At 35.9% G+C, this 141,534-nt stretch overlaps 13 protein-coding genes and 1 long non-coding RNA gene across 19 annotated transcripts; 6 read left to right on the top strand and 8 right to left on the bottom strand.

Annotated features, from left to right (window-relative positions):
- Window positions 1-25,681: 25,681 nt before the first annotated feature.
- Window positions 25,682-29,451, bottom strand: LOC132055257 (tyrosine-sulfated glycopeptide receptor 1). Its single transcript, XM_059446980.1, has one exon. The coding sequence runs from the start codon at window positions 29,097-29,099 to the stop codon at window positions 25,833-25,835; it is 3,267 nt and encodes a 1,088-aa protein (XP_059302963.1). The 5' UTR covers window positions 29,100-29,451; the 3' UTR covers window positions 25,682-25,832.
- A 2,108-nt stretch (window positions 29,452-31,559) lies between these two features.
- Window positions 31,560-38,963, bottom strand: LOC132055258 (vacuolar cation/proton exchanger 2-like). 4 transcript variants are annotated; one of them, XM_059446984.1, is made up of 13 exons: window positions 38,497-38,963; window positions 38,229-38,319; window positions 37,824-38,115; window positions 37,459-37,526; window positions 37,341-37,369; window positions 34,627-34,823; window positions 34,325-34,537; window positions 33,984-34,112; window positions 33,313-33,429; window positions 33,189-33,242; window positions 32,836-32,952; window positions 32,551-32,644; window positions 31,560-32,054 (listed from the first exon to the last, which is right to left on the bottom strand). In XM_059446984.1, exons 3-13 carry the CDS (start codon window positions 38,091-38,093, stop codon window positions 32,044-32,046), a joined length of 1,299 nt encoding a protein of 432 aa, XP_059302967.1. In that variant the 5' UTR covers window positions 38,094-38,115; window positions 38,229-38,319; window positions 38,497-38,963; the 3' UTR covers window positions 31,560-32,043. The 4 variants fall into 4 exon arrangements, with proteins under 4 accessions (XP_059302967.1, XP_059302965.1, XP_059302966.1 ...); XM_059446982.1 differs by having other exon boundaries at window positions 38,503-38,963; XM_059446983.1 differs by lacking the exon at window positions 38,229-38,319.
- A 10,931-nt stretch (window positions 38,964-49,894) lies between these two features.
- LOC132055256 (mitogen-activated protein kinase kinase 5) lies at window positions 49,895-51,581 on the bottom strand. Its single transcript, XM_059446979.1, has one exon. The coding sequence runs from the start codon at window positions 51,381-51,383 to the stop codon at window positions 50,322-50,324; it is 1,062 nt and encodes a 353-aa protein (XP_059302962.1). The 5' UTR covers window positions 51,384-51,581; the 3' UTR covers window positions 49,895-50,321.
- Window positions 51,582-57,775: 6,194 nt separating this feature from the next.
- Window positions 57,776-63,582, bottom strand: LOC132055255 (DNA-dependent metalloprotease WSS1-like). Of its 2 annotated transcripts, none has more exons than XM_059446977.1 (5): window positions 63,430-63,582; window positions 59,458-59,656; window positions 59,137-59,332; window positions 58,453-58,863; window positions 57,776-58,168 (listed from the first exon to the last, which is right to left on the bottom strand). In XM_059446977.1, exons 2-5 carry the CDS (start codon window positions 59,610-59,612, stop codon window positions 57,974-57,976), a joined length of 957 nt encoding a protein of 318 aa, XP_059302960.1. In that variant the 5' UTR covers window positions 59,613-59,656; window positions 63,430-63,582; the 3' UTR covers window positions 57,776-57,973. The 2 variants fall into 2 exon arrangements, with proteins under 2 accessions (XP_059302960.1, XP_059302961.1); XM_059446978.1 differs by lacking the exon at window positions 63,430-63,582 and adding an exon at window positions 62,066-62,114.
- A 1,710-nt stretch (window positions 63,583-65,292) lies between these two features.
- LOC132058598 ((R)-mandelonitrile lyase-like) lies at window positions 65,293-67,246 on the top strand (the record flags this gene model as incomplete). Its single annotated transcript, XM_059451055.1, has 2 exons — window positions 65,293-66,812; window positions 66,898-67,246. Coding segments are annotated over 2 exons (1,560 nt in total), but the record flags the coding sequence as incomplete, so codon positions are not given.
- Window positions 67,247-76,943: 9,697 nt separating this feature from the next.
- Window positions 76,944-80,533, top strand: LOC132055254 (D-3-phosphoglycerate dehydrogenase 2, chloroplastic-like). The gene is made up of 5 exons (XM_059446976.1): window positions 76,944-77,652; window positions 78,778-79,154; window positions 79,237-79,347; window positions 79,437-79,532; window positions 79,618-80,533. Exons 1-5 carry the CDS (start codon window positions 77,016-77,018, stop codon window positions 80,287-80,289), a joined length of 1,893 nt encoding a protein of 630 aa, XP_059302959.1. The 5' UTR covers window positions 76,944-77,015; the 3' UTR covers window positions 80,290-80,533.
- A 1,730-nt stretch (window positions 80,534-82,263) lies between these two features.
- Window positions 82,264-87,260, top strand: LOC132055253 (uncharacterized). Its single transcript, XM_059446975.1, has 9 exons — window positions 82,264-82,421; window positions 83,048-83,227; window positions 83,314-83,389; window positions 84,613-84,742; window positions 84,989-85,103; window positions 85,516-85,607; window positions 85,783-85,852; window positions 85,959-86,045; window positions 86,762-87,260. Exons 1-9 carry the CDS (start codon window positions 82,305-82,307, stop codon window positions 86,852-86,854), a joined length of 960 nt encoding a protein of 319 aa, XP_059302958.1. The 5' UTR covers window positions 82,264-82,304; the 3' UTR covers window positions 86,855-87,260.
- Window positions 87,261-89,956: 2,696 nt separating this feature from the next.
- Window positions 89,957-93,930, top strand: LOC132055250 (receptor-like protein kinase). Its single transcript, XM_059446972.1, has 2 exons — window positions 89,957-93,367; window positions 93,468-93,930. The coding sequence occupies exons 1-2, from the start codon at window positions 90,388-90,390 to the stop codon at window positions 93,812-93,814; spliced, it is 3,327 nt and encodes a 1,108-aa protein (XP_059302955.1). The 5' UTR covers window positions 89,957-90,387; the 3' UTR covers window positions 93,815-93,930.
- A 526-nt stretch (window positions 93,931-94,456) lies between these two features.
- On the bottom strand, window positions 94,457-99,391 carry LOC132055251 (glutamate receptor 2.8-like). Its single transcript, XM_059446973.1, has 5 exons — window positions 98,835-99,391; window positions 96,782-98,100; window positions 96,374-96,686; window positions 95,879-96,285; window positions 94,457-95,496 (listed from the first exon to the last, which is right to left on the bottom strand). Exons 1-5 carry the CDS (start codon window positions 99,103-99,105, stop codon window positions 94,873-94,875), a joined length of 2,934 nt encoding a protein of 977 aa, XP_059302956.1. The 5' UTR covers window positions 99,106-99,391; the 3' UTR covers window positions 94,457-94,872.
- On the top strand, window positions 98,031-99,393 carry LOC132055252 (uncharacterized). Its single transcript, XR_009414549.1, has 3 exons — window positions 98,031-98,374; window positions 98,457-98,717; window positions 98,793-99,393. It is a non-coding gene; the product is annotated as an uncharacterized LOC132055252 (long non-coding RNA).
- A 1,262-nt stretch (window positions 99,394-100,655) lies between these two features.
- On the bottom strand, window positions 100,656-106,181 carry LOC132055249 (glutamate receptor 2.8-like). Of its 2 annotated transcripts, none has more exons than XM_059446971.1 (6): window positions 105,933-106,181; window positions 104,892-105,174; window positions 103,022-104,361; window positions 102,256-102,568; window positions 101,760-102,166; window positions 100,656-101,348 (listed from the first exon to the last, which is right to left on the bottom strand). In XM_059446971.1, the coding sequence occupies exons 2-6, from the start codon at window positions 105,151-105,153 to the stop codon at window positions 100,785-100,787; spliced, it is 2,886 nt and encodes a 961-aa protein (XP_059302954.1). In that variant the 5' UTR covers window positions 105,154-105,174; window positions 105,933-106,181; the 3' UTR covers window positions 100,656-100,784. The 2 variants fall into 2 exon arrangements, with proteins under 2 accessions (XP_059302954.1, XP_059302953.1); XM_059446970.1 differs by having other exon boundaries at window positions 105,941-106,181.
- An 877-nt stretch (window positions 106,182-107,058) lies between these two features.
- LOC132055246 (exocyst complex component EXO84B-like) lies at window positions 107,059-114,407 on the bottom strand. Its single transcript, XM_059446968.1, has 7 exons — window positions 114,067-114,407; window positions 111,435-111,532; window positions 110,191-111,244; window positions 108,630-109,139; window positions 107,969-108,157; window positions 107,740-107,876; window positions 107,059-107,479 (listed from the first exon to the last, which is right to left on the bottom strand). The coding sequence occupies exons 1-7, from the start codon at window positions 114,235-114,237 to the stop codon at window positions 107,317-107,319; spliced, it is 2,322 nt and encodes a 773-aa protein (XP_059302951.1). The 5' UTR covers window positions 114,238-114,407; the 3' UTR covers window positions 107,059-107,316.
- A 1,115-nt stretch (window positions 114,408-115,522) lies between these two features.
- LOC132055247 (ATP synthase subunit epsilon, mitochondrial) lies at window positions 115,523-117,949 on the bottom strand. Its single transcript, XM_059446969.1, has 2 exons — window positions 117,715-117,949; window positions 115,523-115,774 (listed from the first exon to the last, which is right to left on the bottom strand). Exons 1-2 carry the CDS (start codon window positions 117,896-117,898, stop codon window positions 115,746-115,748), a joined length of 213 nt encoding a protein of 70 aa, XP_059302952.1. The 5' UTR covers window positions 117,899-117,949; the 3' UTR covers window positions 115,523-115,745.
- Window positions 117,950-126,589: 8,640 nt separating this feature from the next.
- On the top strand, window positions 126,590-138,145 carry LOC132058597 (uncharacterized). The gene is made up of 4 exons (XM_059451054.1): window positions 126,590-126,804; window positions 129,996-130,083; window positions 130,167-130,277; window positions 137,542-138,145. Exons 1-4 carry the CDS (start codon window positions 126,590-126,592, stop codon window positions 137,941-137,943), a joined length of 816 nt encoding a protein of 271 aa, XP_059307037.1. The 3' UTR covers window positions 137,944-138,145.
- Window positions 138,146-141,534: the final 3,389 nt, after the last annotated feature.

The raw sequence follows: 141,534 nt of genomic DNA, 5'->3' as shown, positions 1-141,534 counted from the left end.
TGCTTCACACGCTAAGAAAGTAATAATATGAAGTATTTTAATCGTATAATGGTCGTTTGTTAAGTTTGAAAGTCAAACGAGTTGTAATACGAAAGTCGACAAAGGGTGTCGCAAGTTAAGTTCGTAAATTTCATTGAAATTTGGGTCAGATGTCGAGGAGCTTTTCTCTCAATCTACTTGTAGTTACAGGGTGATCCACCTATCAAAGAGAAGGTCTACGAGTCTAATTTTCAGCACATTTTACTGTTCATCGATACGACATTGGAGTAGAGAGAAATTCGCATTTCTGTCTAGGGACGTAAACTGCCGCAGACAAAAAGCCCCAAAGTCGGTGGACAATGTTCCAACTTATATAAAAACATCCCAAACATTTGGCAACTCCATTTTCTCTCAAATAAAAACCCTAAGACACTCCCCAAGCTCTTCCAAACCATTCTTCATCAATCATGGATGAATCCAAGATCTAAACAAGCTAATTCAACGTGACAAAGATCATAGTGATCACAAGACCTTCATTCCTCCATCAATTCGCGTCTCGGAAGAATTCTTCGACTTGAAGTAATCTTTGTTTTGGAGTGTTCTTCATCCATTAAGGTATATTTTACTCTTATTATGGTCTCCTTATGATTCTCCAAATGTTTAGACTAGAAATTTTGGAAGAATTCCCATGAATACCAATTCTATGAACTCATATGAATTATTATGGATGAACTTGATTGGTTGAGATGATTTATGTGGTTTAAATGTATTTTTTTGGGGTTATGAAGTTATGAATGGACTGATAATGAAGAATAGGAGTAAAGGAGAAGAAAAATGGTAGTCTTGAATGAAGAAATCAAACTACAAATGACCCTACGAACTTACGCTCGCAAGTTATTCGATCAAATGCCTCAATGAGTATTTCCATAAGCTATAAACTTGGAATTGATCCCAAATTGGTCGTATGACGTAGGTGATCATTCATAAGGCATTCAAGGACTCGGGAAACCTATATAACTCCAAGACTGAGGTATGTAGGGCTTTCTATTCTTTGTGGCATGACTAGAATTCAAATGATCTTTCATTGAAAAGTTGTTCTGTTAACTTGGATCGATCGCGTTCCATGATAATTGAGCTAACACATACTTCATCTATGACTTGTACCAAATTATGTTTCGCATCTCCTTTTGGCTATTGATTAAAAGACTTTCCGTTCAACTTGTGTCGATTGTGTTCCAAAATGGCTAAGCTTACCCTTTTCTCATGAATAGCTTGTATTGAAGTACCTTTCACATTTCTATCCCTCTTGTTTATCGAATGAAGAATGATATTCGTTATAGTACTCTTCACATCAAAGTTGAGTTGGTTGTACTTCCTTTAATTGAGTTAATCCTTATTTTCTTGTCTATTGCTCCAAGGTGACCAACCTCTTATTGGCACGCTCGCTCCGATAAAAGTTGTCTCGATCATATTTCATAAGAGTTTGGCTAACTTTGGCTTTGTGAATAATTCATAACAAGATGTTTCCTTGTACTTTTACTTCTTTGGCCTAATGATTGAAGAATGATAAACGTAGCGACAATAATGATAGTCGGAGGATAACGACGATAGGTCATTCCAACTCTTTCCATGATATTTCTTCTGAGGTCAGTCTTGGATTGCACTTATATATATATATATATATATATATATATATATATTTATTTTCATTACCGCGCCGCGCTATAGTCGGCCGGGCAGGCACGTAGATGTGCACCTAGATGGATTTCTTTTACTACCGCGTGTCATAGGCAATAGGAAGCGAGCACGTAATGCAGCATACCAGCAACGATCGATTGGGCAAAGATGATGATATGATGATGAGCTCACCCCATAGAGGGATATATATTATTATATGATATGATATGTTATGAGCCTCCACCGTGAAGAATGATTTTACGAGCATGCATTTACATTTATGTCATGGTTATGGTCGCCCTCAGTGGCCTAGTTCAGATATTCAGGTTGCCCCTATATCTCCACTCTTGTTATTTATATCTCTTATGCTTATGTTATGTTTATGCTTACCGCCTTACATACTCGGTGCATCTTTCGTACTGATGCATTTTGTGCGCTGTGATCATGCCCACAGGTACGGTAGACGGATTGGTGTGCCTTTCTCAATAGGATACCAGAGTTCAACAGGGATATTTGCACTTTATTCTCCGGAGTTGCTGTTCAGAGTCATTAAATAGGATGCATGCATGTGTGTATATATATATATACACACACACACACACTAACATGCATCAACTGATCGGGACAGTGGCCCCAACCAGTTGATGGCTATGGGTATGTCGGGGCCACTGTCCCGACCAGTTGATGCATGTTAGCGCTCTTAGAGACTTACAGACTATCAGTCAGTGTACAGGTATTGTGTTTGGCCTTGCCGGCCTTCTGACTAGTTGTCTTTCTTGGTTGTGGCCTTGTCGGCCCTAGTTATGCATATGTGTATTGTTGGGCCTTTTTTGTTTGCAGGTTATCGTGATATACTTCTTACAATTGTTATTCAGCGGCCTTGTCGGCCTATGATTCATGTTACAGAGCTCAAATATCACAGTTGGTTCGCTCGGCCCTTTGGGTGCCGGCCACACCCCCAAGGTTGGGGTGTGACATGAGCGATCTAATTTCTAATAGATAATAAACTCTCCTCCTTTTTCCGGACTTGGGACCGGCTGTGTTAAAGTATAATTCTAACATAGGTGGAGTTAAAAAGTGATTTTTTTCTTGTAGCTATAAGCATAACTTGTCATCACATTGTGATCATAGATAAATTGCGCTATCACAAGCAGGTTCGCCTGATAGAGTTGAACATAGACAATAGGTACAAAGTTATAGAAGGACTTTTTGAATGATTTCATCATACACTATATTGTATGTAGACTGGTCATCATCGCCACCTGCGGTAGGTCTGCAATTTGAGCCAGATACATATGTTATTCCAATTAACCAAAATAAAAAATAGGGAAAAGGGTCAAAAATACCCCTCTACTTTGGAAAAATGACTAAAAATATTCTCCGAACTTATTTTGGGTCAAAAATACCCTTCTCATCCTTAAAGTTTTCAAATATACCCCTGTCTTGACGGAAATTATCCCCCAAAATAATCCGAAATCATTATTTAAACCCGTTCCATCATTTAAACCCGACTCAACTAAATAATAACCCATAAGCTTCCTTTATTCCCCCAATTCCCTCAAACTTCAAACCTACATATTGGGGGAATAAGGGGATTTTATGGGTTATTATTTAGTTGAATCGGATTTAAATGATGGAACAGGTTTAAATAATGATTTCGGATTATTTTGGGGGATAATTCCACAAGACAGTGTATATTTGAAAACTTTAAGGATGAGAGGGGTATTTTTGACCCAAAATAAGTTCGGAGGATATTTTTAGCCGTTTTTCCAAAGTAGAGGGGTATTTTTGACCCTTTTCCCTAAAAAATAATAATTGTGCATGCGCATATATAATAGAAGCTATAAATTAATTCATGTGCAGTATCGACCAAACACTATTTTATATCAATGGCAAACTAAAAGAAAGCTGTAACAACAGAGCTGATAACTACCTTGCATCTCGAAGTTGGTACTTAATGTACTTTTGAATACCTGGAAGTTAAAGAGCAAAACACTTCATTTCAATATAAGGAATTGCATAAATCAACCGAAATCTTAATCTAGTGAGAGCACTTTCTTTCGATGTAAAGTTATAATTGTAATTCTCATAGACTTGTTGGTTTAAGCATATACTAAATAATAGTAAATAACAACAGATTGATTCTATACAACATCGATTGTAAATGGATCGTCCTGCAACTATATGTATCTAAATATGTCTTTTTTTAATTTTTTTTTACCCCTCCCCCCAAGAGCTCCTTCCTTTGCTCTCTTGGTGACTCGAACTCACAACCTTCGGGTTGAAAGTGGAGGGCGCTTACCATCTGAGCAACCCCTTCTTGTCTATGCATCTACTATGTCATTTATTCAACTTAAGCAAAAACAACCAAGACAACTTAAATTTTCCCTTTTTTATGTGACTACCCCATATTCCCCGATTGCCCCTTGCCCTTCCCACATCGGCTCCGGAACCAAAATGACTCAAAAAAAAACATTTTGAACCAAAATACCCCAACAAAAAAAAAAGTTACCAAACTACCTTTAGCGCAATAATTTACTGCGCTAAAGCAGTTAAGGGGGACGACTCCGTTAACTATGTATAGCACAGTAATTTACTGCGCTATAGTGTCCGTCTTTTTTTTTTTTTTTCTTTTTTTCGGCCCTTTTGATTAACCCTTCTTCCATTACGCTTTTTAACGTACTTTGACCATAGATTAATCATGCTTCGGGACCCCGAAACTTTAATATTTTACATAGAACCCTACTTATTTTTGTGCGATTAATAAGGTAGGATCAATACATCAAGGATACACAAAAGTTCGGATGGCCGTTTTAGTGGTTGAAAAGTGCTCGAACACCATTTTCGTTTGAAGGCTCGATGTCGTTAGCTTGAAGTTCTTTACGAATACTTAAACTTGTTCATTAATAATTAATCAAAAGTTAGTCAAAATGGCAGCATTTATACAAAACAAAACAAAAACAAAAACAAAAAAAAAACTTAATTAAATTGCATCATTCATAATCCTGAGTAGATGAATGATAATTACATTAATGGGATGAATGATAGTTTTCTTAGTACTGTATAATTCGGTGATTGTCCATATATTAATTACATTAATGGGAGAGTGGGTTACTTCTCTAAATAATCACTCTTAACTTTCATACGTCGGAATATTTAATTATCATTTAGCATACTTTTTAACTTGAATAAATTACTCAACCAAACTGTTTTTTTTTAGAGAAATAAGAAATCAATCTAAGTTGATAGATTTAGGACGCAGAATTACTACTCCTTACACAAAATAGATTGAAGGTAAAAGCACTCATACTGTAATTATAAACATTAAGTTGACTGTTTATTTCGTTTTATCATTTTTACTTTATTTTATTACTTATTTTGGTGCTTAGTTTAAATAGGAAAATGCAGACTTTTAAGTTGACTTTTTATGTTTTATGTCTTAAAGTAAGCAAGAGGTGACCATAAGTCCACTTGTCAAGTAATATGGAGCCTCATATAAGTAGTATTGGTTACGTGACTCGTAAAATGTCTCTATTCCAATTTAATATGCCTCAAAGAATACGTATCCCCACGTTCACTCCTCTTCGAGATTCAAAATTACTGCTTCCTTCCATGCAAATCCTCCTGTTTTCGAAGTGACCATGTTCATTGCTCCTCCCCCCCACCCACCCACACCCAACCCCTGTATGATTTCTTGGTATAACTACTTGTTTCCTTCAACATTTTTTCATCAGGGTCCAGCTCCAAAGTTGAGCTTTTTTCCCCTTTACTCTTTTCTCAATCTTTCATTCTTCTTTGTCACTAAAACCAAAGTTGTCATTTTTATAGTATCAATAATTAATCATGGCTGATCAACAAGTAAAGCAAGTGTCATACTCATCAAAAGAGAAGAACAACATTTCAAGAAAGTGTGTTTCCTTGAATAAAGAACAACGAGCCCGGATTTATATTCTCCGTCGATGTGCCACCATGCTTCTCTGTTGGTATATTCAAGGGGATGATTAATTTCATCCATCGTCAATCTATATCAACTTCACAACTACTACTACTAGCCCACTTCTCCATTTCTACTTCAATTAAACATAACACCAAAATGATCATAATCTACTACGCCTATAGCTAGCCTACACTACCTTTGATCTTTCTACTTGTATACATATGTTTGCCGTGTGCTTTCCCCCTTCTGGATCGATCCATCAAACCATCATTTTCATGTGCTTGGTCCACAAAAAAGAATCAGGCTCGCACGTGAGGAGTATGTTGAAGATATAGTGAAGTGTGCTTTCTCTAACAACTTAGTTGTTAGATGAGATGATAACATATTTCAACTCATATATGGCCACTCGACAATTGGTCTTATGAGGCCAGACTGGCTGGTCCTGATTGTCTTCTATAGTTTCTTAGCGGTCTGCCCAGTTTTACTGTATTTTTTATCGTGTGCCACTTTTCACTTTTTTTATCCAATGGGTGCAAAACTCCATTGGTTTTTTTGGCACATGAAAAAGTTACAGGAGACTTGTGGATGGCCACTTTGAAACAGAGGTTTTTGGATAAACAGGGTTATAAACAGGGAAACAAACAGAGGGCACTTCCAAGCATATGGTGTACAGTGGACACGAAGTTTAAACTGGCCCCACTGAATAACAAGAACTATTTCTATCTATCTGAAAAGTTGTCTTTATGTTACTATGTAACAAGTGTATATGTAATGGTAGTGCAATCCACAATGTTTTTACCTGACTTTCCTAGTATCTCTAGATCAAATATAAAAGTTCGATAACAATGGACGCGATGAAGTCCATAATAGGATGATATGTTTACTGGTAATTCAATTAGTGTGATACATCCATGGTGATATGCTAGTAACTTTACTACTATTATGAATGTATAAGTAAGAAGGGCCGCGATGGCACTTGGCAGCCCCTATAGAGTGGAATAAAAGAACGGATTCTATGTTTAAGTGACTTCTCTCTGATGGAATTAATTTGAAGTGAAAAAAATTCCCTTTTCGTTATCTTTTTTTTTTTTTTTTTGGTTTTTTAAGTCAATTTTTCTTAAAAGTTTGTTAGCGACGTTTCTTTGACATGCACGCACGCACAGTCCGGATGAAATGATCCCGATATGTTGGTCAGAATTTCCGAAGGTTAATTTTTATTTTGGGGATATTAATCGAAGATCGATGGAACTTTAAATAAAGGAGACAGAGAGAAATGACAAAAAAATGTTAAAGATTAATATTCATCCAAAGAGATAATACACTAATGAAAGAATAAGTATTTGAAGCCTGGAAGGAATTATAAGAAATGGATTAGATCCATAAAGAATGTCGTTGGATTTGGCAACCAGCTTCATCATCAACGTGGGCCTTTGCTGCGCTATTGGTGTTGTCTTATTCGCACAAATGACCGTTAAGCCAACCTGGTTCTGCTTCTTATGAAAATAATTCTATGAGGGGCCTCGACCAATTCCCCATATGGCTGCCCGCCTGCCCGTCTTTCAGGGTTATAATAACTCGTCTCTTCCATTGGTTGGTTCAATGTCGCGAGATATTTGCCAGGCCAATCAGGAAATATCCATTTAAAAGAGTATTTTACAATTCTACTAAATTATTTGCAACTCAAGAGCTGATGCTCTTACTATAGCACTAATAAAAGCAGATTCTCGACATTTCAATTGAGAACTAAATTCGTTTAAAAATTGAGGCCATTTTCCTTATAGCTACGTAACTAAGAGAAGCTAGTCAACGGAGCAGGATGAGATCCTATCTCAGATTTGCTCTTGAGGAATCACAAAACCCTTTTTTGAGGAACTAAGCAATAAATGTAGCCATGAGAATTACTTTTTCCATCTCATATTACTTGTTCATTTTTCTCTTTACACGTTCTTTAAAAAAATTTATATATATATATACTTGGTAATCTACTCGCGCTTCGCGTAGTCCTGAATAACCTTGTTGGATGACTTCTGAATGATCTTTTGGTAATATCTGATTAAATAATAAAAATAATTTAAAATTCATTTCTTGTAAAAAGTAAAGATATGTTTAACAATATCTTTGAACATAAATTAGAAAATTTGACATTGTCACTTATCTCAGAATCCAAAACTTTTTAACTTAAAACATAAATAAGATTATCATCTAATAGCTCACAATTATTTGTCGCAAAAAATTGAAGATATGTCGACGAAGATCGAACATGATGAAGATTAACCTCCAATGGTTAGACAAGAAAATTTTCATTCTCCAATTGCTTTCAAAATTCACGTGCCTCCGTTTTCACAAGAATATAATTGTATTGATTTTCTGTAATTGATTGTCACTTTTTACCATGAATTAATTTTTAGATGAATTAGAACTATTTAATTCAATTGATAATAAAAAGCATGTCAGTAAACAATTTGCAAAAATGCACATTTCTCAATGAAATAAATTTCTATTTTTGAAGAATGACGATATATATACTTATACAGAGAAAAAGATATACGAAAATACAATATTGTTGACATTCAAAATGAAGGATTTTTTCACGTTCTTATAAGCCAGTTATAAGTGAACTTATATATGATGAATGATTAAAGAAGAAGAAAGATTAATATATATGTTGAATGATTAAAGAATAAATAAGGTTATAATAGTCAAAATGTCCTTTTTGTTAGTAATAGTTTCCTAAGGAACGTATAAAAGAAATATACGACAACTAAAATGGATCGAAGGGAGTACATCAGGTTAAGAAAATCTCTAAAAACTAAGAACTATATAGAAAACAGTAAAATATAAGAATAGTAGTAATTATTTATTAATCCATTCAAATTAAATTAATTACTTCTCATTCTACCGCCGAAATCTTCTACCCTATCTTTATTTGACTTATGACATGCATAAATTATTGATAGTTGAATGATTCAACAATTACTTCATCTTCTGCTTTTAGTTACAAAAAAATAGAGTTTGATTAGTAGAGATACAAAAAGAAAAAAGGAAATACTTTCAATCCACTGATTATCCAAAATAGAAATTGTCACCATTTACAGGTGAATACATAAACCAATGCTTAAGAGTGTAGCGCCAAGCCCTAATGTTGTTGCGAAGGGGAATATTTGACTTAATTACTTGAGTTGTTACATGAAAATATTCTTCACAAATTTTGAACCAAAAATATAGTAGAATATTCAATCACCAGTTACCAAATATTACAATATACTATGTTATTCTTACGTAACACATAGGGACTAAGACAACAATGTATTAAAAGGTAAAAAGATTGTACCTCATTTCCTATCACTCTTCTCGATCCATATCACATATTTGATATACGCCATTGTGTGTTCTCTAATATGTTTGATTATACCTCTTTGTATACCTGATCACTTCTGATGCAAATTTTCACTTCCAACCTTTTCTTATAAGATGCAAACAATGATAGAGGCTTGTGGGTTCTCAAATAGGAGTTATCAGAGAAAACGGTTTTGTCTTCAAGCATATTAATGATAAGTGAATGGTTGTGACGTTATAAATGAGTACAGGAAACGGTTCATTCTTTAATTGATTGTCTTTTGGCTTCTTCTTTTTTTCTTTTTCTTTTAAACTATGCATGAAGTAAAGAATGAGTGGGCAAAAAAAAAAAAATCAAAAAATTGAGAAAAAAGATAAATCCAAATTCTGGCTTAGGAGAGTGCCATGTCAGCAGGCCTTTGGCCTGCTTTTATAAGATATAAGATTTTTTTTGAAGAAGGGGACAACAGTGGAACTTGAGCATTAAAGAAAAAATTCACTGTTTCACCATGACGAAAAGTTTGAAATATAAGTGGCAAAAGACATAAATTGACCCTTAAACTTGTCTCCAAAAGTCATTTTCACACTTAAACTATACAGGCGACCAATTACACACTTGAACAATGAAAATTTGAATTTAATACCACCCTGATGCACACATAACCAGTTGCACAAGGGGAGGTGTAATACACTCGCCCGCCACGTCAGCACCACGTCAGCGCCACATCAGATTTCTTTTAAATTTTAAATTCTTTTTCTTTTCTTTTAGTTAAAATTTTATTTATTTTTTTCTTTTTCTTTATTGTAAAATATAAATTTTATAACCCCTCACCCTCACCCCCCCCCCCGGCCTTTCTTCTTCATCTTCTCTATCCACCATCGAACCCCCACCGTAACACCACCACCATCACTCCTCTAATAATTATATCTTCTTCATCACAAAATAACCCCACCCACCCCATCTCTCCGGAAACATCATATCCTTCCCCACACACTAGTCCATTTGAAGGGCAATTCATGTAATTTCTTCATTATCGAGCAATTTCTAAGTGTCACTTATCCAATCCATTTGAAGGGTAGTTCGTGCAATTTCTTCATTGTTTAACAACAATGAAGAAAATTTGATTTATCTATTCCATTTGAAGGGCAGTTCATGCAATTTCTTCATTGTTTAATAACAACAATGAAGAAAATTTGATTTATCCAGTCCATTTGAAGGGCAGTTCATGCAATTTCTTCATTGTTTAACAACAATGAAGAAAATTGTATTTATCCAGTCCATTTGAAGGGCAATTTTTGCAATTTCTTCATTATTGTTAAAAGTCCATTTGAAGGGCAATTCATGCAATTTCTTCATTGTAGTTACATATTGTTTCTTAAATTTGGACGAATTTGAGTGTAAGTGGGACGAATTAGAGAAGGAATTGGATGATTTTTTCATCAATTCAGTTTTTCCGGTGGGGTGCTGGTGGGTGTGGGGATTTTTCTGGTAGGGTGTTGGTAGGGTTGGGGATGAAGAAGCAGAGGGTGGGGTGGGGTGGGGTGGGAATTAGTTTTTTATTGTAATTAAAAGGCAGTTAAAATTTATTTTTGCTTTAATTTTATTCTCACTCCCCTATTATTTAATTATAATTTTTTTGTGCCACATCAGCTTAGAAGATGATATTAAATTCACTTTTAAGATGTTCAGGTGTGTAATAGATCGTCTTAATATCATCTTCTAAGATGTTCAGGTGTGTAATAGATCGTCTGTATGGTTTAAGTGTGATATCGATATTTGGAATATAGTTTAAGGGTGATTTTATGTCTTTTGCCTATAATGTATTTTTATTTCCTCTAGCCATGTCTCAATATTATCATCCGACTTACACTTCTAATTTGTAGTGGGTCCAACAGCGAAGGCTTCCCTCTACTACCAACCTTTTCCTTTATTTGTGATGTAACTAATGCTAATGGATTAATACATATGGAAGGGACACGCCGCCGTAAGGCGTAATTGCAATTAAAAAATAAAATACTAATGATTTTTTCCTTTACTTTATTTTTACATGTAAATTATTATTATTATTATCATTATGTGCTTTCCTTATGAGAAGTGCTTACGCAAATTATATATATATATATATTATTATTATCATTATCATTATGTGCTTTCCTTATGAGAAGTGCTTACGCAAATTTTATATATATATATATTGTTTTAAGCGTTTTCATTTAATAAAGAAAGAGAGTACAATAAATAAAATTTTATATGAATGAACAAAGCGCGGGTAAATTAACTAGTTATAAATAAAAGTGTACTTTTACTACCTTACCCTTATCTCTCTCCAATAAATTGCGCTATAATTAATATTGTTTACTTTGAAAAATAATTAATGTTAAGGTCAAAATGGAAAAAAATTAATTAATTCTATCTTTGATTTGGTAAATGGATAAGTATTTTGAGACGGATATTTTTAGTAATGTGGACAACTAATATAGGACGGAGGGAATATATTTTGGTCTGATACCAAAATCATTTTCATCATTACTAGTATAACCAAACTTGAAGCTATAGTAATCGGTTAACTCGACTACTGCAGTAGTTTATGTAGGAATTAATTAAAACAGCGACAACAACAAAAAAGAGCTTTTGCAGCATTTGAACTCCAAACAAATAGGCGAATGGTTGCTGATATCTTGTTTTATCTCATTACTATTAATTATTAAGAGGTAGCTAACCAAAAACCAGCCCTTTTTTTTTATTTTTTTTTAAGGAAATTGGCCTAAAGTTGAGATTTAACGGCTAATATATATGTCTCAATCACAAGGTAAGTATAGTTAGCATATAAAACTGACCGTTCATTTCACTCTATTTGAACCGCTTCCCAATATTAAAAAATCGGAAAAGGGTCAAGTATACCCCTGTACTATCAGAAAAGGGTTAAATATACCCTTCGTTATACTTTGGGTCCAAATATACCCTTTCCGTTATACTTTGGGTTCAAATATACCCTTCAATTATATTTTGGTCCAAATATACCCCTCCTCCGTTAAAATTGTCCAAGGTGGACATTAAATGTGACGTGGCACTGACAACTCAGTGAGGTGGACACTACATGTCATGCCACCTCACCACCCCAACCCATTTCCACGGTATCGAAATCCTGAAATGAAATTCACCGGTTCCATTACAAAAATTTTAGATCCTTTTTATGAACTATTTTGTCAACAATCACAGTTTAACATCGTTTTTTTAATACACACCCATATGTGTTTGTATCTATCTGTGTACACACACGGGGTACGTAATTTCACACATTAGATTCAGTGTAGAAAGTGCTTCTGTAGCCTCAATTAGTTTGATCTCTTCTTCAATACGCTTTTCCCCTATTTTGTTATCATCTCCGTTCAACTTCACTGCAACAAAGTCAGCTACCCAAATCACTAATTTGAAATGGTAAAGCATTTCTGTATACTCTAAACCCTAGCTTATATCAATTTGCATACATCGATCTATGTTTCATGCGAATCCAATTTTCACAGTATTGAAATCCTGAATCAAATTTACCGGTTCCAGTACAGATATTCAGATCTTTTACAGTTTTTTCAACCACAAAAGGAAACAAAAACTGAAAGAAGTAAACGAATAAATCTTTTGCGTCACTTTCCAACGCGAGTAGGAGTACTGTATATTACGACCCCGTTGGAGTATAATTTTTAAGAAATAATTTCGAATATGGACAATTTAAAAATTGTGCATTTGATTTGCACGGTCTCTTTCGAGTGGTGAGGTGGCATGCCATGTGGTGTCCACCTCACCAAGTTGTCAGTGCCACGTCACATTTCATGTCCACTTTGGACAATTTTAACGGAGGAGGGGTATATTTGGACCAAAATATAATAGAAGGGTATATTTGAACCCAAAGTATAACGGAAAGGGTATATTTGGACCCAAAATATAACGAAGGGTATATTTAACCCTTTTCTGATAGTATAGGGGTATATTTGACCCTTTTCCGTTAAAAAATTTGGAGTTTGGACAGATTTTTTACATGCGCGGATACTTACAGGTAAACGTGTAGGGTTTGCTATTATGTGTAATTAGATACTGCAAGATCTCATAGGTTGTTTACTATAACTGATCCGTTTTTGTTATTCAATCATCTGGAAATCAACTTTGAGAATTTTTAGAAAAAAATACTCCACAAGCTAATTTGAGGAATTATTTAGCTGCAGTTACCAGATCGACTGGTCCTCAATGTGTTACCACTTGAACATGTAAAAGGAATCTTCACTTTCTCTATTCTCTCACTTCCAAATAATAAAAATTAATTTAGACCCGTTATATGCCATTTGTCATAGACCACTAATAGTATGAGATAAGTAAAACTGATCCAAAATAAACTGAATTTTAAGGGGTTGCATTTAAGTTTTGGGGTAGTTAATTAAAACAATCCACTTTTTCTGTACATTAAAGATTATTTCTGTTAAGCCACTGTACATTACCCCTATTTTTCTATTCTACTATAATAGAAATGTGAGTCAAGAATTAAGACATTGGGATTGACATGTTAGCTTAACACCAATAAAATATAACGTAATGTGAACACATGTGTCTTCTGATCAAACTTCACGGTCAATCGACCGCCGTTCACTTCTTGGAGTTGTATAGCCAATGTCTTCTCAGCTGTCTCTTTTCTCCTCTCATTAGATCCAGGCTTATAGATTCTTGACTCACATCTGTTAGTAAGCTCGATTTTGCTGGGGGAAGTACTTCTCATATGTTGAAGCTTCAATTTTGGGCAAGGTACATCTCATATTTTCTTCCCTTAATCTTTTGTTAGTTTGGGTTTTCTGGATTTTTGTAGTGCTGTTTAATTCTTTGAATTTCAATTGCAGTTTGACTGATAGTATTGGTGGTTATATTCTTCCAGTTATCTACTTCTGGCACTTCGTCTTCTCGACTGTCCAAGCCAAACTAACCCCATGTGTCCAGGATATAAGCAGTCATGGAGTTGCAAGACCACTAACCGAAAAGTTTGAGGTACACTCCTTTTAATTGCGTTAATGGGTGGAAGTTTCCATGTGCTATGTGGTTTGGAGTTACATTTGTAGTCTTAAATTTAATTAAATAATGGGTGGGGAAGAAGCATATGAGTATCTTAACGCCACCATTGCTGTTCAAGAATCTTTTTGTTTTCCTTTTTTAGTGCATGATGCATCTGACTTGGTAGAGTTGAACGAAACTAATAACGTAGCGTATGTATTTCATCATACACTTGATTTGGTGCATAATATTCTATGAATAATGCATCTTTCTGGATACTCCGGAAAACAAATATATGTGTTTGTTGCTCTTTCAAGGTTGAATCTCTGGGGATAGTCATAGATAATATGGTACTTTTCTCCAAAAGAACTTTGAAATTTTGTTCAGTCACAGTTCATGTAATAAGTTTTTTTCTTGAGTGCCTTGCTTAGGTTGATTAGGTCACCTGGGACTTTAAGCGCAAAGCGCAAATAAAGCGTGGGCTTTAATGAAAAAAGGTGCAATGGTGCGAACATTGTTTAGACCAAGACTAATAACAATAAGCATGAATAACAAATATATGGACAAAGAAATTGTAAAAACATTACGATAAAGTGAAATATCAATTATCTAGTGTCACCTCATCAAGAGAGGCTCATTGGCAAGGAAAAGTATGTCTTAGAGCCTTGATGATGACACTGAAGCGCGCATAAAGCGAGGCGAAGCGCTCAACATGTTTTGAGCCTCGCTTCAGGGCTTAAGCGCGCCTTTGACTACACTGGATTAGGGGTGAGTATTCTTGATATAAAATGTTGTTATTTGAACCTTGTGGTCTTAGTTAGACTTCATTTCTTGCTTTTCTATATCATCAAGTGGTTGCTCCAAAGACCCAATTTAGAATGGTTTATCCTGAATACTTTAGGTTTCTAACAATTAGCCTATAGTTCTACAAGACTCCATGCCCTTCAGTAATCAACATCACCTTTGTTTTTGACATGAAATTTATACGGTACATCTTCAATGTTATATTCCTTATTAAAAACAAGCTTAGATAATCCATGCATTGATTCCTATCTTTCCTTACATGGTTGCAGTAGTCCCAAAAAAGAAGAAAAGACCAATATTGGATAGGGTACTGCAAAGAGAAGCTTCAGTCACTTACCATTTATAGACAGTTGATAAATGAAAATAGAGAAACTTTTGTAAGGAGATGATGTTCATCTAACTGCAGAGTTAGATTTCACCGGTACGATGAAGAATTCACTGTGAGCTCGCATTAGTACCAGGTGTTGTATAGAGAGCTTATAGATATATTATAATTCAATTAATCAACCGGGTGCTTAATTTGGTAAATTCTGTTTAGATCTTTTTCATGTCTTTTTGTATTATAACATCTTTGTGCCGTTGGATTGAGCAACAAAACTCCTATCCAGTGACATGTGGGTGAATAACCAAATAGCTACCTTTGTGTTTTTGGTTCACTGGCTCTGCATGTTTCTGTAATGACATGAAATTTACAGCATGATGTTTACTCAAGTAACATAATGTAAGGTAGTTCTTCAATATTGCTAATCAACAAAACTCATACTACTATTTTATAGTTGTATCTTGTAAGGGTGTGGTTTGCTAAAAAGTTTATATATGTGAAGTCAATGTGTATGACTTTTGCTTAAGCCTGGTCTATAAGGAAATATACATACAGCAGCACATTCAATGTTATTGTATTATAATGTAGCTAATGAATTTTTTAAGAAATATAATAGATAGAATTACTTATAGCAATCAATCAGGTCTGCCTGGGATTCTGTTGCCATTTGAGGCCATTTATACATATTTTCCTGAGCATCTTTCTTCTTTTACAGTGTCAAGCTGGAGTAGAGATATCAACACGGACAGATAATAAGGCTAGCAACAAATACCATAGCAACGAATACCAACTATCTGGAGCTTGTTTTAAGTGCTGGATTGGAGATTGATGCATTTAGAGGGTGTTTGGATTGACTTATTTTAAGTGCTTATTGACTTTTAAGCTCTTTTTTAAATTTTGTGGTGTTTAGCAAAGATAAAAAGTGCTTAAAAGCACTTTGCTTTTAGGCAATAAAAGTACAAAAATAAGCCAAAAGTTGGGTATTACCTACTTATGACTTTTATGAGTTACTTTTAAAAAGCCAATCCAAACACCCTCTTAGTATTTGTATTGTGCTGGTTAAAGTGGGCATACCATAATGTAAGGCTTTGGGGGCTTTGTTTCTGTTATTAGTATATGTTTCCTTAGAAGGAAATTTCCACTTAGTTAAAGCTGATTATATTGCTCATTCATCTTTGAAGACCAACTACTTGGGACAATTCAATCACTTGGTTGTTCACTTTAATATTTTACACGATGGAGGGGTGTATATATACAAAGCTATAAAAGAATGGAGGCAAAATATGTGTAATCTACCTCTAGATAGGTAGAAAAGAAGCCACACTTCTGCCTTGATTTAAGTTCATGTAAATTTTGGATTGCTCCCTGGACGTGGTTGTATTACTCTATCGTATCTGAATTTATATCCTTTCGTAATAACGTAGAGTCAATATAAATAATGAATCACTGTGTTAGGCCCGTGCGCAGCACAGCAACAGCAATCTATTAGAGGATTGGCCTTTATTTTGTACTGTACTAAAAATTGGGTAAAGTTTGTTTTTTCAAAATTACAAGACAGGAGCAAGTATACTTTTTGAAATCTAGTAGGTAATCAAAAAGCTAGTAAAGGAGTATGAATCATACTGTATGATAAGCACTTTTGCTAAATATTTATCCTCACCCCGTGTTTAACCCAGACCATATAAGTTTGCTATATGGATTGACTTGGTGTAAAACATTGGTACCCCGTGTTTGACCCCGACCACATAAGTTTACTATATGGATTGACTTGGCGTAAAACATCGGGTGTAAATAAATATCTACCAACCCGTTGATCGTTTGATTAATTGCTACCAAAGTATTTCATGTCTTTCTTTGAAACATGAATTACCTCGTGTTGTCCTTTAACTCATTGTAGACAAGCAAAGAGAAATTTCACTCAAACTTTGCTGTCCAGCACCTCTTCTTGAAAATCGTAAAAAGAAATTCATTAGTCTAGCACCTCTTTTATGGTGCCAAAATAAATCTTTTATTGCCTTATCCTTGAGTACTAGTGCGTTACAAATACAAATACATGATATGTCCACAAATAATTTTTAATTACTTAATCACGTGCTTAATTAATAAATATTCTAATCTCATAAAATCATTTAATCATGATAAGTTAGATATGATTTGGTGAGTATTTAGAGAATTTGCTCCCAAAATAAAAATGTGAGGGTAAAGCGAAAAGGTTAAGTTGAATAACTACAACGTGATCTATAAATTGCGTTAGCGAAAGCTACATGTACTTTTTTTCTCTTAAAATTTTCTATCCAAACGCAATGTAATTTTTATAAGAAATAAATAAATAATTCTATTGAAGTGTGCTTCTTTAACTTGCAAAAATATTTTTTTTTGCGCGGATTTCCCTTCATTTGGGGTGGTCTTTAATTTTTACCTTCAAATTGATGGTCTTTAAGTTTTGCCCTTCGCCTAATACCCCGAGGTTGTGGATTAGAATCCCAGCTCAGTAAAAAAAAAAAAAAAAAAAAAATCGCAAGGCAGAATTTGAGGCTTAAGGGCAAAAGTTAAATATCACTAATTTGAGGGATAAAAATTAAAGACCACCCCCTAGCAAAGGCCAATCATACAGATTACCTAAAAAATATGGTTATTTTACTATAATACAGTGAATTCCCAGAATTGCCCTTCTTTTGGGGTGGTCTTTAAATTTTGCCCCTCATATTTTAAATCTTTAAATTTTGCCCTTCAGCTAAACCCCATGGGTTCCATGTTTGAACCCCCACACAATCAAAATTTTAAAAAAAAATCGCAAGGCCGAGTTTAAATTTCGCTATGCCCCCACCGGCATACACTTGTGAAGGAATTACTAAAGTTATGCAGGACTCGGCATACTTATGCCTTATGGGCAGACTTGGCATAAGTATGCCTGGTCCGACATAACTTTGGTAATTCCTTCACAAGTTTATGCCGGGTCCAGCATAAAAGTTTGCCCATTAAAAGTATGCCCCCCACCCAAGATAAACTTGTTAAGGAATTACCAAACTTATGCGACCGCATACTTATGCCTATGCGTACTTGGCATAAGTAAGCCGCGTCCGGCATAACTTTGGTAATTCCTTCACAAGCACAAGGTTAGGCCGGGTCCGGCATAAAAGTTTGCCCATTAAAAGTATGCTCCCACCGGCATAAACTTGTTAAGAAATTACCAAAGTTATGCGATCCGCATACTTATGCCAAGTACGCCCATAAGGTACGAGTATGCGGTCCGGCATAAATTTGGTAATTCATAACAAGTATATGCCGGCTTAAGATACACGCGACCCAAACCTTGCCTTGTAATTTTTTTTTTTTTAATTTATGCTTGAGCGGGGGTTCGAACTCAGAACCTCATGATTTCTGCGTGAACGCTCAGAGTTGCAATGCGAAGGGCAAAAATTAAAGACCCGGCAATATGAGGGGCGCAATTTAAAGGCACAAATATGAAAAAGAAATTTAAAACAATCGCGCAAAAAAATGAATTGTTTCAAGTTTGGGCCCCATCGGTTTTTGGAAATGGCCAAACCAATTAGTTTGTATTTGCCAGAGCTTTTTGTCTCTCTGCTGCAATGAACGAACTGATTGCAAAACAAGATAGTGAGATTAGAGCATAGCGGATAAATGGTTAAGGTAATTTGTACTAACATCATTCGTAGCCAATTCAAAGAGAAATTATTCGGTTTTATTCTCAGCATTTTCTCCCTACTTTCAGACCTAAGGTCATTAAGTGCGTTTGTTTACATTAAGATCTAAGCACTTATTGGCTCTGAATAAGTCTTAATCATTAAGATCTTGAACAGAGTCTTAATATCATTAAGAGATATTTTATATGAATAACTTTTATCACCGGCTCCACCCAACCAACCCTCCACTACCCCACTCATATACCAAACCCCCCAACCCCCCCCCCCCCACCTTCCCACTGTCACCGGCTAACCCCCAACCACACCTCTTACCACCACCCAACCCCCCCACCCATCAACCACCAACCTCATGATGTGTCGTAAAATTATAGCACATCTAATGCTTTTTAACTTTAAGTTTTACTTGTTTTCGAGTAAGTTTATGTTATTTGATGTGTTTTGTGTATTGTGCAGATATTTTTAAGTTAGAATGCAAGACAAGTGAAAATGAGGGATGTTTCATATTCAGTACTGGTTTTGCACAAAGTACGGATTGTCTTTATGTCGACGGTCCGTCTTCTTGGTCGTCGATATGCAAGGAAAGTCCTGCAGCTCAGGAAGGTTGACGATATGCAGTGCTTGCAGATTGATGGATTGTCAACATGTTCGACGGTCCATCGATTCGCACCGTCGATATGCATTCTGCAGAAAAGAGAGAAGTGTGAGACCGTCAACATGATCAACGGTCCGTCGATGTACATTGATGATTGAAGTTCTGCAGCTTGATTTGTGTCATCAGATCGTTACTATGCACCATCAACATGTCGCGGTACCGTCAAAGTGCAAAGGCGGTCCGTCGACTTGCAGGCCGACCTAGAACTGGATTTGGAATAATTATTCTGAGTTTGACTTGTATAAATACCTGATGGGGTTTTATTTTTCAGACAAGTTTGTTATTGTTGAGACTTGTGTTGTGACAATATTGTTCTTAGTATTTTTCAAGGTTTTCCAAACAATCACATTTGTTTAATTTTCAGTTCTATTCGTAAGTTTCAATAACAAGTTCAATTATGCAATCTTCAATCTTTTAGTATTATTTATTGTTGCCATGAGTAGCTAAACACCTTTACTGAGGTTGTGAACCCAAGGATAAGTGTTTTGTGATTGGGGATTATGATTGATATACGCATAATGGATTGTTAGGGTTTATTTGTTCTTCGGTTTAATCATATAGTTAGTGGTTGCAAACATTAGTTAACGCCATAAACTTTGGTTTACTTGGGAAAATAACTAGGGTTTGGTGAGAACAAATAACAAGAACTCAAAGCTTTAAACTTTGTTTAATAAATTCACTTAGGAATAAGACGAATTTACTTGACATAATTAACGGTTCTTCATGCATACTTTCTTTTCTTTGGGAAAAGCATAGAAAGACATAATCTTTTCTTATTGGGAAATAGTCTAGATTCACATAGAGGTTGAGTGCATTTATACAACGATCCATTACAAGTATATCAAGATCAGGACTCATGATCATACACTTTATCTGACGGGAACACAATCTTGGTTGTTTTTACCCATTTATTTACAACTCAATTACTAGTCACTCTAAATTAGTCCACAAACCAAAACTCTTATAAAACCTTTTTTTTGGAATACACCAGGACCGCAAGATTCGTATAATACTCGTTTAGTAAACTTTTCACACCATATTCCCTGTGGGATTCGACCCCAACCTAGTTGGATTACTATATTTGACAGTGTCTGCTTTATGCTATTAACTAGTGTAATTTGCGCGTATCACCCCCCAACCCTCCCACCACTACCCACCCCCAAAACCCCACGTACCGCCATGCACATACCCTACCCACCACCACTACAAAAGCATCTCAACCATTACTATCAAATATAAAGAATAATATTTTTATTTTACTAAATTTGTATTTATTTCTAATATTTAGTTACTTTTCTATTTGAATTGTATATTTATTATGTTTAAATAAATACATTATGCACATTCAGATGTTGAAAACAAACAGTCTTAATCATTGAGTGTTCAGATCTATAGACAACATCTTAGTCATTCAGATGTGCATTCAGATTCAGACGTATTAATCTTAATGAAAACAAATGAGGCCTAAAATAACCATAAGCCTTTTAAGTTTCCCTTTCCTTTTAATTTTTTTCTTTCTTCTTTATTTTAGTGTTCTTCACTTGTTGTAATCTTGCAGCTCCAGTTTGCCACTGATTGATTCATTCCGGATGCATTTGCATAGTGTTAATTAGGTGAAAGAGAGCTTTAAGTCTTCTTATCTTCATTCCCAGAAATCTTCATTTATCTTATTTGAAAAAGAGCCCAGAAAATCTTCATTTATCTTGTTTGAAAAAAAGTCCAGAAAATCTTCATTTATCTTTTTTGAAAAAAAGCCCAGAAAATCTCATTGTCGTGTTTATTTATTTTTAGGTTGTGCTTGCAATTTGAGGAAGCATACAGATAGCAACAACTACTTTTAGTGTATTTTATCAATAAACATGAATAATAAAAGCAGTTCTCAAGGTGGTTTCAAACGATCAGACATTCAAAGATAAGGTTAATTTTTTCTTAATTTGTTAAGTGAACACTTTTTTTGAATCGGAGGGAGTATTATTTATATGAGTAAGGGTTAACTCAAGTTAGTAAGATGTTAGCCATGTGGTTTTAATACATTACCTTGGATGTTGTTGTAAAAGCTTTATTTATCAAAATGAAGATTTGAGTAGTTTAATTTAAAGTTCCAAAATATTTTTGTTAGAAAGTATGTAGTTTTTATTTATTTCTTTTTGACGTAGATAAATTTTGTACTTTTATTTTACAATCTTTAATATTGTCTATATATGTATGTTTATTACAGATTTGTTTTTTCTAAAATCTTTAGATTGGATGTTAGAAAAATCACAACAAAATAGTAGAATTGTGAAAAGTTTGTTCATTTAGTATAAGATTGATTTTTTCTATAGTATTAATAACATTAATATCCAAACATATTTTTATTTTTTTCGGGTTAATACACTAGTATATATTCAAAACATTCGCCAAGTACTTAAGTCGAAACTTAAGATAACAAAAGTATAAATCACATTAGAAAAGAACCAGAAGCACAAACCTTTCCACAAAAATCACGTAGTTGCTGCTATCTGTCGAGCGAAGGTAGCTAAGTAGGGTTGACGTGGTTCATTTGAACCTCCTTCGGCAAAAAATTACATTATATATACAAGATTAAAATTATTTTTTATGTATATATTGTAGATGTTGAACCCCTTGGCTTCTTCGTGTATTTACTGCTTCATATTGTCTCATATTTCTGAACCCCTTAAATGAAAATCTTGTTGGTCAAAAGTGTAAGCAATCTTACCATATGCCATTTCTTGGGCGAGCGAGGCTAAAAGTTAAAGACTTTCTTAGGAGGGTCATAAGTGTGACAGCGTGGCCAGAGATGTCTACCTGTGGCAATTCTTGAAACAAGATAGAGGGGAAAGTCACATAAATACAACTTTTAAAAATGATAATTAAAAAGATTACAACTACTTTTAAAAAATTACACACATACAACTTATTCAAAATTTGAACTTTTTAATTACATAAACACAACTTTTTACATTCCTAAAATATCAATATAGAGGTATATTTATATTAATGTATTTCATAAAATATATAGTATGTCGATGCACTTATATGCTTAGCTTAACTTATATAGTATATCAATGCGCTTTGCTTAAATTATATTAATATAGTATATCGATGCACATAGTATATAGTATATTATGTTTAATATAGTATATAGTATATTATGTTTAGTATATATGGTATATGTATAGTTAATATTATTGTCTTTATCATATTATTAATTCTATTATTAATGATAGGCAGGAAAGGAGAATTTGTAGGGACAAATTAAGGAAAAAATATAACTTGTATAAATATGGTACTAAATTGAATACTTAATATTATTGCCTTCATCATATTATTAATGATAAATAGGAAAGGAGAATTTGAAGGGACAAATTAAGGAAAAAAAAGTAACCTGTATAAATTTGTTATCATATTTTTACTAAATTGACCATATCTATTTATTTTTTGCTTTTATCATTTATAGGGTATATTTTGTAGATTCTATAAATTAAAAAATAGTTGTAGGTTGTGTAAATAGTTATATATTTACTAGTATTTGCTAAGTTCCCCCAGATAGAGCCGTAAAAGTAACAACTAACAAGAAATTGCGCCTGGTAGACCATTTCGGAAAAAGAGCAATTGCGACATTACACCACCAAAAATAGATTGCTAATGGCTGTTGATTTCTTATATTGTCTCATTACCGCTAACTAGGGTGCGGATAACAAAAAACAGAACTATTTTTTTTAGGCAAATTGGCCTAATGTTGAGATTTTAACAGCTAATATGTCTCAATACAAGACTAGTTATAGTTATTAGTTAGCATATGAATCTCACCATTAATTTCATTCTATTTGAACCCGTTCCCAATATTAAAAATTGAGTTCAGAGAGATTTTTACATGCACAGATACTTACAGATATACATGTAAGATTTGCTATTATGTGTAATTTGATCCTGCATGATATCATAGGCTGTTTACTAGCTGATATGTTTTTAAACATGTAAAACGAATCTTAACTTTCTCTTTTCTTCCACTTTCCAAATAATAAAAACTAATTAATTTATACCCGCCATTTGTCATACCACTAATGATCTAAGATAAGTAAAATTGATCCAAAGTCAACTGATTTTTTTAGGAGAGCAGTTACTTTTGGGGTTGTTAACTTAAAACTGTACATTTCTTATATACATTAAAGATTATTTCTCTTAAGCGGTATACATCAAAGATCAAGATAATCAAACCCAGGGGCGGATTTAGGGCTCAGGGAGGGTGGCAAAAAATTACACCATTTATAATGTATTTTTTTATGTACATATATAGATTTTGAATACCTTAAACACAAGAAGAGGTTAGATTCAGTGATTTAGGAAATTCAAAATTCATCTTGAACTTGTAAGTCCAAATCCCAGCTACATTTTTATTTTCCGAACCCAAAAAAAAAAAAAAAAATTGCTTATAATACAGGTTTTTATTTTCACAGCTAGATTTCAACTAGGTGGAATTGTTCCCTTGGATGAAAATATATTCATTAGTCTAGCGCCTCTTTTTATCGTGCCAAGCTTTCATTCCCTTATCACTTAAGTGCGCTACAAAGCCTAGCAACGATGTTTACGTAAAACAAAAGTTATCAATGTTATAGTATATTTTTGTTGTAAAGTAACAGCACTTACATATAGTTGGGTAGGTAGATATGGTGGATTTCATACAGTAAATCCTCACTCTCCCAGTGGGCTCTAAATTTAGCCTTTATATTACCTCAAAAGTTTCAAAAATTCCCCTACCAGTGTAGACAGAATCAATGCAAATACTAGCAGTGGAATTAAAAGTATAATGCCCAACTTCTAGTCCTCTTATTAAATTTTATTATCAACTTCTAATGTCAAAGGTGATTGATTGGTCATAATAACTTTTGTCTCTACTCCCTATCCGAAATCGATGGCAAAAATTTATATCCATCCTATATTTACGTCAAAACAACAAACACATGACACGTGCCCACACATAATTTTTTATTACTTAATCATGTGATTATAATTAATATATATTATAATCTCATAAAATCATTTAACCATGATAAGTTAGAGATGATCTGGTGTTTAGAGAAATTGAATGGGACATTTAGCTCCCAAAAAATGTGAGGGTAAAACGAAAAGGTTTAAGTTGAATAACTGCAACTTGATCTATAAATTGCGTTAGCGAAAGCTACATGTAGCTTTTTTCTCTTAAAATTTTCTATCTAAACGCAATGCAATTTCTATAACAAATAAATAAATAATTCTATTGAAGTATGCTTCTTTAACTCGAAAATATGGTTATGGTTATTGTTATTGTACGGTGAAATTGTTTTCGAGTTTGGGACTACTTTCCCTATAACCTGCTTGTGGAAATGCCCAAACCAATTATTTTGTAACTTGCCATAGCTTTTTGTCTCTCTGCTGCAATGAACGAGCTGATCGCAAAGCAACGTAGTGAGATTAGGACATAGCTGATAAATGGTTAAGGTAATTTGTGCTAACATCTTTCTTAACCAATTCAAAGTGAAAATATTCGGTCTTATTTTCAGCATTTTCCTCCTGCTCTCCCCTGTATACACAAATATGTTGTCCTGTGAGTCTCTGACTCTACAAGCAGAAACTGTTGAACCCCGAAAAAGAATATGCAATTTGGTGCTTCTTTCGGGGGTCATTTGGTAGGGTGTATAAGAATAGTACTGAATAAGGTATATTAGTAATACTGGAATTATTTTTTATCGACTGTTTGGTTTGTTGCATTAAATGAATAGGGTGTATTAGAATAGGAATAGTATTTGTATTGCTAATGCAATGGTTTGCTGTGTATAAGAATAGTACTGAATAGGGTGTATAACTAATACATGAATTAGTTATACATAGGTTGAAAAACAAATTAATAATACCAAAGTTAATACATGTATTATTTTCTCTAAGCTGGGGTAGAGAAGGTGCAACTTTAAAAGTTCCTTTTGTTTGCGCTGAAAGCTGAAGTCTTTCTTCTAATAGCTTTACTAGATTGAATGCTGGCTAACATGAGTATTGGCTTTCCATGACTGTTCTATCCCTTGCAGTTCTGGGAGTTCCTTTTTGCATGATTGCATATGTTGTGGTATTGTTGTCTAAGTTTCTTGTTAAATTGGAGTTACATGCTTACAGATTACTGCACTAGTTGACTTGCGCAACGAGAACTTCTATGTCTTATTCTAATGACCAATGCTGCCTAGTTTTGTGATCTTTAACTTGCTAAATGTCTAACGTTACCTGTCATCTTGAAATGAAATGTTAGCCATGAGGCAAAATCCTAAATGTAATTGATTGAGGAAATCGTTCACTTTATACATTTATTCTACATGTTACCTTCCTATGTGTAAAAAAGAAAATTTCACCTGCCCAACTATACAAACACTTGCATCTATATCACATTTATGCGTACCGCCGCCTTATTTAGGTGCACCCCGGTTGGATCCTACTCTGTTGAGCCACTCAACCACTTGCGCTATAGTTGGCCTTTTGAAAGGATTCTGGCTGACACACATGCAGGCAACATCAAGCACTTGAATCATTTCTTCTTCAAAGCCCTTGTCTCTCAGTATAGGATCAAATATTTCTTCTTGTTTACCCTCATTTCTCGTTTGGTGCACCCATGCAACCAATTCCCTTGACATCTTTGGTTTGCTCATGTCCACAGGTCTTCTGCCAGCCAGGAGTTCTAACATCACAACTCCAAAACTATAGACATCCCCTCTCAAAGTGGCTATCCATGATTGACTGTACTCCGGTGGAATGTAGCCGAGGGTACCAACCAGTTCAGTGGTGACATGAGTATGGTAAGGAAGAATCAATCTGGACAATCCAAAATCTGCCACATGTGCTTTAAACTTTTCATCAAGGAGAATGTTGCTGGACTTTATGTCACGATGAACAATATGTGGTTCACATATCTGATGCATGTAAGCCAGCCCACAACTTGCCCCCTGTGCAATCTTCAGTCTAGTTGGCCAATCAAGTAGGGATGCTCCATCAGCCTTCTCGTGCAACCAGTAGTCCAGACTTCCATTTTGCATATACGAATAGAACAGCAACCTACAGCCATCATGCACACAATAACCTCGAAGAGAGACCAAATTCTCATGTATGGCAGTGGATAGAGCTTCCACCTCTGCTCTAAATTCTCTTTCAATTAAACCCATATCTCCTGAAAGTTTCTTAACAGCCAGTGTAGTTCCATCTGCTAAAGTTGCTTTGTAGACCAGACCAAAACCTCCACAACCAACTATGTTTGCTTGGTTGAAGTTATTTGTGGCTCTCAATATGTCAAAAATTGTGAGATCCTTAATCTGATTCTTATTGGTTGGAAACATAACAAGCATGCTGTTATCCTTTATCTCGGCAGACAATCCAGAAGTGGAGTTGTAGGACAGAATATCCAAGTCATTCTTCTCAGCGTCACCTCTTGGAAGGATCCTCCTCTTGGAGAATATCCATAATGCTATGGCAATGACTGTGAAGACAATGCCGAAGGAGATCCCTAGGATAAGTCCGATGAAAATTTTCTTTTTTGCACTTTTTCTCACTGCTGAAAGTTGTGTAGTTTCTTTTTTATCAGTGCAATTGTGCTGCAGGTTTTGACCACACAGTCCTTGATTACCTAAGAAACTAGTATTAGGAAATGTGTCAAACTGACCTCCCGTTGGAATAGGTCCCTCGAGATGGTTGTGAGCAACACTGAAAGAAGATAAAAAATGAAGACCCTTGAGTGAAGAGGGAATTTCACCTGAAAGGTTGTTCCAAGAGAGGTCTAGTTTCTCCATGTTAGTGAGGTTGGATATTGTTTCTGGAATGTTTCCTGAAAAGTTGTTCTTGCTCAGATCAAGAACATGAATGTACTTCAGCTGACCAATCTCAGTTGGAATATTGCCATCAAGGTTGTTGTGTCCGAGGTAAATAGCTGGTGGTAGGTTTGACAGTAGATTATATTGCTGATTTGAGGCATTGTTTGGCTGCACAAACACAGGCAATTCTAAAGCACTTCTGTCAACCTGATCAGCAGCCTCCTGTGATGCCAATCGTCGCAGCTGAGTAAGTTCTACTGGGAAGCCTCCATATAGAAGATTTTGAGACAAATCCAGGTAAAATAGATTCTGGAAAGTCCCCAACCAACCAGGAATTTCGCCTGTGATTTGATTAATAGAAAGGTCTAGAACTTCTAACTTCCCAAGTTTAACCAGCCATCTGGGTATCTGTCCAGCAAAATTACAACCACCCAAACCCAGAATTTGGAGATTTTGAAAATCTTCAGACCTGATCAAGTTTCCATTATCAGGCAATGTTTCATTATAAAAGTTCTTGGTGAGGATTAGTGTGGTAAGATTCTTACAACCCTTAAGGACTTCTATTGCCCCTGCAAAATTGGTTAGGCTGTTATTGGAGACCGATAGGAAGGACAGAGATTGTAAAGACATTATGCCAGGCAAGATATCTCCTGTCAGATAGTTAGTAGCTAGACGGATTGCAGTTATTGACCTGCATGAGAAAAGGCTTTGTGGAATACTTCCAGTGAAGAAGTTATTCCCAAGGTCGATTATGCCAAGTCGACTGAGGTTGGAGAAATCAAGAGCTGAGAGTTCACCTTCCAAGAAGTTGACCCTTAAATTGAGCACAGTGAGACGGGTGCAAGTCATCAGCGACGGGGGCACGGTGCCATTTAGATGGTTTATATGGAGGAGCAATTGCTCCAATCTGGAGAGCCTTCCAATATTTTGAGGGATCAAACCTGTCAACTCATTGCCATAGAGTGCTAGGATTCTGAGGTTGACAAGGTTGACAATGCTTTCTGGGATGGGTCCAGAAAAATTATTGGCAGGTAAAGAGATTTCTTGTAGTGTTGACACACTATAAATATCTTCAGGAATGGATCCCGATAGATGGTTGAATCCTGCTCTCAAATTAACCAAATTGGAGCAACTCCCAAAGCCTTGGGGTATCTGGCCCCTGAAGTCATTGTAAGAGAAATCAAGAACTCTGATCGCGGCTGAGTAGCTGCAGATAAAGGAGGGTATTGAACCAGAGAAACTATTGTTGCTAATATCGAAACTCTCTAAATTAATTGCTGACTCGAGAAATGATGATGGGATTGTCCCATTGAAGTGATTGCTAGAGAGATTTACTGTCTGGATGGGTGATGGCAATCTATCTGAAATTGGCAATCGTCCTGATAAACGGTTATAACTCAAGTCAATGATCTGCAAGCTACTAAATGACTCGAAAAATCCATCTGGAAGGGGACCAAGAAAGCGATTATGTGACAGGCTGAGTTGAGAGAGTTTGCTCAATTTTGCAATAGATGGGTTGATGCTTCCAAAAAGGCTTCTTGACGGAAGCAACAGACTGATTACTCTACCATTATCATCACAATCAACACCTTCCCAGGTGCAGCAATCAGTAAAATTAGACCAATTCAGTTGCTCAGGAGAAGAGATACCAACAGAGAATGATAACAAAGAGTCGCGATCAAGTTGATTGCAAGAAGCATAACAGATAGTAGCAACAGAAGAAAGAAATACAACAACTATTATTGGGTAGAAAGAGTTAAGGTGGGGCAAAGAAGAAGAAGAAGAAGAATGAAGGGAAGTGAGGAGCATGGCTGCTCGAAATTGATGATATGTCAGACCAGATTGGTGGCGGCTGTCTTTATTACGAATGATCATTATTTTTGTACAACTAAAGATGTAGAAGAAAGAGAGTTGAAGATGCCAAGATACTCCAATCAACCATGTGGGTATTTTTTGCCAATTCTTTTGTCCTGTGGATCGTGCAAGACCTTAGTCTAACCCCATGAAGGTAGTTGATGTTGACAAGGTGCAATTTTTATGTAACAAAAGGTGAGGTCGGAATTCCTGAAATAAAGCGTTTACTTTTGGGACGGCTAGATAGATAAATGGCTGGTGGACTTTCTTTATTCTATGGATAATTGTATATTTGAAAGCGTGTAATATACGTGGGAAAGACAGAGGCTTTACCTATACTATTCTCCTCACTTCCTCCTTATTGAACTACTTTTTCTCCCAATAGAATTTGTCTGTTTCTTTTTTTCTTCTAATTTTTATGCCCACTTGCACTAAGTAACAGATTATTACTCTTTATTATGGCTTATTGTGGTTTTCAAAAGTAGCTTGCACCTATCAGCAATTATGGGTCCGATTTGCTACATGATGGCTAGAAATATTTGGTAGGTGGAAAGTTTCTCAGATGATAAAGCCAGGCCCTTAGATATGAAGAGTCACATAGTTATGTCTTTTGTATTTTTGGGTTTTTTGTGTGTCTAGTGGTGTTCCATTTTCGAATTTTTATGTAGCTGACTTCTCTGTGTATACAGACGTGCTATAGTCACATGCTATGTTCTTCAACTGTTATCTCTCTGTTGATTTTCAAAATAAATAGAAGTATAATCACTTGGCCCGTTGACCAATCAAGGAGTTACCAGATCCATCTAATTTTTTTTTCTTTACTTTTTTTTTTTTTTTTTTTGGTGAGAAGAAAGAGAAACAAGTTCCTCCTTCAACTTTAGGGGTTTAAGTTTTGTACAACTATTTTATAAAAACATAGCCAATTAAAGATAATTCTGTATATTGAGGATTAATTATCAGGCTGATATAGACATTTTCAATGGCTGCATACTGGAAATTGCAGGGAAAGAAGAGGCCTGAATCCCCGGAGTTTGACGGCGTCTCAAGTCATCATCTAGAAAAATTCGACCGGACAAGACCATTCAGCATATATCAAAAGTATCCCAAAAACTCGTGATTTTAAACATGTCATTATATTTCTTATAAGACCATTCCTACAAGAGCATATTTTCAAAGTAAAATGAAATGTTGGAAAAAAAAAAAATATCATATAAAAGGAAGCAGATGGAATACTACTATTCACATTCATTTAAAACTTTCTTGGCTAATCGATGTTGCTAACGGAGCTCAATTGTTCAATTGCATCTCATCTACTGATTTAGACTTTTAATTAAATCTTGAAAAAAAAAATCCAATTTATTTCAAATGGGGGAGTCATTTTCACCCTTTGAGTAATCATAATCCATTACCGTGCACTGAGTGCGTACTATTTGCGCAAGATGGTGGAGGAACGAGGATCACAAATCACCAAATAATACTTCAAAGTCAACAATGATAATCATAAAAATAATCCCCTGCCTTTTGTCAAAAGGGTTATTATGGCTCATGAGTATAGTGGGGGGAACACCTTCAGATAGAAATAGCACACTAGGCAAACACTTTAACAAACATATATATCTCATACAGCACCACCCAAAAGTCACAAGCCCCCACCACGTCTTCTCACAGGATATCCTAAATAATTCCATTAACTTTTAGATAAATTTAAGTTATAAACACTGACAACATAATGAATTCTATGAAAATTTTGGTGAACAAATCAGATAAACTGGGGAGTAACATAGTTGGACCACTAAAATTGTGTGTTAGACGGTAAAAGTTACTTCACACGAAACAAAAGGTCTCACAGGTTATATTCTGAAAATAAGTGGGCTCTCTACGACGAATCCAAATTATTCAAACCAGTATGTTTTGATTGCCTGATGATAAAACAGAAGAATATATACAGTTGGTGTGTGAAGTATCGTCAGTCGCTTTCGCCACCCCAGTTATAATATTGGTGAGCCCAACCACCAAAGTTTACCAATTTGTACAGACCTCAAGACTAAAAATAAAGCCTAAAGAAGACTGTCCTATTTTCAAACCAAATGTTCCTTATCAGATAGATGCAGATGCTAACAACTTGACCAGTCAAAGGTCAGACCAGCTTCCTTTCCATCTATATTGTTCTACCAGAAATGCTGAATATTACTCTTATGACTTGTCCAATGAAAAAGCCCCTGCATCTTAAAGTATCCTGGACCACATTTTATTCATGCACTCACATATTAATTGCAGAACAGATCTCCTTTTCATTATGTTAAAAGTGGTTTTTGTGTGTGTGTGTGTGTTGGTGGGGGGGGGGGGGGGGGGGGGGCTGCTCTAGTAAAACATATTGGTGCACGTAGCATGTCGCATTCAATAGGTATGTAGTCACAGTATTGCACAATCATTTTCACTTTACTCCAATAAATTACAAGACTACTAATGAAGGCCACGGGATCATGACAAGCACCCTATGTGCAAGAGTGAAGTGCAATATATCTCCTTACAACTCATTGATGACATTTTTTTTCCAAGGATTACTATGATTTCTTTTTTTACAACTGTTACATCTCCTAACTCTGACATTTGGAATGATTTGAACAAAGAAAGAAAGAAAAGAATAAATATATTTGTTTTATACCTTCACCCCTTCTTCTATCTTTTTTCTCTCCAATTGGAAAACTAAACCCAGCTTTCTTGCATTGCTGGGAATAATGGAATTGTTGTCTGCTAGAGAAAAATGATACAACAATGATAAACATTCAAGAAAGTCAATAGCCAACTACTTTGAACATTCTGTTGTAACAAGCAAGTCCCTTCATTCCTCCAACCCAATCATCATTTGGGTAGTGCAGCTGGCCAGACTCAATGCTATTCATTTCATTACCAGGAGTCGCGGATGACCTCATTCGGCTGAGCTATGGGTACAACCATGGGCTACTTAGTCTCCATCTACACCGAGTCCATTGCAACAAAGGTTAATTAACAATTTTGGTGATCTTGGGATTTGGTTATATAAAGACAGTGGTCAAGACAAGCAGGATCATAACTCATTAAAGCCGCAACTCACCAATGTAAGAACAAGCATTTCGTATTTACAAGTCCCATTTAAAGCCTAATATGCAGCTAAAGAAAGAGGGAATGAGAAAAGGGAATCTAACATTTAAACAAAACTCATTTCAGGACTCATTAAGGGGTGACCAAACAATGTTGACCTTTGTAAAACTTTTTTTTCCTTTTTTATATATGAACATAATCTGTACAATATTTAAGAATTAGAGGTAGTAGATAAAGCCAATGAGTTCTGCATAAAAAGTTATGATAAGATAGGCAAGTGAAAGGAGAATCAGAGAAGTGCTCATCGGCGTATTAGAAAATTATAATGGAATTTCATGGATGCTCAGACTTCAAATGGAACAAGGAAACACGAACGAAATTAGGGACCTACCTTTGGATGGATCAACGTGTACAAAGAAACTTGCAGCAACAATCAGATAACATAGGATCAGCATCAACCCTTTAAAATAGTTTGATGTACCTTCCTGCATCGTGTAAAGCAATATCAGGAATTAGCCACAAGCCTTACGGCCCATGAATCAAGTTTACAAGGCCTGATGAAGACATTTCTTTTCTTCGCTTCTTTTTTTTTGTTTGGGGTGGCTGGGGGGAAGAGAGGGCCGGGGGGGGGGGGCGGTGAGGGTTGTTAAAGAAAGAACTATGTAGGAGTCCAAACCTGCAGCATGAATGCCACGACTAGCACTGTGATGAAGAGTGTAGCAGTCTCAAATAACTGGAAATTCAAGTCCATGGGCTTTCCCATAAACCAACCAACGACAACACAAAATGGTATCTGCATTTTCGACAGCACGAGATATAAAATTACCAACTAAATGCACAAGCTCTACTATCTATCTCGAGTAAATATAACCTGACTGCCACAAAATTCACAGTGACAGAGAAAAATTATGGTGCTCCCAGGAGGATAATCAGGAAAATCCATGTAAGGATTTATAAACATTTTTTAAGAAAATTATCCAATAATTTAAAAAGCTATCTCAGATTGTTAGAATGCATTAAATGTCATACCACAAACATTGATATCTGAGTAGAGGACCCAATTGCAACTCCAAGTGTGATGTCCTGCCAATGAGGATACATTAGTAACTGTTGCGGAGCAAAAGAGAGTTTACTTAGTTTTACAAGAACTCACAAGCTTATCTTTCATGGCAAACATGATAGCACTGGCGTGTTCTGCTGCATTTCCTACGATTGGAAGCAAGATGACACTAATAAAGGACATCGGCATGCTCAACGAGTCAGATGCACCCTGAAAGGATATTAGAGACATGGATAAATTACCATGAAGAAACAAAAATTTGTCACTAAAGGATTCAAAGCTAATATTCAGTCCTTTTGCATTATGCACGTAACTCAACTTTATTACCCCCTTGTGGATCTGTGCAACATAAATTGATTCTTTGATCTAATTTTCTAAAGACAAATCAATCATTTTTTTCAATTTCACTTTTACAGACCCTTGGGATGAAGGACATACAATTCGAATCCCTAACTTCCATTCACGACTCCCATGTCTAATCAGTAGCCGACCTTTTTGTAGTGTGGGCTTTCCAGTGGAACCAAAAGGCATCATAAGGATTGGACAAGGAAAATTAAGGCAGTCGACATCTGGAGGTCTACTGCACAAGGTTGTCTGTTATCATGCAATTCTTTCTCTGATAACATTGAAAGGGTTTCATGATAAAACATCTAAAGTTAACTAGGAGGTAGATATACCTTTGTAAAACTGGTACATCAAAAACAGCTTACCTTCAAATAAAGAAAAGGAAAAAGAAAGGAAAAGCACAAAGGCAAATAGATCACCTCGATGGCATCTACTAGATATCCAGACAGCACTGATATCCATATTGTCAAAACAGCAAGCCACGCAATAGCTTCCCACTGGGTTATCTCAGGCGCCTCTTCTTCAAGATCTTCTAAATTATTTTCGTCCTGTTTACAAATCAAAGAAACTATTAGATCTTCCAAATCATTTACCGCAACATAAAACAACGATCACAGATTTTGGTATAAGTTCATCTCAAGAACTATTTAAAATATATGCACTCTTCAGTCTTCATATCAGGCATTTGATTACTCCAAAGAAAAACATAATGTAATGAAATAGCAGCAGGGAACCTAAGGGCTAAAATTAGACCATCTACCTCGCTCACAGAACTATACAGAACTGGTTGACTCTTGAGCTGAAAGAATAGGTAGCTTGCATATGCTATAAGCATTATGCAGCTGCTAAATCTTGAAAGAGCCAACTCTGACTTTCCAAAATGCAATTCCGTGTGGGTGAAATGAAGTACAGCTGGAAATAATAAGCCCATGACTGCCATCAACAACAACCCTGAGTTCACAATGGCAGTCGCCTGAAACATTTAAAATTTAATGACCGTTTGCACAAAAAAGCAGAGAGGCACCTAATTACTATATAATGGTAAGAGATCACCCTGATCACCTTATTGAACACCTGAACCTTCTGGTGATGAATAATCCCACCACTGAAGAAGGCACAGCCAAGCACCAAGAGCATATTCGATAAAATGGAACCCAGCAAGGATTGTTTAACAACCCGCATCATTCCGTTGTTCAATGCATATAGTGAGATTATCATTTCAGTTGCATTTCCAAATGTAGCATTCAGAAGGCCCCCAACTACAAATCAGCAAAAAAAATAGTGTGCAGATAAGAACGGGAAATAGGTGGTGGGAGGATCCGGGCTCCCACAGAATAGACACGGCACACATGTAACTGACTCGTGTCAACAAATATACATGTACAATATCAAAACAACATGATGCACAATTCCAGCAAAGGTTAATGAGACGAACTTCAAGGACCGCAAAGCATAAAAACCATTTTAAAAGATACAAGAAACTTACTGACCAATCCAACTGGCATCAGTAACCAAATCAGTAACATATGAGCAATTATTCAGAAGCTTGCTAAGAATTTCAAAGGAACAGACAAAAAGCCATAAATACTTCAGCCAGTCTGGATACAGAATAAAATAGCTTGTGTATACTGACTCTGAAAGGTGTATGAGAAACCAATCACAATTATACAGCAGTGTAGCAGGATTTCTCACAAGCCTTCTCAAACGAAAGAAAAGACGCAAAGCACAAAGAATGTGATGAACATGTAGCAGCAGTCTTTTCAAAAGCATTTCGGCTCTTACCAGCAAAAAAGATTAGGTTGCCACTTCTTTTAAATTTTATAGGTGTGAAATGTTCAGGTTCACCTTGTACGCCACTTCTATCAAGAGACAATAAATACAGCTGAGGTGTGGCGACAATCTTTATTTAATTGTAATTGCAGCGTTCTATGTGGGCAGATGTGGAATAATTAAGAAACTTAATACTAATGAAGTTCGGCATCAATAAGTTTAAAAGGCCAACAAAAGGAAATTTTGCTTTTTACAAGAACGATAATCTAGATAGTGGAAATAATAGTCCAGGTATTTGCCTACTCTGGAGGTTGAAAGCCTACTTTTCTACTCAATATCTACTTGAAAAACCCTCATACAGCTTCCATGAACCTAACTCTGACCAGAACAGATTATGACACGGTTAATTTGTAAGAACAAGGAATTTTCATACCAGAAAGAGAAGAGAAAGACGATGTTCGACAAACTAGGCATCTAACACCAATATAGACAGACCCTCAAGAAGAAAAAGTAGTAAGTGATCCACAACAGGTCACTGAAACTTGTTACCTTATTCGAAAAAAGAACAGGTCACTAAAACTAGCATTTAAGTTAAACCCAGTTGGTCAAAATTTGAGGACTACGATGTTTTCTATCGAATCCTTTGACAGTAGTACATTGAAATCCGTTTGGCTTTAGGCTAGCCATCTAAAATTTCGTATTGCATTTCCCCTCTGCTCCTCTCCACTGACCAACTCAACAGATATATCAGGAAAAGCATTTATACAGCATATTCTCTCTGATTGCTGAATAGTGGAATAAATTCCCAGCTTTATGAAACTGAGCAGCCAGCTTTAAATTCCTTCCGTGTTCTTGAAACTGAAGCACTATTCTAGTTCAGATATCTCCTCTCTTTTCTCTTATCCTCCACCATAGCTCGTTGAACAAAATCACCAAATGAAAGCATAAATCAGAACTTCCACTAAATGATGCTGCAGCAAATTATCTCCACTTTAGATGTGTTGTGTTCAACATATTGCATTCATGTATATGCCTTTTGCAGTTCGGAGTCAAATGGAACTGCTGCTCACTTAGTGACACTACTAAATCCACCTTATACACCATATTTTTGCCACTTATGGTGGTCTAGGACCAATATCCATTCAGCTGGGGAGGGGAGGAGGAGAGAACCCAGAAACATCTTCCCCCAACTTAACTCACAGAATCCCATTCCGAGATAAGAAAAACATGGTATTTCCCTTCACATTCTTACGGAATTTTCAGTACATCATCCTGTCTTTCTTTTTTATTTTCTTTTAATGATAAAGCGAGTACAGCATTCTGTCATATGGTCCAAATGCCTTGCGAGCTACCAAACTATTGATTTACGTAATTGGAAATAACCAACTAATTTACGATGAAGCCTAGGAATCGGTCACTGATTCAATTTGAGTACCTCTGCAGCATAAACAGGCTTTCGAGAAGAAGTGGAGGGCTACCAATTGATTGACCCCGGAAGTGAAGAATGATGGCTTGATCGAACTACTTTAGGATTGACATATAGTTGATTGATCCACAAACTTTACCTAGTCGAAAAACAATTTATATGCATAAATGTGTAACTCCAATTACAGGCAATCCTATTTTCATGTTGTGTTTTACCTCTGCAGTTTTGCCATTTAATTGATAACAGGTGGTTAAAGTGTCCTAGCCTATTGCTTTTAGCTCAAGAGGTAATGTAGAATTTCTCAAGCAATTTTTTGCTTTATTATTGTTTTGCCATCTTTACATCTTTGACTTAATCCAGGATATCAAGTGGCCTGAATATCTTAGCTTAATGTTTAATTTCAGATTCTTTAAGTGAGTTTGGTGACTGCATATCCTTTTAACGTAAAGAATAGAACGCGAGCATGAATAGGGGCATGCTTGAAGCTTTTTGAAATAGAAAGGGCATGCTTAAAACTTGTGTTCCTAAAGAAAAGACAGAAATGGAGGAACAAATGAAACAATAAACAAAAAGGGAGTACCTGTTGGCCCGGTATAGAACGCGAGCTGCCTGTAACAAAAGGATTAAGAAGATCAATAAGCGCGCAAAGAGAATAGCAGCAGAAGGGAACTAAACTAACTTGGAGAGCGAACGCTTACTCAGTCGCATAGCCCAAGCGCTCAGCTAAAGGTGTAATACCCAGTAAACTGAAGAAAAAGACCCAAGCCTGAAACATCAAATTGTGCACAAAACACAGAGATTAGCATAATTGAAATGAAAAACACCATGGTCTATATTCAGCATCCTTGTAACAACTACTCCCTCCATTTCAATTTGTTTGTCTTAAGTTCCTTTTTAGTCTGTTTAAAAAAGAACGTCACTTTCTATATTTAATGTCAGACCACAAGATTCACAAGTCTTCTTTATTTTCTTAAACTCTGTACCGAGTCAAACTAAGACAAACAAATTGAAACGGGGAGTATCAAAAAGGAGCATATGGAGAGAACTTAAAAATAATCATTACATGTTTTCCTGTAACATAGTGTAGCAATATGGCCAGGGGGCCAAAAGGAAGTAATACATTGATCTTTGCTTTGATAATAACAATGTATATACTCCTTAGAAGGCTGATCTGATACATCTTTCTTAAGACCCTAGTTGAGCAATAACTTCTCGGTGATGCAATATGAGGTGCCTCAAAATGCAGACTATCTATTTTGTTTGTTGCCTGAGATGAGCTAAACGGAATCTCCTCGTCGAATTCAAGCTCTAACTTCTCCCCAGTAGATCCCATTTTCAGTTCACCTTACAATATCCTGAAAACATTAAATAAAAAAACACTGAACAATTGACTAAAAAATGGTAACAAAACTTGGGTACATAGATAAATCCATACTTATTGAAGTTGTGATTCTTTATCAAATAGTACCTTAATGAATCAATGAAAGATGCTCAAACACAAATATACTTGGTCAGTACACTAAAAGAGACCAATTCAGCAACTAGTCAAAGTGGGTCAACTACGAGAAGAAAATTAGTCAGAAGAGTATGCAATAAAAAAATTTAAAAAAAAAAAATCAAAACTTTGAAGTTCATTCTAAGAGAAGGACCAGATCAAGATTTGCCACAAAAAAGTTAAACAGAAAAAACAAACACAACCAGACACAACTCATAAAAGAACAGCATAAAGATTGAACCTTTACCAGATAAAAATCAACAAGTCGGCTAATGGAATCTTCCTCTTAACTGATTTCCACTTTTGTTAAGCAAAATTAGTACTACCCGAATTGCTTATCCTACAAATATAGTAGCAATAGTACATACAGTAATAAAAAGAAGTTAAAATAGTGTATATTTCTGTGTGTCTGTATAACATATAGAAAAAAGGGTCCTTGAATTTAGGCTTATTTTGCTTTATTCTTGCTCTGAGATAGGTGTTGGAGAATGGAGCCGGCAATGGATGAAAATAGGACATAGAGAAAGAAAGAAGGAAGGTTCCTGGAAAGAGAGCTTAATGTGCTGATTTACTATTTTTTTTTTTTTTTGGAATAAACAAGTCGACGAATTGATTAATTTTCAAGTAAACAACAAATCAAGAATTGATTGAAGAAAGAGATGGTAGTGCAAATGCAAAATAGGGGGATATTTGGGGTATTTTTAAATTTTGCCGAAAGAGTTCGGAAAGGGTAATATAGTGGAAATGGAGGGGGTTACATGCAAAGTGACTAGGTGTCCCACTGACAACAATTATTAAAATGATATTTTAAGTTGTCTTCACAAAACATTGCATGTTGTGGTTACCCAACAACGACGGTGATTACATCTTTTCTGGTTCTCCCACCACACACACACAACTAGCCCTTATCTTTTTTATTTCTTTTTTTTTTATGGATAATATAATGTATAGAAAACAATGTATTTGCACTTCTTATATTTTCCTACTCCGATTCACATTTCGTAGGGAAATATTTTTACTAAAGATAAAATAAGAACGATTTTGCTTCATATCTAAGGAAATTCTGGTTCAAGTTGAATAAGCAATTTCACTTTATCATTCTCAAATTTGCTATAGTGACGAAAGTTGAACTTGGTGGCTTTTGTCCAAACAATGTGTCTGTGTTAGGAAATTCGCTGAAGCGAATTCCAAAACAATGAATATGTATTAAACTTAAAACGTTATTAGCACTTGAATGTGTCATTCCAAAATTCAGGATTCCATCTCTAATTGGCTACAATATTTTTGTCATTCTAAAGACAAAATAAAAAATGAAAATTGTCATGTATTTCAGTCTAGTAAGAGATAAAACACCCCATTATTACTTAACAGGGAAAGCAAGAGAAGAAGACCTGCTGGAAACTCTCGCCTTGATCGGCTACATGCTGAAAACGCAGTCATGAAGGGACATCACGACTATTTATTCTTTATCATCTTTTTGAAAAATCTATATGTTGAAATTTGCTGGTACTATTCTGTTTTATCCCTTTTTGAAGGGGGGAAAATACATAACACAACCCGCATTATCTTTATGATGCTCATTTCCTTTCACAATTCAAAAAATGCAGGGACTTTTCTTTTTTTATTATTAAAAAGGGTTAATTTATGAGTTAAAAAAGTCCACGATAACTACAGCTTTCATTTGATGGTGACCAATTAACATGTGATACAGCAAAAAGAAAAAGTCAACATTTCAGCACAGGGGATAGTTTTCCTTAGTACTAGTTCAGTAAGTCAGTTGAGAACAGTTAATGCAAGTTGAATACGTCATGAGGGGATAACTAATTAACAACCTCTGCTATGTATTTATATACATCAAGCTGTTGAACTTATAGAAATACATGTATAACACAATCTCCTTCCTTAATGAATCAATATATACAATCACATGTACTTATAGTTCATTTTTCTTATATATGTTCTTTTCTTCTCGTTACTACGCGTTATCACATGAACTCATTAGCTCTCGCTTATTTGTGTTGAATCTAGCTAGAGTGTTATATCCCGCATTTTTGTACGTCGGAATATTTTAAGACAATCGCGGGAAGTTAAGGGCAAGGCCATTTCTCGGTTTTGTTTGAATGCGCGAGTCGTTTATAAATATTATTGTTATGGAAATTTAAGGGTAAGCTTGGAATTCGGAAACTATTATTATACATGACTTATTGGAGAAGTCATAGTGGCCGTGGGTCCCATTATTTTATGGCCATGTGATTATATGCATAAACTAAGGTTTATGAGTCATCTTTTAATTTGAAGAAAAAAAAGAAGAAAACTCTAGAAAATTTTGGAAGAAAAGAGAGGCATGTGCATGGTCATGTGCTACTTGTATATATATATATATGAGTGGTGATTAATAAGACATAAGTCATCACTTTGGAATTCAAGAAAATTCAAGAAAGGAGAAAGAAAAAAAAAAAAGAGAGGGTCGGCCAAGAAGGGGTTTAACGAACTGGCCATGGAATGGTCATGAAGAATTATTTCCTACTTGTCCCTCTACTAATTAGAAGGCCCTCGTCGATGTGGAATAGTTGTTGGAGCAAGAAAACCATTCGTTGTTATGGTTCATCAAGCTAGCCGAATGGAAAGTGGGTAGAAAAAGGTGAGTGTTGATCTTCTTTACATGTTTTATAGGAGTTTATGTATGTTGTAAGGTGTAGAAATAAATGAAATTCATAAAGGGTTGCATGTTGAGGCTTGGCCGTGTGTATGGTATTGTGGGTGTGTGTGTGTTGTGTGTAGACTAAAGAACTAATGGTATTTAGCATGTTGAGTGTTGTTGTAATGTGTAGAAATGGATGAAAAACCATGGAATTTGTATGTTGTTGTGGTGGTCAAGTGGGTGATTTGGAGTAGGTATGTGAGTAAATGTTATCTAGTATTTTGCTTGTCGTGGCTATGAATTTCATGATGAAAAATGAATGTTTGATAACTCGTGTTGAAGTCGTAGTGTTGCGGGTCGGTTTGGAAAATTTATATGAATTTAATATAGCTTCTTGTGAAGATGGAAATAATGTCGCTAACATATGAGATTGTTGATATAGTTTATGAAGTTGAAAGAAAGAAATGTATTGTGTTGTGTTCTCGGGTTTGGTAGTTTTCGGGTGAAGTGGTATGTGATTTGCAATGTTTCGAATATTGTATGGATTACTTGAAATGTTCTTAAATCGTGTTTGAAAGGCCTCGAATAATAGTGAACGAATGATCAATAATGTGAGTTTGAATATACGTAGCTTACTTGAAGGTGAATGAGATGTTATTGAATTGAATTGAATATGTTTGGAGATGTTATTGTTCGTATTGTTGTTGGTTTGGCGGGTTGAATTCCCGGATTGTTGTTGATTGAAATTAGCCAAGTTGAACTTGGTGGGATGGAGTATTTATAGGGGAAATGCTGCCGAAATTTCGGCAGACAAAGGGTTACTTTGAAAAATCAACTCATAAATGCCCCTAACTAAGGTTTGGTAAATGTGACCAATTTGTAGATTTTGGCGGATTTGGAACTTGAATTTGAGTCGCACGAGAAGCGAGAAAAGGTATGTAAGGCTTACCCTTCTTTCTATGGCATGTCTTAGATGTAATAGGCTTGAATACGTGTCTCGGGATTACTCGATCCTAGAAATCCGAGATTGAAATTTGATTACTATTCATTCGAAAATTGAATCAAATGTTCATGAATAGTTGAAAGAAGGGTCTAAACATCTAGAACTTGCAGAATAAGACCCGTATGCCCTAAGACTCTCATAAGTCCCGTCACGAAACGTTTTATACGTAAATTATGTACGTGACCTCATTTGACTCGAGGTGGGCCCACTATTCCGATTCCCTCCGTTGTCTATTGGGCTTATTTTCCATTCTATAGCTAAGGACACTTATGGACATCCTTCCGACTACTAAATAAAAGTTGTTTTTAACTAAACCCTCGACCCCAAGGTATGATTTTCTTTACTAAAAGTTTACAAGTGTTTTCCAAAATATACATTTTTCTTTAAAAAAACTAAGTTTCACAATATTGACAGTTTTTATGACCTAAACAACGACTATGATCCTATGATTCTATGATGTCTATGATTCTATGGGGGCTATGATTCTATGATGCCTATGATTCTATGATGACTATGATTCTATGACAACTATGATTCTACGATGACAATGATGATGTCGATATGCTATGTCTATGACCCGATATGTTCTATGTTGATAGTCTCGCCTTATGATATCGTTCCTTCAAGAGACAAAGCGACCATGATTATCCCATAATGCGATCGGAGGTTTCCGACCTTACGTCACTCCGATAAGTACATGATTTCCGGCTCTCTCTTGCATGCTAAATATGAACATGGGTTGGGGGATGGGATACTTGAATACTTGGAACCTGGAAAGGAAACTATGTTTTATTGCCACACTGTCACCGGCTTATCATCCGGACGCGGATGCCGGACGCGGGATTTATGGCCGAGCCGGGAGTATTCGGCGCTATGTGGGCGAGCCGTCTCGTACGGCACTATGACCGATATGACCAAATAGCATGCATGGCATCCGCCTGTGGCACTCAGAGGCACAGGTTACTCTGCTATCCTATGATGTATTTTATGTTTTCCATGCGGTTATTACTCATATGCTCGGGTTACAGCTTTACATTATATGATCCCGATGTACCGGATATAGCTTTACCTGATATATTCCATGTGTACGGATACTACTCCCCACGTGACGTGCTTTACTTCTCTGTCTTGTTGTTGCACATGATCATATCTCTTTCTATGTTACCGTCTATGTCTTACATACTCGGTACACTATTCGTATCGACGCCCCTTCTTGTGGGCGGCCGCGTTTCATGCGCGCGGTACCCCCGAGACGAGTAGAAGTCATTATAGAAGACGTTCCGGCAATGTTGGCAAGCTCCACTCGCCCGGAGAGTTCTTCGAGTCACCTTACACGCGCCATGGTCCATGATTACGATTCAGAGACTTTGCGACGAGTCGTGGGTCTAAGGTGTCAGCTTTAAAAAGGGTTTCTCTGGTTGACGTGTTTTATTATACGGAGCCCTCATATTTTCAATCTGTATTTACTTTGAGAAATGACGAAAAGATTTTGAAAAAAAAAATTGCTATGTATTTTACTTCATTTTGTCTTAAGAATCCAAAGAGTTCATATGTGTAATAAGAGTTAGCGGGTTCGCTCGGCTCCGTACACGGGGTCGGGTGCCCATCACACCCTAGCAAAGTCGGGGTGTGACATAGAGGTCCCCAGCTTGACCTTTGAAACTTTTGATTTTCATGTAACGTGCTAGTTCAAATAACACACTATTTCATTTCAAGCATTCAAATGTAGGTTAATAAACTTATGTGCCAGCAAATGCACCTTCTCCACCATGTTCTAAAGTTTTGCAAATTTATTCGTATCTAACAGTGCTGACATCCTCAAGGTGGATCAGTTTCAATCTTGAACCATGGGCTTAGTAAGTTAGACAATATGAAATGTTCTGGTTGGCCCTAAGAACCTTCCTTCATGTTTTGATTGAAGATTTTGAACGAGAACAAACGACAAGAAAAAAAACAAATACGATTTACTAATTTTATGCTTAAAATTTACAACCTTGCTTATTCCGTTTATCATATAGGCCTTAGGGAAACAACTACACGAAGAGCAATAAAATGTTACTGTCGAGACCTTACTTTATGATAATATCGATAAACATAGAAGAGCTTGGCGCAATTCAAAATCATATGTTAGTAATGGCATGAGTTTAATAAAGTCAAACCTCTTATATTACTAAGATCGTTTGTCTGGATATTTTTTATTGCAATAGCAAAATGATGTATAATAGTAACATAACATGAATAATTAGTTTCAAATAAAACTTAGCCATTGGTTTCAAAAAAAAAAAAAAAAAAAAAAAAAAACTTAACCATTATAGTGAAACGTTGTTATAGAGGTTTGACGGTATATTGTCCATGGCAATTCTCCTGAACAGCCATCGGATTAGGTGTATTTGATTTCATCAAATTTTCGATCTTAATTCAAGTAATAACTAAATAATATGCGAGTGAAGTTTTAAATTACTAAAGAGAAATCCATATAAAAATAATTATTATTCCGCAGATGAAGCACCGAGCAATGTGGGTCTTGCATGAATTGGCTGGAGTTGCATAATATCATAATGGCATAACCCCCACACCCCATTTGGATTGTATCTCTATTTTTAGCTAGGGTTGTTCATAGTTTTGGTTAAAACTAAAACCAAATAAAAAATTTAACCAGACCGAATAAAAAAATCGACATTCGATTTGGTTTGGTTTGGTTTGGTTTGATTTGATTTTAAACTTTAAAAATCGATAATATTTGGTTTGGTTATGATTTTATTAAAAATAACCGAACCAAACCGATAAATTATATACATAAATTTTATAATTATTTATATGTATAATATTAGTTTTTCATAAATAATTATAAATATTTTATACCTTTTAATCATTAATTTGATTTTTGGTCTACTTATTTCACGTGATTGTTTAAGGCCCATGTTTTTAAGAATATGTCCAAGCTCATGTCTTTAAGTCTTTTAACTATTTTAAGTGTTAAGTGTAAACCTACTAACAGAAGCTCACGTTAGAGTCTAATGTCTTTAACTTAAATTTTTAGCCTTTCTTTATTAGCCATTTGATTTTAGGTTGTTTCTTTTTTTTTTTTCGAATTTATACCTTTCTTTTTTCTTGTCTGAATGGATTATAAACTTCGAATATTTTTCATATGAAAAGGATAGAGGTTGTAGATTTGGAGGTTCCTATAGAAGATACTTCAGTAACATCGATTTTTAAGCGCAATCGAAGACACATGGTAATGCCCTAATACTTCTTCCGTGGGTAATCCTCCTAAAAAGCAGAAAATACCAACTCTTTGTAGTCGAAACCCTAGCATTGGAGATAATGATAGGAAAACATCTGAAGTTTGGGATCATTACACAATTTTTTTTTAATGAAATCGGAGAATTGAGGGCAAAATGCAAGTACTGTCCCAAAGTTTGGGATCATTACATAAAGTTTTTTAATTTTATATATTTTCATTTTAATTTTAGGTAGTCTTTATGTTTAATTAATATGTATATTTGTAACAACAACTAAAAGCTCCTATGCTCTACTTTATTTCCATGGATGTGTATTAAGATGACAAAAATGGTGCAGCCACTGCTAAGTTAGTTTTTAGCTCTATATGTAACAGTTTAGCAACTTTGGATAACTTGAGTACTACACTATCATTAATAGTGAAAATGTTTCTATGATGTATGTTCTACCTTAAACTATAAATAAAAGTTATCGTTTGAACAAAAAAAAAGACATGTCTTTTTCAACTTTTTAATGTTTTACTGATAAGTCTCATGACTGCTAGTCATAAATCAAAAAATCGAACCAAACCAACAATAATCAAACCGGTGATTATTATTTTATTTGGTTTGGTTATGACTTTAGACATTTAAAAACCGATTAAATTGATGTGATTATGGTTTTAATCAATAACCGACCCAAACCAACGCTTAACACCCCTATTCTTAGCTAGTAAAAAGATAATATAAGTGTATATATCAATATCTAGACACTTGGGCACATATCCAAGTATATCTATGGCCCACACTAATAGTGGTTAAATTCAAAAATAGTAGGACACTTGGCAAGAGTAAGAAGAATCATTACGCACAAAGGCAAATATAGGTACTAATGTAACCATCAAAAAGGGAATTAAAACTGGATCGTAAAGTTAATTTTCATATATATAAGTATATAACAATCTCATCGAATATGGTTTCTCCCTTGCCGTAAATACTTCATCTTTGAGATTATTAGTGATGTGACTGAAAGGACTTCTCATGAAAGCTAAGTTTGCCGACTCTTTGCCATTAATTGCTTTGCATGGTTATTATTGATGTAATGTTAAAAAGACGTTTGAGTTAGACACACTTGTGATTATCATAGATGGCTCAATCACAACAACATCCGAACTATATACTCCCAAGACTTTTTATCTAAGAGCACAACGTATAATGTGGGGACTAAGCGTCCATCATAGGTTTGAACATTGTCACAATCGAAGTTAAAAATTAGGAGCAGGCATGCATCGAGTTTTGAAATATTCGCTACTAGCCCTCGGGATTTCTCGACTAGGGGCGGATTTAGAGTTTACCGACGAACAACAACAACAACAACAAATTATATTATGTATAGAGAGTAAATTTTTTGTATTTATATACATATATTAAGTAGGCGTTTGGCCATCAATTTAAAACTATATTTAAACCAAGTTGATCCATATCAATTTTCAATATGGTTTGAAACCATGATTTGAACTCAAATCATCCAAAAAGCATGGTTTGGGGTTTGAAACCATGGTTTCAACTTTTTTAAATACAAAATTTAATCCATAAGTTAATATTTTGTAAAAAAAGACCCATAAGTTGGTAAATATTTTTAACAATTACCCCCATTAATCATTTACCAATCTCATTAACTTCCACCAACCTTTAATTTATGTGGAAAGATTATATTAAATAGTAGTTACATTACTATTCATGTTAAATTTTCGATTTTATTGAAGTAAAATTTGATTAATTGATGTTGCATTTTTTAAAAAAGCCTTCTAGCAGTGTACTAATTTTGTTATAAACTATGATTTGCTAATTTGGTAAGATTGTATAAGAATTGAGAATGTTTTGATAGTTTTACACACCATGAGCTTTATGTCTATAGAGAAAATACAACTTAAAATATCCAAATTGTAAGTCCAAACATGATTTCAAACCATGTCCAAACGGGGCCTAAGTCTTGAATATCCTGAACAAATGTAAAAAATTAGCTCAAGCGGTCCAGTATATTTAAAATTGTTTCTAGTGTCCTACGTTTGATTCCCAGCAGAGAAAACATTATTTTTTATATTTAGCTTTTGTTATTTTACATCAAACACTGAGTGAAAATCCTAAATCCGCCACTATTCTCGACTATCCAAAAGGAAAAAATAATTTCAAACTATAGACATCGACATGGGATCGATTATACCAGCTTCATTAGCTGAAAAGAAATCTAAGTGGTGAAAACCGAAAAGAAAAGAATATATGAAAGGGGAACAGGGTACGACTTTATGCCTTTATTCATACTTTCATGTCAACTATGCGATTATGGGGAGATTCATTCAATAAATTTAGATTCACTCGTATTCGGATACCCCACCCTTCTTCCACCTTACATCTTAGTGTCACCTTCATGATTTTTCTACTGGCAGCCCAAAGCTTATTTTGCAATAAATATAAGAGAAAAGTCTCTGCTTATTTCTTCGAAAACGAGTGATTATTTTCTTTTCTTTTTAGAAATCAAAACGAGTTATCCTTTACCCTTGTTTTATCGTTGCGGTCATAAAAGCAAACTGGACGCCCAGGATTGACGTGGCTCTGGTTTTGAACGAGCCCAACTCTTAAGAAAAGTCCAAGTAAATAGAATAGAATTGATCAACAAATTGTTACCAAACTCCGCGTGTTAATTTTTTTGGCCTCAATCCATTTAACTTGCTGTTTTACTGGGTCTTCGTTGTTCATTGATGACCTCGTCCATTAATTTCTAAATCTTTTTTATACCTAGAATCCCGAGGGACAGTGACACACGATTCAAAGCTCGGAAAATAACCAGCCCGTCCCTTTACCTTTCACTTAAATACCCAAGCTTTTGTCTGTTGACGGAATGTGTGCCTAAGCGAAAGCACTGGGAGTATAACTATAATAAACACAAGAATCTTCCAACCAGACAAGAGGTATCAATTCACCGAATAGCAGAATAGTACAGAAAACATAAAGATTACAACTAAGCAACTGAATGACACCCAATTACGGATAATGAGAATTAATCTAGTAATCACGGATCAGTGCCAACAAGGAGTACTACTTATCATGGATATATTTAAGAAGATTCCTCTCTTTCCAGCCTTACAGACAGTATACCCCAAATGATCTAAGTTTAGAAGTATCATCATCTAAAATTAACCAAGCAAGCAAAATCTATTATGGGTAAGTAGTACCAGTGTTTTAAAAGGCGTTTTCGGGGCGAGCTCTGGGGCGGGGCGTACGAAAAATGCCCCCGGGAGATGGGTCGGGGCGAAAGTCTCCAAAGGCGTACGCCCAGCAATTCGGGGCGTACGCCCGGGCGTTTGGGACGAGTTTTTTTTGTTGGGGCGTAAGCCCAAAAAACTTCTTCAAACTAAAACGAAATTTGTTAAATAAGTCCTTAATATAATGCCCAAATTCTCAAAAGTCAACATGTAATAAGTCAAATGTTTTAAAAAGGAACTGAAACATTAAATTTAAAAGTCAAGACCTTTTTTTATTGCTAGAATGCCTAATATATATTCTTTTCCAATTATTTATCTTGTCTTCTACTATCTCAAAAAATTAACGAGCAGTCACTTGAACTTGTAAGTAGCGTATAATAGATTATTCTAATTAGTTTTTTTGTGGGGATGGAGCATATATATATATATATATATCACTTATTTATAATTTTTTTCAAATTTTTACGCTATTTCACCTATTTAAAAATATTTATTATAATTATTTCATTTTATAAAATACTAAAAATTAAAACCCCATGGGGCTTACGCCCCGTGCCTCGGGGCTTACGCCTCACTGAGGCAGACATAAAACGCCCCGCCTTACGCCCTCGCCTTTTAAAACACCGGTAAGTACTACCTAAACCAGTATCTACCCGAACTGCAAATCAACAAAGGGATTGTCCTAAGCAGGCAAAGTATATAAAGTGACAGACAAATATTCGGAAATAGAAAAGATAAAGCAGCCTAGTATAGTCTATAACAGCACACAAAGAGCTAAACAATGCCTACTTATCTTTACTAACATTACCAAATCCCATTCAAATTTACTACTTATCTAACAAGGCAAAAACGAGTATTACTCTCACCTGTTCGCAGGGACTAGAGTTACAGCTTTCTTGCTACTTGCTAGTATAGCATCACTTTTCAGCGTTGGCATGTTCTTTTCTTTAATTTTTTTTTTTTTTAATTTTACATTTACCAAGTTCTTGCTAGTTGCAACGGTTCTCTCTCTCATAAAGCTTCTTTTTTTTTTTTTTTTTTTTTCTTTGTACAAAAAGTTTCCCCCAATTAGCATACAAAAATCTTCTGAAAAATTAAACTAAATCTATCTCAATCAGAACATGCTTTAAACTAATTCATAAGGTCTAGAGAAACTTTAACCCCTACCTATAAAGACAATTGATTGCTTTACCACCTTCACCAAATTTAGCAAAGCCATACCAATAGATGCACAAATCCAACACAAAATCACCACACAAATACAAGCAAAAATGGACATTTCATTCTTAAGGGAAAGAGAGAACTGGAAAGCTTTCTTTTTTCAATGCCTTATAGCTAAATATGTCCATAGCTTCATTTTTTAGATGACGAACATATATCCAAATATAACCAGATGTCATTAATTGAATCTCTAAGTTTAGCAAAGCCCTACCAATAATAGATGCACAAATCCAACACAAAATGATCCTACAAATACAAGCAAAAATGGAAATTTCATCCTCAAGGGAAAGAGAGAATTGGAAAGCTTTCTTTTTTCAATTTTCATGGTCATTTCTCTTCAACATGAGAGGATGCTTTACAGCTAAATATGTCCATGGCTTAATAAAAGACTTCATTTTTGAAACGAGAAACATCTCCAAATATTACCATGAATTGAATATCTAAGTTGGGGGCAACCCATAATTTCTACTTTCCTTTCTCCTGATAAAAGAGTGTAACAACACAACAATTGTTGATGATCAGCTAAAAATGGAAAGACTCAACCTTTCTTATCATAAACCAGCCCCATTTCTCCAATATTTCTTTCTCCAGAAATAAAAATCCAACCCAACCACCACCACCACCACCCATAGAGTAACAACATTTAAGATTACACAAAATAAAACCAGAAATTAAGTAAAAACAAAAGAGAAGGGCTTGAATTTCTCCGAACCTAAAACGTCAAGAAGACGAAAAATGAGGTGGTGGTGGTGGTAACACGCTGCTATTATTGGTAGTCCCCGGGCTATTCTGTGTAATAAAAGGGTGGCGCAACAGCTTCTCAGCGGTCCACCTTCTCGCGGGATCTCTCTGCAAACAACACGCGATGAACTCCCTAAACTCCCTGGAAGCAGTTACCGGTGCCTGAGGTGGCTGCGACATACAAATAGCACACATAAGACTAGCCCAATCACCTTGTCTCCCAACCGAAAACGGAAACCTTCCTAAATAAAACTCCAATATGCTCACACCCAAACTCCATATGTCACCAGCATATCCATCATACTGTCCATGATTCAGATCTGTGTTAATTCTCTCAGGACTCATATAAGCAATAGTACCAACAGATGAATTACAAGGATCCATAGTTTGTGCTAACACCCTGGAAACCCCGAAATCAGCAATCTTAACCTCACGTCTCGAGTTAATAAGCAAATTAGAAGGTTTGATATCTCTATGCACAATCTTCCGACGATGAAGATAAGACAACCCGGATAGAACCTGTCGGGTTAGATCCGATAGAGCTGGTTCATCAGGGATAGGGATCCCTTCTAAAGAACCTTTATCCATGAACTCTAGCAAAACCTGGATTTCCCCGTTATGATCAAACATATCGTGACAACGAACAACGTTACGGTGGTCAACGTCACGGAGAATCTCAATTTCACGACACATCTGAAGACGAACAGAGTCCTCGTGGTTACCGTAAATGACTTTGAGAGCGTAGAGTTTACCGGTAGGGCGATGTAGGACTTTATAGACGGTACCACCAGTGCCACTACCGATGCGGTTAATACGTTCCAGTTCCGAGAAATGTAAAGGCGTGGGTAGTGGGGATGATGACATGGAGGATGACGAGGAAGCTGAGGTGGGGGGTAAGGGGAGGGGCACGGCCAGAGCAGGGTCACGTTGGGGGAGGGGTAGGGTTAAATCGGTACGACGGCGAGGGCGGCGGGGTGGGGGCATGGGGGAGGGGGTGGTGGAGGAGGTGGCGGCGGGTGGGGGTGGTTGAAGAGGTCGCATGATTGATTGGTTTTTTTGTGAGGGAAATAAAGGTATTTGATTGTCTTTTTCTTTTTTGCTGTCCAATTATAAAGAGAGAGAAATGTGAGGAAATGGAAATGAAGGAATTTTAGGCTGTAAGCTGGAAAAAGAGAGAAAGGGAAATGGAGCCATCCAAAGAGAAAATAGAGAGAGAAAGAAGGTTCTTGGAAGAGAGGAAGAGGAAAAATGGAAGGTAAACGGTATATGTATTGTGGGGGGTGTTAGGGGTGGGGTAGGTAATTAGGGTCCGGGTTAATGCTAGTTCGTACCTGATCAACAAATCAGACTAAAATGTGATTATTTCTGATTTCACCATGATGATACAATTGTTTATTTGTTCACCTTCTATTTAATCATTTTAATACAAGCAAAGGGCAATCCCACCAAGCTTATGTTATGTGTGGGGTTCGAAAAGGCTGAGCCACAAGAGTCAGAGTCAATTATACGCAGCCTTATCGTGCATTTTAATCATTTTAATACATAAATAAAATTTACACTAAGTGAAAAGCTTAACAAAAGAATAGTTTAACTAAGTACTATCCCGTTTCAATTTGTTTGTGTGATTTTGATTTAGTACCAATTTATAAGAAAGTAAAAAGACTTTTAAATATTATGATCTTAAATTAAAGATATGTAGAATGTACCAAAATGCTATTTAATCTTGTGATCTTAAACATGTCATGTGGAAAGTTGAAATTAAGGAGTTGCGAAAAAAGGGAAAGAATATTCTTTTTTAAAGGGACAAAAAAAAAAGTAAGATGAACAAATTAAACGGGGAGTAACTTTTTCTTTTGTGACGAAAGATAATATTATAAATTAACAAACAACATTACAAAATGTCGCAACGGACCAATAGTCATGCATAGCAGAGTTAAGAGAGTATCTGATAAATTGTCGGACAAAGTAATTCCTAGTCTAACTTATAACTCAATTACCATCAAAACATTTTATTTAAAAAAATAGTTACTTTATTTGTTCTTGTCCAATATGTTTTTACTATCATATATATATATAAAAGCAGGCCAAAGGCCCGCTGATGTGGCGCTCTAATACATCAGTATTCTTATTTATCTTTTTTCCTCAATTTTTCGGGCTTTATTCACAAGGAAAAAAAAAAAAAAAAACAGAAGTTGAGTCTTTGACGAAAGAAAATTAAAAGTCACGTACTTTCGCTGTTGTAATTGCCTTAGGCCTCTTCCTCTGCTTTGCGCCTCTTCGCTCTCTTTTCCTCAACTGCTGCTTCCTCTTCTCTCTACTGCTCCAAGAGGTAAATATTCCCTCTTTCTCTTCCAACTTCACTCGCCCGAGTTTTATCTCTTTTTGAGATTTTTAGGCTTTCTTTCAGGTTTCTAATTTTCCCAGTTTTAAGTTGTCTTTCATGTTTCTGACTTTCTGTTTCAGTGAATTTTAGGTTTTCTTCATGCTTCCTACAATTTCATGATGGATTTCCTCCTTGATTTTTGTCAATTGTACCAATTATATTCTTCTGGCTGTTTTTTTTAAACAACTTAGGTTTTCTTTCATGTTTGCTTGGCGCTTCGCTTAATAGCCGACTTTCTTCTTGATTTTGGTCAGTTGTAGCAATCAAATCCTTCTGGCTTCGCCCACTTTGCCGGAGATGTCAACAAAAGTTTCCAAATGAACTCGAACAATTTTCCTTTTATTTTTAAGAACTTCTTTTCCTGATTAGCCTTTTCACTTCTGTTGCAGTATCATAATCGACATTAATGCTGGTTGTTCACCGTCACTAGCATTATGGTAAGCTTCCTTTGTTGGAGTCCTTGAATGATTTTTATTCAGTCAATTAATTATGTCTCAAACTCGACAGAGTTCAGGTCAATTATACAATTCTTCAGTAGGACTGGTCAGACTTTACAAATTACATAGGTCAATTAAATATTTTACTCGTGATATCCGCAAAGTTAAACTTAAACCCATTCTAATTAGTCCTGATCTCTTTGTTTTTATGTTGTGATATTGTTCAGATTGATAGTGGAAGACAATATGGAGTTCTGCTCGAAACGGTTCAATTCTCGCAGATCTTAACCTTTAAATGAAGAAAGGTTACCTCTCTTGTAATATGTAAAGTTGGTCATAGAGTATTATTTGTCGTGCTTGAATTTCATCTACCGAATAACTCTTCTCATAGTCACCACATACAATTATCATTGCTGCTTTCTCATTCATTCCTCAAATTATGTCATTATTATTTGCAGTGTCTTTTAGAACTGCCAATTTAAGCACAAACTAACAAATCATATGTCGTGTCTATCGGTATATACACATTGAGTTGGAGATTATCATCTACAGAATAGGTGAAGCGACTAATTCGCCAGCGAATCGTTTATTCATTCATTAGTTTTCTGTAAGAATAATCCTCATACCCAATCAAAATGAAAATATGAAATTAACAAGGTGTTTGCATTAGTACTTCTCATATATGTAAGTGAAGGTGTTTCTAGCATTTTTTAATGGGCAAGGGAGATAACGCATGGTTTGCATAGAAAGATCACGTATTCAAATGACTTGGAGTGACAGGAGTGCTATATCTCTTGAGGTCTATAAAGCTTTGGGAATTCCTTAGAATAATCTCCAAGTGTGACTCGTATGTCCCGAGGTTGAAGAATTTTGCATCAATGTCTCCACTGTTTTCATTAGTGTTTGAATGGAAGAAAATATTGTCTTTCTCAACTAAGTGACTCCTGTTATACATTACGGCCTCGGACTAGAAGTTGTGAAAATATTCAAAAGGTCGGTTTTATTTTGGCTTACGGAACTGAGGCCTTGGGGATTCTTCTGGTGCCACACTTCCATGAATCTTGATGCCCTTGAGAGGATACTGCAGCAGTATGCTGCTAAGAAAATTCTCATGGTAGTAGCAAATCCTGATTTTGATGTGCCTTTCGAGCAGTAAATATATGTTATCTCATAATTTGAAAATGAAGTTTTATCTACATCAATCAAGTAGAAGATAAAAATCTGATAAATGTTAAGAAGCAAACCCAAAGAAATAGAAAAGGAAGTGTCTTTCATGTTTATATGATAAGTATTTGGCTTCTTCCCTTTTTGCAGATTAACCGTGACATTGACGTCTCTACTAACATGAAGGGTTGCATCTTGCAAAAACGGTGAGGCCTCTGCATTTCTTGAACTCTCAAGGTCCATGGGTAATAAGCACTCTCCCTCGGGATACTATTTTTTCTATATTTTCTGCCTTTCTTATGGAAATATAACCAGTGATGCACCTTGCTGCTTCTTTCTCTCTTCAAAACACATCTTTTTAAATCTGTTTGTGCTTTCTTGACACCTCTTTACTACTGCATTATATATAGGATGTCCTATGAATTTTGATATGGAAAAGTTTCAAAATTTTCCTTTCAGTAGTATTCAGTTTTTATTATGCCATATGCAAATCTCTTGAAAATGGAGGTAAAGGAGGCCTTGAATAAATGAAAAAGTAAAGTTCTGATTAATATAATAGTAGCTTTATTTCAGCAGTTCTTGAGTGATTGGTTATTTTTCTTTTTATTAGTGGTGATTTCACCTACTTACGAAGTTTTTCTAATATCGCCTATTGCAAGTTCTATATTTACTTTGTTTGATTTTTTTTTATTTTTTTTTAAGTTTTGTGTTTGTATTGAGTTGATATATTCAAACCTTCTATTGATGATTTATATTTGACTGTACGTTGTCTCTCGCTGCTTTCCTTATCTCCTTGGTTGTTGTTCTTCAAGGCTTATGTATCTGTGTTTTTGTATAAAGCCTAATTCATCGTATATTGATATTCTTGATCTTCATACTATTGGCATCTTTATGTTTCATGATGGTAGCAAAAATAAGGAAGGTTCAGCTGGTGCCGGAGGCATATGCAGGGATGAGAATGGAATTATGATCACGGCGTTTAATTGATTCCCCTGTTAAGATTTGGTAGCGATTTGGCTGAAGCTATAGGAATTTTTGTTGGGCTAAAATGGTATATAGAATAAGCCAATCAAGTAGCGGACGCTTTGGCCAAGTGGAGTATTGACAACGCGAATCTTATTTTCCATTCCAGCGACGATCTGCCTCAAAGGGCTTGGGGATTATATAGACTTGATTTAATCCAGATGGACTCTTTCCGACATAAGCACATGACCTACTTTGTTTTGTGAGCTTTCGCTGTTGTAAATATAAGTAGGATTATACCTTAGTATTTTTGCAAACTGTAGGTAGGCTTAAGTTAGTTCCTTTAGCAGCCAGAGGTAAGGATATGTATATTCACCTTCTTTTGGTGTATCTTTCTCAAAGTTGAATGAAACCCAGATGCTCTGGGAACAATTGATTCAAAAGTGTGGTCTAGCTATAGTTACTGCCATCTATTTGAGTATATCGTCTCAAGGATGTAAGTAATCGTCTCAAGGATGGTTGTTATCGCTTGACCTTTCATATCCGCGCCATTGCAACTTTTGAAGTTCTATTTTTATGGAGGAAAAAAAACATCCCTATGATCTTCATATTCAGTCATGCTTTGAACTTTTTATGACCGCGCAAAGCGCGGCATGTCCACTAGTTAACATATAAAATCCACTCTTACATACTATTAACATATAAAATCCACTCGTACTTTGTCCGAAAAGCAAAATTATTTATTATTAACGGATTGATCTTAATATATTAGTTTATTTTAATTTGGCATATTATAATATGTTATTGGTAAGACTGCATCCCTCCTAGGAGGGTTTTGTCTGACTTTATACTTGAGGGGGTAACCTTAATTGCTCAATCGTGAATCTTTGGAATTCAACTTTGTGTTTAAAAAATTGATCAGCCTAGTTTACTCTTTAAATAAAATGCGGAACAAACTCCTATTTTGTGAATATATTGCTTAAGACACAATGATTTTTTAGTGAGATACTTTAAAATTCAAATGAACTGCCTAGCATGTGACGTTGATTAACATGAAACACGGATCATTTCGTTGCAAAAAATCCCAAGATGAAATGCAGATCCCCTAAACGCATATGTGTACTCATAAGAACATATGTAATTGATTCATTTCTAGTTGAATGGTCATTTAGGATTCAAATTGATGGGTGTTTAAATTAGTCGTCTCTTGAAACAAAAAGGTACTCTTGGTTTTAACTTTGTTTGGACACAAAACCGACATCTCACTAACTTTTTACTATCCAATTCAGGGGCGAATCTATGCATTAAAAATAGGTCACGTGAACTCATGGTCACCCGACTAAACTCGGTATATTATGTATATAATTCTTAAAATATATCAACTATTAACTGAAGGAACACATACTCAAATTGGACCGAGTGGAGCACTGGTTAAGTGCTGGGTTTAATCCCTTAAAGTTGCGGGATCGAACCCTACTAAATGTACTTTTGTGTCTTTTTTTTTTTTAAAAAAAAAAAAAAAATTCCTAAATTTTTACCGTTTTTACATCTTATCTTAAAAAGATGGTGAACCATCCTCTAAATCACCGGATTCTTTATGCCATTAATGATCTAGACTTGTTAAATTTAACTTTCTTTCTACTAAATTTGATAGGAACCATCTTGTTGCTTATATGTTTGAAAGGTTTAAAGCATATAAAACAGAATAATAAACCATGTTATAATATTTACCAGTGCAAGCACATGAATAGCAGTTTATCCCTTAATGTTGTAGTTGCATTGAATACAAGCAGAAAAATGACTGAAAAAGAACCTCTACCAAACTATAACGGCATCAGCGAATTATGATGACGATTGACTGATTGGTCATCCTTCATTTAAATATACGTATTGAGCAGGTTAAATTTAAGTATTGAGCAGGTTATCCATACTTATCATAAGTTTCAACTTTCAACTAGAATTCTTTACCAATTCATTTGGCAATTAACGTTATTTATTTTTAATGATGGGATCTTCAAAGTCCTTTTTTTTTTTTTTTCAACATCTTCAAAGTCCATCGATATGCTATATATTCGTAGACAATGTCGGTGGGGTTAACAAAAATTGAGATACGATAACTAGGTTGGCATCTCAATAAAATCAAGATACTATACGTTGCATTTGCCCAATGCATAACATGGAAAAGTGCTATCGTCAACACGTTAACATGCTGATGATATCAGACAAAAGCTATTCTTTAAACACCTTTCCTTTATATGTAATCATTTAAAAAGTACTCCAGCACCTAAATACAATTAAAGTGGTAACTCCCAAATTTTGATACTTCATTACATATGACTTTTATTAATTTGCAAGCCAAATCATCATTCTAATCACGGAATTCAGTGAAAACTTAAAAAAGAAAACGATATTGAGTTTTGATACCAACTACTTTAATCGCTCTAATTTTCATGGCCAACTACTTTCTTCTTTCTCTCAACATCATAGGGCCTTAAATGACTTACCATCTCATTCAGCATATTATTAAGTTCACAGTTGGTTTCAAGCAGAATGGGCAAATAAGGAGTGCGAATATGACCGCTTTAATTACACCAAATACGCATTTACAATTAATTTAACCAATCATGTCTGACCTGTACCAAAGTCCGCCTGTAATTTCATTAAAATTCTTTGCTTCTTGTGCTTTAGGTGCTAATACGAGGATCCGTGGTTGAAACAGGTGGACCATAAGAGTATCTCCACTCTCCGCAAGCTAAGCACCGTTCAACCTCATGGCTATTATGCAATGTGCAAAACTTACAGGACCAGACCTTTGCTGCCTTTGCTTCATTTCCTCTGTCCTTTGTGGTTCCACAAGCTCCACAAAGAAGGGCTAGAGGCTGCAATGGTGAAATGAATATCATCAGCTGGGGGGACTTTACAGTTAATAGATAATGCGACTGACAAATCCCATTAGATCGATATGTTTGAAAATGATCTCAAATCATGCTAGGTCTCATTTGATTGGGCCAAAGAAAATTATTTTTCAACGGACAGTGCCATGTAGTTAAAGATCAAAATGGTTGAATTGAGCTGGGTTTCGAAGAGGACTTATACAACTCCTATGTGATACAGGAATAACATAAGGAAATAAAAGAGCAAGGACAAAGCAGAAAAACAGTACCGGATTCAATAAAGTGCACGCACAACATTCCCACATTTTCTTAGGATCGGTTCCTACAACTGAAGTAGGATGAGACTTCGGTATCACTGAAGCTTTAGAGCTTTCAGAAGGCCCCTCACTCTCTAACATTTTGGAGCCACACCATAGATCATCGTGTAATCTCCTTTCTGCAGCCATAGCGGCAGCCTGAATTGGGCTGAGTGCAGCCTTGATGACACTATCACCTCCCAGACGCTTAGGCCCTGATGGCAAAAGTACTCCAATTCGTTCTCTGTTTTCTGCAGCAGCCAGTGCTTTCTGACGCAATGATGACAACGGAGGTTGACGAGAAAACCCACCCAATCGCTTTCCGGGAAGATCAAATCCTTGTCCAGTACCTGTAATTCCTTTAGCCATAAGCTCCTCGCATTCCTGAAAAAGGGATGCAGGAAGAGTTTAACTTAGCAAAAGAAAGAAGGAAAGTTCAGCCATATGTGCAAATGTGCAAGTGCAACTCATCTCAGTTACACTGTTTCTAGGAAGGAACTAGTATTTCCAGATACAAACAATACACATTAGAGGGAGCAACACAACCAGGGCTCATTCAGACTATAGTTAAAGGTGAAAGTTGTAAGAAAACCAAAAAAGGATAAAGAACGAAAATGGTCCAAACTAAGCAAGAAGTAGGTCACACAGAGACACAACCTTCCTGATTTCATCCAATAGGTTATAAAAATCAGCATTATGCGGGCCATATTCATTGTGGCAGAGTTCATGAAGCATGGTGTCGAGAACTTGTGCATAAGGGAAGAAGTCCCACTCATTGTTTGGTCGGCGCAATCTAATCTTAACCTCAGCACCTCCCCCTATATTGAGTCCCAAAAGAGATGGATTGGCAGGACTGCAAAATCAGATTAGCTGATTAGCTCATGAGCAACAAGAGAAATATAAATAAAAGCAGGAAACTCATTAAACTTAAAGACTCATCAGGAAATAAAAAGGCTGAAAGGAAGGAATGGCCAGTACCAAAATTCAGAGAGCACCTTAACTTTCCACTTCCTTTTGCGCATTATAGGTTGCACCTGCTTTGCTACTTTTTCAAGAATTTCCCTTGCCTCATCATCACGTACTTTCTTCAAAGATTTGACTTCCCAGACCTTGTTCAGATCATTAAGATCCATTTAGGCTGGTGCTAAACCACAACTGAACTGACAATGAGGAGGAGCTGGTGACATCAAATTGAAGTCAAATAATCAGATATCGAAAAAAGCTCATGTGATTATACAGAATCAGATAGAGATGAAGTAGAAATCAGTTAACGGTAAAAGATCCCTAGAATTCATGCAACAATGGTTTTTGTTGACAGATATATTTTTTCTTGGTAAACTACCAGGAACCCCAATTCACAGATAAATTATGGATGGATTAACTATGGGAATATTCCTGATGATTGTTCCTGTTTTACTTGAGCCGAGGGTCGATATGAAACAGCCTCTCTACCCCACAAAGGTAGAGCCGTAGAGGTAAGGTCTGCGTATACTCCACCCTCACCAGACCCCACTTGTGGGATTACACTGGGTATGTTGTTGTTGTATCAAATATGGGAATACAATAAACACCTGATGGTTAGTGAATCTAAGTTTATTGAAAATGTTTAATTCATCATATTAGATCTTTTGTGGTACATAATCTAAAACATGGGATTGGCAAGAATCAAAACAAAATTCGTAAGTATAAAGTTTGATTGGGTCAAAAAAGAACACCTTAAGAGCAGAACTCCTAGCACCATCGGACCCCTATCTCTTACCATAATCTCTTAACGCTCTTTCCCGCATATCCTGCAGCATCTCAAAATTGTATCATCGCCAATAAACTCTATTGGTAGTCGGTCGTCCCTCTTCCTGGTCCTGGCCTATCATTACTGTGTAAAGGTTTACCTCCTATCTTATCTACCATGGCTTCTTGACTCTGTGCCATCGTCTTGCTACTCTTGACATGAAGCTTCCCGGGGTCTTATTCCCAAGTGTTTGGGTCGCCCTTCTCTTGCCATTATCGGTAAGGACGGACTCATCTTTCCAACCTCGTACTTCTTTCCTAGGCTTCATCTTTTAATATCCTACCCCCTTTTCCTTTCACCTTGTGACGGCTTCCTCCTCTCTCTCACACCACCGAGACCATACCTCTTCTCCTCTAACCTTAAACCTTCTCAATGCCACTCTACCACCTGGAGTACCGCTAGTTCTCTCGGGTCTCCCTGGATTAGGTTCTAATGTGCTTTGATCTGAGCCGCTCTCGTTTTTGAGGAACCCCCTTTTACATTTAAGGTTCTGGAATTGCGACTTCACTATTTGGTAATATAGAATACAGGGTTCAAGATCAAGTCTGTTAGGTAAGTTCCCTCTCGCGCTGTGATTTGACATACCCCATCCCGGAATAATTATTTGTTTCATCCTTGTCCATTCAATATGGACGTAATAGTTATGTAACCATCTATTGCTTTTGTGTAGATGACTTAACTATTATTTGGCAAAATTAACTCAAACTGGATGGTAGCTTTATGTCAATACAGGACTTGAAGGGATCTAACGGTACCCAACAACCAGACTCTAATTTTGCAAACTGGTTAGAGACAATGGTTTCCGAAGTTCTCATCTTGCGAAACTAAGTCAATGATTTCAAAAGAATTGGCGAATGACCTAACAAACTCAATGGAAACATTCATTTTGTTAAATGACGACTTAAAAACTTCAAAACCCTCGGTAAATTTTTCAAATTGTTGTGTTGTTATTGAAAGGTCCAAAAACACTTAATCTTTCCAAAAAGAATTAGTTGACTTTTTAGGAGGGACACAACAATACTTTAATGGTCCTCCCCAAAAGATATTCCTTCTTGAAACAATACTTTTATGGTCAAAACCAAAAATTCGGATGACTTTGCTGCAAGGATTCACTGGAACAAACAATATCTGAATATCATACTTCATGAAGCAACTAGGATGCAAGACAACACTAAACCGCGGAGAATTATATCGAAGACAGAAGCTATTTGTTATTTTAGGGAAGTTATACTGGATGTAAAAAGAAAGGTTGTATGGGCCGAAGGAAAGAAGGTGATCATCTTGCATATGAATTTTGGGGGTTGAATGCCCTATCACGGGATAGCACTGCTTGGGATGGCAACTAGTGAACTCCCTCTTTGCAAACTACTTACTTGATCTTCAACTCGAGAAGGGAAGTAAATTTGAATTCGAACATATTGTCACCATTGCATGTATCCAGTATGACTGATGGAAATGCATTATCACATAAGGAGCATGGAAATATGTGCACGCCTCAAGAAGAAGAAGAAGAAAACAAACACAAACATTTACCAGAAAAGTAAGGGTGAAAAAGGGAAAGATTACAAGGCTAGAAACTGAGTCGACTCTAATGTGCTAGTAGATGAATTTCATATCCTTGCTTTAGCATTTAACTGATAAATTTGCTAGCTATTTGATTTCCTTAGTGTTTTGGCAACTCATGCTTCTCCTGTGAAAATGTAACCTTTAAGTGAGAGGAAAGAAAGCAGATTAAAAATATTTCCTTTGATGCATAGCATATAAATCCAGTGACTAATCATTAGGGAGAAAGCTGACCAGCTTGCAAAGTCTTCATGATTAGGGATGACAAGTCTCACTCTCAAAATCTCCTAAGAAATTATCACGTTAAATTTAGCCAAAGATATATCCTTAAATATTTTATTAGACATATATGTAATATTTAATAAAACTCAAGGAGAAGTTTAATCTAATTTTACTGGACACAAGTATGCCTAGAGGCCCTAAAAATAAATTCAAAGGGAACAATCCCTATCTCTTCAAGTCCTCTATATGGCAATGCATAATAGGGGAGAAACAGATATGTATGTCACACACACACCCACCACCACAACAACAACAGAGTACTCTAAATCCCTCCGTACATGATCTTCTATCCAGATGTGTCAAGTATAAGGGTTGCTAGATGATGATTTCTGACCTTTTCTGAAAAAATATGGCAATATTATCTCGAGTCATTCCTTTCTTTTCCTAGCACTCTGTGATCCATGCTCACATTACCTCATGCATTCATTAATTTAAAGGCACTCCCTTTGTCTAACATAATTTGTTCTAAGACCGGATTACAATGACATGTCTCACTATTAACTCAGTTTCTTTTCCCCAACATTGCAGTATGAGCATTCTGTGTTCATTTTTAACTATATGGAATATTAACTCATGATACTATTCATCATTTCGAAAGTGCCGCTGCGTAGAGCATCTCCTTAACAGCTTGTTTGGATGGTTGTTACCTATTTGTACTGGGTTGTTAGTTTATACAATATTTGTCTTGATTGTTACTTAAATTTTGTTGTATCATATAGTTAAATCCATCGTTACGTAATGACGAAAAGTCTCATTTTATGTAACAACCGATTGGTGTTATCACGTTGTTGCATTATTTATTTTTTCTCACTTTGTCTTTACTTATTACCAAATAATCATATTTTATCCTTTATCATATCTTTTTATGATACCTCTACACCTACACCGTACTCTACTTTTCTAGCAGGTTTATCCTTCAAATTGTTGATGTCTAACATTATTTAACGACAGGCCACGATAAAATCTATCCAAACATTGAATTCGTCAACACAATACTACACAATATAATACGATACATTATGAAACAATACATCCAAACAAAGTGTAAGTTACTACATAATTGAAGTGATTATCTTTCAGAATATTGTCGATTTCCAATAGCATAGATGACACCTTCTTATGATAAGTAAATTCAGAGCCTATAATTGAAGTAAATTTTGCAATTGTTGACAACAAAAAAAAAAAAAAAAAAAAAGCAGAAACTAAATGATAAAGAAAACTATTTTCTACTGTTCTTGTATATGATATGATAAGATACCAAAAGATAATTCGCTAATTTACAGTAAAACAAATAATAAAGTGAATTTAAGACTTACCTGATAGTCGAGAAAAGTAATGGACTTTTTGATTACTATTGTGGACTCCTTATTCAAATGGGAGTTGTTCTTCTTCCCTTTTCTTCAGGAATAAGACAATATGACAGTGTCCAATGTGGGCCCGGCTGGGTAATCTAGCTTTCTTTTAGGGACAATTTGCACGATTGGCCTTATTTGGGATAGTCTTTAATTTTGTCCCTCAAAGTACTGGTATTTAATTTTTGCTTTTCGCCTAAAATACCTGAAGCTTTGAGTTTGAATCTCGGCTCATTCAAAAAAGAAATAATTTTGCAAGGTAGAACTTCGTAACAAAATTAAGCCTATTCGGATAAAATTCTGCCTTTTGTAGATTTCCAGCAGAGTAAAAATAAAAATAAAAATTGTCATAAGGAAATTCTGCCTTATAAGGCAGGCTTTTGGTGAAGCCTTGCCTTGCGAAACTTTATTTACTGAGTGGGGTTCGAACCCAGAACCTCGATATATTTCCGGTCACTTTTTTAAGCGAAGGTCAAAAATTAAATATCAGCGCCTTTGAAGCACAATCCGTGCAAAAAAAAAAAATGTTCTTTTAGGCCTGCAAACAAAATCCAGCCCATCTACTTCGGCTCCACTTGTATTTGCAGATGTGTCTTTTTGTCTCTTAGGATTGAGAAGCTCCAGTGATCATGTGATGAACCAAATTTAGTTTAAAATTATTTGAACTTAGTATGATTTACTAATTGAATTAGTGCTCCGTGCTTTTGGGTCAAGTTCTTGTGGAAGTGGATTATGTTTTGCTAGTATATTGCAACAAACAAGTGTTAGTCCTATCTCATGATTAATCAAGATTAATATAAATAGGTTTATGGACAATATTTGAAGTTGAAAAGAGCTCTTTGAAATAATTATTTTTTAAGTATGAATTTCACTTTCAAAAAGGTTGGTGAAAGTTGATCTATGAGTAAAATTAAATATTTAAATATTTCACTTGAAAATAGAATAATACTTCACCTTAGACTCAATCCTTCATGGTCAAAATAGTATTTGCACATGTCTAATATTTAAAAACACTAAAACTTTGATTCATGGCCAAATGAGTCCTAATTAATGAACATTGAATTCATAAAATTTCTCATGCAAAGCTTAGGAGGAGATAAGAGGCAAAAAATTGTAAGTACTTGATACATAAGTGTTGACAAATAAAGTTACTTAGTAGAGTACTAGTATGTATATTTTAAGAAGATAACAATACCAAATAAAATAGTTGAAACCACATAAATTGATCCGCATACTATCACTATAAAAAAATAAGAAGAAAAAAAAAGATGTGAAACATGAATGTAAAAGGAGGAAGATCAGAACAGAAAAAAGAATTAATTGACATTGTAAAAAGCCTGGTGAATTGTTAAGAACAATAAAAATAAAAATGTGTGCCATTTTGCATAGTCTAGGAGTAATTACATCCGAAGGCAAAAAGAAGGTGCATGGGGATATAACTGCAAACGCTCTTTATCTGTTGACATATGTAATATTCAACTGAATTTCCCACCAAAAATACACTGCTCTTCTCTCTATTACCCATTACTCCCCTCTTTCCTAAGCAAATTTCAATAACCATCGGCCACCGCCCTTCAAGAAACGTATCTCCGGTGCCCCAAAAGCTGTTTTTTTTCCCCTTTTTGTAATAAAAATGGCAACATCTTGGACTCTTTACAGTTCATATCTCGTCCTCTTCACCATCATGACTCTAATTTCATTGCCCATAACACAGTCTGATTCTTCTAGCGAGAGTATGATATACAATCCCTCTTTCTCTTTTTTCAACATTTCTTCAAGAATTGACTGTTTCTTGTGAAAAATTTGTTTTTTTTTTTTTCTTGTTTTACAGGTCCAAGTTATATGAAGTTTGTGTTCAAAGCGACCGAGTTTCCATCTGAAGACTATTATGACTACATAGTTGTGGGTGGTGGCACAGCTGGCTGTCCATTGGCGGCGACATTATCGGAAAAGTACAAAGTTCTACTTCTTGAAAGAGGTGGTGTTCCATATGGAAGACCTAATTTGATGACCCAAGAAGGGTTTCTAACTGCACTCACTGATATTGATGATTTTGAGTCCCCTGCACAAGCATTCACCTCTGAAGATGGTGTTCCAAATGCTCGAGGTCGAATTCTTGGAGGTAGTAGTGCAATTAATGCAGGTTTTTACAGTAGGGCTGATCAAGATTTTTATATTAGGTCGGGGGTTAATTGGGATTTAAAAGTTGTTAATCAATCTTATGAATGGGTTGAGAAGGCTATTGTGTTTAGGCCTGAACTCAAGAATTGGCAATCGGCTGTTAGAGATGGGTTAGTAGAAGCTGGTATTGATCCCTTTAATGGGTTTAGTTTGGATCATGTTATTGGTACCAAGATTGGTGGGTCCACATTTGATAGTTCGGGTCGTAGGCATAGTGCTGCTGATCTTCTTGACTATGCAAATCCTTCAAACATTAAGGTGGCTGTGTATGCTAGTGTGGAGAGGATTCTGCTAGCTCCAAACTCAGCTTATATGCCGTCTAAGCAGGCTGCTATTGGTGTGATTTTTCATGACCAGTCCGGGCGTTATCACCACGCCATGTTGCGTGGAAAAGGTGAAGTTTTAGTATCTGCAGGAGCTCTTGGTAGCCCACAGTTGCTTCTATTGAGTGGTGTTGGTTCAAGGCCTTACCTCTCTACATGGGGTATTCCTGTTGCTCATCATTTACCTTATGTGGGGAGGTTTCTGTTTGATAATCCAAGAAATGGGATTTCAATTGTGCCACCTATGCCACTGGAACATTCTTTGATTCAAGTTGTAGGGATCACTAATTCAGGGGCCTATTTGGAGGCTGCATCTAATGTAATTCCGTTTGCTTCCCCTGCTAACTCTGTTTTTGTTAGGACGTCGCCTTCACCAGTTTATCTGACAGTGGCCACCCTCATGGAGAAGATTGTTGGACCAGTTTCTTCAGGTTCACTTAGATTGGCGTCGACAGATGTTAAACTGAACCCTATTGTTCGATTCAATTACTTTAGTAATCCAGGAGATGTAGAAAGGTGTGTCAATGGCACAAGAAAGATAGCGGATGTGTTGAGAACCAGAACAATGGAAATTTTCAAGTTTGATCAGTGGTTTGGTGGTAGGGATTTTAGGTATGTTGGTCCTGCTTTGCCTGTTGATGAGTCAAATGATGAACTTATGAGGGAGTTCTGCCATCAGACAGTTAATACCATTTGGCACTATCATGGTGGCTGTGTTGTGGGGAAGGTAGTTGATCAGAATTTGAGAGTACTTGGCATTGATGGCCTCAGAGTTGTTGATGGTTCAATATTCAGTGTGTCACCAGGGACCAATCCCCAGGCTACTCTTCTTATGCTTGGACGGTAGGTGTTTGTTAGTCTGAGTTAATAACTTGTCCAATTTATCGTCTGGTGGAGAGTTTGATAATTTATGGCCCTTTGGTTGCAGGTATGTTGGTATGGTGATGCTCAGGGAGAGGTTCAGATAGTCGCTGTTATGTCAGTACGAGCTGCTTAGGGAGAGCACTTCAGATAGTCCATGTTGTGAGCTTATTCTTTTTCTAAGCTAGTCATCTTTTCTCCTTTTGCTGCTTTATGGTCATTGCTTCTGTTAGTGATTTTTTTTCCAGGAACAATTAGTCTAGTTGTAATGTTGTTAATTCATTCGTTCTGTAAATGCGCAAAGAGAAGTGCTTGTAGTACATTAGAAATGATACTATCGCTGTGGCACTTTTGGGTCACTTTAACAATTTGAGGTAGCAGGCTACCTGAAGTTTCTGTACATTTTCTTAATCTGAATGTAAGGTTGTCCTGTCTCTTCTTTCATTTTTCTCATTTGCACTAGAGATGTGAGCGAAAATTTATAATCTGTGGTTAGAAGTACTGCCTGATGCTGGTAAGTGGGGTGTATTTGGTGGGGTTTTATGAAATTACTACTGCTTGTTAATCCTGAACACTGTTTAAAGCTTATTTATGTGACAGTACAGTGTTCCCAGCTGAGTTGAACCCTTAAACAGCTGGATAAATGTAGCAAAAATACCTTCTGATACAAAATTTGATTCGAAGTATCAATGCCTTCTTAGACAGATCACTATCATTTCTGTATTATATCGAGCACTATCATTAGCTCCACTGTTTTGATAAAAAGTTGTGGCTAATGGATTTAGAATCACAGCTTCCTTTAGCTTTAATGGAGTCAACTGGTCAGTGTTAAATCATAATTGACTGATGTGTTAAGAGCACGTATAGTCTACGATCGTTGCCTTAGAATTTAGATCAGTAATCAATAGTCCGAACTATTTATGCATTCAGCTTGTGTATGTAGCATCAAATGCTAGAGAAGGTCCTCTTAATAACTCTTCGGCAGTACCGCTTCTGCATTTTTACTTAGTTTTAGACCTTGCCTTCACTCGATTATCCAAACAATGCATCGAGGATTTGTGTGAAGAATAATTAATTGTGACTTTCTCATTAGCTTCTGAAAGATCTGTCTTCTATGAAGATAGCTGTATGAAGTTGTTTCTTGGTCAGCAAATGGCGTAAACTGGCTTTGAGCATTTGTTTACATCTTAACTGATAGAAACAACATCATATATTAGGTAGTAGTATTCCTTTGTTTAGCTTGAATGAATCTACAATCGTAAATTAAATTAAAGAATCAGAGTCTTAATGCTCTTTGTAAATTTTTTCTTTTCTTTGGTCTCCAGTGTACAGAAAAAATGTACCACTGCCAAGCTGGAAAGACAGATGTTGTTTAGACAAGTTTTACTAATGTCTATCTTGGCACTAGGTAGTCATTGTGTTTCTGAGGAAGATAAGATAACTCCCACCATAAGTTTATCCATTTGGTCTTTGGCATTCTGTGAATTTAGTTAGTTGAGCAATATCTAGTTGGTTCTCCTACCAAGCAGTTCTGTTCTACCCAGTCCCTGCAAATGTTATAATTTACTAATCTCAATAATATTTCACATTTCCACTAGTTTCAATCAGAATTCTTCATGCTGTTTTCCTAGATTATAATGGATTGGAGTTTCCTAGATGATCGATCTCGACTTACTTGGATTGAGATGCATTTTGAATATAGGATTGGAGTTTCGTCTGTGAATAAAGTTCACTGCAATAGGTGAATTCCATGTTCATTAAAGAGCATTGTGATACAATTAGGCCTTTCAGACTGTTGATTCCAAAATTACACATTTTCTGTTTGCGGCAAAACAGAAATCATTGTGAGTAGTGAGTGAGATGCTCTAAGAAATGAATTAAGGCAGATGCAGCATCTGTCAATACCTACCTCAGTTAGTAGAGGCAAGCAACTTATAAACAGGAGAAGTCGGGTTGAAACATAAATAAATAGTACTGGAGACATTTCGAGGAATATGTGGTCATATTTTGGACAGTACTCTGTATCACCGGCAGAATGAATTAGTTGGGTGCTATACTTCTAAGCATTAGTTAAGGAACAAGTTCAGAAATTCATCATTTATGCTATCGATGATGACTCGTAGCAGCTTATAATTCATTGGTTGTAGTTTCTTATTTCACACTATGAAAGCCAAACTTAAAGTTTCTTAGTACACCACTGAAAGCCAAGACTATACCGTCAAACTAGAATAATTAATGTTGAGGTTAATGAGGATCTTAGTAAGGACGCTGGTTCTTTTCTATAAAGGTTCCAAAGTTTAGTCATTCGTTTCTCACTGAGGTTGTGACAGCTCCCTCGTGCAAATAATTTAAGGTAGAACAAGGAAACCAGGTTCTTACCTACTGTTTGGTCACTTTTGTTACGAGTCACCAATACTTTGCTCCGCGGAGCTAACCCTGCCATCCCTTAAAAGCAGTCTGAGCTTGCAGTATGGACAATACTCAATCTACCGCACAATGTATGCAGAGAAGAATCAAAATGGGCAAATTCCTTCATTAAGTTTTCAATAGGTTCCAAATAATTGAATTGTTGAAGTACTGCTCATGCATTTATAGTAGTCTTTTTCATCATCTCAGCAATAGTGGAATCTCTTTCAATTTGTAAGTGATATAAACTCTCCATCACGGAGTAGTGTTCATTTGTTTGGCTACAACGAGTCTAATCAGAAGTTAAATAAAGGGAAACGACAACCTTAAATGCTGTGACGTGTTTTACTCTCTTTTATGTCCAGTGTTACAGTAAAAATGTACTGACTGGACTGGAAAGAAATGTTGTTAAGACAACTTTTACTTAGGTATGTACTATCTTGGCACTTGATCATTCTTTTCCTGAAGAAAGTAAGCTAAGACCTCCCCTCCCCTTGTAATCCATTTGGTCTTTGCGTTGTGTGAATGACTTGGCTGAGCAATCTGCTGCTTGTTCTTCTACCAAGTAGTTTTGTACTCTCAGTATTTTCCATAGTCTTGCGATGTTATGATTTGCTACTCTCAATAGTATTTTATAATTCCACTAGTGAGTAGCGTCAATCAGAATTCTTCATGTTGTTTTCCTGGATTATATAGCCGATTCTGGCTTGTTTGTGATTGAGGCGTAGTTTGGAATAATGAATTGGGGTTTCGCTTGTGAATTCCGTGTTATCGAAGGGTGAGGCTTTGTGATTGTAGAATTACATCTGTCAATAAAGGAAGTCAATGTGTTCCTCAGTCAGTAGAGGAAAGCAAGTTAAAAACATGATTAAATACTACTAGGAGATAGTTTGAGGAATATGTGGTGATATTTGGTCTCTAGTCTGTAGCTTGCAGAATGAATTAGTTGGGTGCATGTTAGGTATTACCACATTTTTAAGCATTAGGTAATGAACAAGTTTACAAATTTAATCATTTTGTGTTATCAATGATGAATCGTGCTAACATATCATAATTAGTTTAATTTATGTGCCCCTCGACATCGAAAAATTCCCAATTGCAATTCAAACAATTTTGTTTTTGGCTTAATTTGTACTCTGCTTTTTAACGAGTCTTCCAGTACACTGAATGCCAAGATTATGCCGCCAAATTAGAATAATCTGTGTTGAGAATAATAAGAATCTTAGGAAAGATATGGTTCTTTACTACTACTATATTAAAAGATTCCAAAGTTTAAGCATTCATGCAATTAATTTAAGCTAGACTGAACAGGGAAAGCAGGTTCCAAATCTTTAGAAAATGAGCAACTAAGGGTGCAACTTAGTGGTCAATGAAGTGATCGACGACCATGAGGTTTCAGGTGCAATTTCAAATGGAGGCAAAAAATATTAAGCGATCTCTTTCCATCTAACCTAGTCTAGTGAATTGAGTTATCTAATATCTATACTGGCGTAAGCTAATTCAGACATTACAATTATTAAAAGATTGTATACCCAAAAAATTAAACGAGATGCACTAACTGATCCGAATATCACCCTAGTAAAAAATGAAAAAGGGAGTGAGGGGCCAATGTCCGTAGACCATAAGTCCCCACTCCCCACTAGGCAGTGGAATTGTGGAAAATGCAAAGAGAAAAGAGCCAGCGGCATATTCTCTAGTCCACAAAAAAATATTTTTTTATTTAAAAAAAAAAAGGGAAAAGGTACCTGCTTCTGCTTGTGGGCCGTCAATATTACTGGTGCCTGTGGGGGCCACTGTATTTCAGGAGTAGTTTTCGAAGTAAACGTCCAAATTGGTGTAAAATTAAATAGTCAATTCCACGAATGATCATTGAACTTGTAGGAAAGTCCCCCTAAAATTTATCCAAATATTCTACTAATAAGCCAATCTCATTCTAATTCTCTCTCTCTCTCTCTATATATATATAAAAAAAAACCGAAAATAATAATTACATGCATCATGGATTTATATAACGTCTTATGTGTTTCAATTATGTCCAAACACTTCTATTCAGTAAAATATTTAACTTTATATATATATATAAATCGAAAATAATAATTGCATGCATCATGGATTTATATAACGTCTTATGTGTTTCAATTATGTCCAAGCACTTCTATTCAGTAAAATATTTAACTTTCGGCTTTGAACAATAAAAAAATATCAAAATAGTTCAAAAGATGTTGATATAACAAAGAAAATCAGCTTATAGCATACTTAAAGTTTGAACGATTATAGTGTTTTATTCTTATAGCTTGAAATATTATTTGAATATTTCTATTTTATTATTAAAACGTGAACAAGAATTTGGAGTATCTAAAAATTGTGCATAATTTATATATGGGTTAAGGGGTTTTATGTCTAAAAATGGGTTAATTTACTTTATTGGAAACAAGGACATAGTTTGATGACCTTATTGTCCAAAAAAATTCAAAAGTTACTTTAGTAGAACTTTTTATAAGTTCAATGACTATTTGAGGAATTAACTCTAAAATTAAATATTGATTTCTCAATGAAATTTAAATACTTAAAAATAGCGCTTCATTTTATATAAAACTACTTAAAAGTGGAACTAAAAGTTCAAAATTCGCGAATCGGCATATGATTGGTTTTTATAAAACACACCAACTTTTGGCAAAGTGACTTTTAATTGCACATCTTTCTTTCTTTCTAGGTAGAGTGTCCATTTCATAAAACAAAACATGTTCTATTCTACGGAACTCATTTATATGAACCAGTATTTTCTCTTTTTAATATAACTTTTAATTTAATAAATATAAAAATTACAAATTACTGCAAATGTATATTTATTTTCAAGAACAAAGTAATTAAAAAAATACAAAAAGTAGTATTTATTTCAGCTGAACATTATATTCAATGAGTCATAAAACAATCCATGATCTTCCATAGTGTAGCATATTCTATGTTTTGATCAAACTATTAAGGCGGTGTATAAAATTGAGGCCGTAATTAGTTTGCTTAATTCCCCATTTTTGAGTGACGTTTGAGTTCGATTATTCAACTAATTTTGTGGGCCTGTTTTGAAGGAATTCATGAATTGAATTTAAGTGTAATTACATTGTTTGGTTCGTTAATCTGATCAAATAATTACTTAAATAGAATTACGTGTACTTGAAAAGAAACAATTACGCTAGCTAACTTTTAAGGAAGACGTATTAATTATTAATAATGACATGATATAATTACAAAATAACTTTCAAACTTCAATTATTATTTTTACAAAATATATTATCCTTTTCACACTATTTCTCTTTCATATTTTTCTTATAATTTTCCAACCTTCCAGGAAATGGGGTAGCTGGGGATGGTAAGTGGATCTATCACTGCACTTACTCAATTACTAACGTAGTTGTGTTTATGTCCACCTTCATTCAAAACAGAAAAAGCGAAGAAAGGGCCCGCATTCAGTCATATGTCCCACAATTCACACCGATAAATAGTTACTCCAATGGTATATTTATATTAAATTAATTCAAGTTATTAAGGTTAAATAAAAAATGAAGTAAGATTACACATTAATTAATCAAGGTCAAGTGATAGTTATGTATATTCACACATGTCATGCATTAATTTAATGTGAACACCCGGATAAATTTCCAAGATACACACTACTCATCTACAAGGCCGTTTCAACAACACCGGGGGCCTAAAATCAAACTTCATAGAGAGGCCCTATTATTTTTTAAAGAAAAAATAGTCATATATATTTTTATTTAAAGTCTATTTTTCTAGCTTTTAGAATTGAAGTCATTAATTACTGTTTTATAATCGATTTATTTTAACAATTCTTTTCCAATTGATAATATAGCTAATCTATTCAATCTATCTTGAGACATTGTTGATCTTAGATAAGATTTTAGCAATATTAATATTGAAAAACTTCTTTCGGCTGAGGCAACAGTTATATATATAAAATGCATCTTCAAGGAAAAAAATGAGGCTCAAGCGATTGTTTTATTGGCTTTATGATCGAGTCACCCGGCTGATCTACACTGTATTAGCATAGTTACCATGTGATTAGTTTAGTAGCTAAAGAGATTGCCATTTGACTATGCTAATAAACTTCCTCGCCGCAATTGCTTTTTCTTTTTTCTTCCCTTATTATATTTGAGAATATTTAAGTTTATTTTGTGTTCTTGATTAGTATAATACTTTGAAAATGCTATCTTATAAGTTCTTTATTAGAATTCGAATTATAAACGTAAATGCGACATTTGTTTTAAAAAATTATGTTCGTATTTTGTTTTATATGCATTAAGATTAACTTACAAATTTCGTAAATGAATCTCAAGTTTTAGAGCATCTTTTGGTGGGACCCACCTATAGGAGCATAACAGTTGCCGCGAAATATCTCACGCCGTAGACGCACATGGCATAAACAAGGATTCCAAGGATATTGCAATACGGTCCACCACTCTGATATATATTTCCTCATGACCCCATTAAGTCCTTGTTATTTGGTTTTAAGTCACAAGTCAAATAAAACAAACAAATACTAGTAGTCCATTTTCCTTGTTTTGAATCTTTTTTTCCAGGTTATTTCAGTTACTGCTATCTTTGTTTCCATCCGAAGATGATAAATGCTAGTGTGTGGAGAACTTGAATAAGAAAAGTTGTAGTATTCTATAGAATATGGTGTGTAGTATTGTTTAACGTATATTATACAGATTGTAAATCTGAATTTTGGTGAAATATTTTATGCAAGGTGTTTCATTGATTTGTTTTGGTAAAGTCCCTTTCTTAACTACTATCCTTAGAACAAGATTAAAGATGATTTTGACTGGAAGCAAAAAAGAGTTTTTTCGAGGGACCTTTGAAATGATGTGGTAAGGAATTAAGTTGTTAATTTCGAGATTAAAAGGGAACATATTGTAGAGCACTCAATTCCTAACTTGTGAAACAAAAAACAATGCCAATGAGGATTAAAGTTGATACGTTTATGAATAAGAGACCTACCAATATTCTGGTCAAATTTATACTACAATAATTACTATACCTCATTCCCAAATAAAATGCTGTAACATTCTAGAGATTTTTGCAAGGAAAAAAATGCTAGAGTTGAATGAATAAAGCAGTTGTATTTAGCGATTAGTAGTAGATAACTATATGCATGTGTTTTAATATGTCAACTATTTGTTTAAACATTTGACTTGACTCGCAAGTGACTTCCTCTCCCAACACATGAGGACGAAAACAAAAGTATTTCAAAAATAAAAATATTACTGTTTACATATGAGATTACAAAGAACTATAAACTATTTGATTACATGCCTAGTAAAAAGGAAGAAGAAAAAAGATGGTTTGCGATTTTGACATCCATAATAAAAAAAGAGGGTCGAGTAGTTGGCCAATTTTGACATTCAATACTGATATTTAGGAAATTATTATTCCACTAAGTAATCAATACTGGTCATTCTTTCTTGCACGAGGATAATGACACTATCTTTTTTCACTTTCATGTTTTCTTTTGTTCAAGCAAAGCTGAAAAACAGAGAAAATAAAAGGCTTAATGCATATGCAGCTCTCTGAACTTGTCTTTTATTATTTTAGTATTTTAACTAAGTGTTGTTCTTATTGAATTCCTGAACTCTTTCTCAAGTGTGTCTATCAAACACAAACTGACTTACATAGTATTCTATCTTCAATGTAGCAGCATGCTAATATATATTTTAGTTTAATTATGCCATCTTTTAGCTAAGATTAGCAGCAATTGAGAGGGGAAGAAAGAGTGAACTCTTAATTAAGTTTGTGAAGAAGAGCGAACCGTGACAAACCGACACATTCATAACCTAAAGAATAGTTTACCACACGTCTAAAATATTACTTCACCTTCATTACCACAATTTAATTTTCGCTTCTAATAAAAATCAGATTTAGAGGGTTTGATAACTACAATTGAGGATGAGTTCAGGGGTTCAATAGAAACAACACTTAGTTGAGATGCCAAAATTAAAAAAAAAAAAAAAGAAAAAAAAAGAGGAACAAATTTAGGAGGCTGTATATGCATTAAGCCAAAATAAAAAGAAGGTATGAGGTACTCAATTTTATCCTTTGTATTCTAGGTTCATTTATCGGCAAATCGTTTCATATTTGTAACGAGTCTCTAACATACAAGTAGATTACACGTATCAAAAATTCTTCAACAGAAAATGTTACATAGAAACAAGCGCATAAAGGCCTTATTTATTATCACTTAATGAGATATGAATCTGAATTGTTAAATTTCAATCCATTTAATGCATTTGTTTTTTTTTTAAACAATCTCTTAGCAAGTCTGAAAATATCTGATTCAGTCAGATCTGTGAAAGAGTCCTAACAAGACTCTTTTTAAAATACTAATTTGTTTCACAAAAAACTCATCACACGTCATTTTTAGGTCCTAGCCCCCCAAACCGCCCCCGGTGCGCTCTCCCTCTCTTCACCAAGTGGGTGGAAGTCACATCCACAAATCGACGACAAAGAAGGTGGTAGATGATTTCGTTCGAAATATTCTTGATATTACTGTTTGCTTCTCAAGGACTCTGAAAATTTGTTTTATAAAAGTGTGGAGAACTTTATAAATACCTAGTATTGTAGTACAGATAGTTCAAATGTTTTAACAAATTTACATTTTTATTTCTTTATTGAAATAGGAGTAATTTTGATCAAATAATAATCTTATTTTGTTCAAATTAGAATTATCTCTAATATTTTATTCATAACACCTATTTTTTTTTTTGAATTGTATATTTATTATTATGTTTACAAATTGATTAATTATACACATTCAAACGTTTATACGCAAACAATCTTATCCATTGAGTGTTCTGATTAATGACAATATTTTAATAATTCAAACGTACATTAAGATTCAGATGTCTTAATCTTAATGAAAATAAATTAGACCTAAGTATATGAATGAATTTAACAAATAGGGGTGTCATATGGAGAGTTGGACTGAACTTAGTTAGACGGGTCAAAATAGATTGTGTTAATAAATGGACGGGTCATTGACCGGTCCAAAAATTACTTGTGTTGAGATGAATTGGGTCAAGGTGGGTTATTAGGATGGGTCGTAAACCAACCCCTCCAACTTTTACCAAATTAATTTTGTTATTATTCTCTTATAATTTGTTTAATTAACATAGTAAATTAATTTTAAAAAAATCTTTCTTTATAGACTATATAAAAGACACAAAACAATTTTTTTTGTAAACATATTTTCACAAAAAAATTTGTGGGTCAATTTGGACTATATCTCTATCTCAATTAACCCAATTTTAGATGGTCTAACATTGCACATGTCAAAATAAACTAAGCTAATAAATGAACAAATCATTAATCCGTTTAAATTTGGGCGATCGAGCGGATTATATTTTCATGGACGGATTTTGGCACCCCTACTAACATAGGATAAATTAAGTAATTTTGTAAAATGGTAGCAGTGCAATTTACCCTTTCCCCAAAAGAGAATAAGAGAAAGGGTGCAGTCGTCGTTGAAAATGTTTATCCTATTAACTAGGAAGTTTGTACAAAAAAAGTCAAGACTCAAGAGTGGTAAGTATTTGGTCTAAATTGGAAATACAAAATTAGTAAAAGCCGCCAAACTATACGGAAATGCTAATCATTCTCCATTCTATTCTATATAAACAAAAGATGTTTTAATTTCCTCTTTGTCACAACCCCCTCAAAAAAACCTCCAACAACTTTTGAGTCTCTTTTTTCTTGCTCATAACAATAATGGCGTCCACTGCTTCTCCTCACACTGCCACCACAACCCACCTGAATTCTCTCCTTTCTTCTTCTTCTTCTTCCTCAACCAATCACAACAACAAACCCTCAAATCTCTCTTTCCTTCATACCTCCTCAAACCCATCTTCTTTCAAACTTCTCCACTCTGTTTCCGCTTCATTTTCTTCTTCCAAAACCACCATTTGTAATGTTCTCAAAACTGCTGATATTTCTCTCTCTAGAGATCTTAAAGGCGTCGGTTTGGTTCCCAAGCCAACCATTCTCGTCTCCGAGAAACTCGGAGAAGCAGGTCTTGACCTGCTACGTAGTTTTGGTGACGTGGATTGTTCGTACGAATTGTCTCCACAAGATCTCTGTGCTAAGATCTCTTCTTGCGACGCGCTTATTGTGCGTAGTGGAACAAAGGTCACGCGCGAGGTGTTTGAGGCTGCTCAGGGAAGGCTTAAGGTTGTTGGAAGAGCAGGTGTTGGTATAGACAATGTGGATCTGCAAGCTGCAACTGAATTTGGTTGTCTTGTTGTTAATGCACCCACAGCTAATACTATTGCTGCTGCTGAGCATGGGATCGCTTTGCTTACCTCTATGGCTCGTAACGTTGCTCAGGCTGATGCCTCCATGAAAGCTGGTACGTTTTTTTTTTTTTTAATATCAAAATTAAATCTGTTGTTGTTTTTGTGACTAATTTATAGATCTGGAAACAATTATTTGCACAATTCTTAGTATTGTGTCCAGTCTTCTATCTATAAGAAGTATAAGGGACGGAAATTTTAGGAGAAATTAAAAATCATGATTTGCGAATCCCGGTGGGTAGATATTTCCTTTATTTTTTTTTCCTTTGTCGTGTCGTTTCAAATGAAAATTTTGTTTGATTTTCGTAACATGACTTTGATTTGAGTGATACCTTGGACCTTTATTAATTACTCCCTTCGGTTTAAAACAAGTATCCAGCCTTTAGCAACGCCCTTTAAGAAAATATTATTAAATCTTAATTTTTTTAAGGTATTATGACTAAAATTAAAATTTGTATATTACTAGTAACTTGACACGCTGAGCTCTGATCATTTAGCACTTAATAAGCATAGATTTAAATAAATAAAGTTAATTCTTTCTTGATTATGCAAGCGGACACTTATTTAGAACCAAAATAGAAAGATTAAGTGCACATTTATTATGAGCTAGAGAGAGTAATTAATTAATTAGATTAGTTAGTGGTACTATACCAGAAAACGAAGCGTTGGTACTGAAGTTTTATTGTTAATCTGAAAGTTAGATCATCACTTCTTTCAATGGAAGGTTAGTCTTGTATTTAGCACAAACCATATTCTCAAGGTCTATTTATGTATGCTAGACTTTTTTTAATTAATTTTACTGAACAGACAAAAGGCATGAAAAATTGTGAAGGTATTACTTCTCTTTCAAATTTTTCACCATAACCACGTAAGCAACATAACTGCTTTCACATAAATGTATTCTGAATCTTCATTTTTCCAAGTTTAGCTGGACTAGTGAGAGAAGAAATAATGATAAATTAAATTTCTGGATTGGTGGAGTGTGGGGGTGTATTTTTGAAATCAGATCTGTTGGTTTCTGGGAGTAGATAGTCCAAAATTGTGACATTTTTGTATTGTGAAATTGGCTGGCTAACTAGATCTGAACTCTGATTTATGCTTTCCTGTGAACCAATAAATAAAATGTTAAAAAAATTATTATTATTATTTTTACCTAAAAGAAAATTAACCAAATTTTACAGGAAAATGGCTGCGCAGCAAGTACGTGGGTGTTTCTCTTGTTGGGAAGACATTAGCTGTTATGGGATTTGGTAAAGTTGGTTCCGAGGTTGCTAGACGTGCAAAAGGCCTCGGTATGCATGTTATTGCCCATGATCCTTATGCTCCTGCTGACAGAGCTCGTGCTATCGGAGTGGATTTGGTTTCTTTCGAGCAAGCCATAGGCACTGCTGACTTCATCTCACTCCACATGCCTCTTACACCTGCTACTAACAAGGTATTCAATGATGACACCTTCGCAAAGATGAAGAAAGGAGTCCGCCTGATAAATGTTGCTCGAGGTGGTGTTATTGATGAAGATGCATTAGTTAGAGCCCTTGACAGCGGAATAGTTGCTCAGGTAGTTAATTCACTTCAGTATGTTCCTTTGTTCAATTTACTTTGAAGCTCTAATATTCACTAGTTATTCATTTCTTTCACAGGCAGCACTTGATGTGTTCACTGTGGAGCCCCCACCAAAAGATAGCAAACTAGTGCAACATGAGTATGTCACTGTTACACCTCATCTAGGAGCTAGCACAAAAGAAGCACAGGTACAATTATCATTCACATTTAAATCATGTACACCTCTTTGTCATCCGCACTTGCTTTAATATACTTTGTTCTGCGCTAAATTTCTTAGGAAGGAGTTGCGATTGAAATAGCTGAGGCTGTTGTTGGTGCTCTAAATGGAGAACTTTCTGCTACTGCTGTAAATGCTCCGATGGTCCCTCCTGAGGTAATCTATAACACTACGTGCTTATGTTTCTCTTTTAAGTCCAAACCCATAGGAAGGATTATGACATTCCTGCGTTTATTTTCAGGTTTTGTCTGAATTGGCTCCTTACGTCGTGCTTGCTGAGAAACTAGGTAGATTGGCAGTACAGCTGGTGACTGGTGGAAGTGGAATTCAGTCTGTGAAAGTGGTTTATAAGTCGGCTAGGGACCCTGACAGCTTGGACACTAGACTTCTCCGAGCCATGGTAACAAAAGGCATTATTGAGCCTATATCCGATACAATCATCAACCTTGTAAATGCAGATTTCATTGCAAAGCAGAGGGGTCTTCGCATTAGTGAAGAACGAATCATTGTTGATTCATCTCCAGAGTACCCTGTGGAGTCAATTCAGGTGCAAATTAGCAGTGTGCAATCAAAATTCGCAAGTGCTTTATCAGAGAATGGAAATATCAGCATCGAGGGGAAGGTGAAGTATGGAATTCCCCATCTTACACGTGTTGGACCTTATAGCGTTGATGTGAGCTTGGAGGGTAACCTCATCCTTTGCAAACAAGTGGATCAACCTGGTATGATTGGGCAAGTTGGGAACATACTTGGTGGGAGTAATGTGAACGTGAGCTTTATGAGTGTTGGAAGAACCGTGAAGAGAAAGCAGGCGATTATGGCAATTGGAGTAGACGAAGAACCGGATAAGGATACTCAGAAGAAGATTGGAGAGGTGTCTGCAGTTGAAGAATTTGTCTTCCTCAAGCTATAGTCCAGATATTCAATATTGTTGGTTGGTGGAATGAACAAACTCCTTTTCTGTTAAAGAAAAATAGAGTGTAATACTAAGTAGTTTAATGCTAGTATTTTACAGTTTGGAGGCATTTGCTATTTGGCTTAATGTGTGTCTGCTTAATGTGGTGGTTTAGGTGTTGTTACAGGTGATCAAAGCTGGGGTCTTTCTCATGTAATCCTCCTTTTGAGCCTTTCATTTACCAGGAAAACTTATTCTCTTATATTAATCCTCCACAATCTTTACCAATGTGCTGCATATCTATTTAGGTAGCGACATGGTGAAAAAAAAAAAGGAATAAAAAGACTTGTGTTTAGAAAGATATGTTATTGTTATGCTAACCACGGCATAAAAAGTAGAATCGCAAAAGAAGTATCGCACTATAATCAAAAGGAACTTTACAGAACTTAATCATAGACTACGAGCAGGCGTGGTGGGGAAGGAGTAAGTCACTGTCACTCACCCAATTATGCCTTATGCTTTTTTTTTTTTCACATTCATTTTCTTCGACAATGATGTAATTGGTTCAGGCATCTTTTATTTAAAAACTTAAAAAGAATTTATATCCGCGTTCACACATGAATTCAGGTGATTTGACCTTTGTGTTTTAAATATTTTCCCAAAAATTGAAAACGAGGGAGTAACACATTGTTATTTTAATGATACATGTAATAAATTTGTAATTTTAGTAGTACAATAGATAATAATGTGTGAAATTAACCTCTATCATCATAATGTGCCATACGATTACATCGTGGGTTGTCTAAGTTCGGTGATTTGTAACATCAAAACACCAAAGCAAAGGTTCTTGTATATAACTTGATTCCTCTTGTGATGTTACAACTACCTTTGATTAGTAATGGGTCTAATCTGACAGTTCTACAAACTAATTATAGATCTAACACGTGACCAACAACACATAATATAAATAGATTTATTATTAAATGAGTTTTATTTTAAGAAAGGTGGGTGGCACATTAGAGAGAGCATACATGGGATGAGAAGCAATCTTGAAGGAGGAGAGTATAAAAGGGATTTAATTACAAGTTCGGGGATAAATTATATATTTATTCAATAAGGCATCAGGAACAGTAAATTAACATTAACATAGACAACAAAGATTTTGATGTAATATTTTAAGAAATTATTTGAAATTGAGCAACTTCACTAAATTATTGATCTAATATTTTCAAAGTCAGTTTCTCCTTTATTCACTAATGGAGTTCAAACCGAAGGTAATCCTAAGCCATGATCAGACGTTGAGGACCGGATTTGGAAACTTTTTTCTCAAAGAAATTGAACGAGGTCATCTTGTTTCACGTTGAAGCTAACAGTTTACTAACGTAAGGATAAATATAAGACATGTTGCTAACTACAAGTGGTGGAAATTTTTTTAACTATAAGCGTATGATGGAGCTAAAAGTAGAAGTATGCATGTTTCGGTAAATAGTAAATACTGAATAACCATAATGAAACAAAAAAAAAAATAAAAAAATCGGTACTTTGATTTTGATATTACCGTATTTGGAATGCATTTAAAAAATTTGGTACTCGATGAGGCACTCGGTGTTTTTGTAAATATATATATATATATATTTTAAATAAAAAACTGAAAAAGGCCTAAAATACTTTAGATTAAGAGTTAATTGCTTTACTACAAATATACAAATTACAGATAATGATATACAATTTAAATTACTCAAACATGGATGTCATTTTCAGCTAATAGTAGACAACTTCCATTCATAAAAGAATTCTTCTTGCCGTTATGATTTTTCATTACTCGCAGTTGAAATCGAAGTTAAAAATATCAACCATAAACAAATACACAGAGTGTATTTAAGGCCGTGGACCCACTTGTAACGAGGACAATTCTACGCTCAAAAGAAAAAGGAGAGAAAAGAAGCACGCTCCCCTGTTTCTTGTTGTTATCCGAAAACCCCCAATTGCTCTTCTAGGGTTTAGAATTGAGCTAAAGGATTCATCAATTGCAGATGGCGGGTAATGGTCTTCACCCATACCACCACCAACAATGGCCTCCAGCTCCAGCCCCTCCTCCTGCTTCTGCCCCTCCTCCACATCATCACCATCCTTCAATGCCCATCGATGAGGTACAAATTCTCGCCTTTTTCCTTCATTATTTATGACAACATACCCAATGTAATTTCATTAAGTGGTGTCTGGGCAGGAGGCTAGCTGTTGCAAAAGGGATTTTCTGAGCTAAAAAACTAATCTAAGCTAAAGGTAAACTAGATAGAGCTAAAACATGATTTTCATTGATAAACTCTAAAATGGTAATGTATACTAAAGAACCATAGCTAGCTAATCGGTCTCAAAGTAACTATCACAATAACAATTTGGGGTTAAATGCATAATTAAGGAACGAATGTAATTAATGAAACTTGTTGCCCCCTTCCAAAGATCAAGTTTCCAGCAGCTTGTACTGCACCACTTGCACCCGGTACAACCACCCCAAGGATTAGCTCGTCTCCCATAATATAGCTCCCAAATTCATATTGCATCAGTAGGATGTACACATACCTTACCCTACCTTTGTGGGGGTAGAGAGGTTGTTTCCAATAGACCCTCAGCTCAAAAGAAAGACAAAAACTTGAAGCAGGGTTGCAAGACAATAAGACGGCAAAGTAACAGGATACAAATCAAATGAAGCAACCTATATTAATGAACACTGAGGAAAAAGAAACTATGCGATTGATTATGGTGCTGTCATGTTCAGGTTCGGACGATTTTCATCTCTGGGTTACCGCAGGACGTAAAGGAGAGAGAATTGGTGAACCTTCTGAGGTGGTTACCAGGTTATGAAGCATCTCAGGTCAATTTCAAAGGCGAAGTTCCCATGGGTTTTGCTTTATTCTCCAACCATCAATGCGCTATCGGTGCAAAAGACGCCATTCAGGTCAGTTTAAATGATACTCTTGTGGAGTTCTTTTTCCCTCCACAAAAAGGTCCTTTTTGTATGATTTTTTTCTTGGATGGCTGTAGGGTTTGGTTTTTGACACAGAGGGGAAATGTGTTTTGCACACAGAGATGGCGAAGAAGAATCTCTTTGTCAAAAGAGGTGCATTTTTATTCTTATGTTCTCTTTTTTAGCTTCGTGCTTTTATTTTTGTAGAAAAAAATGCTTATTCTTTGGTTAAATAATGCAACTATAAATTTTTAATATCTTTGAGGGATCTGGTGCACGAGCTCCAATAAGCCAGTGTTTGAATGAAATGTTGAAGAGGATGTGCACAAAGAAGATTGAGGATAGACTCTCTAAGGACTCTCATTCATTTAGGATTATCTCCTCTTAGTCCTGGTGGGAGAAGAGTGCCAAACTAACTAAATGTGAATGTTATAACTGTTAGTTACAGTGCTGTACTAAATGTATTAAAACAAGTATAAACATAACTTTGAAATGTCAAATTCCTAAAAATAAACACATACTTTAAATCAAATCCTGGTTTCTGCAAACATAAACTTTAAGGTGCTTGAGAAGATTAATGAAGAATATTTCAAATTCTTATTTTAAAAAGGAGGAATGCTTTGGATCACATTAACTTTGAAGACTTCCTCAACTTTGCAGCTTTATGGTTTTCTCTCATTTGCATTGGTTTTTATTCCACTATTTGAGAATTTACTTAAATTTCTTAATTTGTGGTTGATCTTTTAGTGCCTCAGAGATAATCTGCTCTAGTGGTTTCACCCGTCTTTATTTTTCTAAATAGCAAGTGTATCGTCCTTCTGGATTGTGATCATCTTACCTAATGCACATATGAATTCGATTCATGCGAGTTGTATGGGTTCTCTTGGTTCTCCACTAACCTAACTACCATTTACTAAGGTAACTACCATTTACTGAGGGTGGGATTTATCTTTAGATAGTACATCTAGATACATACAGAAACCCTAATGCTTAATAATTTTTTCAAATTTTTCCTTATTCAGTTTTTTTTTTTCTTCGCATTTTTGTTGATCTCCATTGCTGAGGCCAGTGGCGGAGCCACATAGAGCCGAGGGTGTTCATCTGAACCCCCTCGGCGGAAAAAAACACAGTTTTTATAAGGCCAAAATTATTTTTTATGTATATATAGTAGATGTTGAACCCCTTAGGCTTCTTCGTATGCTTACTTTTTTATATTTTGAACCCCCTCGGCGGAAATCCTGGCTTCGCCACTGGCTGAGGCTCTTCTTTTATTTATTTGCTTAATTGGGCTATCACAACTATGTTTATGCTGGATTCTACTATTTGTATGACAAAACAATGTTACACTAGAGTCTTCTTATTTGATTTTTCTGCAGGAATTGTAGCTGATTCAAATGCACATGACCAGAGTAAACGTATGCGTACTGGAGGTGATTACACGCATACTGGTTATTCAAGTCCCTCTCCTTTCCACGCTCCCCCAGCACCTGTCTGGGCACCACATGGGTAAGATTGCAAATGCAAAATTTTCTTTGCATGTTAAGACAAAATGCTACGATGAAAAGTGTGATAGTGATAGGAATTGATTGTTCTCGCAACATAGAGCTAAATTCTGAACTATTTACAATCAAGTTTCTAGGAGAAAAAGAAAAGAAAGTTAAAAGGAGGTTAGTGATTGTATCTCCTTTATTTCCAACCCCCCCCCCCCAAACAAACAAACAATAAAAAACAGTAAGGGATTGTATTTCTCAGGTATATCACTCAAGCTCCTCCACCATATGATCCATATGGAGGCTACCCTGTTGCTCACATGCCAATGGCTGCACCTGCTCCTGTGCCAGCGCCAAGCAGTTATGCGCCAGTCCAGGTGATGCGTGCATGTCTCTGCCTCTGTCGTTTGTGTTAGATTTGCAACATTTTGCAGAGTTAACTAAGGGTTGACATCATTTCCAGCATGCCTTCTCCTTTGTGTTTCCTTTTTAGGTTGTCTTCTTTGTATTTTTGATTTGGGTTTACTGTGGCACATTCGTTTAGGGCCAGAGCATTAACTTTATTGTTAAGTTGGTTGGATCTGACTTCCTTCAGTATAGTAGTATCTGCGTTCTGCTGATCTTTTTGAGACTCTGTTACTGCTGATATTGTTGGTACAGAGTTATGCTTTATATAGCTGGTGGATGTAGCATTTGTGCAGTATATGCTTGTTCTGAGGATTAATGCACCTTATATGGTATAGTTTGTGTTTTGCTTTGTCCATTGATCTATTTTTTGCTTTCTTGTAGAATACTAAAGACAATCCTCCTTGCAATACCCTATTCATTGGCAATCTTGGGGAGAATATAAATGAGGAAGAGCTGAGGGGCCTTATCAGCGGGTATGGCTCTGCATTTTGCTATTCCGTTTATGTGAAAGTACTATTTCTTATTTTTATGTCTCCCGCTAATGTCTAATCTATTTATTTTGCTATTCCGTTTACGCGAAAGTACTATTTCTTATTTTTATGTCTCCTGTTAATGTCTAATCTATTCATTTGCTTAATTTACTACCAGACAGCCTGGTTTTAAGCAGATGAAGGTTTTGAGACAAGAAAGACATACAGTGTGTTTCATTGAATTTGAAGTAAGTTCTGTATTAACCCGTACAAGATGCTTCTTGATTCATCTTTAGTTTGTGCGCACATTCGATGCTCCTTCCGGTTACCAACTTCAGACCGTGGTATATGCAGGATGTGAATAGTGCCACCAATGTCCACCACAGTTTGCAGGGTGCTGTCATACCGAGCTCTGGTTCAGTTGGCATGCGAATTCAATATCCTTTCTTCTTGTTTAGCTGTCTCATCTACCAGAGCTTGATATTTCACAATCATCCTTTTTCTTTGTTTTTGCTACTCTGTTGTTTTAGCGGTCTGAGTCTGACTGTTGACTCGAAAGTGTGGACTTGATGTTGGGGGAATATTTTATGGGCTTTGTGCTTGCACATATACAACCTAATTGAACAAAACAATTGTTATTTGGGACGCTGAAGGGGCAATATTTGCATGCTGAAGCTCCCTTTGGAATTGGAACCTTTGGAGCTTTTAGAAAGTGGATAATCCTCAGTTTTGAAATATCATTATAGTTGCTGCTAACAGGACGACACCTGACTAACATTTTATTCATGAAGTTGGTTTCTTCTTCCTTTGCAGTTTGCAAATGCTGTGGCCAACCTTTTAAACCTTTTTCCAATTTTTTTTTTCTTCCTTTGACATCCCAAATGAAAAGAGAAAATGGTGATAGTGCTTTATGTGCCTTTGCATGTGATATTTGAGAAAGGTCTATGCTTCCTTGAGAGCATACTCTTTATCTGTAGCCTTCTCCAAATTACATATTAAACGATGGTCTATGTGAGAAGTAGATATGATAATTTATGCTACAAAGGTGTAATCACCAGCTCATGCAAAGTACTCCATTAGGAATCTGAGTCTTAAATTTATTCTCTATTGCAACATTCTTTGGATGGCATGTTTCTCCTTAATATTCAGCTACATATTCAAAGAATCCATTTGGCAAAAGGAAGGACTTTGGCCACCAAGCTGTTGCCCCCAATGCGAATGGAGCTCCTCCACCTATGACCTACCAGTAGCTGCAGGGGATGTATTCTGTTCTCTATGCTCTGCCAAATACAAATGCATCATGCAGCTGTTGCATGCATCCTTGCTATCATCAAGTCATGAGCATTATCATCTTGAAATGAGCATCTTTTTGGACCATATCATAGTTTATCCAAGACATGCATTTGAAGCACTGTCATCTCAAAATTGTCAGTTTATTCAGGGTTCACGTTTTGTGACATGTCATAGGATGCATTTAATTTCTGGCCTTAAATCTTGTTGGTCTGTGGTGTCACATTGTATTCTACATTTGAGAATTGCTTTGTTTAGTGCTAACATATGTTTTAAACCTCAAGTGACTTCTTAGCACCTCTATCAACGTATTATGTATGGAGTGAAATAGAATTTGCATCATAAATTGAGATCAAAATGCGATTAGCATCCATCTCAACTTATCTGGTTAGGGTTGTCAGTCACTCCATTAACCTCATAATGCAAACTGATGATAGCACTCTAACATCCAGGTTTTCAGATCCTGAAAGAAAAGTCCTGGAAATTCCAATGTGCTTGTGTTATGCAGGATTTATGCAAAAAGAGGGGACTTCCTTTTACTTGGGGATGGTCAATTGCTGGAGTTGCTTTATCCTGGTATTTTGTTCCGCATGCAGAATGTGCACGATCGTATAGATGTTGATGTGGCACCCTAAGAGAAGATGGTTCTTGTTTGTTTCAGGCTGGTGTGGTAGGTTTGAGCTTTCTTGCTTGTTTCCTTTTTGCTCAGCTAACTCCAATTGCAAACAAAAGTTGGACTCCTTGAGTTTTCATGGTTGACTGGTTGGATATATGATCTGTAACAATTTAGAGTTTGGTGACTTTGAAGAGCAACAGTTAAAGGATTTTGTCGGAATTAGAAAATCCATTAGAATCTAAATCAGTCAGTATTTCTACTTTTATTTAATATAAAGGTGATAACCGAATAACTTGATTTCATTGATTAATATTTTGGAATGCGACATGAAATCATCTTGGTGCAGTGCCTGCACTGAATCTCTCAGCCTAAAGTTTTCCATGTGCAATATTTGCATATCAATGAGTCGTTTGGTTGGAGGGATTGAAAGGGTTATCTCTGCATAAATATGCAGCGTTTGGTTGGCTACATGAGAGAACTTCTAACTAATGCAGCGCTTGGTTGGTGGTATTAAGTGGGCATTTGGCCATAAAAATTATTCACTTTTTTACGGAGTTGTATTCCGGAATACCAAAAACAAGAAAAACTTGTTTTTCAAATTTTTTTCACTTTTTTACACTACATTTCACCAAAAATTACAATTTAAAAAACTATGGTCAAACACAACTCCAACTCCAACTACAACTTCAAAAATTCCAAAAAAAGTGAAAAAGGTTTTGCTATTTATGGCCAAACGGGGCCTAAATAATAGTCATAATGAGTTGTTTTTTTGGTACAATTGTTTTTTTATGTGGGATAGGATGGGTGGACGAATAAGTCTATGGGAGAAACTGTATTTAAAGAAAAATATTTTTGAAGTGATCTTTACGGTAACATCACTTCTTCTCTTATTATTTATTACATAATAATTTCTATTTTGACCATATACATTATACCCTATACATGTTATCAGTGCCAAGTAATTTTCGCATAACTAGTAACTTACTGAGTGGTAAGCAGAGCAAATGACCTTAAGCAGAGATGCTTTGGGTTTTAGTGTGACACGTTGGGAGGGTAAAAACTGTTTACATCAAAACATTGATTATGTGATAACACATTTTCACATACACTAATCATCAACTCATGCATATTAATTAATAAATATTGTCACTTTAATGTATCACTTAGTCATGATAAATTAGTATGTTTATGTGGGTAAACTTTTACTTATTTGGTTTCCGTTAACACGGTAGGTTTTTTTTTTTTTTTCTTTTTCTAGGGGTGCAAATAGAAGAGCTGTAGATCCCGCCGTTACTATATATTTTGCTTATGGTTATTAAAATCCTATTCTTTTTTCCATTCGCAACTCCATTACACGTTACGAGAACGTTGGTGCCAGATCGCTAAAGTTTCAGTATGTTTTCATACTTGTTCAAATTCAATTAAATTTCGTGATTGACGGGTTTCCGGCAACTTTCAATCGTATGTTAAAGCGAAGGTCACTTTGTTGCTTTCCTCGTAGTGTGAAACCTAGTTATGTTGGTGAGGCCAATAATATTCTAAAAATTTTCTGCAAGGTGGTTGTTAAGGAATTTATGGCACTTCTCCTAACAACTTTGTCCACTGGCGAAAGTATTTATGTGATCAATTAAACAGAATAAAGTTTGGAGAAAGTTCTCCCCTGGAAAAGGAAAAAGTTGGAAGACCGAAAGGACCCAATGATGATAAGAAACAAAATTTTTTAGGACTGCCAGTTTGTATTCTTACTTCGTTTTAATTTTATGTCCAGTTTGAAATAGTAATTCAATTATTATAGTACTATAATAATTGAAGTAGAGGTGCAAGAAAATATTGAAGTTGCCATTGCAAACTAGTTCACAGGGACGCTGAATTTCAAAATCAACGACAAAATGCCATTAGGAGAAAAACAGATCAAATCTATAGTACAATATAGGGCCTCAACTCCTAAAGTTTGCCAGGAACGTCAGCTAATATACGAATATAAGTAATGTACTACAAAACATCTCCTAGGGATACCGAAATCATGCGTAGATATGAAACATACAATTATGCAGATAAACTATACATTCGCTAAAATTTATTAGTTTGATACTATGAACATGAAAGTACTTTCTTGTTTGTTGAGAATATAATTAATTAAATCAAGTGCGTTCCTTTTAACAGCTTAAGCTTTTAAATGAGATGTTTACAAACTTTAATATGGTATCAGAGTAGACAGAAGTCCTGAGATTGAATCTGAACGTCATCCATTATAAAAAAAAAATAAAAAATCACGTGCTTGAAAATATAATTAAGCAAATAAAGGTGTTCCTTTTAATAGCTTAAACTTAATGACATTAGACTAACATGAGAACAAACGATCTCTTAGTTTTTAGTTAAGACTGAGTGAGTTGGTGTTGGTCGTCGGACATGGAATTTAAGTAAAGGAAGGTCAAAAAGAGTCCACGCACAGAAGAAATACAGCCTATTCGGCAGAAGAAGAAGATGGCCCATCATTTCTGCCTGGAACACTTCTGGCAAGTTCCACCTAGTAGTAATTGTAATGGACCATTTCTTTATTATTATTAATTAGTAAGGTACGCTTTTCTGAATAAAGAATGCGACTATACCATCCCTCCTTCCCTCCACTGCTGATTAAGGTAGTTAAAAACGACACACTGTTTTAGACAGTTCACATTTATCCCTTTGACACACCCTTGTGTTTTTTCAAGATGTTCCCATTTCCTTTCACACTTAAACCAACACTCTATTCGAGAAAATTCCCCTCCTTAAACTGCACTTCAAATTTCTTTTTATATGCTACTACAACCGACTTAGTTTTTATCTATATCCAGTTTTCATAATAGCAAGTGTTATTCTCTTCCTCTTCTTCAAATTATGAAGATTGCTGTTAAAAATTTGTTCTTTTTCTACTGTTGCTGGTTCTCTGTGTCGGTTTATACTGTGTGCGCTCTTAGTTCTGATGGGACAACTCTACTGTCTTTTCTAAGGCACTGGAGTAATGTACCCTCCTTTATAAACTCTTCTTGGAATGCTTCAGATACCACTCCTTGTTCTTGGATTGGTGTTGAATGTGATAGCACCAATCTTGTCACCTCTTTGAACCTCTCTGGCTACGGAATTTCTGGTCAATTGGGACCTGAAATTGCTCATTTGGAGCATTTGCGTACCATTGATTTGGGGATTAATGCTTTCTCTGGTTCCATTCCTTCTCAGCTCACAAATTGCACTCTTCTTGATTACTTGGATTTGTCCTACAACATCTTTACTGGAGAAATCCCTCCAAAGATTGGAAATTTACAGAGGTTAACCTACATAAGCCTCTACTTTAATTCATTGACTGGTAACATTCCTGATTCCTTGTTTTCTATCCCACACTTGGACACCATCTACTTTAACAACAACAGGTTAAATGGTTCCATTCCTTCCAACATTGGTAACTTGACTGAGCTTGTGTATCTCTATCTTAATGAGAATGAGTTGTCCGGTCCAATTCCATCTTCTATAGAAAACTGTACTAACTTGCAAGAACTGTATTTGAACGATAATAATTTAGTTGGTAGTTTGCCTGAGAGTTTAAGTAAGCTAGAGCACCTTGTTTATTTGGACTTAAGCAGTAATAGTCTAGAAGGAAGTATCCCTTTCAGTTTCGGAAACTGCAAAGATCTTGACACTCTGGTGTTGTCATCAAACCATTTAAATGGAGAACTTCCACCAAGTTTGAGTAACTGTACTAACCTAAGAGTTCTTGCTGCTTGCTCTTCTGGTTTAAGTGGTCCTATTCCTGCTTCTCTGGGCCAGCTCACAAAGTTGGAGAAGCTTTACCTTACTGACAACAATTTCTCTGGTAAAATACCACCTGAGCTGGCCAAGTGCCAAGCCCTGTTGGAATTATTTTTACCGGAAAACCAACTGGAAGGTGAAATTCCTAGTGAACTAGGGTTGCTTAGTCGGTTGCAGAATCTCTCTCTATATTCCAACAATTTGAGTGGTGAAATTCCCCTCACCATTTGGAAGATTCAAAGTCTTCAAAATCTTCTTGTCTATAGAAACAACCTGACCGGGGAATTACCTCTTGAAATGACTGAGTTGAAACAATTGAAGAACGTATCCTTATTTGACAACCGGTTTACTGGAGTTATACCTCAAGGTTTGGGGATTAACAGCAGTGTAACACTGCTGGATTTCACCAACAACACCTTCACAGGTCCTGTTCCACCTAATCTTTGTTTTGGCAAGAAACTGCAGAAGCTTATGTTAGGTTATAATCATCTTGAAGGTGGCATTCCTTCTGAATTAGGAAAGTGTTCTAATTTGACGAGAGTAATTCTCAAAAAGAATAATCTCTCAGGTGCCATTCCAGATTTTGTTAAGAATATAAATCCCATTTTCTTGGATCTCACTGAGAATGGCTTCAGTGGGAAAATACCCCCAAGTTTGGCAAATCTTGGAAATGCTACATTAATTGACTTATCAATGAATAAGCTCTCAGGGTTTATACCACCAGAGCTGGCAAACCTTGTCAACCTCCAGGGTTTGAATCTGTCGTACAATGGTTTGGAAGGGGTACTGCCATCTCAACTTTCAAACTGGCAGAGACTGTTGAAGTTTGATGCAAGTCATAATTTGTTGAGTGGATCTATCCCATCCACGTTTGGAAGCTTGGGAGAGTTATCCGTTTTGAGTCTGAGTGAGAATAATCTTTCAGGAGGTATTCCAAACTCCTTGTTTGAACTCAAGAAGCTCTCTGTGCTGCAGCTTGGTGGAAATGCACTTGGTGGGGAAATTCATTCAGCAATCACTACTGCATCAACAGAAACACTGAGGTTGTTAAATCTGAGTAGTAACGGGTTGACAGGTGAACTTCCTGCTGAGCTAGGGAAACTTACTTTCCTGGAGAAGTTAGATATAGCTGGCAATAATCTTACTGGAACTTTAAGAGTTCTTGATGGAATGCGTTCATTGATCTTCGTCAATGTATCACGCAACCTTTTTTCTGGTCCAGTGCCTGCAAATCTGATGAAGTTCCTAAACTCAACTCCTACCTCTTTCTCGGGAAACTTGGGCCTTTGCGTGCACTGTGATCTAGAAGAAGGCTCAAATTGCCCCGAGAATAGCAGTCTAAGGCCTTGTGATCTTCAATCAAACAATGGAAGACACCTAAGTGCAGCAGAAACGGCAATGATTGCACTTGGGGTACTGTTATTTACCATTTCCTTACTCCTAGTAATTGCTTACATGCTTCTGTGGCGCAAAAATTCTGGGAAAAGAGTTGCAATCTCTGCTCAAGAAGGCGCTTCGTCCCTGCTTAATAAAGTATTGGAAGCTACAGAGAACCTAAATGATAAGTATGTCATTGGGAGGGGAGCACATGGAATTGTATATAAGGCCATCTTGGGTCCAGGGAAAGTATATGCTGTGAAAAAGCTGGTGTTTGTTGGTATAAAGGATGGAAGCACAAGTATGGTTAGAGAAATTCAGACAATTGGAAAGGTTAGGCACCGCAATCTTGTCAAATTAGAAGACTTCTGGCTGAGAAAGGATTATGGACTGATTCTTTATAATTACATGGAGAACGGGAGTCTTCATGATATTCTCCATGAGACTAATCCACCTGTAACATTAGAATGGAGCGTTCGGTACCGAATTGCTATTGGAACTGCTCAAGGGTTGTCATATCTCCACTTTGACTGTGATCCTGCCATCTTGCATCGAGATATCAAGCCCATGAATATCTTGTTGGACTCTGATTTGGAGCCTCACATATCAGATTTTGGCATTGCTAAGCTTCTTGATCAGTCTGCTGCAACTCCCGCCTCCAATACCCTGCAGGGTACAGTTGGATACATGGCTCCAGGTACTTTCGTAAATTTTCATTTTTTTCTCGCACATCCTTTCTTTAGAGACCTCGTCATCTTTAGAAAAATAATATTGTCTGTTCTTGTCTTTGTTGACAGAAACTGCATTTGCAGCTGCAAATAGCAAGGAGTCAGATGTTTATAGTTATGGTGTTATCCTGTTGGAACTTATAACTCGAAAGAAGGTCTTGGATCCTTCACTCTATGGGGATACAGATATTGTGAGTTGGGTTAGGTCTGTTTGGGCAGAAACTGAAGAAATTGAGAAGATTGTGGATCCAAGCCTTTTGGTTGAATTCATAGACTCAAGTGTCATGGAACAAGTAGTTGAAGTGCTTTCACTAGCTCTTAGATGTACAGAGAAGGAAGTCAGCAAAAGACCCTCAATGAATGAGGTGGTCAAGCTATTAACAAGGTCCAGTTCGAGTATAAGAAGCAAGTACTAGCTATCATGGACATGTAGTATCTAATGTATCAGTCAGAGGCTATTCAATATAAACTTTTGATGTGTTCTAGGTACAATATTCTCCTGATTAACGTAGTCCAACTTTCAACCTCTCAATGTTTGATTTCTGATAGGTTAAGTCTCTTTTTATTGGTAGAGGATGATAAATATCTATTTACTGATGCAGTTTCGGAAGAGTAGGTGTTGGCCTTGTAGCTGTATATATTTTTCTTCATCACGTGTACATGGATGAAAATTAAAGATAACTTACTGCTGTTCATCTTAGTTAATCATATTCTCAGAAAAAAAACAATTCCTTTTGCAATTCTTAGCAGGATCTATTATGTTAAAGAAACATATCTCTCTCCCTAGCTATTTGCAATTATATAATTACTCCACTAAAAGAAGCTCTCTAGTGCATTTTTTTCTTCTCTTTTTCCGGGGTGAAATTCGATAATGATTTGCAGTAATTGATAGCCGGTCTAGCAGAAATCTTTGCATGAGGAATCTTATACCTGCTTTCCGTTGCTTTTTCCAAGTCCCTTAAACCTATTGGAAAGTAAATATGTTCTCTTTTATTTTTGTGACGTTGTTATCTCTGATCAATTTTATTGGGGTACTGGGTTGTGGTGATAAGTGTGTGGATTCATTTGTAATCATGGTGGGAGACGTGGTGCATATTATTTACCTTTTAGTACTGGGTGCAAGCTGGTTTCCTAGATCCGTAGCAGGCTGCAGTTACTAGTGGGGCATGATATCCGAGTTCAGAAAGATGCTAAAGAACCAGATCTTATTCTTCCTATTTTTGCTACATCTAAATTCTGCATCTACACATCATGAACTGGATTTTTTTTTGATAAGGTAAATAATATTATTAACAATGGGAAGAAAAAGACTCCTGTATACAAGAGGTATACCAAAAAGTAGAGAAACTACATTATAACATGATTCTCTACGATTTCCAAGGTACACCCAAAAGCAATCAAAGAAAGAAGGCTATTCCTTAAATGTGTAAAATCATGTTCAGTCCCCTCAACTGGAATTTTGAACGGGAATCTGCTAGGAGTCTAGTTGTGCATTGCTGTTGTCCCTGTCAGTGGCATCAATGGCGGTGCTTAATTCTTCTGGCAAAGCAGGTGCCAAAACAGTAGAGTTAGCTAAAGTTGAATCTGTAGGTATGTTTGGCACTGCAATGTTGTTAGAGTGAGCGGAAAGGATATTCATAGGCAGACTGAGCACCATTAGATTAGAGTTGGACAAGTCAACAGAATGTGATGAAGAAACAATTTCTTCTGGTTTTGGATACATAAACTGGGGGTTTCTTGCCATGATAGAAGGATGAGATGAGAGGTCTCTTTGGTCAAAGTGTCTCCCTATTTCTTTAATTTTGGACCAAGTGGTAGTTCTGGAATTCAAAATTTGCTGAAGAGAGCATCTGTTTTTGTAAACATAGCTGACTATGAAAATAAGTACGCATGAAGATGTGATAGTGCCAGTTATAGCAAAGAGCCCTTTGAAACTTTGGAGTGAGACACTGACTGAGGTTTCAATGCTGTCTGGGCCATTACATGTGGGATCATCTATGGACCACTCCCGTTGAATGTCTAACATCTCACCGTTCTCTGTTAGCTTGATAACTGCTCGAGAGACATCAGCCACTAAAGGACTTCCCTTCGGGAAAACCTGTTGAGTTTCAAAAAACAAATGAGTACACCATCTGGGGAAAGGGATGAATCTATTATTAATATACACTACGAGGGGGAAAGGGATGAAACAATTCTTAATATTATGTATAATAGGGTGCGACCTAGTGGTCAATAAAGTGGGACGAAAACCATGAGGTCTTTAGATTAAAATCCCGGTGGAGACAAAAAAAAAATAAAAAAATAGTTGATTTCTTCCCATCTGCCTAAACCTTGGTGGGCAGAGCTACCCAACACTTGTGCTAGTAGGAGGTAGCAGGCATCAAGTGGAATAGTTGAGGTGCGCAGAAGCTGACCCAAACGCCATCAAATATACTACAAGGAGACAAGACCAAGTAGAGCTTAGAGGCTTTTATTCTTACAAAGGCAAAACCATCAGTGCGAAAGGTAGGGCCGACAATGGTGTACTTGTCACAGTACTTTGATAGGAAGAGTTTGGAGTAAGGAACCACATCAAAAAATGCTGATATGTTGTCGCTCGTGCTTCCATATGACAATGCTTCTTTATAATCTTCTGGGAGCCTGTACATCTTGATCTTTGAGTCCTTAAAACCCATCCCCCTTAAAATATCACATACAAATGAGCCTTGGTAACATCCCACAGAATGTCCTTTCCTGATGAGTTCCTTCACATCTGCAATAGCTGGTCGTAGCCTCTGTACTGTCAATCTTGATGATAGGCTAGCAGTGTAAGTGGAGTTCAATATGAGTATTACGAACATCCATACTACTACAACCAGACGAGCCAGATTGCTCACTATTCTTTCTCCTACAAAATAAAATGTCAGAATAAATATAAGTCGGGTAAAGTCATTCATGCGAGATGAAAAAGATGCTTTTTCAGGTGATCAACTCACTGTGTGCGAATACTAAAGTGGAGAAGGGAAAATAGAAGATCATGCCAAGATGGTGTGAAGGAGGACCCCGAAAAGCTGAGCTTATCCTGTGTTCAAGAATCCAAACAGCTAAACCCGTGACAAAGAAAAAGGCTATACTTGTGAGCCATAGTTCTTTCTTCATGGGCTTCAAGAACGTCCACATATCATTGTCATCCTCATAGGTAATTGGAACAATTCTGACCACTCCTCCTTCTGCGAATGGCAGAGTGAAGTCCACATAATTCGATCTGTTTCCTGTGATTGTAATATCTCCAATGGCAGCATCATAAGTCTGATTTTACAGGGTCAAAGAATAGAAACAGAATCTGGTAAGGAAATAAGAGGAACGACTAACTGGATACCGGTACTAGTTTATACTATAGTTACCTGAAGAAACACTTGATGTATAAGATCATTGTAACTCCCTGCACATGAGCCATCCGGCTTCTCAAAGTGAAAGAAGGCGTAAGGCACTGCATATGGTAAAGCTGCCATCACTGATTTGAATACATCTATGTAATACCCACTAAATTGAACAGCACCTGTCCTCGAATCCCTCATCACATTCAAGTATTCCTCAAAACCAGGCCTCACTGCCACTGCAACTCTTAGCTTTTTACCCCTCACTGGAACTTCCCATCCCCTTGGTACCACTCTAGATCTCCCTGGCCATATGATGCTACTACTGAAATCCTCCTTTGAGGTTGAATTAAAATCGTCGCTAGTGTTGCGTCTCTTGAATCCATGAGACTGTGTCCAGACTACAACCTCTTTCTCTCCATTTCCAACAATATTTAGCATTTTATATGATGTTGGATACAACTTTCCATCAACTAGATGGAACATCCCTCCAAGCCCTTCAAACTTAGTTGTCAGAATTGCTTTGAGAAGTTTAGGACCTGTTTTTGAGATAGGAAGGTTGAATAGGTCAGAAAATTTGAGGTCAGAAGCTTCTGGATAGTGAGTTCCAACTTGCTCGGCAGCCATAGCTAGTGCCCATATAGTATCATATGCCCATACATCAAAAATACTCACCATATCTGCTGGTTTATAACCAGGATTGGCGAGGTCAAAGTTTGTCTTTTGCAATCTAAAGGACTCAACAGTGCTAGTCTTGGGAATGAGTGGCTTTACCCCCAATACGCCTTGCATGGCTTCCACAACATGTAAATTCATGGAGGGAAGCAAGTCCATAAGACCACTAGTGATGATCCAGACATAGCCCTCGCTCATCATACCTATATCCCTGGCTTTTAGAAAGAGCTTGGGCCCAAGAGAATGCGATACATGTACTATGAATACCCTGGTCTGCATAGTCATCATCTTGTACAGCTCTTTGAGTATAAAATCCTCGTCAGCTGATACAGGGATGAGGCTTTTGTAGGAAATAAGAACATTGATGTCTTGCAAGGCGTTATACAAGTAAGGAACAATGCCTTTGCCGTACTCTGATTCTTCATAAATGATCACAGCCTGATTCCATTGGAAGGCTTTGACAATGGCCGCAATGGCACCAACCTCAGTGTCATCAGTCTGGGCTGTTTGAACGAAATATTTAGTTCGAGGTTGAAGAGAAGGGCTGGTTGCAGAGAAAGATACTATCGGGACTTGAGCTCTCTCTCCAAGATTCATCATGAAGTTGGCTTGTGTGGATTTCTGAGGCCCGATTACTGCATCAACCTTTACAAATTTCAACAATTCAAGACCTGCAGTTTTTATACAAGAGTAAGATGGACTTTATTTCCCGAAAACTTCTCCTACTAAATTTTGTACAACTTTCCAATTGTAGGCATGTACACAGTCCATTCAGGCAGACCAGATATCATGATATGGCTGATCAGACTGACTGCGGGTAAATTACTGAAATTGATAGAAGCGTTCAAGGCGGTTGATCACATACTTGCTGGAACCTAAAAGTCAGAGGAGGAGTTGGGATTTCAATTTTATGGGTTCTAGATTTTAGCACAAAGACTTCAAGTGGTAATAACTAGGTTATAAATTTAATATTTGTACACATTTACTGAATTTCTTAACACAAATATACTTTTGTCCATTTAGGCAGAGCGTATCCGGGCTTCTAGCTCCACCCCTGCCAGAAGTAGTAGTAGTAGCTACATCAATAAATGAAGTCAAAAAGTGAGGGCAAAAAAAAAGGAAAAGAAGACCGTTGTTCTAGGTATAATGTACTGAGGTTGACGATATAGTGACCTCAGTATCCCCGCGCTAGCTTTTGAAGCTAGCAGTTCCCATTATCAACTGCAGCGTCGTGTTTCTGGATTAAAGAAAATTGTTTTGCTTCTGAATTCTACACTGATCCTCGCAGGTACTTCATCTTTTCCCTTTTATTAGTACTGTATCTACTGGAAAATGAACATTAACATAGATTTGTCTCTGACAGAGGAAAGGAAATCTTAAAAGGAAAAGAGGAAAGTATACTTACTCGAAGCAGCTGCATCAATTACATTTCCTTTGGAGTCCCTGACATGAAGAACCAATCTTGTTGTGTAGTTGGGATGGCGTGCATAGAAGTCGGAATGGGCAGTCGCCAAGCAGTCAAGAGCCCTGTGCCCGAGCTCTGTTTCCAAATCAAGAACCACACCCACTTGAAAGCTAATAACTGAGCCGTCGCCACCCGAGGCGCCAGAGCAACACAAGGCGGAACTCATTGTAATAAGGAGACCAACAAGAATGGAATGGAAGGAGATGTTCATTGCTTTTTCAAGGAAGAATACTAATTGATTAATTCAATATACAGTATTCTTATATCTGTGCTGCTTATATAGGCATCAGTTGACCAAGACTTGTATACTAAGGTGCATGTGCATAGATTTGATTTTGTTGTATATCTTTCCTTTTTTACGGTTTTGTTGTATATGCATAGAAGTCAAAAATAAAATATGCTGTGAAACTTCCTGGATATGGGGAGAGTGAATGTTATTGGTAAAGTCTTAGTTATTCTCAGACCTTTAGTATATAAAACTACCAGGATGTTATCAAGTCATACAACCCTCAGCTCCAAACAAGTTGGGTTCTACTATATGAATTATCACTGATCATGTTACTCTATGTAAATTCACCTCGGACTGGTATTATATAAAATAACATAAAAAATAAGAAGTACCAAAAATGATTCTTTATATTTTCTACTGACGTATAAATCTCTGAAAGGTTAAACAATTCATAGAAAAACAAGTTATAAAGCAATGGTTGCAAATGTCTATCCTAATTTATGAAGCCGGCTTAATTTTTAACATCATTTGATTTTTCCTAGTATTGACTTTATATCTGGATTGGATGCTAACTAGGTCTACGTTCGTCATCTATCTTCAATTTACTGTGTAGTTACTGCTATGAGGTGCTTAGACATCTTTTTTCTCGTACATGGACAACAACGTCTTCCCTCATTTAGATTATGTGGCAACACGTTGCTAAGAGACCTATATGAGACAAACAATTGTCTTGTCCTGCCGAGGTACAAATCAAAGTTTGGAAACATACAGAAAAAAGTGTAAATGTCAAAGGGGTAATTTGGAACTAGTGGAGACTATCAACTAGTAGTATTTTCCAAGTTCGATATTCAACAAGTTTGCGGTCCTAGCGCGTAGGGACCAAGGGGTGCATCTTGTGTACATGAATTTGACTTCAGCCTGAGTAATAAAGTCTTGGCAATAGAGTAAACATAAAGCTGTGACAGACAGCTCATATGTCATTGACATTTAACATTATAGGGGGGCAAAATCAACCCCTTTTTTAGTAACTCGCCAACTTGTTCAAAGTTTAGAACGGTTGGGTTATGATTCAGTTGTTAACGTGATTCAACGAGTTCAACTTCAAATGGCTCATCCAACTATTGGATGAAATGGGTCAAATGGTGTAATCCAACGGGTCAAAATGCAACCCAAACCCAAACATCCAAAATTCAAAATGCAGTTGGGGAATGTGTATGGAGAAATTCAGTCATGCGGCTTATTCCTATCCTTATGAATCAGACAGTTCTATATTATCCCAATATTTGTATTAGGACTCTTTACTTTGTTTGTTTGATCTATAGGAATTCCTTTCAACCAAGAGGGAGTGAAATTGGATTCTCCAAATTGACAGCAACGAGTAAAATCTCCTGGCGCTTCAGGACAGTAACAACGATGTGATAAACTGTTAGCAGGAGTAGAAACCGCGGCAGTTAAGAAATTGCAGTTTATAATTGGTTTGATTCTCATTATCCCTTATAATCAGAATACAAGATGTTGACAAAGATGAGGCATGGAAAAGTTTAACAAGTTAGAAATGAAAGAACTGCACAATTAGTTGGTAATATGTACTGGAGAAACTTCACAGTCCAAGAAGGCCAAAAAGAAAACGAAAATCGCCCTGAAAAGTATCTTCAACTCAGTTAGGCAGAAGGATGGATTACTCCTGAGTGTTGTGCAGCAGACATGTCTTCCAAATTCGAATGATGAATCGTTGCACTGGCATCGTGTAACTCTTCTGGTGCAGTTGACACTACTAAATTGGAATTAGAATGATTTCTTGGCAAATCTGTTGGTTGAACAGAATTTTCTGAAGAACTATTTTGAATAGTTCCAGCTTCTGGAAGTTTATCTTGTGGTTGTCTAGATGAGAGAGATCTCTGATCAAAGTGTCTGCAAATTGCAACAACTTTTGACCAAATTGTGATTCGTGAATTCGAGATACTGCGGTGGAAATCTCTATACTTGTAGAGGTAGCTGGCTATGAAAATGAGGAGGCATACTGCTGTAACTCCTCCAGTAATGGCAAAAAGGCCTTTGAAACTTTGGAACGAGATCGTGATTGAGTTCATACTGTCATCTGGTCCTGCACAGTTTGGTTCATTCCTCAACCAATTTTGCTCCATTGCCAGTATCTTCCCATTCTCTGTTAGTTCTATGACTGCACGAGACACATCAGCAACTAAAGGAGATCCTTTAGGGAAAGCCTGTTTCATTTTAAACCAAAGTTCAGTAGACAGTAGCATGAGATAGTCATCTGCAGCACAAAACAGAGTAGTCGAAAGTGAAAAACGCAGGCTTTAACAGAGAAATAACTATAATTTAGTGGAACCTATGAAGTAAAAATCACATAATCAAGTTTAAAAACCATTTAAGTTTTTATTTTTTTTTAGATGAAAAGATGTAGTTGTAAGTTTTTCTTATAAATTTTAATTTTTCATTCCTAATCTCAAAGAATCCATTTGTACTGTTTTTAACGATTTAAGGTATCAGTTTACCAATTATATTTATTGCCTGGTACTGCTTCTTAAAACAAAGCCTATGGGCGATGAGGCGCACGCCTTAGCAACTTAGCGTCTATACTAAAATGTCACTCAGGGGAGATCAAAATGTCTTACAAAGGCAAAGCCATCCGTGCGATGGGTGGGCCCGACTGTTATGTATTTGTCGCAATGTTTGGATAGGAAGAGCTTGGAGTAGGGAATGACATCATAGAATGCTGATATGCCACCATTTTTACTTCCTCTAGACAAGGCTGCATCACAGTCATCTGGGGAAGTGAATGTCCTGATCCTGGAGCCCTCAAATCCTTGTTTTTTCAAGAAGTCCACTATGAATGAGCCTTCTTGGCAGCCAACAAAATCTCTATTCTTGATGAGCTCTCTGACATCTGTGATTGATGGTTGAAGCTTTGGTACGGTTAGTCTTGATGATAAGCTTGCAGTGTAAGTGGAGCTCAGGATTAGTAAGACGAACATCCATACTACTACAACCAGTCGAGCTAAGTTGTTCACTATTTTTTCTCCTGCAACATATTTGTGACATCATGAGTCCTGTACTCTCTTATAGAGGAAAATGTTAAAATCAAATCTGAGAGATTTATTTAGTACTCACGGTGTGCAAATACTAGCGTTGAGAAGGGAAAGTAGAAGATCATGCCAACATGTTGAGAAGGAGGTCCTCGAAAGGCAGAGCTTACCCTATGCTCAAGTATCCAGACCGTCAGACCCGTAAGGAAAAAAAATGCTATACTTGTCAACCAGAGTTCTTTCTTTAGGGGCCTTAGGAAAGCCCATATATCATTTACATCTTCGTACATGATTGGTACGATGCTAAGAACTCCTCCTTCTGCAAATGGCAACGTGAAGTCCACGTATTTTGATCTGTTCGCTGTGATAGTTATATCACCAATTGCAGCATCATAGTTCTGCATACATTGCATCATTGCAGACTGGAGTTAGTAACTGTTCACTTACAGATTTTCCAGGAGATAATGAAAAACATAGTCTTGAAGACACCTAACCCTGTTTGGCCAAGCTTCTAAAATCAGCTTATTTTGAAAAGTGCTTTCAAAAAAGTATTTTTGGTGAGAAGCAGTTTGTGTTTGGCAATCAATTTGAAAAGAACTTTTGAGCAGCAATTAGTGTTTGGCCAAGCCTTTAAAAAGTGCTTCTAAGTGTATTTTCATAAAAGTGCTTTTCAAAAAGTACTTTTGGGAGAGGCTACTTTTTTCAGTTTTTCCAACAACTACTATCAAAAGCACTTTTTCTTCTCTAAAAAGCTTGGCCGAACACCTCAACTTTGAAAAAAAAGCATTTTTTTTTTTTTAAATCTTCGGCCTTGGAGAAGCTTGGCCAAATAGGCTAGCAGCCTAGCTTACCCGAAGAAACACCTGGTAAATAAGATCATTATAAGTTCCTGCACTAGAGCCATCAGGATTTTCGAAGGGAACAAGCTCATACGGCACAGCATATGGCAACGCTTCCATGACAGATTTGAACACGTCTATGTAGAATCCGCTGATTATGCGGGCATTAGCCTGACCGTCGCTTGTTACTCTCACGAAATCCACAAAACCAGCTTTCACTGGCACCCCGATTCTTAGTTTTTTACCAGACATTGGAACTTCCCAGCCCTTGGGCACAACTGTTGAATCACCAGGCCATATGATACGCCCGATATATTCCCTTGAGCGTGTATGATGAGTTGTGATGTTCATGTTCAGTTCCCTTCTTATTCCAAGAGATGGAATCCATACTCCGACCTCCTTCTGTCCGTTCCCAACCACATTAATTATCTGATAGGATGATGACTCCATCTTGCCATCTACAAGGTGGAACTTCCCTGTAAGCCCCTCAAATTTGGTCTCTGACATTGCTTTTAGAAGTTGTGGACCGACTTGTGATGTCTTAAAATTGAAAAGGTCTGAGACACTGAGATTAACACTTGAATTCTCTAAAGCCTTTGGTGGCTCTTTTAATCCAACTCTTTCTGCAGCCATAGCCAGCGCCCACAATGTATCGTATGCCGACAAGCCAAAAATGCTCAAATCTGCTCGTGCGATGCCAGCACTTTTATCTAGGGACTTTTTCTTCAACCTATGGGCGAAAGAGTTGAGCTGTTTAGATTTTGGTATAAGAGGTTTCACACCTAATACCCCTTGCATTGCTTCAGCAACATCAGAATCCATCAAGTAGACTAAATCCGTTAGTCCACTGGTGATGATCCATGCATAACCCTTTTCCATCATTCCTATTTCGTTGGCTTTCAGAAAAAGCCGGGCACCAAGATTATTTGACATATGGACCACAAATACCCTCGTCTGTAAAGTCATCATCTTGTATAGCTCTTTGAGTACAAAGTCATCACTTGCTGAAACAGGAAATACACTTCTATATGAAATGTGAGCATTCACGTCTTGGCATGCGTTAGATAAGTACGGGACAATGCCACTGCCATATTCTGAGTCTTCATAGATGATAACAACCTGACTCCACTGGAAGGCTTTAACTATGGCAGCAATTGCACCAACTTGAGTGTCATCACCTTGGGCGGCTTGAACAAAGTAAGGAGTTCGAGTATGAAGAGAAGGACTTGTTACAGAAAAAGAAATTATGGGGACCTGAGCTCGGTCTCCAAGATCCATCAGAAAGTTGGCTTCTGCAGATGTCTCAGGACCTAAGATTGCATCTACCTTGACATCTTTCAACAAATACAGACCTGCAACAAGGCAAAGAATGTTGATTAATTTATCACCGGAATAGACCCTAAAAACAGCTTCTCTTTCCCATGCCACTTTTAAGTTTTAGCAATCAAACTACAGACAGAGTCTGGTTAGAATAACTTTATTGATTGATGGTGAAAGGCATGTGTCACATGATCACTTCCTAGTTCCTACCTAGAGCTGCAGAGTTGATTTACCAGACGGTCACTCAACTAACAACAATTATCTCAGAAAGTCACTTTTCTTTATTTTGTAACCGAAAGGTCACTCAACTATTGCAATTATCTAAGAAAGTCACTTTTCTTTGGTTTGTAGCAGAAAAGTCACTCAACTTTGTAGGGGAAATGACAATAGTTGAGTGACTTTTCTGTTACAAAACAAAGAAAAGTGACTTCTTGATATAAGTACCATTAGTTGAGTGAACGTCCTCTAGAGTCTAGAGTTGCACATGAACTAAACCAAACTCAGCACGTGAGTGTGTGCATAATATACAGTGCATGGAATAGGGGAGCTGAGGTGTATGTACCAGCAGCAGCTGCTTCAATGACTTGTCCTTGAGAGTCCCTAACATGAAGAGACAGCCTCGTCGAGTAGTTACTGTGAACAGAATAGAAATCAGAGAGGGCCATGGACATGCAGCTTAGGCCCATGCTTCCAACTTCTGACTTCAAATCAAGAATCACTCCCACTTGGAAGTAGGAAGTGCGATTTTGAAAGCTGGTCCTTAGTGAATTGCTGAAAGAGGAACACATCCAGAGTGAAACGGAGAATAGTAGGATCAATTTCATCTCCTCCAATGCTGGATGCACCTGAATTGTTGGTCAAGATGTTTCAAACTATTCCATATATCACAAATTTAAAAATGAATTAGGTACTTAGGGGGTGGTTCTGGAGTACTTGACTTGGTAAAAGTCCAGGCTTGTTACTGATATTTTGATGTCAAGATACCTTACAGTTAGGTTGTTCCTTTTTAAAATGTATTACTATAATGCAGTTGCTTCAAATAGGAAATGTAAGACCCAAAAGATAAGTATAATTCTATAAATCCAAAACATAGAAAAAGAAATATTTTAAAAACTCGGATAAAATAGGAAATGGAACAGTTAACAGAGCTAGTACACAACTAACTGAAGATTCAGACTAGGACCATTATTTTGTTATTTTATGCATTATTTCTATTCTCGAGTACTACTTGACTTGGTAGTGTAATTTTTCTGGATTAGAGATCATTGACTGTGAAAGATAGAATTGTTTACTGATGAACTGAATAAAGAATCTGATATGTCGATTAAGGCAAACAATGAAGTAAATGACTAGGAAATCAGTAGGCTTCAAAGTTGACCCCCAAATTAAAAGATTAAACAACTAACTAGTTGAACTAGTTTTATAATGTAGGAGTTATAACGCACACACATTTCAACATCATAGAGACACCTACCGAGCAACTTCCTTATGCTTTAAAAATGCAGCAACAATAATCATTATATCAATCATTAGTCCACTCAGGTTTAATTAACTAACTAAGGAGTAAAAAATTCAGTCTCAAAAAAGTAACTCGAGAAGCTACCAGCTTACAGTGGAGAATGCTGAAAAATCTTCCCTCACATCGCTTTCTTCCTTAAATGAATTTGAAGTTTTGAGTACCCGTCTTCCTGGTTAATGGATTCTGGTCTTTATGGGGAAATAAATGAAAAAAGTCTATTAATTTGACATTCAAAGCCAACTATAGCCACGTCTCTCTCACATCCAACTCATTGAGCTTTGTCGCATAGAAGTAAAAACAGTTAGAAGAGAGATTACATAGGCATAGACAAATCATGCACAAATGTCCATTTCTGTTAAGATATGTGAACTGCATGCATTCATGTTTTCCTTGACTTTACATGACAGACACGTGGCTAGAATTGCCAACTCAATTATTACTTCCTCACTGATTTTCAGTTTAGTGTAGTACGGTTTCTTTATTTAATTTTGAATAATCTTCACCTCTCGTAAGCTAATTTTGATCTTCTTCTTTTTTCTGATCGGTATACAAAAGCAAGTTGGAGTGATCATCTGGTTTCCTTCTCAAGTGTAGTCTTTGCCCCTAGAGAGTCCCTTGTTCAAGACCTGGAAACTTTTGATTCTTAAAACATTCCTATGAATGATCGTAGGTTAGACATATCAAAGCAACTAAGCAAGACTTTTGGTGACTCTTGGTTTCTGTTGTTTTGGTGCTAACATCAAGTTATAAACCAGTTCGATACCCGTGTTAACTGTGTAGTGGCTCCAGCTTACTATAACTGACCTCAAAGATCCCATCAAGAACGGTGAATGCGGGTAACCAAGCAGTAGTTCTAGTTCATGATACTGCTGCAATTTTAGAGAAAATTTAATAGAGATCATACATGTCACCACAGCTATAATTATGAGCACATCCGGTGCTAACGCATGGAATGCACAAGCATTAGCACCATTGACCAAACTTCATAACAACTTGACAGTTCCTTGATGACAATTGCATCATCATGACTTAAGCTGGATAGGAAAGGGATGTCAGAAAAGGGAAGAGAACTTTACTTGATCAATAATTTCGAACCGATTAAGATGCAAAGAATCAAGACCTGTTCCCCTGGTTCATAGGGGCTTCAATCGTTGGCTCCATTGGCATCATCTTACGAATTACCTTTGGGTTTGTAAACGAACATATAAAAGAGACAAAGAACCTGTGGATTCGAGATCAAATAATAAAATCAAGATATACAAATTCCAAATGCTTGCCTGAGGAACACTACAAAGAATTTCCTAAACTCACTACCATCCAGCACAATCTACAAATTTCCCAACAAAACAAAAAGGAACCTTAAAAAGATAAAGAGGAAGACAATAGAAGCTTTCTATCAATACATTTGCTAACCAAGCCAAGATAAACCATTCATCACATATTTTACAACAGAAAAATTAATTATACATCAATAACTCCCGTGAGATCTAACAGAGGACATAGATTGGGCTGAGACAGAGGCAGTTGGACTGTTCAGATCCCTTTCCCCATTAGCAACTTTGGGCTTTCCGCTCAGCCTCTCCATCGCATCTTGAGCAATGTCGGTAAACCAATCATCGTCAGGGAGAACACTGCCAGCAATATCCATGGTTAAGCTAAAGCATGAACAGATCATTTAGATGTACAAATTATATAGGATTTAGCTCTGTAAGGCGGAACATAGGTTGAAGCAGCTGGCCCCTTAATGCAGAGTTTTATCCCATAGTATTAATTACATACATCGGGATTATTTCTTCTATGTAAAGAAACGACCCCTTAATGATTTGCAAAATGTACTCAATCAGATAAATGGTAAACGAATGAAATTTGGTAATATGAGGGGAATTTATACCTATATGGATCCATCCCTGTTGCAGCAAAGGCTGACATTGCTTTAGAGATTATGTCATTGACAACCCGAAGCAAATTTCTAGACAGGTATCGTCCTTGTGAAGCAAAGCATGTGACAAACTTCATATCCAAATAGAACTACAAAATGTTCAATGGTAAACATAGATTGTTACAAACGTATCGGCAGTGGAGAGAAAAAACAAGATAACTGGATACCAGTAACTGCAAACCTGCTGAAGACCAAGATGACCCAATGGCTTTGGTCCTTCCTCTATGTCATCCCAAAAGCTCTGATCTTGTGAAAGCCACAAGATGACAGTTTCTGTGAGCCTCATCAACAACAATATTGCAAATCTTTCCCTTCCTACAAACATATCAGCAGCTATGGCAGCCATTCTGTTTAGTTTGACATAAAGTTCCTGGCAAAATCACAAAGCACAGATCAAAATCATAAACAGTTGCTTATGTATAGACAGGAACGACCACTAAAACTCGAGAAAAATCAAACCATATGCATTAGTTAAGTTGGAATCATACAAACAAAAGACAAATAGACACTAGGAAAAAGTGGTGCTCATATCACAATAACAGCTTAGTTTATTATATTGTCACTGATTAACCAGAAAATGAAGATCTCAGCTCTTACATTGTTCGCTTAGTGTTAATAATGAAGTATCTACAAATACTAAGATCTAAGCTATTACACGGTTTTCTTAGTGCTAGTGATTTTAAGTATAAAAAATTGCTCATATTTGCTAAGAAGCGGGTGCAAATGCTAATGCTGCAGTAACGAACACATAATAAAGACGTCAGCATTTCAGCAGACCTCGTAGTTGAACGGCCTAATGACTGAAAGTGTTAGCAAGGAAAAACCAGGAAGAGAAACTGCACCTGGAATATTAGAGAAGGGAACCATTCTATCTCGTCTGCATTCCCCTCCATGTTTATATACATTTCTGCAGTGAGATGGCTGTCCCCTTCCTCGGTGAAAATAAGATCCAGAGCATGTTGCTGACAAAAGCTATCCTTTAATCGGTCAACTGAGTTCACAAGACGCTTTTTCCATTCCCTTTGCTCAGGGTGACGGCTTTGCCTATCTGAAGCTCTTCTTTGAAGATCATCCTTGTGATTAGAAAAGGGAGCAAGCTTCATAGCTGCACGCGGCAATAGTTCATCCGCCAATAAAGATGCATTTGCAAGCAAAGCAATTTGCTGAGCTTCAGTCTCGGCCATTCGAACAATTTTATTCCCTGAATCTTCAAAGCTGGCTTCCTCCTCCAGGGAGCTAGGTAAAGCTCTTACAAGTGTGTTCACATAAGCATTAAACACTTGAAATAGACCTTCCAAAGCTTTCCCTCCCAACTGCATGCTCAGCAGTGGTCCCACGTCCTCAAAGAAATCCTAGATAAGTAGGAAAGTAGCAAAGTAATTAAGTAAAAGACATCAGGGCCATTGGCAACACCATCATACACAAAAAGATTTCTTAAGAACATTGAATGCAGACTTCATGCTGCAAACAGAAAGAAATCTGATAAGGAATAGATTAACACTAAAGTACATTGTAACAAATCAAAATAATCATGTTTGATATGAGACGGAGTAAGATCTAGCTAATAATCTGTGTTGACCATCTACAACCAAGAAGCAGTAACAAAGTTGAGAAAGGAATGCATTGCATGAACAGGACAGGTTGGCATATAAAAGGTTTAAGTAATTGGGATCCATATTCTGGGGATGGTAAGAGGAGAGACGTGCTCTTACAACGTTTCATGTTGCATTGACGTCATTTCATGACCATAGTGAGGAAGATCTCTTGCTTCTAATGACGTAAGTGCACTCAAACACCACCAACTACTAGATAAAGAGGGTAGACGACAAAGATAGTCTTCTGAAAAGCTAAATGAAATATAATGGCATACTTAAGCACACGATGGAGGATTAAAGGGCAAATTCTGCTTCACTTGCAACCTTCAAATATCTTTCAAAATAACATAAAGAACTGAAAGCAGATAACATAAAATAGAGTGGCTCGGTTGGTTGAGCATGGGGCTTTCATAATGGAGGTCTCAGGTTCGAAACCCCCTGCCTACAAAGTAGGGGATTTTGCCTTCTGCGTCGAGCTTGTCGCACATGGCTTACCTAGTGCGGGTTATCTCTCCCGTGTGGTCTGCGGGCTATTGCACAGGAGCGGGGTTTACCCTGTGAGCACCCAAAAGGTAGCGGCTGCGGGTTCCCTTGTCATCAAAAATAAAATAAAATAAAGAACTAAAAGCAGACCTAACAATTATGAATGGTGGAAACCAAAGGAATCAAAAAGTAAATTAAGCACAAACGCAGAAAAGAAGGCGCCTAAGGTAGGCTTCTGCCTATATTAACACAAATAGCAGGTGCTCGTGAGGAATACAATACATTTATCTTTATCAGGTCATTAGTTCTGTGACAATGTCATTACCTGAACCATCAAATTGAACCTATGAGCACTACTTGAAAGTTTATGCTGATATGCCCCTGTCGAACCAAGAGCAGTACCGGCTGGCCTACCGGATGTGCGTGTGACTGATGGTGGATATGTGAGTTCCCAATCATCAGCAGCTGCCAAAGCAGCAGTGCTTTCTTCAATTCGTTTTAAGTTGGCATCTAGCGCTTGCTCAACACTTGGTCTAAAAAGCTTCAGAAGCACAGGGCAAAGTGCAAGTCCACGAGCTTCCAACAAGGAACAGTGTCCTAATGCTATTTGAACACATTCTGCAGCAGCTCGTAAGCCACCAGCAGCTGCTGATGAAGTTAATGCATGTCTTTTGACCAAAAGTGCAAATGCCTCTGTCTGCTTAGTAGACCACATCACTAGTTCGGATGTATAAGCTGTCTCTTTACCGAAAATAGCCAATGAATCGGTGGCTGCTTGAGCAATGCCAGAGAATACGAGCTGTGAAAGGGCGGCAGTATAAGCTCCTCCATAAGAGGTGCTAGATGGACGAAGATTTTTCATGTTGAACTGGTATTTCTGGTAATGCGCATTAAGAAGCAAACTATGAGCACGGGGCCCATCCCCGAGCTTTTTAAGAGCTGAAATAGCAGCACGAAGCTCTGCACCACGAGTAGAAGGTTGACAGGCAATTTCAGCTAGCTGATCAGCTAGCTTTTGCCTACGTTCAGCAATGGCAGTTTGTAGTGACAACAGCACAGCATGACCTAACGTTTTCTTCTCTTTTGCTTCTGACGCTATGCGTTCTCCTTCATCAAGACTCGACAGCGCTTCATCTACTCTCCTTTCAGCTAATAGAACATCTAGGTGATCAGGAAACTCTATAAGCCACTTCTCTAGGTCTGAAGGCTCCCTAACCTCATCAGTAGAAGAGCTATTGGATGTAGACTCTGGAACAACATCAGACAAAGAATCAATATGAACTCCCTCAGCTAAACCATGAATTAAAGTTGCCTGAGTAGATAGCAAGTTTTTCATGGATGACAGTTCACCCTCCAAATCTGATATCTCTTTTGATGTGCTGCAAGTAAACGAAGAAAAAACAAGCATTGATCAAACACAACAGTCAAGGTTGCCCCACACTACAGATAAAGAATATACAACAGTTTGAAAAGGCAGTGGCAGGTCAGAGTATCATTCCCAATAGGAAACTTCTCTTATTTCACAGGTGTTTCAGTTTCAGACGCCCATAGCAGCTATATAGCACTCACCGGATGAAAGCTGTATAGTTGGCATAGACACTTCTGCGCATTTCCTCAGCAGAAGCCCTTTTCAGATCCAATAGATAAGAACACAACTGCCTTATTTCCTGCAAAGCGAAAGACACTTCTATCAACACTCGCCACATTCATTGCACAAAAGAATATAACGGCCAAGGAGAAAAACATGGACACCCAAATATGTCCTTGCAGTTAAAACCATATTCAGATCGCGGAACAATTTAGTCAGGTGAGCTGAATACCCTTCCGAAGCTAAAAGATTCTGAGAATTACTTGTTTCCCTACTAATGAAGTATTCCATCCTCTATATTATGACCACGAAAGAAAAAGAACAATCAGCTCCTGGAAGTATTTATCATCACTAGCGTTCACTCATTTCCAGATTTATGGCCATGTTCGACTTGTCAACAAGCAACTACCTATAGTCCCAACTCTCAAGATGTGGTCTGGCTGGCCAAAACAAAAGCTGAAAAGTTTCAAAATGTATTATGAAGCTGAATAGAAAGCTATATATGTCTCTGTGTCAGGAACAGACTTCAGGGCATGTTCCCAAACAAGTGTCATACTCACTAAGAGATGCTAATGAAAAATTATGATATCAGAAACGAGTGCAATAACAAGCTGCAACAGCATTGCCACTATAAAATACGAAGCTGACTCAGCAGCTATCTATGTCTTGCGGCAGGAACAAGATCCAGAGTATGTTTCGCAACAGGGTGGCCCTCATTAAAAGGTGTTAATTAGATTTATGATTGAAGCAAGGAATATCGTACTTGTGCCATTGCTCCTCCAACATAAAATAGAGAATACAGGCGGAAGCAAGGAGGAATAGATCGAGAAAGAGGTAGAATTTTAAAATTATTAGCAATAGTAAGCTTTAGTGCAACTGCTTGTGTTTGATTAATTATAAGAGCATGTTTTGGCTCATGAACTGGAAATTCACGGTTGAACATCTCGGGATTAGTCAGCCTCACCATGGATGGGTCATCCTGGCCTTGGATACATCATTGGGCAAGTAACCTTCATATAAGATCTTTTACAAATGTTTGATTAACAAAAAAAAAAAAAAAAAAAAAAAAAAAAATCTGGATCAGAACATCTAATCATGTCATATATTTGGCTCGTTATGAATACATGTTATGTTTAAAAATACAATTGACCAAATACTGCGGAAATATGAATTCTAATTTTATTTCATTTAACTTTGTTAATTCGTTAAACCAAAAAATTCAGAGAAATATAACATATATAGTGCCATCAGATTCTAAAAACAACTAGTTTTTATTGGTACACTAAAAAACCTAATTACTAATCATCATAAAGCTATTCTAATAAACAGGAATGCAGCAAGAAAGAGAAAGCCTAAAAACTAATCGATAGATCGGACAAGCGGGTAAAATCTGCCAATTTGAAAAAACAATGTCCAAATACAGGGACAGAAACAAACTAGGAAGACTATTCATTTCTGTATGTTTTGGACAGTATGATTAGAAAGACATTATGGATGTTTTGAGAGAGAGATGGAACATATTTTATTTCTAAAAATCAGGTGTCAAAAGTACTTAAAGATTTGTGGAAGGATGAATGTCGTAAATGATCTACATATAGTCTTTTTGAGAATGATCTAGATATAGTCGTAGACTTCATATACTCCTTACATACATAGAAGAGACAAGTTTGCGTACCATCAGTACCCTCTTGGGGCTGCGATTTTATGTAAACAAACTAGTTTACTTACTTAAAAGAAAACTTAAGAAGACAATACGCATTATAGTTTGTCTAACCGAATAAACATTTGGTTAAATAAAACGTCTATAATTTGGTAATTAAAAATTCTGGGTTATCACTCTTATTTAAGTTCTAACATGGTAAGACTCTTATCCCCTGACTATTAATACCAGTATTAAGTAGTCGATTACATTGGGATTAAAGGGGTTTTGAGATGACTCGTCCTTTGACAGGACAGTCATCCAATACCTACTCATTCAGCCTCATCCCACCCCCCGGGCACAAATATGCACTAAGGGAGGCATATGATATGTGATAATGCTTAAATGGTTCATGTCTCTCTTTTTCTCTCCAAACAATTTAGAGACTAAGAAAAAAGCCTTTTTTTTTTTGAAAAGCCTCTAGGAAAAGAAAATCCTCAACTGTTAACAACATTTTTCCATATAACCACATTTTGTGCAACAAGTCCTAGTAAATTCAGGAGACGGGCTGAAATTGGCAATCATCACTAGCATTATTGTAAATACTAGAGGATATTGAGATGACATCTACTAATTAGAATGAGCTGATACGGAAATCAAGAAATTGTAAAGAAGTGCAATATGTACTTTTAAGATGCTCATTGTTACAATACAACTTTTAAGCATATGAAGTGCCAATTAATTTGAAGAATGAGCTACACATTTTACAACGTATACAAATATATCTAAGTGATGACTATGTAGGTAAAGAGCGTTCAACATTAAGGTAAAAACACGAGTGATCGTCAGCAGTCGGCTAAATCCTATAGCTTATGTCGAGTAAAAATAATGGACTCAATAATTTTAAATGAATCAGACGTGGAGTTGAAACACTCAATCATTATATGAAGAAAAAAAGGAGAGGGTAATAGGACCTTTTCGTTGAGAGAATGACATTTGGACTGAACAAAGGCATCAGCATCGAAATTATCGGATTTGAAGACGTTGAGATTTTCTTCGAGTTTAGTGCCGCTATCCTTGTTCATTCCACCTTTAGACGGAGTTACCGCGTGTGCTCTTGACCGAGAGGATTTCACGGAAGCCATCAGGTCAATCTAGGGTTCAAGCAGCAAAAATAGGAGGAGAAGGAACTGAATAATATCAAAAGGGTAGATCTAATCCTATGTGGTCAGAATTGGTATCGCCATAGTTTGCTGAAAATTATGATTATGATTAGTTGGTTGGCGGAATTGTAGAAAGAGAAAATGTAGAAAAGGGCAAATTGTTTGCTGTTGGTTCGCTAATAGCCAGCCTACCCACGCTACCCATTTTTCTCTTTCTTAGCTATGTTTGTTTACTGCCGGTACCTTCTTGGTTTTTCATTCGCGGTCCATGCCCTTTACAATTCACTCCTTTCAATTGTTCTACTAATATATTTTGCAAATACTACAATTAAGAATTTTTTAATTTAAATTAATATGATACTTTTACGTAAAATTAACTTTGATTTATTAGCTTATATTTCAGAACACATTAGTAATTTTCAAAATAGACGTTTTACCTAACACAAAGCAAGTGGTAAGTCCCAAAAAAACTTTGAATTTTATAATTTGTAAAAGCAAATCATAATATTGTACTTTATCACCCGATGAGTCAGTGTTTTTAAAAATTTAACAGTCAATTGGACAAATTCGATACATCATGATGCGTACAACATTATCACGCTAATAACGTCTTATTAGCAATGAGGCGGGGGAGTAAAAAGGAAGTAGTCTTTTTACCCTAAAACATTATTTTTGCATTATCTGGTTTCTCAAATAAAGAGAGGAAAATGACTAAACCAAAAGAAGATTGCTTATAGAGTTAGCATTGGATTCTCTTGTTTTGTTTTTGTTTTACGTGTACTCGTTCTCTTTGTTCTACAGCATTCACCAATTGAACCACTTACCAGTTTGCTTAGTTTAGTTTCTACCTTCGTCTCCCACGGCAAGCACTCATAAATCCAACACCCTCTCAAAAAAATAATATAGAAGGAAAAGAAAAGAACGGTTAAAAGCCAAGATTGCCAAAAGTTAAAACCGTTGGAATGATAAGACAAATTCGAGATGGAACGAACCTGTCAATACACTCATTAATTTAGTTTAAGAGAAAGACAATGATATGGCTTGGTATCTCATTAAAGCAAGCCTATATTAGTTGTCTTCCCGTTGGGACGACTTCGTTGACATTCGTCTTATGATTCATCCGCGATGTTTAATTATTGCTGCTTATTATAGTTTCAGACTGACAAAAATTCAACACGCTTTAGCTGACTCTGTGCTTTCTTTGGAGCTATTGTCCAAGGACTACGCTCTCCTTAACGCTGCTTAGGCAGTATTGCAAACTTGTGAATTGTGATCATCAACTCACTTGGATTTCAAAACAATAAGATTCAACATAAACAAGAGAAAAATTATATCATCTGCATCCAACAGAAAAAGATCAAAGTCTATTGGCTATATTATTGAAAGATAAAATGTCCCAAATCAACCTCCAGCAGACATGCACTCTGTCTAGTGCCAAGGCAGTACAAAGACACTCGAGAAGAAACAATGCCTGAGATTCAACCTTATTTTCAGTCTTCCGGAGTGTCTGAACGGATTGCTGTGGAAAAGATCAGCAGAAACGTTTGTCAGTAAGAAAAAAAACTACTGATTGTCAAGCCAATCAGACAAATAAAGCATATAGCAAATGTATAGACAAGTCAAGCCCATCCTCCACACCCACCAAAACGAAAATAGTATCTGAAACACCAAAAGGAACACACAACAAGCATGTAGAAGTATGAAATTTAATCCTGTCAGTAAATGCACTAAAGTAAGAAACATATTGAACATATGGCACAATCACACTACTTTTCTGTTCTGCCTTCTTGTATCAAGCTTTTTAGAAACTAGTATCAAACTATCCAACCACCACAGCAACACATGAACACAGTCTTATCGATAAGACTATTCTTTTTAATTAAAGAAAGGTCACACAACAAGCTGAATTCCAAATTTTTATAGATCCAATAATTTATTAGTTTCAGCATCTAGAAGCCAAATCCAATTAAAGAGAAGATGCATGCACGTGAGCGTGTCTATAATATATCTTTAGATTACAGTCACACGTTAATATCAATCAATAGAGCACATTGTCTCTCCATTCTGATCCTCCACTCCATCCTCTATTAAGTTCTCTTTCGCTCAATATGTACATATGTCAGTTTTAAATAAAAGAAGACATTGTATGGTAAACATGACAAACATTATTATCAATCTTTGAATACCCCAATATATTACCAATGCACCATCTCCACGCCCCATCCCCACTTCTAATATTATCATATATCCCTAAGTTTATCGTCAACCAAACCATAAAATAATTATAAGTACTAGTTTTTAAAGGTAACATATAAACATGAAAAAATGAACACACTACATATTTTTCACAAATTGGTCAAGAGATGAACTGGAGTGGATAAGGAACATCAAGGTTAAGTTTAAGCATTTGGTTAATCCTCTATCAGCAAAACAAGAGTTGACCTAACTTGTTTGGGACTGAGGCGTAATTGTTGCTGTTGTAGTGTTAAAAATTCTGGCAATATAAGACCTCAGGTAACATGAAATGTGTTCTAACAACTGAGGATGTAGAATCTCTAATTTCAGAGACCACCAATCTAATCTACAAATTAGACATCAATGGCAAGAAGGAATTATGTCTTGAGGACATATAATTGTCAAATCCAACATAAGCTATGCGGTAAAGAGGAAAGAAACCAAATACCACACAATATTAGAAAACAATGGCACGAAGGACCCTTGGAGACATATAATTACGACAAGAGGGAAGAAACCAAAAAACCCAATAATTATATTAAAATGTTTGAAGTAAACTTAACAATACTCAAAATCCTCGTCATATTCCAACTTCCCACTGTAAAAGTTGGTGGAAAATTCACTCAGCAAGGAAATCAGTGCCCTAAACCTAATTATAAGTTTTGAAATCGGGAATAGCTAACACTTTTTTATACCGTGGTGTCTTGCACGCACATCGACTAATACCATAGGTACCTGCTACTTCTCACCAGCTTGAACATATGGGACAAAAATCCCCTAGTGTTTTTGCTAAATAAACCTCACATTTCTCTATGAAGGACATGGTAAAGGGACAAGAAAACCAAATGTCCTTTAATATTCATGTAAGAACCCAAAACACTATAATCAGGCAAATTTAACCAATCAAGGGGAGGCATAGAAAGGCACAGATAAAACAATAGTCACACATATCATAGAATCTAGAATTGCAATTTCCACCACGAACACAAACCCTAGATTTATAGACCACTAACTTATCAATTACAGTAGAAACCCCCCCAAATAACAAATTTGCGTTAATTCATTCTAAAGACACTAAAGAAAAGGAACACCCATCACTAATCAGCTCATTTGAAACAATAAAACAAAAAGATCTATAGCTGTATAAAAGCAATCAAATCAGTACTAAGAAGACCAAATAACCAATCAAATCAGTAATAAGTATGTTAGATCGGGATTGCTTACTGGGTTTCTGAGGCTTGCCATCAGCCCATTTGCTGATGGTGTAGTGGACCTTTTCCCGAGACAGAGCTTCGGATTTGTAGGGCTCCTTAAGGCAGTTCCTGACCAGGTTGGCACATAGGTTTGAGTATGTGATGTAAGTCATCCCTGCCGATCTCCAAAAGGGCGCAGCTGCATTCGACGCCATTTCTCTGCTTCAACCTTTCTTCGATTGTTCTCTTGCTAACTTGTGTTACCAACACGGACTGCGCTCGTTTGGAACCAGGCCCTGTTTATTATACTAGATAAACACCCCTGTAGTATTACTCAGTTATAGATAGACCTGCTGTATTTTAAAATGAAACACTTCTTCTCCTGTACTGTGATAGTTCTACACTTACCCCCTCTTGTGATTTTCAGTGCAGGATTGTCATAATATAGGGCTATAAGTGTTTGATTTTAAAATACAGGGAATCAATCCGTAACTAAGTTATAGTACGGGGTGTTCAGTTTAGTTAACCCTACTATATTCGAGTAATTGTTGATGTTACTAAAATAACCTTGAAAGTACATATTCAAAGCTTAGATCTTAACACATTTTCCTCGTAATTCAAGAAAATTATAGCCACCACAATAAAAGAGTAATAACGGATTGTAAGTTGAAAAATAACGAAAAATTCTTTTCTAATCATAAGGGGAAAAAGAGAAAGATACCATTAGAAAAGAGAAAGATACCACTAGTTTTCTTTAAAATCGAACCAAATTGATAAATGTATATTATATTTAGCTTGGTTTTAATAAATAAAAATTCGACCAGAACCAACCCAAATCGAACCATGAACACTCTTATATATGAATATGCACATTTAACTTTTAAATAATTGAAATGTGCACTTTTGATCACTTCCCCTGAGAATATTCGCAAACTTACCGTTAATAGTCCCACCACTTAATGTCACGACCCACCTACCTAGGTCATGACCGGCACTCAGTTAGCCCAAGCAGACCGAGCAAGCCTGAACCATTTCTTGTTAGTAAAGATTTCGGCAAAGTTTCCTTTGTCCTGGGAGAAAATCCATAAATCAAAACCTGTCAACACCCAGTAAAATAATCCAACAAGCTACAATATCAACATATTAAGTTTATAGAGCATCAGAATCCCAGGCCATGGGCTTTCGCAAAACTTATAAGTCTCAAGCTATACTTTACTAACGCAAGCCAAAATAAGATATACAAGACCGACTTAAGGAGCAAAACTCTAGGATTTGAAAAAAAAAAAAACAAAAAAAACTAGTATACTATAGTAGTCAGCAACATGATGGCCCACGCGAAACAAGTGCGGGGCTTACTGGATTCATTGTCAGCTCTGTCTATCGCTCTGTCTGAGTCAGAATTGTTATACCCTATTTTAACCGGGATCAAAATAGTTTACAACATCCGGGTAATTCCGGGATTATTTTAAAGTTAAGGAGTCGCCACCTAATTATTCATGGTGAATTAGGGCACCTAAAATTAATTAAAGTAATTATCTAAAGTTGGTTTTGCTTTTAAAGTCTACGAAACCAAATGATTCTAGGTACGGGTTCAACTAACCTAGAGGGAAGGTATTAGGCATCCTCTAAGTTCCATCAATAATGGTTAATCCGACCAGACTTACAATTAATTAGGCTAAGTGTAAATATTTTTAAATGTTTGGAAAATAGTTTATAAATGTTGCTAAGGTCTTAAATAAAAATATAGTAATGTTATTCAAAAAATAAGATTTGTAAAATAAGGTAATTTGCCTATGAATAATAGCCCTTTAAAAGATGATTTGACAAATGTGATCTTTAGATAAAAAAAATGATATTATACGAATACGATGGTGTAGAAATGCCTAGACTTATATTCTTAAATATGATGAAAAGGCCATAAGTTCCTTTCTATTTTTATCATTCTTTATTTAGCCAATTTCGGCTAAAAATATGTATAATTGGATAAATCTTGAAAATGTTTATAAAATATAATCAGATTCATATTTTGTGTGTTAGCGACGCTTTTGAAATTTCTAAGATGGTAAGAATGAAAAATGATTCCTTTAATCCGGAAATATATAGGCATACTACTTGAAAATCAATTACTCGAATAAATGTTATAGATACTATAAATAGTTTAGAAAATAGAAGTGAATGTAAATTTGTGGAATTAACTACCCATTACTAAACTAAAACCCTTAACGTCACTAAGGTTTATCTAAATTAACAAACAAAATGTTGGTCATACAATACACATTAAATGCACGCAAAATATAAAACAATGGAAGGGTGGATATAATGGAAGTGGGCTCAGCCCACTTTCATGTACTGCTGCAGCTGTTTTTTTTTCTATTTGGGCTTCGACCCAGAACTTCATTTTATTTCCTTGGCTGCGGACAGAGGGGGGCTGGAACAGAGGGAAATAGTATTTCGTTGGGCCTTAGCCCAACATCGAATGCGGAAGAAGAACGAGTCCCTCGGACTCATATGCGATGGTCATGCAAAAGAAAGATAAGGAAAAGGATTAGTGTGTGATCAAGATAGTTATTAATGCAAAATTCATAACTCAAAGAAAGAAACTTCAAATACCATCATATAACAATAAGAAAGAATCGACAGGATTCAAAGAATCGTTATGCAATCATTTTAGGGATTCGACAACACTGGATATAACAATCAGGTAAAACATTCACACTGTTAAGAGGTACGTACGCGCAAGAATTCATCTCTTTCAAGGAAATTGGATCATTGCACAGGTTACTTGTCTTCCCAGAAGTAATGCACAACACGAGATTTCAGGGGGGGTAAGGATACCCGAGGGGAGTTTCATGTCTTAGTCTAATTTCCAACTAAGAATCTTACATGGAAAAACATTAGTCTAAAAGGGCCAAAATCTCAAGCACACTGGACTAACATGCTAACCCAAATGAACACAGGCAGGATAGTAAAGAAAAAGGAAAACTCCTACAATAACCCAATCTTTAATCTCGCATTTTAGTATGCTCATTTTACGTAGATGAACCCAGCTGGTCTAACATATGCTAAAGTGATAGAAAACTGATTACTTTCCCAAAACCTCTATTGCTTTCCAACTCGATTTTATACTAATCTTACCTGGGCAGATATCATAGCATGAGTAACTACGTAGTTTGCATATCCTTATAACCTCCCATGACCTCAAAGAGAAAAGATAAAATCTTCATGTATGATTACAACCTTTTTAGATCTTCTTTAACAGGTGAATATTTAGATTAAGTGATTCTAGTGAAAATCTTGATATAAACATGGAAGAGGATGAAGTAGACATATGTCACGTACAAAGATCTAAGCAGGAAAACTAACTTGTCATGCTTGCTAAAGTTTAACTTAAGGAATACAAGACCTTTATGGGCTCATATAATGCGTTTGGGGCATCCTAACAAATATGTGGTGAACAGTAGCTAAACACAAACTAAACATGCTTATAATCATCTTGGCAAGCACATCATTAACCATAAACTAAACTATATCGAAGCTTTATAACAGACTAATGATATGGATCAGTTACCTATTGGACAGAGACTAAGTGGAGTTACAGACTTATTGGCATTTAAACCATTCTTGCATATATTCAACTAAAACATGAATTAACTAAACCCAAATTGCACTAAAGGACTATTAATCTGCCACATGCTTAATCACCTATCAAGCCACTCAAAAATAATCTTAAACCAACAAGACCTGACTAGCCATTAAGAGAAATCACACAACAGTTAAACTAACCGAAGCATACTGACAATTATTAGATGGCAGCACATGGTCAATATCAGGGTTCAATAGCATCAGCATACAGCAGCATCCATATGCTTCAATCATACATATAAACCAACTAAACCAGCAAACAATCCAAGCATAGGCATTTTGGTGGCAGTCTTGACTAAATAGTATGCTAGAATTGATGTGGAATCTATCAAACCAACAGCTCATGTGTTTAAACAAAGAATCTCACATTGACAGTACCACATAAAGAACAGGGATAACATGCTTTTCATACATTCCTAAACTTACAAACATAAAGATCCAAACAGGGTTACGCATCTAACGTTACATGCTAAATATAACTATATTGATCAAACATATAGCTAAACCGAGGAAATTTAAGTGAAATGACCACAAATTCTACATATTTCTATGGACTGTATATTAATCATGCTTAGGTCCTACAGCAGGAATTTAAGGCTAATATATAATGCCAAGCCAATATATAACTGAGTACATGTTTAAACTAAAATTAAACTAACAAATATGCTAATCACATAATTAATAGCAAACTAGACATCCAATCAGGCTTAAAGCAGTATGCTTCTCAGTAAAATCATAGACTAAATATAACTACCTTATATATTCAACCTAAGACTGATGGTATTAACATAACTACATATCACATGTCTAACTAAAGCTGGATAATAAACACATTAACCACATAATCAATCTAATCTAACCACACAGTTAACATCTAACTACTACAGAGATTTAGAGGTGGAGCCAAGCTGCTTTTCTCGTTCATGCATCGGCAACTTTATGCTTATTAGTAGGTCCATTTCAGGTCGAACAAACACGTAGTTACAGTCAATTTTTTTAATAATTTCATTATTTCAGTAAATTTTTGATATCCTTATTGAAGTCAAATAAGACTTTTATTTGAAAGAAATTGTATTCACTTATTTTAGTTTTCTAGTTTAGGATTATGCAGGAAGTTCTAATATATGGAATAGAGAGAAGAATAGGATATGCTGTGCATTTGTTCCACTAATTGCGAAAATGAAGTTGCCTCCTATGCGACCCAAAAATTAGTTAGTAATCCAGTTTGGCTTCAAAATTGCATTCTCAAGTAGTAAATTTATTCGTATCAATTGAATATTATTGATATTCATGAAAACATGAATTCTGGCACTCCAGGCAACTTTACAAAGTCTCGTAGTTAATGTCCTGAATTACATAAGAGAGAGCTGACGACATACTTGAATACATATAGGTGTGGTTGTAGAAACCAATTACAGGTAACTGGTTGGATCTTGAATTTTTCTTATCTGGTTCTAAGTCTCTAGCTTCTTTTCTTCACTTTGTTTTTTTTCCTTTCCCTGTAGCTCTTGTTTTTTTTTTTCTCCCTGAAACTATGCTGATGCATGCTTTTTTTTATTTTTTTTTATTTTTTTTATTTTTAAAGTTATCAAGTAGGTACTAAAGAAGCATTTTTTTGCACGGATTGCCCTTCGTTTGGGGTGGTCTTTAAATTTTGCCACTCAAATTTGTGGTCTTTAAATTTTGCCCTTCATATTTGTGGTCTTTAAATTTTGCCCTTTGCTTAGAAAGATGAGCGAATACATGAAATTAGGGGTTCGAACCCCGCTCAAGCATAAAATAAAAAAATAATTTCGCAAGGCGGGACTAGGGGAGTGTATGCCGGATCAAAGATACAATCTTTAAGAAAAAGTTAAAGTTATGCCGGATCAGGCATAACTAAAAATCTGCCCCTCAGGCAAAGTCGCCTCTCCGTTTTTAGTTAAACATAACTAAAAGTCTGCTTTGGAGGATATAAAATTTAAACTTTGCCTTATAAGGCAAACTTTTTTTTTGGTTGAAAGTCTATTTTATTCCATCCAAAAAAACTTCAGATAAAGACAAAAGTTAAGTGACCTTCAATCGTACATGGTAAAATTCCTACTCACTAACTTGTATAAGTCAAACTAGGAGCAACTATTACATTAAAAAAACAACAACCGGTTTAATCAACTACACTTAGCTAGGGATAGCAATTCATAGCAAGAGAAGACTCTCTGCCATTTGAAATTGTTCTTTGCCTTGGATGTGAATATGTTGTGCAATCTCTCTGAGAGTCTATCGGGAAGAAAGCGAGTATTTTGAAATGCGAGTAGGTTCCTTTCTCTCCAAAACCAATGCCACTAGCATACCAAAAATGCAGCAAGTAATGGAGCAGTGGCCTGATTTGTGTCTAGCAATGTGTGAGATCCATGTGATTTCATCTTGCCAGCCCCCTATTCTTCTAGTGTACCCCAGCCATACCAACAATACTGTACCACAATCCTTTTGTGATGGAGCATTCAAAATAAAGATGGGAAAATATTTCTTGGTCCCCTGTACATGAGAAGATAGGAAAATATTTAAAGTCTATCAACGATTGCTAATCTACCTTGTATTGCCGGCCAAAGTGTGAATTTGTATACGGGATGGACATTTGGTTGTAGCATAATACTTTTCCATGTAACTTTGGTATATATGCTTGAAAAAATACATATATATGCTTGAGGCAAAGTTTGCCCATAAGGCATAAGTATGCCCCCGTCGGCATAAGTTTGGTAATTCCTTAACAAGTTTATGCCGGTGGGGGCATACTTTTAATGGGCAAACTTTTATGCCGAATCCGGCATAAACTTATGAAGGAATTATCAAAGTTATGCCGGAGCAACATACTTATGTCAAATCCGCATAAGGCATAAGTATCTTGGAGTCCTGCATAACTTTGCTAATTCCTACAACCGTATGCTTGATAGGGGGCATAGCGAAATTTAAACTTTGCCTTGCGAATTTTTTTAAAATTTTTGTTGTGTGGGGGTTCGAACACGAAACCTATGGGATTTAGCGAAGGGCAAAATTTAAAGATTTCAAATATGAAGGGCAAAATTTAAAGACCACCCCAAAAGAAGGGCAATTCTGCGAATTGAAGTGGGTAAATAGTTTATGATCAAAGTAGTCTAAAAATGGGCCAAGCCTTAATACCTAAGTAACCTAGATGGGTCAAGGCCCAATATTTCATGTTGTTATACTTAATTACCCATGTGTTATGTTGAGTTTGTGCTGTTAATTCATAGGGAAAATGACATAGTAAAACTTGTTAAGATCCTATATTACAAAATATAAGAATATTTTTTCTTATTTACAAAATATACCAACTTAATTACAAAACATACTGGATCTGGAAAAATTAAAAGCCACCCTATATTATGGCGGAAATTCAATGCACAGAGCCTAAAAATCCATAATAGAGAAGATATTCATAGACAATACATAAACGAAAAACTTCATAATATATCATATTCATCATACACACGCTGCAGAACCACACAAAAGATTTGGGAAACTAGAATGCAAAAGGTGAAACCAAATCATCTCTATCTCTAATCGTCAAAACTTCAGTTCTTGAGAGCAGATCCGATGAAGAAAGCAACAACAGTGACGGCAAAACAGGCGGCGAACGATGGTGAGATAGATCCGGCGACGAACGACGGTGAGATAGATCCGACGGATGAGCGACGCCGATCTGCAAGTGAGTCGGCGACCACCGTAGCTCCGATGAGAGAACAAAGCTGTGTGAAAATAACAAAGAGTTGGGGGATAATGGACGAATCTGTTGAATAATTAGTTGGTGTTTATGTTTTTAGGTTTTACATGATTAGGTATTTGAATTAGTTTTAAAATTTTTCTAATTATTATTGTTGTTAATAGTTTAGTTCTTAGGAAATTGGGTAATGAATTGTATGAATAATGGTAGAATCGTGAATTATGTAAAGCATAAAACCCTATGAATGATGGTAGAATCATGACTTATGTTTCAGAAAAGTGTTTTTCAAGTTTTCTATGTTGTTGTTGTATTAAATTTGTATGAATATTGTATGAAAGTTGTTGTTGTTGTAGTTGTATTAAATTTTCAAAAACCTAACATGCTAATCCTTAAGCGAGACATACATATTTCATACCTGTTTCACTTTTCATACATGAAAATTTGAGCAAAATTTTTAAGTCTTGACTAAGATATACACATTTCATACACTAAATTCTGAGCGAAAATTTTAAGCTTTAAGGGAGATATACACATTTCATACAGTTTTCATACACAAAATTTGAGCAAAAATTTTCGTATATGTTTTGTAAAAAATCTATTGATATGTTTTGTAACTGAAAAGTATCGTCATATTTTGTAAATATACCCTATTCTTATGTATATATAGGTTATTCTCCCTAATTCATATGTGGCGAAAATATAATTATAAGATAATTGGCCAAATACTATATACATACTACAGGGACTAAAAACATACATTTCGATTAACTGAAAATTAAATGTACATCATCAAATATCTCAAGAATCAAAATCAATTTTATCAATAACTAAAGAATAAAAAATAGGGAAAAGTATTCAAAACACACTCAAACTATGGCCAAATTTGCCATAACACACCTCAACTTTGCGGGGGTCCTATGACCCCCCTGGACTTATTTTTTGTGTATTATTTTTCGCTTTCAACCGGTGACTGGACTAGCAAGTGTAGCTACTCTCCTTCGGCGCGTAAGAGATGATAAAAACTATATGGACCAGTGTATATTTGCCACATGGCCGTCCAAATAACGTTTTTAATTCCCCAAATCCAATCTTAAATCCCCACACAAACGGCTAGATCTTCTTCTCTTCTTCCACATTGAGTTCTTCCCCAAATTTTTTGGTAAATTTCTTCTCTTCATGTTTCAATTCTTACCCAAGATTGGATTCTTACAATTTCTTTCCCCAAATTTCGATTAAAATTCGGGTTAGCTATGGAAGAAACAAGATTGGATTTGAATAAGCTTTGTATGGACAATGAAGATCCAATGTTGAATGAGGAGGTGCGATGCGATCATGGTGTGTTGCTCCATTGAAGACTTCCTGGTCGACAACAATCCCGGAAGAAGATATTGGTCTTGCCCCTACTATGGTTCGAAGAAGTGTAAATTTTTTCGATGGAGGGATCTTTCCAAAGTTGATGAAAGATCGAAATACATTATTCCAAAGTTGGTGAACAAAATGAAGGAGATGCATGGAGAATTAGCTTCAAAAGAAGAAAATTAAGGAGATGGAAGAAGGATGTGGAAGTTCCGAAATTGCCGAGATGTTGAAAGAGATTGAAATGGAAGAACAATCTGTCTCAAGTGATATGAAAATGAAGGAGATGGAAGAACAATCAAGTGTGATTAATCTGGGCGAAATTGAAAATGCAAAAGAGATAAAATCGAAAAAGAAGGGGATCAACAACTTTAGCTCTAATTTGATTTTCACATTTTGTATCTTGTTTTGTTTTGGTATTTGGATCAGTTGGTTAATGCGAGGAAATTCTTCAACTTGTCATGACCAATCACTACTAAAAACAAGCTATTTACCTACACGGGTTACCGAGGGACAAATTTGATGTCACTATTCCGAGTTACTTTGCCACGGCGTCCCTCGGAAAAGTCAAATATTTTAATTTTTAATTATTTTTTAAAGATCCGAGGGACGGGACTCGGTAAATTATTTGACTTTTTTAAAGTCAACATTTAATTGACTATCCGAGGGACTCTATCGGTACATAATAAAAAACAAATTAAAATTTCCGAGAGAGACCCTCGGTAATATAAATATAAATATTTTGAATTTCTTTTTTCCTGTACCGAGGGACACCATCAGTATGTTAATAAAAAATAAATGAAAATTAAATAAAATGTACCGAGGGAGTCTCTCGATAGAGTAGATATAATTATTTTGAGTTTTCTTTTTGAAATTACCGAGGGATGTCTCTCTGGTAAATTAAATATGTAAAATTGATTATTTAATAAATAATTATTTTATATTTTTTAAATAAAAAATAGCGATGGTGTCAATTGGTAAGTCCCTCGGCAATTGTTTAAAGTTTTTTTTTTTTTTTCGGTTATATTACATTTCTAGACTTATCATAAGAAAATTAACTAGTACCACTTATTTATTGTACCAGTAAAAGTGTATAGTGATAGCACTCTAAAGAATGTTATAAGTGATAAGTTTAAAAAGTCATAGTATAAATAGAAGTGTTCTTAGTGGCATCCTTAATAAAAGTTAATGATTGTTTAGCTTATAAATTGACAATGGTTAAAGTGTGTTGTATTAGAAGTATTGTTTAGTAATGTTAGTGATTGATAAGTCTATTCTATAATAATTCTAGTAAGTAGAAGTATATTAGTGGTATTCTTAAGTAATACTGATTGATTAACTTATAAATCGATAATTACACTAAGTAGTCTATAGTGCATGAGTGGTATTTTTAAGAAATATCATTGATTGATTAGCCTTATCGTCAATAATTACAGTACGTGAAATTGTATTTGTGATATTAATCTATTATGTTACAACTACTTAATGTGTCCGAATGATTATTAAAGATCTGTAACAAAGTCTTAATATCATTAAAATGTCGATTGAAAAAATTATACAAAGATGGCATAAATCGTTTTCTATTTAATTATCGCTACCATTACGACATCTCCCATCATTATCAATTATTGTCAACGCCTACCATTATTAAGCATGTCACTACTCACAACCACTTTGCCATTATCAATTACTATAATCAACGTACAATGCCACTAGTCACTATTTACAATCATCACCACCAACCACCATTTTTACACACACCATCGTTCATGACTACTGCAATCACCACAATCGGTACCACTATATATAGTCTATCACCGTCATCCTTCACCACTATGTATCGTCAATCACCGTCGTCATTTACCAACATTATTAGCTATCATCTATCAATCACTACCACCAACTACTACCGAAAAAGATTCATTACCACTAGCTACTACCTACAATACCACCATTAGCTTTACACCATCTTCAGTTGACACCTACAAGACCACCTCTAGTATTGCCACCACACCAGCCTTCATATAATATTTTAAAAAATATTTTATTGATAACATATTAGATTCATTTTGTATTGTATTAAATTTCATACTAATTTTTTTTATAAAATAAAGACATATTTTACACATTCGGATATTGTAAAGCAAATATTATGCTTAACTCTTAATAATGTAGTATTCAGACCTTAACACAATATCTTAGTATTCATATGTGTATTTAGATTCAGACATATAATTCTTAATGCATATCTTAAATATTAAGATATGCGTTTAGATTTTGACGTCTTAATTTTCATATAAACAAATGAGGCCTTAGTTATTTTGAGAAAACAATATTATGAAAAAAATTGTATAAGTTTAGTCATTCTTGATTTGTTTGGAGATAATTTGGTTTGACATTCCCAAACAAAATTTTATTTTCACTCTTTTATAATAAATTCATCTTTTATTAAAACAATCTCAATTTTGTCTTCACAAATATATAATATATCTTTTGTTAAGTTAAAATTTTATTCAAGCTATGATTCGATCTAAAATAGGCTAATTTGAGTTATCAATTTGTTTAAAGTAAATTGTTTTGCAAGTTTTCTACAAAATTTGATGGTTATTATCTAAATTTAATATTTTTATTTACTTATTATCTCAAAGATTATAAATAGTTTAATACCCCCTCGTTTCAATTTATGTGAACTTATTTTTTTATTAGTCCATGCTAAAAAGAATGATCTCGTTGTATAATTAGAAACAATTTACCTTTATGCAATGATTTATAGCCACATAAAATATATATGTGACTCATTTAACATCACAAGTTTAAAAGCTTTCTCTATTTTTAAAATTTCATATAAAATCAAATGGTTCACATAAATTGAAACGGAGAGAGTATATACATTCCATTACCCATCCCTATTTGTGTTAAAAAAAAAAATTAAAAAACTAAAGCTAGAATAAAAGAAACTTAGGCGCTAGAACTGAAAAAAGTTGGGGGAAAAAAACAACAGCGGGAACTTAGGCGCCATTTATTTTAGCTAAAAAAGAAAAATAGAGCACTTTTAACCTAATCATTCCATTTCCCCAAACAAACATTCGGAGGCAAAATTCATTCACGGGACTACGGAGAATGAGGACTACGTAGAATCATTTGTCTTGCTCTCTTCTCAACGGCGCCACTTCAATCACGAGGCAAAATTCTCAATGGCGCCACTTCAATCACGAACGAGAGGAAAGCTAAGAGACATGAATTAGTTTGAGAATACGGGGCGAGAAGATACCCAATTTGTGGAATTGGAAGCAACACGAACACAAAGCAAAAAAAAATTGACTTTGCAATTTCAAAGTGGAGACAAAGTTACGGTTTTTTCTATATTCTTGAAGAGGTAAGGTTTATTATTTGAAGTCATTAATTACTGCAATTATTTTGAAGGAATTTGAAGTATTCTCAGCTTAAAATTTGTCCTGGCCTCCAATTTTTCTCAACTGAATGAACACTAATTGTCCTGGCCCCCTTCGGCAGACTTTTACTTAAACACAACTAAAAGTCTGCCGGAGGGGGCAGACTTTTAGTTGTGTTAAGTAAAAGTCTGCCGGAGGGGGCAGACAGACAAAGGCAGCTCGAAAGTCTGAGAAGGGTGGCTCATTGCACACTTGTGGTTCAGTGTCCATGGGGACTGCTAGGAGGAAATTGGTAATTGTTTAACCATTTGGATGGTAGCAAATACAATTACAAATAATGACAAAAAACATTAACTTTGTTTATTTCATTTGCAGCAAGTTACTCTTGGTAGACCACCCAATCGTCATGAGGTATGGAAGAAGACACATACGAAAATTGAAGACGGAAAAGAAGTTTGGGTCGAGCCACGGGCAGAGGATACCTATGTAAGCTCTAAACTTATGTGAAATATATTTGACTAGTAATATTGTTTTTATGGTTATTGGTAAGACATAAGACACCTGATCACTTAAATACTGCAAATAAAACATTTAATGCTTATTCATGAACTATAAAATGTGTTTCATTATGAATTATTATGGATTGTCAATGTCAATATCAGTATGTAAGTTAAGAAAAGCACTTAATGCCTGATATCATCGACAAAGCTTAGTCTTTTGTCAAATACACTAAAATATTCAAGTAATGTAAAATATGGTAGAGCTTTCTATTAGTTGTGTTTTTTGGAAGTATAGTTTAGTTTAGAAAGATAGTCGTAAGCATTTTATGTCTCATTTGTTAGTAGCAGCAGTTTTTGTTTTCCACTTTGGTTTATTCTATGGACACAAAATGGAGATCCTTTGGATTCAGGGTTATAAAATCGAACTTCCTTAGAAGTCGATATATTAGATTAGACACAAGGCAATTTGAGTATTTTTACTGATATCTGTCTACTTTTTTTTTTTTTTTTTTGCTTAGTAAAGTAGGTGGAATTTCAACTATTGATAGCACTTTTTACATAGACAAAATGATATTAAGCTGAAATCATAGCTCTAGGAGCTTTGAATCCAGCAGGAAGACAAGTAATGAAGTAAACTGTGACCTTATGCTTGAGCCTTCGAAATAATAAAGCTCTTTTCCTTAGGGGTCAAAATAGTTTATAACATCAAATATTTTCTTGCGTAAAGTTAAGGAGTCGCCACCTAATTATTTACGGTGAATTAGGACACCTAAAGTTTATTAAAGTAGTTATTTAAAGTTAGTTTTGTTAAAGGTCTGCGAAACTTAAGATTCTAGGTAAGGGTTCAATTAGTCTAAAGGGAAGGTATTAGGCACCCTTTAAGACCCATTAACAATGGTTAACCGACCGGACTTATGATTAATTAGGCTAAGTGTATATATAGTATTTTAAATATTTAAGAAAATATCTTTAAAGTATTGCTAAAGTTATAAATAAAAGTAGAATATTGTTTAAAGTAAAACTTGTAGAAAAATAGTGATTGCATAAAAGAGTTTAGTTACAAATGATCTAGAAGAAACAGAATGTATAATGTTTATATGTATTTGGTAAAAATGACCAACAAATTTAAAAGTTATTTAATAAAATTTTTAAAGGTTTTATAGAATGACTATTAGTTCAACGTATATTGTACGAAGGTTATTTAAAACAAATATGTATTTCAAGTGTTGGACAGAAACTAAAGTGAAAAAGTTATCCGTTGAAACTAATTTGCTTGTTATTTCTTAGAATAAGCTAATGTTAGTGTAAGATTTGTGACGTTTTAAACTTCTAAAATAGTAAGCATAAATTATGATTCTCTTAGCTAAAAGATGTAGTCATGCTATTTTGAAAATCAATTACTTAAATAAATGTTGTAGATACTATAAATAGTTTTAAAAATAGAAGTGAATGTAATTTGTGAAATTAACTACCCATTATTAAACTAAAACCCTTAATGTCACTAAGGTTTATTTAATCTAGTAAGGCAAAAATAAAATGTTAGTCATACAAGGCAAATAAAATACACAACCATAAAAATAAGGAAGAGAGGAAAAGGTTAAATGGATCGGCCCATTTATTAAGGCCCAATTTTTGTCAAATACACTAAAATATTCAAGTTATTGGGCTTATAGTAAATTCCCTTATATGGCTGCTACGGGCTGTTCCTGTCTATTGGGACTTTGGCCCAGATTTTGTTTTCTTGTTAGGTTGCGGATTGGACTGACACAGGATGAGTTATGTTGGGCTTTTAGCCCAACACCGAATGCGGGAGATGACCAGTCCCTTGAGCTCGTATGCGAGATATCATGCAAAAGACAAAAGGGAAGAAAGATTAGTACATGATCAATAAATAAAGCCACATAATGTAAAATTCAAATGAGCAAATCAGTGGCTTAGCAAGGTTGTGTCATGTTTTGTTCTTTTTGGACTTGAGCATCACACATCCAATGAATATGCTCAGCGGGCAAATGAGTGCCCTTCCAAAGAAATACGGAATAAGAATTGTATACTCTTGAGGTAGAAAATATTTGTGCAAAAATGATCAATATCAACCAACGGCGTAATGATGACCCAAAAGGTATAATATGCGAAAATGGACAAGCTGTCGCTACCAAAGCGGCTTTCGATTGCTAAAGAAACATAAAACGAGCCCAAAGTTTCAATCAATCATTTTATTAATAGGGCAAGATATACCCTTATATACCGGATATACCAACTTATATACACCTAAATGTGGATGAAGCTAAATATTTCGGGTATACCAACCGTTGACGTTTTACAAAGCCCAACCATACCAAAGAGAAGCAAACGAAAGGAAATCATGCCAATGTATTTAAACTCAAAAATGCATATATACGATTACGTACATCACCAAACAGAATCGACCTAATGAGATCAAGCACAACATGTTGGCAAACCAAACATCTGATGGAAAACAAATTAATCAAAGCATGGGTGATGGAATTACAGGGGACTGATTTTTGGGTATTTTGACATAGAAATATTTTCACCTTTGAACAATTGAATCGCCAGTTGTGGCTTACCTCGGACCAAAAGAACAATGGGTGTTTGATTTTTACGACATTCAAGTGAACAAAACCAACCGCTCAAATGATGACAAGGAACTTTGAAACATCGAAAGATCAACAAAAGATATGCACCCTAACGATATCCTCGCAATGTACATGGAACGAAACGTATTCGGCTGACCACCTAATAGTCACATTGTGACGCCATATAACTGGAAACGAACTCATCGCGACACATTGTTCTTTAAAGGGGATAGGACAGAGGGCAGGTAGATCACCAAAACTGCTTAGTGCATAAGTTTCTTTCATATTTTCATTCAATAACCTTGTGATTTTACACTACAATCGACAGTTATAAATTGTAATTGCAAATCCTTTTTTAGTAAGTTAAACACATTGATGAGACAACTAAAACAAACTATGTAGAATCATTTGATATTACACTTCCAAAAATGATCAGTTACTCCATGTAAACCAAGGACAGCAACCATTTTCTATGAACATTGAAAGAGGAGTGAACTGGAAATTTTACTATTTTTTCCTTTAACTGTATTTTAATAAGTCTTGGTCAGAAGGGTAATTCCATGAATCGTTAAGCCAGCATTTAACTGATGACATATCTTAACCTATGCTTCAAATTAATTTTCAAGCGAAGAAGGCAGGCCTTTGTTCGCATAAGTTTTAAAACTGGAAATAGTAGGAGTCAGGCAAATACATGTTCAGTTTAAAACAGGCCTAATCAAATACTTAACGATGTATCTCAAAACTAACAGGAGTATGCTAGACAAGCTGAATTCTTGCCATAGACACAAATTTACCAAGATAGCATATCATATAACTAACGATCTAAACAAATTCAACTAAACTGACATGCGTAAACATCACTTAATTACCAGCAAAACATCTTCGATTACACTAACATACTAGACTACCTAAATCAGGAAAATACACCAAATTACACACAAAACCCCTTGTTAAAACCACTAATTAACATGCTCTAATACCCACTAACACATAACAACTCAAACAAGACAAAATAGGCAATATAAAGATGAACAGAAATGAAAGGGCAACCACAATATCAGAGAGGAACATATAATGACCTCAAGAGATCACACGAACTATCATTTATTTCCTTGATCAGAAGGGTAGAGAGAAAACGATAAATGATCATATTGCGGTCACTTGACTAAAAATGAAGGCTGGAAAGATTCAAATAAACAGCAAAGTAGAGATTAAAGAGAATGTTTTGGGAAATATGCTCATTTGTTCATTTGTAAGCGGCAATGTAAAGCATTTATCAAAGTAAAGCATTCCTCATTTTGATCACACGACGAAGGGCGAAGTAAACAAAGAAAGTAAACATATTAATCAAGAGCATTCAATTGTGTCTCTAACTGAACTAAAACATGATGAAGGCAAACTAACAACACACAACTAAATAAGACAGTGAAAACTACGTCATATGAGCATTTAAGCGCATCTTAGTGACATTAAACCACTGTAGCCTTCAAACAAACATTTCTTAAGTCATATCCCTATCTATTTGACTAAACCTCAATTTTGTATATACAATGCCCAGCTGTGAGACCACAATCTGAATTTAGAAAGAGTAATTTCCACTAGTGACATTAGCGTTTAAAGGAAGACAGGGTGTTCTGTTTTAACCCTTAAATACGACATTCATATTATCATTCAGACTTAAACAGACTCACTTGATTAGTCCTAAGCAAACAATATGCTTGACATCTACTGACCAACTGCAACCAACAAATTTCAATACATGCTAAACTAATTTTAGACGAAACAAGCATGACAAACATGTGACTTCATACTTGGGATTTAATCTAAACATCAAAACTCTGCAATCACATGCTGGAACAAGATCACACAGCAATAACAAAAACATAAAAACATGCTGATATTCAAACCAATCTAACAGCAAATGAACACAGATTTGAGTGAAATGATGACAACAGGGTATCATAACATGATTTTTATACTAACGAAAGTCTCATGGGACAATCAATCGAAATAGTGTCGAGTTTCACCTGTTTGTGGTGCAGTGAAACTGAGGCGTCGAGGTCTCGGACTTATACTCGAACTCGAACGAAACCGAACCCGATTAAAGTAATTAAAGTTTTAAAACAGAAAAGAAATTTAAAATAGAGTAATTGTTGGCTGTTTGTTGGTGATTAAGACTTGTATTTTTGTAGGGGATTTTCTGGTTCCAGATCCTTGTTGATTCGGGTGTCTTGCCTATCAAAATCCCCCCTTTGTTCATCCGAATTCGGATCATTTATAGGGTTGTGATTAGGGTTTAAGCAAGGAAAGAGAGGAGCGTATGAGAGAGAGGCGTGGGGGACAACAGTGAGTGGAGGGAGCGTGAGGTGCGGGGTGATGATGAAAAGGGAAAAGAAGCGGAAGATGAGTGGAGGGGAGCGTGGTGGTGGTGTCGGGTGGTGAGAAGAGAGAGAGAGTGAGGGACGAAGGAGAGAAAAGAGAAGGGAGAAAGAGAGGTAGATTAGGTTTAGGTTTTGTTTGTTAAAGAAATGGGTTGGGTCGGGTAGTTTAGGAGTGGGCTGGTCGGATTGGGTACAAATTAATTGGGGTATCATTTGGGTTAATATGTGGGTTGAAAATATGGATTGAAAATGTGGGTTGGGTAATAAATGTGGTTGTTTATTTGGGTAGGAAAATAATACTGTATTTGTATTTTGGGCCATTAATTTGGCTGAAAATTGTGGATCCTTCCTCCGCTATTTAATTATTCTTGGGCTTCATATTTGATAAATAGTACAATATATGATATGTGAAGACAATTAACAATTAATATGTAAAAAAAAATAAGGATTTAGCAAAGTGTTGTCTTGTGATTAATTTGACGGGTCCGAACCCAAAAAATGAAACGATGACAAACATTTAAAATTTGTGATAAAGTAATGCTCATAATGTTGAAAATAACAGTAGTGATATTAATAGTAGTAGCAATAAAAAATAAAATAGTGAAAATAAAGTATTTAGCTCGTTAGTAAATTTAGACGCCCGAGTGAATAAAATTAAATAAAGGAGGGACAAAATTGGGTGTCAACAATAATAAAGCTCTTTCTCCTTTCCAATGGAAAACTGCTATAAATATTTTCTTCATGAAAGTCTGCTCTTCACTTCTTGGCCCTTTTGTTTGCGATCTTCTTCTTTGTTTTCTCCATCTTCCCACCGAATCTCCCCGGTGAAGTGGATAGCTCCTCAAGAACACTCTTCTATTATTGTAATCTTCGTTAGGAAACTTCTTGATCTGCTCCATTTTCCTTTTACTATCTCGTCTCTTGCTATAATATTACACGGTAGTTTTTGTTGTTGCTAGACACGTAACGAGAGAAAAGTAGAGTTAATCTTACCTATCACATTATTATTTATGTATTGGCCAAGGAGAGTTGTAAAACGTTATCTTCGGTAGCTTAACATGTAATATGCAAAAGCATTTTCCATTTGATTAACGAGGAAGATTTTTAGTATCCATCTTCCTTTTTCAAATATGAGATTGTCCTGGCCTCCAATTTTTCTCAACTGAATGAACACTAATTGTCCTGGCCCCCTTCGGCAGACTTTTACTTAAACACAACTAAAAGTCTGCCCCCTCCGGCAGACTTTTACTTAAACACAACTAAAAGTCTGCCCCCTCCGGCAGACTTTTACTTAACACAACTAAAAGTTACTTTCTCCTCAAACAGTACTTTTAGTTGAACATAACTAAAAGTCTGCCGAGAGAAATGACTTTCCCTAAGCATATATATATATTTTTTTTAACTTTTTAAGGGAAACTTTTAGTAATGCCTTAGCTAAAAGTGTGTCCCATAAAACATAACTAAAAGTATGCCCCATAAGGCGTAAGTTTTCCTTAAGGTATAACTAAAAGTTTGCCTTATAAGGCAAAATTTAATAGGCAAACTTTTATGCCGGACCCGGCATAACTTTGTGAAGGAATTATCAAAGTTATGCCGGACCCGGCATACTTATGCCAAGTCTGCCCATAAGGCATAAGTATCTTGGGTCCGCATAACTTTGGTAATTCCTTCACAAGTGTATGCCGTTAGGGGCATAGCGAAATTTAACTCGCCTTGCGAATTTTTTTTTAAATTTTTAATTGCGTGTGGGTTCGAACACAGAACCAATGGGTTTTAGCCGAACGGTAAAATTTAAAGATTTCAAATATGAGGGGCAAAATTTAAAGACTACCCAAAAGAAGGGCAATTCTGCGAATTGCCCGTTTAATTCAAAAGCATGGCCCAAGAGTATAAAAACATAATATAAATTGTAATGTTTTCATAAAAAAATTAAAATACATACACATATATATACAAATTTAATTTTTAACATAATATATAAAGTCGGTTTGGTTCGGTTTTTTTCGGTTTTTTAAGACTTGAAACCAAAACCAAACCAAATATAGTCGGTTTTAAATTTAAAAACCAAACCAAATCAAACCAAATAAATGTCGGTTTTTTTTCCGGTTCGGTTTGGTTATCGGTTTGGTTCGGTTTTTTCGGTTTTTCGTGTTCCCCTAACCCCAAATATGAAGCCTATCTGTTGTGTATATTTTTCCCTGTATTGCAATGTAAAGTATAAAGATCCATTTTGGCATACTGTTTATTTATATACTAAAGTTTACTTTTTATGTAGAATCGGTATATTCAAGCGATGGAGGAGCTCACTAGGAGTCAGTCGACCGATGATCAAGGCAATACAATCATGCCATCGGAGGAACAAACTATCTCCTGTTGGTTGGACGTGGTCGGCGGCGTGACGAAGGGAAGAGCATACGGCCTTTGCTCCGAGAAGAACTTTCACCGCCTCCACTGTGGATTGCAAGGTATAGGAAGTTCTGCCACTGTGTCAAATGAGCAGCTTGAGGAGATGCGACACGAACTTCGGGAACTTGCTAGGAATTATGAGGAGGAACGTAAGAAAAGGTTGGAGGAGGAGCGACGTAGGATAAATCTTGAGTCAGATGTCAAAGAACTCAAGAATCAGGTGTGTAACCTCATCAAGTTGCCTCGCTCTCCGCCCCCGCCCCGATCATGATGATGGTGAGGATGTAGAGGATGAGGAGGATCGGGAGCATGGAGAGGTTTGAAATGGAGTATTAGGTGTCCGTTGTTATTTTTGTTCTAACTTATGTTATTTTGGATTGTTTGAAGTCTAGTGGGATGGTATATGTTTGGATAACATTGACGTTGGTTGGATTCGTACGTTTTTTGTTGGCTTAATTTTAATGTTTGAATTATTTTGATGTGTTTTTATTATTGTTTTGATGGCTGTTGTTGGATGCGTTTCTGATTCTTATTGAATCGGCTATTGAGATGTTTTTATAACGGTGCTACGGTGAAAAATAGGCAATGCTTGCCAAAATATTACCGAAATATTGAGGGACTTACCGATACTGATCCCTCGGTAACATGTGTAATTGTAAATCTCGGATTTTCGGGTGAGCGAGGGACGTCCCTCATTATTTTTCAACTATCAAAGTGCTTTTCATTTAGCTTACCGATGGACATTCCTCGGTAAAATGAAAAATCTAATTGTGAAATATTTATATTTATCGAGGGTTGTCCCTCGGTGTATTTAAAAATTTAATTTGATTAAAATTAATATACCGATTGCTGTCCCTCAGTAAATGATATATCAATATTATATATATTTTTTAAGTATCGAGAGTCGTCCCTCGGTATATTTAATTTTGCTTCAATATGATGGAAGGAAGTACGAGGATGTGTGAGGGTCTCCATCGGTATTTGCCGAGAGTGTCCCTCGGTATTATTTACCAACGGTCAAATTCCCTACGAGCCTAGTACCGATGGTGTCCCTCGGTAAATCCTGTTTATCGATGGACGTCCCTCGGTAAATTCCCTAGGTAAATCAGGATTTTTTAGTAGTGAATTGCCTTAGTGTTTCTTGTATTTTTGAAGTTGAATGGTTTAGTTTTGTGCTTGACGTTAGGTAGGCAGTGCTTGGAAAAATGTCTTTTGTGTTGTGGTTAATGTTAGGTAAGAACTACTTTTCCATTTTATTTTGTCTTGTGGTTAATGTATGTTAGGAATCCTTTCTAGTTTTCTTTTGTTTTGTGTTTAATGTAAGTTTGAAATTGATGAATGAAATCCCTTTAATTTAGAAATCAAAGGTGTTACATGTGCTCCAACATAAACCTTGCTTAAATTGAAAACACGGAGACCGATCTAATCTATTTCTATGATCTCTGTTTTTTTTTCAACAAGGAAGTGTATCCGGTCTCTAGCGAGCGACACGAGGCCTTGAAACACAATATATCCCATGTAACTTTGGTTTATATGCTTGAAAAAATACATATATATGCTTGAGCAAAGTTTGCCCATAAGGCATAAGTATGCCCCCGTCGGCATAAGTTTGGTAAATCCTTAACAAGTTTATGCCGATGGGGGCATACTTTTAAAGAACAAACTTTTATGCGGATCCGGCATAAACTTGTGAAGGAATTTGCAAAGTTATGCCGGATGCAGCATAACTAAATGTACGCCCCTCAAGACAAAGTACGCCTCATAAATGAGACTTTTAGTTAAACATAACTAAAAGTCTGCCGGAGGGGGCATACAAAATTTAAACTTTGCCTTATAAGGCAAACTTTTTTTTTTTGGTTGAAAGTCTATTTTATTCCATCCAAAAAACTTTTACAGCATAATACTTTTCCATGTAACTTTGGTTTATATGCTTGAAAAAATACATATATATGCTTAAAGGCAAAGTTTGCCCATAAGGCATAAGTATGCCCCCATCGGCATAAGTTTGGTAAATCCTTAACAAGTTTATGCCGATGGGGGCATACTTTTAAAGGGCAAACTTTTATCTTAGGATCCCGGCATAAACTTGTGAAGGAATTTGCAAAGTTATGCCGGATCCGGCATAAACTTGTGTAAGTGAAAGCCTATATTTATAATGTCTTTTGCAATAAATTCCCCACTACTTAACCCCCAACCACCTTAGCGTTTTTGACCACCTTTAAATCCGGTCAAAAGCTTGACCACATTTGGTTTGCAACATTAAACATGTGCACTGATGTTACTGCTGAAAGAGACAGGACTTAATAATAGAAACAGACCCTGCTATATATAAACACTTGCACCAATATAAGTTTGTACAAAAGTAGTGCATCACATTCATGATGATGCAACATTCAACTTGATAGCATAATGTCACAAAACAAGCATCTAAGCCACGGCTACTTTAGTTTGTTTATGAGCCGCAAAAACTAACAACTACATTAACTTGTTCTACCAACTACCAACATATTAACACTACTTTCATGGATCCTTTGTCTGCGAGTTAAGTTGCTTGTCACTTTTTTCCTTTTATTTACCCTCATCTCTTCAAGGGCGGCTTGATGTCATTCTTTCTTTGCCCTTCCACCTCACTCCGAGTCCTTGCTTTGTGACCAAGGTCCCCGATAACATCGGTGACCTTATATGCTTTCTTGGAGCGGCATCAATTATCCTACTACTTGGCAAGCCATCTTGTAGACAAAGCAAAACAATTGTTTATAGTTAGTAAACTCACTTGCAACAAATATACCCAATCCAACAAATATTTCAGCTCTTACATTGTATGTTGTAAATCCATTTTTCGACAAATATACCCGTTCCAACAAGTCTAGGCCTTTTGTAAGGGGTAGTTCTTCCTCTTTCATTATCAACAGTTTGTTACACTAGAAGCTTGAGAGGTTTTCTTGGTCTTCCCCTCCTCACATTAGGCGAAGCGACGGGTTGATCGGGTGCATTGGGCAACGGGTGCGGCACTAGAAGCTTCGAGAGGTTTTTCTTGGTCTTCCCTCCTCGCGTTAGGCGAGAAGCGACGGAGTTGATCGAGTGCATAACTTGTTGCATTTTCAAACCATTTAGCACTAATGGTTGTCCTCCTTGTTCCCATACCTCTTGTTGGTGCTTGAGAAGTACTCTTTGGCCTTGCACTTCTTGGTGGTGGTGCTTGAAGTACTCCTTGGCCTTGCACTTGCTCTTTGGTGCATCGAAGTTAATGGATTTTCCTTGGCCTTCCCCTAGCTTTTGCTTGGTGCTTGAAGTTGGAGTTGTCTTTCTTGGCCTTCCCCATGCTCTTGCAGGTGTAGCACTTGATTCGACAAAGCTTGGGCAGAGATCTTTGCGATAACATCGGTCCATGACCATAGCTTGTTCTACCGAATCCTACCAAAAGCAAGATAGTGTCAAATCAAAACCATTAATCTATTTCTAGTTTTCTTTTGTTTTGTGTTTAATGTAAGTTTGAAATTGATGAATGAAATCCTTTAATTTAGAAATCAAAGGTGTTACATGTGCTCCCATCGGCATAAGTTTGGTAAATCCTTAACAAGTTTATGCCGATGAGGATACTTTTAAAGAACAAACTTTTATGCGGATCAGGCATAAACTTGTGAAGGAATTTGCAAAGTTATGCGGATCAGATAACTAAATGTCTGCCTCAGACAAAATCTTACCTCCTCCGTGCAGACTTTTAGTTAAACATAACTAAAAATCTGTTAGGAGGGGCATACAAAATTTAAACTTTGCCTTATAAGGCAAACTTTTTTTTTTTGGTTGAAAGTCTATTTTATTCCATCCAATGACCATAGCTTGTTCTACCAGAATCCTACCA

This window comes from Lycium ferocissimum, chromosome 5 (assembly GCF_029784015.1).
Source record: "Lycium ferocissimum isolate CSIRO_LF1 chromosome 5, AGI_CSIRO_Lferr_CH_V1, whole genome shotgun sequence".
NCBI classification, from domain to species: domain Eukaryota; kingdom Viridiplantae; phylum Streptophyta; class Magnoliopsida; order Solanales; family Solanaceae; genus Lycium; species Lycium ferocissimum.
This window is presented reverse-complemented; position numbering and strand designations above follow the sequence as displayed.

Coding starts and splice junctions, on each gene's coding strand:
- LOC132055251 (XM_059446973.1), bottom strand. CDS start 99,105: ATGAACATCTCCTTCCATTCCATTCTTGTTGGTCTCCTTATTACAATG. Junction 96,687..96,781: donor TACATCAAGTGTTTCTTCAG/GTAACTATAGTA, acceptor CTGTAAAATCAG/ACTTATGATGCTGCCATTGG. Junction 95,497..95,878: donor GCACTGATGGTTTTGCCTTT/GTAAGAATAAAA, acceptor GAAACTCAACAG/GTTTTCCCGAAGGGAAGTCC.
- LOC132055257 (XM_059446980.1), bottom strand. CDS start 29,099: ATGATCATTCGTAATAAAGACAGCCGCCACCAATCTGGTCTGACATAT.
- LOC132055254 (XM_059446976.1), top strand. CDS start 77,016: ATGGCGTCCACTGCTTCTCCTCACACTGCCACCACAACCCACCTGAAT. Junction 77,653..78,777: donor TGATGCCTCCATGAAAGCTG/GTACGTTTTTTT, acceptor CAAATTTTACAG/GAAAATGGCTGCGCAGCAAG. Junction 79,348..79,436: donor CTAGCACAAAAGAAGCACAG/GTACAATTATCA, acceptor TAAATTTCTTAG/GAAGGAGTTGCGATTGAAAT.
- LOC132055253 (XM_059446975.1), top strand. CDS start 82,305: ATGGCGGGTAATGGTCTTCACCCATACCACCACCAACAATGGCCTCCA. Junction 85,104..85,515: donor GCAGTTATGCGCCAGTCCAG/GTGATGCGTGCA, acceptor GCTTTCTTGTAG/AATACTAAAGACAATCCTCC. Junction 85,608..85,782: donor CTGAGGGGCCTTATCAGCGG/GTATGGCTCTGC, acceptor ATTTACTACCAG/ACAGCCTGGTTTTAAGCAGA.
- LOC132055256 (XM_059446979.1), bottom strand. CDS start 51,383: ATGCGACCTCTTCAACCACCCCCACCCGCCGCCACCTCCTCCACCACC.
- LOC132055249 (XM_059446971.1), bottom strand. CDS start 105,153: ATGAAATTGATCCTACTATTCTCCGTTTCACTCTGGATGTGTTCCTCT. Junction 104,362..104,891: donor CATTGAAGCAGCTGCTGCTG/GTACATACACCT, acceptor GCCTTGTTGCAG/GTCTGTATTTGTTGAAAGAT. Junction 102,569..103,021: donor TTTACCAGGTGTTTCTTCGG/GTAAGCTAGGCT, acceptor CAATGTATGCAG/AACTATGATGCTGCAATTGG.
- LOC132055250 (XM_059446972.1), top strand. CDS start 90,388: ATGAAGATTGCTGTTAAAAATTTGTTCTTTTTCTACTGTTGCTGGTTC. Junction 93,368..93,467: donor AGTTGGATACATGGCTCCAG/GTACTTTCGTAA, acceptor CTTTGTTGACAG/AAACTGCATTTGCAGCTGCA.
- LOC132055255 (XM_059446977.1), bottom strand. CDS start 59,612: ATGGATCTTAATGATCTGAACAAGGTCTGGGAAGTCAAATCTTTGAAG. Junction 59,333..59,457: donor AAGGTGCTCTCTGAATTTTG/GTACTGGCCATT, acceptor CTGATTTTGCAG/TCCTGCCAATCCATCTCTTT. Junction 58,864..59,136: donor TATTGGATGAAATCAGGAAG/GTTGTGTCTCTG, acceptor TCCCTTTTTCAG/GAATGCGAGGAGCTTATGGC.
- LOC132055246 (XM_059446968.1), bottom strand. CDS start 114,237: ATGGCTTCCGTGAAATCCTCTCGGTCAAGAGCACACGCGGTAACTCCG. Junction 111,245..111,434: donor AACTATACAGCTTTCATCCG/GTGAGTGCTATA, acceptor GTTTACTTGCAG/CACATCAAAAGAGATATCAG. Junction 108,158..108,629: donor TCCCTTCTCTAATATTCCAG/GTGCAGTTTCTC, acceptor TGATTTTGCCAG/GAACTTTATGTCAAACTAAA.
- LOC132058597 (XM_059451054.1), top strand. CDS start 126,590: ATGGAAGAAGGATGTGGAAGTTCCGAAATTGCCGAGATGTTGAAAGAG. Junction 126,805..129,995: donor ATTTTCACATTTTGTATCTT/GTTTTGTTTTGG, acceptor CGGAGGGGGCAG/ACAGACAAAGGCAGCTCGAA. Junction 130,278..137,541: donor CACGGGCAGAGGATACCTAT/GTAAGCTCTAAA, acceptor CTTTTTATGTAG/AATCGGTATATTCAAGCGAT.
- LOC132055247 (XM_059446969.1), bottom strand. CDS start 117,898: ATGGCGTCGAATGCAGCTGCGCCCTTTTGGAGATCGGCAGGGATGACT. Junction 115,775..117,714: donor TGGCAAGCCTCAGAAACCCA/GTAAGCAATCCC, acceptor TCTTTTCCACAG/CAATCCGTTCAGACACTCCG.
- LOC132055258 (XM_059446984.1), bottom strand. CDS start 38,093: ATGGGATCTACTGGGGAGAAGTTAGAGCTTGAATTCGACGAGGAGATT. Junction 37,527..37,823: donor ACTATGTTACAGGAAAACAT/GTAATGATTATT, acceptor TTGATGTTTCAG/GCTTGGGTCTTTTTCTTCAG. Junction 34,824..37,340: donor GTTCTATACCGGGCCAACAG/GTACTCCCTTTT, acceptor GCTGATTTGTAG/TTGGGGGCCTTCTGAATGCT.